The sequence below is a fragment of the Rattus rattus genome, chromosome X (assembly GCF_011064425.1).
Source record: "Rattus rattus isolate New Zealand chromosome X, Rrattus_CSIRO_v1, whole genome shotgun sequence".
In the NCBI taxonomy this organism is placed as follows: domain Eukaryota; kingdom Metazoa; phylum Chordata; class Mammalia; order Rodentia; family Muridae; genus Rattus; species Rattus rattus.
In genome coordinates this window covers 3,123,693-3,253,369 of record NC_046172.1, presented here as the reverse complement: position 1 = coordinate 3,253,369, position 129,677 = coordinate 3,123,693, and the positions used below count along the sequence as shown (strand labels likewise).

The following is a 129,677-nucleotide window of genomic DNA, read 5'->3' as shown; positions in this document are numbered from 1 at the left end:
TTGCCAAATTAGAATTTGAAGAAAAATTAATAATTCTGCTGATGTTAGTTAAGTCTGAGGACATATATTTAAAGCTACTTATAATCTATAGATAATTCATTCATTCATTAATACAAACACAAAAACCACAATAGATGTATTCCTCCCTTGAAATCTCTCTCATTCTTGGACGTTCTTTGTTTCTTTTCCATTTTTTTAAAATTTGAAGCAAGGTTTCACTATGTAATACTATGTAACACTATATAACCTGGTGCTCACTATGTAAATGAGTGAAGTAGACTTGAACTCACAGGGGTCTGTCTGCCTTTCCCTATTGAGTGCTGAGATTAGAGGCAGGTGCCACAGTTTAGTGTATGTGTGGAGGTCAGAGAACACCTTTATGGAGTTGGTCCTATCCTTTGCCTTCACATATGTTCAGGTATTGAGCTTCATCAAATTTGTGAGGTGTGTGCTGAGCTATCTTGTCATCCTCTGACTTTTCTTTAATAAATCTAGGTTCTCTATACTTAAAAAGAAAATCCCACAACAGGAAAGTCTCATTGGGGAATCTTGTAAAGATTAATAATTACTAATTATTACTAATGTCAATTAGTGAAAATGACATAGAAACTCTTGTGTTAGTTCTCTCAGTTAGTTCATGTAGTAACTTGAGTTAGGTATAGTGGCTGATACCTATTAACCACTCAGAAAGCTGAAGCTAGAGAACTGAGTTTAAGCTAGCCTGGGCTATGAAGTGATCATAAAAATGAGAGTTTTTCTTGAAAACTCAAAAAAAGGAAGGAAGGAAGGAAGGAAGGAAGAAAGAAAGAGAGAGAGAAAGAAAGAAAGAGAGAAAGAAAGAAAGGAAGGAAAAGAAAGGCTCTACTATTCTGTGCTGATGATACTTGTAATACATGGAAATCTGATTATCTTTTTTTTCTTTTCTTTCTTTTTCTTTCTTTTTATTTATTTATATTTTTGAGACAGAGTTTCTCTGTGTAGCCTCAGTAGAGCAGCCTGGTCTCAAATTCAAAAATCCATCTGCCTCCGCCTCCCAAGTAGTGGGACTAAATTCACATGCCACTACCACCCATCTCTTTTTCTTTTATTAGAAATTTTTAATTATTTATGTGTATAGTTATTTTGTGTGTACATATATCTGTGTACCATGTGTGTGGCTGGTGCCCATGGGGTCCAGTAGAGGAGACTGGAGTTACAGAAACTTGTGAGCTACCATGTGGGTGTTGGAAATCAAATCCTGGTCCTAGGAAAGAACAGCCAGTGTTCTTCATCTCTCCAGTCCCTCTTTTTCTTTCCTCATGGTTGGTTTATGAGAAAATTGGGAGTGATTTGGCACAGAGAGACTTTAATATCTACTTTTTTTTGAAGTGCTGAGTGTAGAACTCAGGGCCTTACAGCTGTTAAACCTGCCAATGAGCTACAGCCCTAGTCCTTGATTGACGTTGTAAGGTATACTTTATTCTCCTGTATGTGATTGTCATCTCAGAGTCTTACTGCATCCATCTGATAACTTAGGCCTAGACCTGGAAGCTATAATCTAATCTAGTCCTCAAATGTTTTCAGCTCCTGAAACTTAAATAAGTTCATTCTTTCTTAGTTCTTTCTGAACTTGGGCTGGCTAATTCAACTTGGCTGTTCTGGCTGAAACTCCTCTCCAAGCTGACTGATTCAGTCTGGCTTCTCTCTTGGCTTCTCCTGAATTGCTCTGCTTGACCTCAAACTAACTTTGGCAATATGTTCTAATCTTCTGGTCCTTCTCATTCTTTGACTCTTTCTGTCTTCATCTGCATCTAACTTTTCTTTCTGCAACCTGTTTCTCTATAACTGTCCTGGTAAAACTGCCTCCTTTTCTCTTTGCACTGCCCCTCAAGTAGCTTCCCCTTTCTCTGTTCTCATAAGAGTTGAACATATCTTATTCTGTCAAACCTTTCTCTGATTCATCTCTTTTTCTGACACTCAATTAGACATCACTCAGTTAAAACATGATCTAGCTAGTTTTAAGCTAGGGTTACTTTTCTGCTATAAACTCTTCCCAGACTCCATATCCCTCTCTGGACAAAGTTTCGACTTATCAAGATTTATGATGCATAAGCTTTAAGTGTATTTCAGATAAAAGTTTTGCAGAGTGCACTGATACACTCTTATAGTTTGGTTATTTGACAGACCAAATCAAGAAATGGCTTGAGTTCAGTTCTGGGCCAGCCTGGACAAATATAGCAAGGTCTGAGGCCCTGCCTCACCACCACTACTTATTGTACAAGTACCAAATTTTATGAGACCTAGTACTTGTCATAATAGGATAATAACAATAAGCCAAGATTGGGCGAGGGAAGATAAAAGTATATTTACCAGACCAAAATTGAGATAACTGTTGTACTAAAGACTATATGCTGGGGTCATCAAGATGGCTCAGTGGGTAAAGGCACTTGTAGTCAAGACTGACAATCTGAGTTTCATCCTCAGAACCCACATGGTAGAACCCACTGCTGTAAGGTGTTCTCTGACCTCCAAATGAATGCTGTGACATGCATGCGTGCATACACGCATATGCACACAAATAAAGGAAGAAAGAAAGAAAGAAAGAAAGAAAGAAAGAAAGAAAGAAAGAAAGAAAGAAAGAAAGAAAAATTTTTAAGATGACTATTGTATAAACTGACAACATGACTGATCCAAGAGAAGATTTTTAGTGTAGATATGAGAGAGAGGTTAGCTAGAGACATCTGGAAGAGTCCAGAGCAGACAGAGAAAGAAGTAGACTGAACCTGATCAGCAGACTGGACCTGGCAATGAGAGAAGCAGAAGCAGAGACAGAGAAAGGAACTTAGAAAGAGGTAGAGTAGGAGAGCAGAAAGAAGGGAAGAGAGAGAGAGAGAGAGAGAGAGAGAGAGAGAGAGAGAGAGAGAGCGAGCTGCTGAAATAGGAGGACTATAAGAAGACAGAGTACCTGGGGAGCAGAGAGGAGTCATGTTTCGCTGTTCTAAAATACTGCTGTGGTGCAGGTCAACAGGGATAGAGCAACAAGACTCAGTGAAGACAAAATGTAGGATTCTCCAGTCAGTCTTGGAAACAAGGTCTTCAAACTGGTGGGAAACAGCCTTGTTGTGTTCCCCAAAGAGGAAATTTGTCTTTAAAAAAAACTTGGTTTACTTAGCTTTAGATAAAGTTTAGCTTTAAAGAGTTTAGGGGGAGGGGATGAGCTGAAAAGAGCTGGGAAGCTAGAGTGGACTTTGGACTGTGTAACAGGTACTTGTGCTACTGAGGGAGCCTGGAGGCCAGCAAGCACTTTGGTATGCTAATAGGCACCACAGATAGCCACTTGTCCCTTCTGCCTTTTGGAATTTGGGGAAATGGAGTTGCTTTTAGACCTGACAGCTATAGGCTGGGGAAAGACTGAAACAAGGCAAGCTTTAATAGTAAACACATTAAGGATAACCCCAAAGGCACCAAAATGCATCCAAGAAATGTGACACTTCACAGAAATCTTTAACAGAGTTTACAAGGGAAGTTTACTGAATATATGTTGGCTCCATGGTGGCTCACAACCATCTGTAATGGGATCCGATGCCCTCTTCTGTTGTGTCTGAAGACAGCTACAGTGTACTCACATACATTAAATAAATCTTTTTTACAAAAAGTGATTGGAACTATGCCTTTAGCTTAGGTTGTAAAAGCTGATTCATGGGAAATTCAAGGTAGTATGTTGCTCTCTTAAAGGCATGTTAAAGACTTTTTTTTAAATATTGTTGTTTGTTTGAGATAGGGTCTTGCTATGTAGCTTTGACTGCTCTGGAACTCACTATATAGATCATATTGGTCTCAAATTCATAGACATCCACCTGCCTCTGCCTCCAGGCCACACACCACTACGCCCAACACACCAGGTTACATTTGAGCAGGCTGAGTACACAGTAGAAGAGGTTAAGTGTTCTAGAGCAATTATTTGTTGTGAGGTCACCCAAAAATTCAGTCTTTGGGAGGGTGTGTCAAGAGAGATTGTATACAATTTGTCATATTGTATGTGCCTAGTGCAAGAGAGATAATAGGGCCTCTCAAAGGAAATGGAGCTCTTTTATATAACAGTTAAAGGAAATGAAAGAGCTCCTATGTCATGCGCCATTTGTATGGGGATATCTGTGCAGGTCTGTGCTTGAATAGGTAAGAAATGAGCATCTCACTACTATGTTAAGATAAAACCCTTTGCCTGTCCTGAGACTGAACATTTGGAGTTCTTTTGTTATCTCTTTGTCCCTGATGTGGGTTTTCTCAGAGCAACCAGCCTGTTTTTGGTTCTTAGTAATCTTAACTAAGAGTGCCAGAAGATCAAATGACATTATAGCCACCCTGAAATCCTGCTATTTTTTTAAGGCAGGAGCTTACTATGTATCCCTGGCTGGTTTGGAAGTTGCTGTGTAAATCCAGCTGGCTTGGATATGCACCTGGCTCAACCTACAGAGTGCTGGCATCAAAGGCTTGCACCACTGGAGCTGTGGAAACAACAGCTCATGAAGCAACAAGAGTAATAAACATGGACAAGGAGTGAGCAGAGGCAACATAGAGTTATTAAAAGAAACCGAGGGGGAAAACTCTTGAGAGTGGGAGGGACTTTGAGGGAGAAATACTGATGTGATGCCTGCCAAGTGGCCTTTCATAGATCCTAGGGCAGAAAGTAGTCTGCATCTTTTTGTTGGAGAATTGAGATTTTTGATGGTGAGAAAAGTCAATGACCAGTGATTGTTCATTTCCTGTTATTTTGTTATTGGTGGTGGTGATTATGGTGTGCATATATACATATATATTCCTAATATAACCTGCTCAGTCTATATAGTGTTACTTATATGTGTGTTTTCAAGGCTGCCCATTTAGCAGTGAACAACCAATTGCTGTGCTCCTTCCTGAGGGAACTACCTCCCTGCCCCAGCTTTTCTCAGTTACCTATGGTTCTTTGTATATGGTTGACATCTTGTGCGCTTTTTCCCCTCCACTTTCGCATGCCTGTTAGAGTCATCCTTGTTCAGTTCATGTTTGAGCAGCCATGCTGGTGAGACTTTGTGGATATAGCATCTGATACTCCTTGTAGATATAATTTCACAATAAACTCTAATATCCTCTGGCTCTTACAATGTTTCTGCTCCACCCCACACTCACACATCCACACACCCACACACACTTCGTGATGGTCACTGAGCCTTAGGTTTAGGAGTAGTATGTAGATGTATCCATTGAGACTAGGCTACACAGCCCTGCATTTTGACTGGTTTTCTATAGTCCTATCCATCTATTGCAAAGATAATTTTAATTAGCGAATGGTGAGAACTACACTTATCTGTGGGTATAAGGACAAATATGTAGAATGTAGTTGGCAATTCTACTAGTTTAGTAAAGTGGTTGTAGATAGGTAATTGTTTAGGTTTCAGGTATCAGGAATGATTTCCCTCTTATTAAGTGGGCTTAGTTTTATTTGAATTACGATTATATGTTTGTTTGGGGATGTGTAGCTGTAGAGTGCAGGTGCGTGAAGAATCCTGGAGAAGGCATCAGATACCCTGTAACTGGAGTTACAGGCAATTGTGTACTAGGAACCAAACTTAAGTCACTTATAAAAACAATCCTCAATCTCAATTGCTGAGCCATCTTTCTAGTCACAAGATTCTTTTATTCTAATCATTTTAAGTATATTAACTCTCAGATCACATAATACATACAATATAGCAAATACATATACATACATATATGTGTGTATATAGATATATATGTATATATGATATAAAAGTTAAGAGTAGTTGTAAAGATTTCAGCAGAGTTCAAGAGTTTGTCAGAACTGAGAAGCACAGAAGCTGATGGAAGTTCAAATAAAGTCTATATTGATAAGGTATCAACTGAACAAAGCTGAGAGCTACCTGCTGGCTACTGGCCTTAGATCTGAGCTACCGGATCAAAGATAAGCTGTAGGGGAGTTTAGTGCTGCTGTGGAAGTGAAACAGTCCAGTTAGCTCAGAAGAGTGAACAGGCAGATGGATGAACAGATGGCAGGTTTGGATAGGTAAACAGGAGGTTGAGCAAACAGCCAGTTAAGAAAGCTATATCAAGAGTAGGAACCAAGGGGAGTTTGCGTTTCCAGGACAGTGAAAAGTTCTCTGCCCAGCAGTCATTGATGCACATACCAAGTAGCTAATGATAAGTCAATAAAGGCTGTCACCATCTCATGCTAGGTGTTTACTCAGTGTTCTAGTGCTGTGAAGAAATACTATTCCAATCCCTGACCCCAGAGGCTTGTAGCCACATCATAATGTAACAGTGCATTCAGTCCAACTTCAAAAGATGCCATAGGCTTTTACAGTTTCAAGACTAGTTTAAAAGTCTAAAGTCTCCTCTGAGACTCATGGCAATCTCTTAACTGTAAAATCAAAATTAAAAAAAAAATCAGATTATGTTCTTCCCACATACAATGGCATTACATTTCCAAAAGGGGAGAAAGGAGCATAGTGAGGAAATCCTGGACCAAAGCAAGACTGAAAACCAACTGGGCAAACTCCACACTCTGCATCTCTATGTCTGTTCTTCAGATCTCCAACTCCTTTCAGCTTTGTTGACTTCAACACCTCTCTCTCTCTCTCTCTCTCTCTCTCTCTCTCTCTCTCTCTCTCTCTCTCTTTCTCAGGCTGGTTCCACTCCCTGTTAGCAGCTCTCCTTGGTAGGTACCCCACAATTCTGACATCTCCAACATCTTGGGATCTTCAGTGAAATCCAGGCTTCACCTTCACAGTATCCCACAATAGACTTCATTCAGTGACATCCCTGATACACAACCGGCTTCAGTAACTTTCCTTATCCACAGAGGAAGATTCTACAACCCTTGACTCGAAAGCCAGAGCCACATGGCTGAAGCTGCCAAGTTCTGCTATGTGTGGGGAACACTGTTACAGCAGCATCAGCTTTCTAGCTTTGATGAGTTCCTTCATTGCTTCATCTCTGCATTAATTCCTTTTCACAAGTTGGAAGCTTAGTTAGGTGAGTTATTGTCCTGTGGTCACCACTCCCTTTATTCCATTTAGCATCAGGCTTTTCTTTGAATCTTTTATCTCCTTGAGTGCTGGATTTAGTTTGGCTGCATTCCACTTCCTGGTGCCTGTTTTCTCCTCAAACTGTATATTTTGTATTTTTTCTTGCTCAACTTGCTCCTTTCTATTATATCAATTTAGCCTCAGGCAGGTTGATTTTTATTTTATTTTATTTTAGTGGAACACAGGATGAAAGCAGCCACAATATTCACCAAAATATCACAAGAACAGTTTCCAGGCCACTTCCTAATGTTCTTACCCTCTGAAACCTCTTAAGATAGATCTTTATAACCAACATTGCTCCCAATACTACTAGTATGGCCCATTAAGCCCTGTTTAAAACATTCAACTGTTTTCCTAATTCAAAGTCCCAAAGTGTTCCATATTCCTCCACTAAGCATCATGGTCAGACCTATCATAGCAATATCCTGCTCCCTGGTACCAACTTCTGTCTTTGTCAGTGTTCTATTGCCACGACCATGGCAAATGTTATAAAGGACAGGATTTAATTGGAAAGTGCTTGCAATTTCAAAGGTTTAGGCCATTATCGTTGCAGGAAGCAGGGTGGCATGCAGGCAGATATGGTGATCTAAGTCCAAATTTGCAGGCCTCAGGAGAAGAGAGAGAACATTAGGCCTGGCTTGTGCTTCTGAAACCTCAAAGCCCACCTCCCCTTTCCCCCAGTTACGCATTTCCTTCAACAAGGCCACACCTCCTAATCCTAAGTAGTGCCACTCCCTGATGTCTAAACATTCAAATACACAAGCCTATGTAGGCATTCTTATTCATACCACCAGTGTCCAGTTCTCTTAAGTTCATTGAATAGCACCCTTTTCACTCCTAGGAATAAGCTGTTTATGGTTTGTGCTATGTGGGTAGTGCAAGACGGATGTTACTCTTCATGTTTCCACCCAGGTACAGTCCTCCTCCTCCTCCAAATGGATTCCAAAGCTGCTTGTAAGATGAACTCCCTCAGGCCAGCAGACAACTCACCAGGTAAGTGTTTGCCATACAAACCTAAGAATCTGGGTGTCATGGTAGAAGGGAATAACTCCAGGATCTCAAGGAAAACACCAACTCTTCATATGCTCCCACACTCATATATATACATACTACACACACAATAAATATATATTAAAATTTTAAATAAAGTCTTTCCAAGTATTTAACCGTCTGAAAAGACTGCACACAGTGTGTAGTAACTTGGAGCATTGCATAGCTTTATCTCAGCAGAACTAGCTAGGTTCTGAAAGGAACTTAGATTGAATTAAAAGCATAGCCATAATATGGCAGTCTTAACTATGATATTTTATTGCAAAGTGGACTTTTATAAACAAATAGGCCAAGGACTGAGGTATCTTACCCACAAGCTTTAAGAACCAGTTTGGGTGTGGTGATGCAAAATGTTAATCCTAACACTATGGAGGCAAAGACTATGAGTTTGAAGCCAGCCAAGGCTACATAGTAAAAGCTTGTCTCATAAACAATAACAAAAGAACATATCCAGATTTATGCCAACAGTGTAGAATAGATTCAGGAATAGTGAGTGCCCTTCGTAAGTAAGATTAGTCACACCCAATTGGGGCACACAAATATCCCTTTAAGACAGTGGTTCTCATTCAGAGCCTGCCCCACATGTGGCCCATACATATACAGCCACCCAATTAGACAAGATGGATGAAGCAAAAAGAAATTGCAGGCCGACAGGAGCCGGATGTAGATGCTCCTGAGGGACCAGAATACAGCAAATACAGAGGCAAATGCCAGCAAACCACTGAACTGAGAATAGGACCCCCGTTGAAGGAATCAGAGAAAAGAACTGGAAAGAGCTTGAAGGGGCTCGAGACCCCATATGTACAACAATGCCAAGCAACTAGAGCTTCCAGGGACTAAGCCACTACCTAAAGACCCTGGATTCTGACCTCATAGGTAGCAATGAATATCCTAGTAAGAGCACCAGTGGAAGGGGAAGCCCTGGGTCCTGCTAAGACTGAACCCCAAGTGAACGTGATTGTTGGGGGGAGGGCAACAAGGGGGGGAGGATGGGGAGGGGAACACCCATAAAGAAGGGGCGGGGGAGGGGTTAGGGGGATGTTGGCCCGGAAGCCGGGAAAGGGAATAACACTGGAAACGAATATAAGAAAAACTAAAGTTAATTAAAAAAAAAAAAAAAAAAAGACAGTGGTTCTCCAACCAGAGCTTCCAGGGACTAAACCACTACCAAAAAACTATATATGGACTGACCCAGGGCTCCAACTGCATATGTGAGAGAATAGCCTTGTTGTGCACCAGTGGAAGGGAAGCCCTTGGTCCTGCCAAGGTTGGACCCCATGCAGGGAATATGGGGGAGGGCAATAAGGGGGATGTGGGGTTGGGGATTTAGCTCAGTGGTAGGCGCTTGCCTAGGAAGCACAAAGGCCCTGGGTTTGGTCCCCAGCTCAAAAAAAAAGAAACCAAAAAAAAAAAAAAAAAAAGAAAATAAGGGAATGTATAGGGGAATACCTGTATGGGGAAGGGGAAGGAGTGAATGGGGGCTTATGGACAGGAAAATGAGAAGGGGAATAACCTTTGAAATATAAGTAAAGAAATATATAATAAAAAATTTTAAAAAAAGACAGTGGTTCTCAAACTTCCTAATTCTGCAACCCTTTAATGTAGTTCCTCATATTGTGGTGATCCTCAACCACAAAATTATTTTCTTTTTTTTTCTTTTGGTTCTTTTTTTTCGGAGCTGGGGACCGAACCCAGGGCCTTGCGCTTCCTAGGCAAGCGCTCTACCACTGAGCTAAATCCCCAACCCCCAAAAATTTTTTCATTGCCACTTCATAACTACAATTTTTCTATTGTTAAAGAATCACAATGTCGGGATTTAGCTCAGTGGTAGAGCGCTTGCCTAGGAAGCGCAAGGCCCTGGGTTCGGTCCCCAGCTCCGAAAAAAAAAAACCAAAAAAAAAAAAAAAAAAGAATCACAATGTACATATTTGTGTTTTCTGCTGATCTTAAGAGACCCTTTTAAAGGCCTCGTGGATCCCACCCACAGGAGTCATGACTCATAGGTTGAAAACCACTGTTTAAGGTATCCTGGTAAATCAGTAAAATTAAATCTTTTCTAATGGTGCCACCTACTGGACAAACAAGTTCAATATGCCCTTATTCAGTAATCTAAGCTGTAACTCCACCTTGGAATTCCTGTCAAGAACTTGTTGGGAGGAATGTCACACTCATTAAGCCCAACATCTTCCTCTACATAAGACACTAAACAGATTAAGCAGAACCTGGCTACTCAGGTGGTTCTGAAAAATATATAGAAAGTTTTGACATATTTCCCCAAATGATGAACCTGTTTTTTGAAAGATATTATTATGATAAAGACAGACCTTGATGGCCTGAGAGAACTAGAGTGCTGTACAGATGATTAGCACATGCTAGAGGCCAAGTATCCTGTAGGGTCTAAAGAAACACCGGTAGGTTCGCCAAGATGGGATTGTGACATTGAGGACAGATCAGAACACTTAAGATGGTGTGTAGATATGTTAAAGTGTAATAATGTGTATATAGTTGAAGGACTAAAGAATAGTACAGAAAAATTAGTAAGTCGTACAAAACTGGCAACCTTTTCAGGGACCTGACAGTAAAATTAGTAAGTCGTACAAAACTGGCAACTTATTCAGGGACCTGACAAAGGCAAGCAAGAGGTGGGACTACAGGGGTGGGAGAGACAAGGGCAGGAGAGAAGATGTGTGGACAGATGGCAGTGGCTGAAGGTCCCATGTGGCTCAGCAATCCCAGTTCCCTGACCTCCAGCTCCTGGGGCCCACCTGGGTGTTCCACTGCCCTGGGTGTGGCTCCTTTGTGGGACCACCAAACTATGTCTACCAGGAGCCCTCAGAAGTTGTCTGCTGCCCTGAAGAGCAATAGCGACAGTGTCCTGCAGTCTTTGAGACCCCTCTTAACCCAAAGCCTTCAAGTCAGTGAGTTCTGTCAGTCCTACCTCTAAAAAGCCTACAAGCTTAGGAACCAGTGAGTCAGGCAACATAGTCAGTGCCATTTTGACACTCCTGATAAGCCTGATAAGTTAGAAAAAAGGACTTGGCAAAATGAAGAGCTGACCAGCCTGGACTGGCTGCTCAAATGCAAGAAATTTAAGTACTTTGGGGTCTGTTCCAAGAACTAGACCGTAACACCCCACAGGTCCCCACCTACTCCCTTATACACTGTAATGACAGTCGGAACTTTAGCTGCAAACCTTCCTGTTCCTTTAACTGCCTCATGTTTATGGCAAGACCCTCCAACCTGCCAGTGAAGGATATCTACATTTGGATCTTGGAACATTTCCCATTTTTTGCAAATGCACCAATTAGATGGGAAAACTGTGAGACATAATTTGTCATCAAATAAATGTTTCAACAAAGTAGACAAAGAGACAAATCAGAGTATAGGCGAAGAGTCTTTTTGGTACATACACCCATCACAGAGACAAAAATCTAATTCTAGCTTTGAAAAAGACACTTTACTACCCTCTTCCCACTCCTCAGATACATCAAAGGCCTACCCACCTGTGAAGAAAGTAGCTTTTTCAGGAAGAGCAGAGCCTTTCTGAAAGTTCTTGATGTTGATGCCGCCAATGTCATGAGACTTTTGAATACCCACCCTGAGATGTCTGCAACTCTTTCTCCAGGAATGATAGAAAACAAAGCCCACTTTCTGAGCAGAGAGTTGTTTCCTGGCATCCAGTTATAGCCAGTTACTCCCACTTGGAGGAGAACAGCTTTGAGGAAAGGGGTCACCAGACACCAACCAGGTACGGACTAAGAACAAACCATCATGTGGCTTCAAGGTGGTCAGTAGAGACCCCAGGGAGGACCACAACTATAGCCACCGTACGAAGTCCTCCAAAGCCCTAGACATCTCACTCACCAGTGACTCCTCCTCCTCCTCCTCCTCCTCCTCCTCCTCCTCCTCCTCCTCCTCCTCCTTCTCCTCCTCTTCCCTCCTCCTTTCCTCTTTTACCACCACTTCCACTGCCACCACCACCTGCTCTGTTGATAACCTGAAGGGGAGCTTCCAACATCATGAAAGCCACCACAGAGAGCAAGAAACCTAGCCAGGAAGAGGAAACAGGTGCTCTGAGGACAATGGGTGCTTGAGAACAGGTAAGGCCAGCACCTTGTGAAGGCTGGTAGGGTTCTGAGAGCCTGGTTGCCAGTCAAAAAGGGGAAAAAAAGATGCATAGACCCCACCCCCAGCCCCTGAGAGTGACTATGAGCAAATGAAAGAGGCAGCCTGGTCATTTCTGCTCTTGGCTGGATTATATTGTGTTTGAATAATGTCACTAATCCAGATGGCAAAGAGATAAAAAAAAGGGGGGGCAAAAGGACAACATAAACAAGATGCTAATTTGTTTTGAGCTTATGACCATTTGATTTTATCATGGCAGAGGTTCTAATAGTTTGTGATAAGATTAGCAATGTTTTCACTGGTTAGTTTGTTGTTTGGTTTTTTTTTTTTAAAAAACTCCCCCTCCTATGTTTCAGACCTTCAAATATTTTCTGTTGAGAGTGCAGCCATAGACCTCCTTGACAACTATTTTACAAAAGTTTCTCATTGTCTGATGACAAAAATCACAATCACTATTGTTTCCTGCAGCCTGTCACAGAGATGTCAAAGTTAATGCCACAGGAATTGATGGCACATGCAGCAGCCAGAAGGTAACAGTGCAGAATCATTCAGCCTCAACTTGTAGGTGTAAAAGACCAACACAGCAGACTATTAAAGCACATAGGTTAGAGACTGCCACATCCACCAGGAAAACAAAATGGACCCCTCTTACAACCCAGAATTTTGTTCATTAAGGACTGATGAGACAGCTTGGTAGGTCAAAGCATTTGTCACCAAGCCTGACAACTTGAGTTCAATTCCCACGATCCACAGTCAACATATGGGGTCTGAGCCTTTCTTAATTGCCAGGGTCTTCATTACCACTTCAATCTCATTCTTTGCTATAGGTTGTTTGAAGGATTTTTCTATCCCCTTGAACTAATTTTATTAGAGCATGTGTGCCTACAAATTTGTTACCTCTAGATGTTCTAGTGTATTGTTTTAAATACACATTCTCAGAAAATATTCATGCACAATCCTCCAGATTTCATTGTCATTTATTGTTCCCATTTTCCATATTTACTTTAACAATTTGGGCCTTCTCATTCTTTTGGTTAGTTTTACTAAGAGTTTGTGAATCTTATGTCTCTCTTCGAAGAACCAATTCATTGTGACATTTATTACTTTTATTGTTCTTTCAGAATTTCAAAATACCTCGATCTTTATTGTTTCCTTTCTTCTGGTAGCCATTGGCTCGGCATGTTCCTATTCTAAGACCTTAGGGTGAAAGAATGACTTATTTATTTAAGTTCCTTATGGTATTTTAAAATAATTTTTAAAGATTTTTTTGTTTTTATTTTATGAGTATGAGTGATTTGACTGAACATATGCATGATATCACATGTGTGCATGCCTAGTGCCCACAAATGTCAGAAGAGAACATTAGGTCCCGTGGAGTTGGAACTACAAATGGACTCTGGGATCTAAACTCAGGTCTTCTGCAAAAGCAATGAGTATTTTTTAACTGCTGAGCCATCTCTCCACCCCTTTCTCTTAAAAAAATATTATTACATTTATTTGTTTAGTATGTGAGTCTGTGTGTGTGTGTGTGTGTATGTGTGTGGTGTGTGGTGTGTGCATGTGAACATGCACCATAAGAGGTTTTTGAGGGGATTGTCTTCCTCCATGTGATTTAGAGGTTGAATTTAGGTCATTAGACTTGGCAACAAGTCCTTTTACCCTCTGAATCATCTCATAGGCTCAAGTTCTCTCTGAAGTTTTGATGCAAGTACTCATAGCCAGAAACTTCTCTGTTAAAAGAAAAACAAAACAAAATTGCTTTTGCCAGTCATCAACATGGCTCAGAGGATAAAGGGGGCTTGCTGCTGACCCTGTTGACCTAAGTCCTATCTCACATACTGGAAGGAAAGAACCTACTCCCACTGGTTGCCCTCTGACATCACATGGACATTGTGACAAGTATACATTCATATATACCAATAAACAAACAAACAAATAGAACAGCTTTTGCTAGACAAGTATGTTGGTTCACACCTGTCATCCAGAACTTGGGGGGCCGGGTGGGTAGGCAGCTAGGAAACAAGGAATTCAAGGTCATCTTCAGCTAAATGACTTGAGATAGGGCATGAGACAATGTATCAAAAAAGAAAAAGAAAGAAAGAAAGAAAGAAAGAAAGAAAGAAAGAAAGAAAGAAAGAGAGAGAGAAAGAGAGAGAGAAAGAGAGAGAGAAAAGAACTGCCTTTTCTGTACCACAGATATTCTGATAAGTTCCATTTATTCTATGATTTTAAAAGCTTTCCCTCCTCTATTTCTTCAATAGCCCACTAATGGTTCCTGAGTGTCTTTTTCAGTCTCCATGCATTTGGACAATTTGTGTTGCACTTAATTTTTAGTCTTATTCCATTTTAATTTGGTAAACATATAAGAAATCATTTCAATTGCTCTATATTTGTTAAGGTTTACTTTATCCCCTAAGGAATGATCCATTTTAGAGAAATACCCATAAGCTTCTGAGAAGAATGTGTATTCAAGCAGCTGTTGAGTGACTTTTCTGCAGAATTCTATGAAGTCGTTACAGCTACAGTGCAGTTTAGCACTAGAATTTCTTTGTTGCCTTTCTCATCTAAATAGTCTATCTTTTGATGGCAGTAGGGGTATTGCCACCCACTGTTACTGTACCTGAACCAGTCTGTCCCCTTGTGTCCAGTTGTGTTTCTTTTATGAAATTGGGCTACCACTATTCAGTGTATCTATATTTACAATTGTTATATCTTCTTGATGTGATTATTAATATGCAGTAGCCATCTTTCTCTCTTCTGATTAATTCTGACCTGGAGCCTACTTTATCAGACACCTGGGTATACCTGTTTCTGCTTATTTTGGGCTTCTACTTTCTTGGTATATCAGCCTCTAATTTTTCCCTTTTTGTCAGTGTGTGTTTTGTCAGTGATCTGTGTTTCTTTCACACAACAAACAGTTGGATCTTGTTCTTTTTTGTTTTAAAGATTTTTTTATTTATAAGAATACACTGTAACTGTCTTCAGACACCCCGGAAAAGGGCATCAGATCCCATTACAGATGGTCGTGAGCCACCTGTGGTTTCCTGGGAATTGAACTCAGGACCTCTGGAAGGACAGTCAGTGCTCTTAACTTCACTGAGCCATCTCTCCAGCCCTGGATCTTGTTTTTAATCCTACTAGCTAGTTTGTGTCTTTAAAAAAATAACCAATCGGGGTTGTTTTTACATTTTATGTATCTACTGTATAGGGGCGTGGAGACATGATTCAGCTGTTAAGAATACAGGGGTTGTACATACACACTCTCCCCTACACACACACACACACACACACACACACACACACACACACACACACACAAACACAAGCCACTGGTTGCTTATTCAGAAGACTCAGAAGACCCAGGTTTGATTCCTACATGTTGGTCACGACCATCTGTAACTCTGAATCTCACATCCTTTTCTAGCCTGTGAGTGCAATGGATACATGTGGTGTACATATGTATATGCAGTCAAAGCACCATACATATAACATAAAAACAAAATAAAAATTGTGTGTGTGTATGTGCCCCAACACACATGTGGAGGCCATATGATAACTTGTGGGAGTTGGTTCTTTCCTTCCACTCAAAGATCCACCTGCCTCTGCCTCTGCCTCTGCCTCTTGAGTTCTAGGATTAAAGGCATGCATTGCCACCACCTGACTTACTTGGATATTACAACATCCAAATATATTTATTTGGAAGAGCATTTGACTGTATATATGTTTTAATTGGTGTGTTTTAGTTTTCAGAATATTTTCTAAACATACAAAATAAAACGATTGGTTTATAAGTAAACTAAATTGAATGAAACTTATTTAATACTAATAATATTTCTCCTAATGTAAGGAAGAACCCTAATCTGTACTATACCAAGTCTTGCTATATAGCCTGGGCTGGCTCTAAAATTGCTATACTGACCTTGAATTTGCAACAATGCTCTGTTTCTGTCTCCTGAGTGCTGGGGCTACAGGTGTAAGCTACCGTGCTTACCATTTTGTGTGGGACAGGATACTAGAATTGAACCCAGGCCTTGTACAAGCTATGGAATTGTTCTACCATTGTCTATATCCCCAGTCCACTGATAGAAGTTTCATGAGCTGTCATCTATGCTGGAGTGGGCTTTTGTGACATTAGCTGTCTTTGAGTCATGTTTGCTTCTTATTCTTACTTATAAGGGATTACTTATAAGTAACACCTCACAGTGTTTAACTTGGAATACATGTGGAAGCCAGGTAATTAGAAATGAGACTTTGTGGGTAGCTGCATTAAAGGATAGAGAGTAAAATAAAAGAACTAGGGAGAACTATACTTTTTATTGTAAGTATAATTTTTGTTCATAATTGCTTTGGCTATAGAAGGTCTTTTGTGCTTCTATATGAATTTTAAGATGTTTTTCTGTTTCTATGAAGAATATCATGAGGATTTTGGTTGGTATTACATTGAATCCATAAATTATTTTAGGTAGAATGGTCATTTTAACCATATTAATTCCACCAATCCTGATAGAGCATTAATGTATAAAATATATAAAGGACTTTTTTTGCTTTTTTTTTTGTTTTCAATACATACCAACCTCAGTTTCCCCTCCCTCCTCTCCTCCCAGCCCACCCTATCTCTCCCCCAGATCCATTCCTCCTCTGTTTCCCTTCAGAATAGAGCAGGTCTTCCAGGGCAATCAAGCAAACTCGGCAAGCTACAATTAGACTAGACACAAACCCTGGGTGAGGCAACTCAGTAGGAGGAAAAAGGGTCTCAAAAGAAGACAAAAGAGTCAAAGACACCCCAACTGTTGTGGTTGTTAGCTTGGTGGTTTTCTGGGACTCCTAAAGAACCTTTTTTTTCTAAAAGAAAAATACCCATAGTCCAATCAATATATGGTATTTAGATCTGAATGCATAGTTTGCAAAAGAAATACAAAAGGCTGAGAGATATTTTAAGTCTTCAACATCCATAGAAATCAAGAAAATGCATATTAAAACTACTTGGAGATTTCATCTTACCCATCAAAATGGCTAAGATTGGAAAAACAAAGCACAGAAATTGCTAGCAAGGTTCAGGTGAAAGGAGAACCCCCATTCACTGTTGATGCTCACTGAAGTCAGAGGAAGGCCTCAAATCCCCTGGAGCTAGAATTATAGATGATTGTGAGCTGTCCAATATAGGAACTGGGAAAACAACTCTGGTCCTCTGGAAGAGCCATCTCTTTCCAGCGCCTCAAAAATATTTTACTACATGAGCAATTTACTTTTAGTTCAGTGGGACTTACATATTTACACTTCCATATCATTGTTCATCATCAAAGGAGATCAGAATAGGAACTCAAACAGGTCAGGAACATGAAGGCAGGAATTGAAACACAGGCCATGGAGGAATGCTATTTACTGGCTTGCTCCTGGTGGCTTGCTTATCCAGCTTTCTTATAGAACCCAGAACCACCAGTTCAGGGATGGCACCATTTACCATTGGCTGGGACCTCCCACATTCATTACTAATTAAGAAGATGCCTTACAGCCAGATCTTAAGGAAACATTTTCTCAACTGAGGCTCACTCCTTTCAGAAAACTCTAGTTTCTGTGTCAAGTTGACATAAGATTAGCCAGCAGGGGCTGAACACTTACTTGTCCTTTTTAAATAGCAAGGCCTCTTGGAGCTGAGTCTGCTGCAGTAATTTGTTTAAAATTCTTTTATATTGCATTGATTTTTTTGTGTGCACACACATAAGCTACAGTGAACTTGTGTAGAGGTCAAAGAACAACTTGTTCTCTCTTTCTGCTGCAGGTCTGAGGAGTCAAACTCAGGCCATAAGGCTTAGAGGTAAGCACCTTTACCTGCTGAGTAATCTTGCCCACTCTGTTGCAATATTTGATGATGGTTTTTATCAAGGGACTGGGTGTTATTGATATTCTTTACTTCTGTACCGAAGTTAAAGCATTTGAGTCAGGTACCTATCATGTCTGATTATTGCCATTTTAATATCTGTGCTAGTTAGGATTTGAGTTGCTTTGGTTTTGGTTTTTGGTTTGTGGTTTTTTGGTTTTTGCCAACTTGACACAAGGTATCAAAAAAAAGAACCTTAGTTGAGAAAATGACTTCAGCAGATTGCCTGTAGGCAAGTCTGTGGGGGCATTTTCTTGATGAATGATTGATGTGGCAGGGCCCAGTTCATTGTGAGTGGTTCTACTCCTAGGTAGGTGGAGTTATATATGAAAGCACACTGAGCAAGCCATGAGGTCTTATATGCTTAAACTGCTTAAACTCCACCCAGTGTGACTCATTCCCTTGCTGCCAAATCTCTCTCTCTCTCTCTCTCTCTCTCTCTCTCTCTCTCTCTCTCTCTCTCTCTCTCTCTCTCACACACACACACACACACACAGACACACACACACACTTTCTTCTCCCTCTCCAAAAGGAAAAAAACTGAGAATCAAAACAAGCAACAACACCAAAATAAATAATAAGACAAACGGTACCAAAACAAACCAAAAAGCACATATAAAGCATGAAATGCATTGATATCCTGGCCAACTACTCCTGGGCATGAGGCTTGCCCTGGGGTGCTTCAATTACACCCAGTGGCACTCCACTGGAAGAAATGGACTTTACCTTTCTCAACAGCTACTTATTGCACATAGCTTCTTGCTAAGGAGTGATACTTTGTGTCCACTTCCCCTTCCTGTTGGGATTTAGTTTAGTTTGAACTTCTGCAGGTCTTGTGTGTTGTCACAGTTTCTGTGAGTTCTATGTGCATCACCCTGTTGTGTGTGATACTATTTCCTTGGAGTCTTCCGTCCCCGCTGGCTCTCAGAGTCTTTCTGTTTCCTCTTCTGAGTATATACTTGAGCTTTGAGGGGAAGAGTTTGATAAAGACTGAGTGTTCCAGCCTCTTTCTGAACATTGTCCATTCTGAACTCTTTCTGAGTCTCTTTCTGAACATTGTCCATTTGTGATCATGATGTTTTCTCACAGTAATAGGAACTAGAAGCTCTAACACAGGATTATTGCCAACTGTGTTGGGGAGTGACAGAAGCAAACCAAGAACAGAGATCTAAACTGGAGGACCAGACTCAGTGCTTCCAAATACTGTTTAGCTTTGAATAAACTGTGGAAGACAAGAGGCTAAAGAAGCAGTTTTCCCTCTGAGTCCCTGAGTTCTCAGTCCTGCTAGCAGTGAATCATATGGTGGATAGGTGGCTGTAGAGGTCAGACCATCTGCTAACCTCACAGGATTTTAAGTCTTGGCAGTTACCCTCAAGTAATGAGATCTGATCCTTGTTACTGAAAGTGGAGCTACTAACCATCATGCCCTTCACTGGTTGAGCTTCCTACCACCCCAACTTCTGAGAACCCTCTGCCTTCTCACTAAAGGCTGGCCAAAGCCAAATCTTTTTATTTTTCTTAATTATTTTATTGTGTGTATGGGTGTTTTTCCTACATGAATATCTGTGCACCACATTTGGGCCTAGGTGCCCACAGAGTCCAAAAAGAGGGCATCAGATCCCCTGAAACTAGAGTTGCACACAGTTGTGTACCACCATGAGAGTACTAAAAATAGAACCCAGGTCATCTGGAAGAAGTCCAAAAGCCAACACTTTTACTTCTTTACCCTCAAACCATTCTGATAGCTTTTTCAACATGAACAACAGTCTCCTTGAGATCCTCAAATTCAGTCTTGCAGTCCTGAATGACCCGAAGATGTAACTACATGAGGTCTGCCTTCTAGGCTGTGTGCATCTTCAAGAAGCAGCCTCGAGTCCTTCTGCTGCAATCATTGGTTTGCTGGAACATTTTGCCTATAGCTTCAGGTTTCAGGGCACAAGTCACTAGCATCTTATGAAATAGTCAGACCACATCAAACCATGTCTAGCCAAGGAGCACTTGGAAAACAGGGATAAATCTCATGCCTCCTTCAATATCACACACATGGCACTCACAAGCTAAACAGACCCACAAATGGAGTTTCCCAGATCCCAGCCTCCTAATGTGTGACCATTCTTCTCTTGTCACTGCCTCTCACCAACCCTGGTTTGCCTTGGTGAGCAAGGCTTGGGTCTGAACCCTGGCTAGGGGCTTGGAGGGAATGAAGAAAGAACAGACATACATACAATAAGTTGGAAAAAGTGGGGCTCTCTAACTGCTGCAATGGGAAACAGTGTGTCAGGTACAGCATAGGGGGAAGGACTAGCTAGTCTCAGTAGGAGGTCTCTGTAGGCAAGCATTCTCAGGCTGTAAAATTCCTAGAGGAAGGTGCAAGTTGCTAGTTTTTGCACACACTGATCAACCATTCATAAACCTTCATACTCAGACTCCCAGGAAAACTTTGCTATCTCTCTTGAGCTAAGCCCATATAGGTAATGGCTTTGCAAATTTGCCATGGACCAACTGGCCTCAGAGTTCTGGACAGGACATGCCTATGTCAAGAGTACATGCTCAGGACTTCACTCACTCGGGGCTTCCTCCTCTCCACAATCTGGTCTTTGTAGGATTCCTACGAAGTCTCAGAACTGTGTGGGCTTTCCCTGAAGCTTTATGAAGGCCATAACATCATAAAAGACTCCATTCCCAAATCTTTTTTCCTGGGGAGGAGGGCCACCTACACTGAGATGTAGCAATTTGACACAAATTACAAAGCAAAACCAAGTCCTTTTGGATCAGAAGAGAAGAAAGAGAAGGAGAAGAAGCATGTTCATTGAAGCATAGCATTTGCCCAGCATATAAGGTCTTTGGCTCCATTTCCAGCATAGAACTACTCATAACACATACACACAAAAGCTAACCCAAATGACCAGTAACATTTGCATGGACATGATTTCTTCGTACAGTGAAATAGAATATATGAATGAGGGAAAGGAGACTAATACATGTAGCAACAACATAAATAGACCCCACAAACACTGCTTTGAAGAAAGACAGTGATCACAAAAAGTAATCCTATTTATAGGAAGTTCAGAGCCAGGCAGAGTTGCCTATATTTTAGAAGTCAGGAGAGTAGACCTGCAGGTGGCTAAGCAAGCAAAAGTACTTGCCATGTAAGCCTGGTGGTGATCTGAGTTCATTTCCTGGAAGCCACAGTAAAAGGAGAGAATCAATTTTATAAAGTTGTCCTCTGGCTTCCACATCCTGGCCATGACATGCATTCATGTGTCCACACTCACAGGCTTGTACAAATACACAATACACACATGATGATGATGGTGGTGGTGGTGGTGGTGGTGGTGGTAGTGGTGGTGGTGATGATGATGATAGTAATAATAGTAATAAGTTAACCTCATGTTCTGTTTCTTTATCTGAGAGCTAATCACATAGGGACGTCTAATTTGTGAAAAGAAAATTAGCTTTGTATACATTTTTCTCTACATTAAATTTCCTTGTTTAATTTTACTGAGCCAGGATAGTGTCACACTGTAATTCTAGTACTTAGGAGGCTGAGGCAAGAAGATCACATAATTCAAGGTCAGCCTGAGCTACATAGTGAAAACCTGCCTTGACAAAGATTTTGCTGGAGCTGGAGAGATGGATCAGGAGTTAATAGCACTGGCTACTCTTCCAGAGGACCTAGGTTTGACTTCCCCAGGTTAGGAGTTTAGTCTCTTTAATTCAGCTATCTCAGGAACAAATTCCACCTTGTTGGCAGGATCAAAACTGAGTTCATGTTCCCAGGCCCCAGAACCCAATGCCTATCCTGCTTCTTCAGATGTTTCCTGTTTGTGTGTTAACCAGTAAAGGATGTGAAGATGCTGCTATCCCATCATCTAAACTAAGGCACACAAGTCATGAGCATGTTGCTTGACTGTATGCTGCTTGCCCACTTCTTTGTTCCCTTAGCACTCTAAATTCCAGACTATAGTTCAAGGGGGGACCTGACTGCAAAAGCTGACTTAAGGACCCTGAAACCATATAACCTGGATAAGGATAAAGCCCAGTCATTAATGGTAACTTCCTTGCTTAACCCCATGTGTCAAAATATGATTGTTCAATGTAACAGCCCACCCCAATCCCCTTGCTTTTTGCATTCGCCTTCTATAAAAATGTCATAAAGTCTCCCTTCAGGGACTCAGTTCAGATATTTAACTGGCCATCTCCCTGAATGCTCAGAAAATGAAGCTTTCATTTTTTTTTTCCTTCGGAGCTGGGGACTGAACCCAGGGCCTTGTGCTTGCTAGGCAAGCACTCTACCACTGAGCTAAATCCCCAACCCCTGAAGCTTTAATTTTTAAGCTTCAATATCTGTAGTGATTTTTCTCAGGTCATGACCATCTGTAACTCACAGAAGAATGTGGTACACAGACACACATACAGTAAAACGACCATATACTTTTAAAAAGTTTACTGGGAAAAATTGCACTTTGAGCATGAGAACAAGAAGATTGCTTTTCCCATAATGAATATATAACACTTTTTTGATTTGACATTTCCTTTTAGTGGATATATATTTCATTGTATGATTGAGTTTTGTACATTTCTTTCAAGCACATCATGTACTTTGACCATATTCTTTCTCCCCTCTTCCCCTACCAAACCAGTGTAGTAGACAAGAACAAAATGGTTACTGTCAACCTGACAGTCCACTGAGAACTTGCCTTTTCTCTTTTTTTTATTGCTAGAGCCATAGAGGTAGATTAAGTAACTTTTCATAGCTAAAAAGCCATGGAAGATATAGTGGATGATATTGTTCACTGTCTATATATATGCATATATATTATGACTTATGGGGGTGCATGTTTGTGGGTGCAAATGTGTATATGAAAGTCAGAGGTTAACCTCAGGAGCTGTCAGTGTCTCACTGTTATGAATTGGGTTAGGCTAGCTGGCCGACCTGTGAGCACCAGAAATCCACCTCTCCATCACTAAGATTATAAGTATATGCCATCGTGCTCAGGTTTTTTTTTAACCCAAGTTCTTAGGGTATTGAACTCAAGATTCTTGTGCTCTCCAACTCTATATTTTAATTCAAATGCCCAAAACAGACAAGCAGTATAGCTGGGCTGCAATGAGCAAGAAGAAGTGATCTTTATAGCCAGAATAGAAGGGCCTAGGGATGGATTTTAGGATTTAGTTGAAGTGTAACTTCTAGATTTTAGGATTTAAGTCTGGCTAGAGTGAAAATCTCTCAAGGGCTGAGAGCTTGATGAAGTAGGGCTTGGGAAAATGGAAGATATTCATTCTTGATCTATAAATCAGAAAGGCATAGATTGATGTCACACAAGAATGAACATAACCGCCCGCCCCCCTTCTGCAATGAAGGCACCATTCCTAGTGGTCCTGTAATACAAGATTCATGCATGGAGTGGACAGAGCAAGCTATTCCATTTCCCTGATCCAAAAAAACAATCATGTAATATATTTTCCTCAGATAAAGGATATCTTTGTCTGATAGATACAGCACTTTATCTTAGCCAAAAGGCTGAGAAGTATTGGTGGACCAAACGTTCAAGCACACAGCATGCTGAGCACTGCTTTGCATAGAATGTATCTGAACACCTGTCCCTCTAGAATTTTATCCTCTATCCAGAACCCTGAACACTTCTAAGAGAGTGGTTCTCAATCTGTGGGTCGGGACCCTTTGGCAACCCCTTTTACATTACATTGATTCATAATAGTAACAAGATAAAAGTCATAAAGTAGCAATAAAAATAATTTTATGGCTGTGGGTTCACCACAAAATAAGGAACTATATTGAAAGGTCTCAGCATTAGATAGGTTGAGAACCACTGCTTAAAGAGGCCCAGGTTAAAGGGGAAGCCCTTGGTCCTGCTAAGACTGAACCCCCAGTGAATGTGATTGTTGGGGGGAGGGCGGTAATGGGGGGAGGATGGGGAGGGGAACACCCATATAGAAGGGGAGGGGGAGGGGGTAGGGGGAGGTTGGCCCAGAAACCGGGAAAGGGAATAACAATGGAAATGTAAATAAGAAATACTCAAGTTAATAAAGAAAAAATGAAAAAAAAAGGATGACCAAAATGCAGATGTTCCCACTCCTTCTTAAAAGGGGGAAAATATCCATAGAAGGGGATATGGGAGCAAAGTTTAGAGCAGCAACTCAAGGAATGGCCATTCAGAGCCTGACCCACATGTGACCCCATATATATACAGCCACCAAAACTAGTTATGTTTGAGGAAGATAAAAAATGCATGCTGAAAGGGACTGGATATAGATCTTTTCTGAGACACACATCCAGAGCATGTCCAATACAGAGGTCAATGCTAGCAGCAAACCACCGAACTGAGAATAGGACCCCCTTGGGGGGAATTAGAGGAAGGATTGAAAGAGTTGAAGGAGCTTGCAACCCCATAAAGACAACAATGCCAACCAACCAGAACTTCCAGGGACTAAACCACTACCGAAATATATACATGGACTGACCCAGGGCTCCAACTGCATATGTAGCAGAGAATAGCCTTGTTGGGCACCAGTGGAAGGGGAAGCCCTTGGTCTTGCCAAAGTTGGACCCCCAGTGCAGGGGAATATGGGGGGGGCAATAAGGGGTTATATAGGGGGAATACCTGTATGGGGGACGGGGAGGGGAAGAGGAGGGGATGGGGACTGATGGACAGGAAACCGGGAAGGGGAATGACCTTTAAAATGTAAGTAAATCTAATAAAAATTTAAAAAACGTTAAAAAAAAAGAAGCCCAGGTTACTGTATTGAAGACTGAAGTGCCAGACATCAATTATTCAAACCTTGATTCTACAGATCAGAAGCACTTCTGATGACTTTAGCCCTAGCTACTACCTAATAGCAACTACCTGAGATTCAAGAGGAGCCACATACCCTTGCTATACAATCCACAGAGTCATGGACTACAGTATTAAGCCACCATACCTTAGTGTTATATACAGTAGTAGACAAGAGAGGCAGCAGTGGCCCTTGAAAGCTTGTCACACACTCATATCCTCTTCAATAACGAAAGCAACAGTAACCAGTCATATTTTCAATTCCTTTAATAAGGTGTTCTGAGGAACCAGGAAATTAACAGACAGGGGCGAATAAGTAATGCTTCTTAAGCCCTGCTCAGTATTTCGTCAGTCATCTTCTGGTAACTGGATCTTGCTGGGATCAAAATAGTTGGATTCCATGATGGGGAGGCCGTTGAGTTCTCGGTATTTCACAAGTCTCTCAGCTTCCCGGCGGGCCCACTCTTGCATCCTAGAAGCATCAACAAGTGTGGTGTGATGTGAAGGGACCTCACTAGACAGCAGCTCCCCAGCTCAGCACCCTATACCCCACCAGTATAGGGCAAGGATTCTGATCAGAGATGCCTCCAACCTCTACCTCTGCCTCTGCCCTCTCAACTTTCTTAGAAAACCTCTATACCTGTAATCAGGCAGGTAAGCCACAAAGGTGGTACCAAAAACCAGGACGATGGAAAAACCAAAGAAGAAGACAGCTCGCATATTCCAGACGTCCACCACAGGGTCACTGTCATAACCGTGAAAGTCTGGGTTCTGAGGAAAAAGAGAGGTCAGTGAGGGCTTCCTGTGCTCTATAAAATGACCTGGTCTCTAATCTACCCTCTAATCCTAACCAATCTCTTAGCCTTCATTAAAGTCCTTTCCCTACTTTTAGGGTACATGAAGTTCCTTCCCATCACAGGGCTTTGGCATTTGCTGCTTCGAGGCCTACAAAGTCCTTCTTCCAAATCTAATCATCACTGAATCCATCACCATCTCCTCATCCAAGATTTTGACTTTATTTTCTTTTTTTTTTTCTTTTTTCTTTTTTTCGGAGCTGGGGACCGAACCCAGGGCCTTGCGCTTGCTAGGCAAGTGCTCTACCACTGAGCTAAATCCCCAACCCCTTGACTTTATTTTCAAATGAATAATTGTCCTTACCTACTTGTTTGGGAGTACTCGCCCTGTCTGTTAAACTGCACCAGAAAGTGCTATTTATAAAGGTTAAAAAATGTTTGGATGTTGGCAATTTCCTATGGGTTCACTTACTTATTCTATAGCACCCTATACATTTAAGATCCTCAAATAGAGGTTAGGTACTTATATATTAGGTCTTTTCAAATACACAAACCTCCTAATATGCCCAGTAGAGTGGAAATGGCAATAATAAACACCTTATAATTCTGAGTATTTCTGAAGTAACAAGAGCTGCTGTAACCATTCTGACTCATTTAATGATATGAAGAATTCCTATTATCTATTTTTCTCACTTTACAAAGAAACCGAGGCACCAAAAGATTAAACTACTTGTCCAAGGTCATACAAGTGAATAATTTCCAACCCAGGATGTCTGTCTGACTCCAGAGTCTCTGCTATTCATAAAGCACAGAATTCAGTTCTGAATTCAAATATCAGCTCCATTACCTACTCAAGCTGTGATCTTGGGTAGCAACTTATGTTTCAGTATTTTCATCGCGTTATTGTAACAGTTACAGTGTCTACTTCTGAAACAGGTAAAAGTGCCTACTTCAAAATCGCGCTACTTTAGAATTTAGATGAGTTAATTGATACAAAGTGTCGAGCACAGCCTGGCACCGCACACCTGTCACCTTAGAGTTTAGTATTACCCTAATTATGTTTCTAGCATGCTTTGAGTGCTGCCCACTTTCAGTGTGATTTCTGTCTACAAATAAAGCAAATCCCGCTTCGAGTCCTAGGTCAAAAATGTCAAAACAAAAAAAAAATAATAAAGGAGGAAAACAAGCTATGCAAATTTCCTGAATATTTGAACATCTTGTCCACTGCGCAAGCCTCGAGCCGGAGAATGTCCGCTTCGACACTAGTTTCCCTGTTCCAGATTGGCCCCTAAGGCATCCCGTTTTCCCCCTCCCTCTCACCTTCGCGTAGAGGTTTTCATCCTCGGGTTCTGGGTCCTCCTGCCATACCATGGTCGGTTCTCTTTGCCGCTTTCTCTCCACACCGGACGGGGCGATTACAGCCCTGGAAGATTCCCAGCGAACACGGGCAGCCGGGACCTCTCGTATCGCCGCCGCTACTGACAGGCGGCGAGCATACAAGCTTAACAGCCGGGCCGCCATGACGGCTTGTACTGCGGAGTCCAGGGGGGTGGGGGCGGGGTGGGGAGCCGGAAATACGAAGTGCGCAACTGCGGTTGATCCCAGCGCGAATTTTGTCACTCCGCCCTTACCTCGCTAAATAGATCCCGGGTTTAAGTTTGTTTTCGAGTGCGGCGAGGTGTGGACTCTATTTTACCTCCCACGCCGCGTCGCAATCGAATTAGCTTTATTGTTTCTGTTAGGCTGGAAGAAATTTGTTTTTAAGAGGTCTGTTCATTTTCTTCATAAGAAGAAAGCGGTGACATCTAGACCGCCCTGTAGGGAAAGAGGTGGAGCTTCTACTTGTCTTTCAACTTCAAAGGACAGCAAGCTTCTAAAAAGCGGCCTCATAGGGATAGCCAATAGCTACTCTTTTTTCAGGACTCCTGGGCCATTCTCACGGGGAATGGGGAGGTAGCATGTCTTGCCAATCAGAGAATGCCAGGGGCCAGCCATAGTAGCCCGGCAACCAATCGTCAAGGCCACAGAGCGCGCCCCTCAGTAGGTGGATGGTGGTCGCCGGCTCTCTTCTCGTCGCCATTTTGTGTTGGTGACTGTGGCCGGCTGGGAGGAGGCGGCACTGAGTTTCCTTGGGAGGGCAACGCGTTGGGCGCGTCTCCCTTCCCCCTGTCCTCCCTTTTGCCCCCAGTCTTGGACTTGGTAGTTGCATGCATTGGCTCCCGTTGAACTAACAGTTCTGAAGGAGGTAGTGGCGGGCGGAGGTGATGCCTGGGAGCCCTCCCTTGACAGCCCGGGCCGAGAAGGTGAGCGCCGTTGCTGGTCGTGGGGACGGAGGTTGAGAGCTGGGCGCGTGGAGAGGGAGGGGCAGGTGTTCATAGAAGAGGCGCGGGGACGGACTGCACGCTCGGAGTTCGCACAGAGCTGAGGGATGCCCGCACAGCCTGCACCTGAGAAGGGGTATGGTCCCCCCCACACACACCCCAGCTTTTTCTTATGAAAGCAAAAGCGCGTGCGCGATTGGAACGCGGGATGGGTGCACGCGGGTTGGGGGAAGGGAGGGACAGATGGGAGTGGAGTACTGTGACTTAAACTGTATTTGTCCACCGAACTTTTATCTTTTGGAACGCGCATGTTTGCGACTTTGCGGAGGTGTTCTTAGAGCCGAGGTGTGCTGACTGCCTTGTGTTGCTTAACTATCCACTCTGACTGCGGCCTCTATTCATTTATGTGGTGGGGATGAGGGTGGCGAGCGCGGAGAAAGAAAGTGACTATGTTTGTTATCCTTGGGGTCTGTATCGACTTCTGATACTTATCAGGAAGCAGTCTTGTTACATTGATCGACCCTAACCTAGTTAGTTTGGGGCAAGGGTTCAGAGAATATATATCCGGCTTTTCTTTCTTCTTTTGGGAGTTGTATCTGTGACACTGACGTTCATGTTAAAAGGGAAATCCGTTTAATTGTGTCTCTTAAAGGTATCCTGTGATCTTGGCCCTTGGTTACTTGGAGGCTCGTCTGTAACTTTGTTTCTTTTCTGTGCTGTGCAACAATGTTGGACACATTCTTTTGCCATTGAGCATTTTGTGTTAGATTCTCAGCCCCTGGGGTTCCTCGTTGCGATTCTTTTCCCCATCTGGGAGAAGTTACCTGGTCCAGTGGCTTGAGGTGGAAGAGAAAATAGGTACCTGTGTACTTAGAGGAAAGGAGAGGAAAGGTGGGGTGGCACCCTACCATTGGGCAAGTACCGTAACTACCTATGTGGTTCCTGTACGATAGGTGGCAGCTAAAGATTCAGGGATAATTCTGATCCCTGGTTGGCTCATATCACTCTCAGGTCTTGTAATTCTCATGGCAGTACCAAAAGTTGGATGAAGTAGTAGCTTGCTTTCACATAGTAGAAGAAGATGTTTTGGAACCCTTTTGCCTCTGGAAACCTTAGCCTAAGATCCCTGGGGAGAGATCCACCTGGGGAACTGGCTACACATTAGGGCTGAACTACTTGCTGTGTTGAGGACCAGAGCTGTGTTGGCCAAAACCCCAGGGTGGTGGCAGCTGTCTTGTTGCCAAGTTAGCACCCCCCCAAAAAAGCCTTTCAGGATTTCTGACTGCCTTGTCAAGGGTATAATTGGTCTCTCGTTGTGAAGTTGAAATACTACTTTGACCCATGGGAAGGGGTCTGGGATTTCTTCTGTTGTGAAATCTTTTGCTACTGTTTTGTCTTTTGGTGTTTTGCTAGTTGTTTTTATGATGCTGGGGATGGGACTTCAAGACCTTAAACATGCTGAGCAAGTGTCCTACCCCTCAATTATACCCCATCCAATTTTTGTGAACGTCTCATTTCTTTGACTAATGTGCCTAATCTAGGCAAATCATTCAGCACTTGGCCTTCCCTTCCCAGCAACCAACCATGGGCTTACATGTGTCTCCCAGTCTAAGAATGCAACGCCTGGGTAGTACAGCCAGTGGTTCCACCAAATCTCTATATCTTTGTTTGATGAGGGTTTTGCTGTTTTCTAGGATAGTGGAGTCTTGCCTCGAGCTTATGGGGAAAGGAAGGGAGAGAGCCAAGTAGGGGTTGTGTTCCTGAACTGCTGCACAGGAGCACAAGGAAGTGGGAAAAAAAACAATGTCCCTGGGCTATAGGACAATAGGGAATCTTGGCAATGACCATCTCCTCAAGGAGACCCTCTCTGCTCCATCTGCCTGAACCCCTTCTTCCATTCTCTGCAGAGTCTCTGCAGGAGGTATCACCCAGACTGACAGATCATGCTGACAGCAGCAGGGGAGGCTGAGAAGTGAAAGGAGCCAGCTACTGAGGAGGGGCTCCAGCAGCTCCTAAAGATCTATCAGGACATGGAGTATGAAAGGCGGTGAGTTATCCCCTCCCTCCCCTCTCAAACACTATAGGTACATCCCCATGTGAGCGCTGATTAGGATGTTGAAGGGCCCTTCTAGTCAGAAGAAACAACACAGCAAAGAAATGGACTCTCTTCAACACATGTGTATCTGTGCTCTGAGAGGTAAATGAGACATAATGACTGTAGGTCTCCCCTGTAAGAGACTGTCTTGCTATGTATAGTGTTACATAGAAGACCACATAGTTTACAGATGATTACCAAACAGCCTGATGAGTACCACGACTGGATGTGAGGGTGGGTTTTTTCTTAGGATGGGTATGGAGGCCAGAGAGTGGTGCCAGATGTCTACCTCATTTGCTCCTCCACCTTATTTTTGAGAATGGGACTTTCATTGAGCCCAGAGCTCACAAGACTTAGTGAGATACTGGCTGGCTAGCAAGCCTGAGGGAACCTCTTTTCTCTACCTCCTCAGCACTGGGATAACAGTTATGTGCCACACCTGGTGTTTTTATATGGGTGCTGGGTAATCAAACTCATGCCCTCATATACCACAAGCAGTTTACTGATTGAGGCATCTTCCAGGCCTGTTTTTGTCTTGAGACAGTTTGTCTTTATAGTGGATACTGGACAACTTGTGCTTCTGCTGCCTCAGCTTCCTAAGAGCTGGGGTGACAGGTGTGTTCCACCACATCCAGTTCATACAGAGTGTTTTGTTTTTGTTTTGAGATGTATCTTGTTCTGTTATCTAAGTCAGTCTCAAAATCCTGGACTCAAGCTCTATTTCATCTTCCTGAGTAGCTAGGAAACAGGTTGTGACATATATATGGCACATATAGTTTGGCTCTACAGCACTAATACAAAAAAAAAAACACCCATTTAGCACACTTGGTAAAATTTAGAGATTAGGCATAAGTATAAGATCCTTTGGCATTATAGTAGATTCCTGCCCCAAGGGATTCTGAAGTAAGTGACTTATCTACCATATTTTTCTTTTCCTTTTTTTTTTTGGAGCTGGGGACCAAACCCAGGGCCTTGCGCTTGCTAGGCAAGCGCTCTACCACTGAGCTAAATTCCCAACCCCTTATCTACCATATTTTAAGAAAGCCCAGGAAGACAAACCAAACTCTTACAGAAACCTCTTAATAAATTTGCTGGACATAGTAGTGTGTACCTAATCCTAGCACTTGGGAGGTGGAGATAGGAAGATCAGGAATTCAAAGTCAACTTGTGCTAATTAAAATCTCATCTTGAAAAAACAGTCAATAAAGTTATGAAACATTAGAGAGAAAGCAGGTTTAGAAATGTCTTTGTTGGCCCAAGGAGCAAGGTACCGGGGGTTGAACCTAGGGCCTTTCACTACTCAGCAAATGCTGAGTAAGCACTTATAAGTAACTGCTGTGATATTTTATACCTTTACATTTTATTCTGAGATAGACTAAATTTTTCAGGTTGTCCTTGTACTCAATCTGTAGCCCAGACTAGATTTGCAGACATGACCTTGCAACTGTCCTATGTCAGTCTCTTGAGTATCTAGGTTTACAGGCCTGTCTATACCACTAGACCCAGCTTATAAATGCCATTTTACTTATTTATTTTATGTGTATTTGGCTGTATAAATATCTTTGTATCACACATGTTACTGGTGCCTACCATTGGATCCCCTTGAAATGAAGTTTTGAGTGAGCCACCATGTAGGTGCTGGAAATCAAACCTGTTCTCTAAAAGAGCAGTCAAGTATTCTTAACTGATGAGCCATCTCTCCAACCATATTTACTTATTTTTGAGATCAGGTTCCACTATGTAGTCTATATCAGCCTAGAACTCATTGCAAGTCCCATAGCCCATCTCAGCCTTCCAGGTATGGTACTAACATATGCTACCATGGCTGGCATTGACCTTTTAACTGTCTTTTGAAAGGCATTTGGTGACTGGATATATACTCAATGGAAAGATTGATTTGATTGTAGAAGATAATCACTACAAGTAATATGTGATTGAGCTCCAAGTAGTTGTTGCCAAATAAAGATATTGGTTTTTGTTTGTATTTTTTGAGTTGTTTTTGTTTGTTTTTAAATGATAAATGAATAGGTTTATTTAAGTTAATCACATTTTCCAGTTCTACAAATGTCTTACCACAGATCATCCCAAGGCCTCCCATTACCAGGTTTATTTTTTTCCATTTATTCTCAATTCCCACCTCTGTAAGCAGCAGCTCTGTTGTGCATAATTTGTATCCTTTTAAATAGTGTTGTCTCAAGTATCTGTTTTCAGTTCTCATAAACAACATAGTGCTACAGTCTTTCTTTTGTTTCCTGAACTCCACACTGCATATTTTGGGTGTCTTTATTGCCATTTGAATATTAATGTTTCATCTCTGAACTGTTGCCAAGGGCACCATGAGCTATGTCTGTTATGTTTTACTTAATAGTGTGTGACTACCAAGGATAGATAATGTTCTTTTTGTTATTGTTGAGACAGGATCTCACATTATAATTCATGCTAGCCTGAAACTTAGCATAGCCCATACTTAGCATAGCCTGAGTCTTGTGGCAATTTTCCTGCTTCAGCCTGTTTTAAACAAGTCCTTAATTTCCTTGCCTTTTTTTTTTTTTTTGAGATAATCTGATTGTACAGGAACTCCTTATGTAGACTGGGCTGGCCTTGAAGTCACAGGCTTCCACCTGTGCAGAGATTAAAAGCATTTGCCTCCATGGCCAGCTCTTCCTGTATTTGTGTTTTTCCAAATCTTTTCTTTTTCCTATCCCAAATCACATTCACATCTTTATTTAGTTCACTTAGAGTCCAGTTTTGAATATGGTGTAAGATAGGTTTTAGGTCTTTTTCCTTCACATAGTGGGCAGTTTGCTGAAGTAGTAGTTCATTCTTGCTCAGTTTCCCTCCTTTACTTAGTTTTATACCACAACCTTACTGTTTTCATTACTATGAATTAATACAGTGTCTTAATAGCTCCCTTTTTGTTCTTATTTTTTAAAGTTGATGTAACCATTTATGGAGATTAATTACATGTAAAAATTCATCAAGGGGCCTGGTGGGAAAGAGTTTGCTTAGTATGTGTGAGCCCTAGGTTTTATCTCCAACATTCCAAATAACGAGAAAGAAGTCTCTCAAAACAAGGTTTTGATCGAGATTATATCAAATTTCTTTATTTGGTGAGGGGGGAAATCGTCATCTTTGTAAGTTTATAAACGTCTTTTTCTTAGAACTGTAATGAAGCAAACCGAAATGGCATAAAAATCTACCTGTTTAATATCCTACTCTGTGCAATTCCCTAGGAAACTGGAAAGACAGATGGCTTAGCTTTTAAGAGCACTTGATGCTCTTTCAGTTCCCAGTATCCATGTTCAGTAAGTGCTCTTTACTTCAGAGCCATCTCTCCAACCATAAGTGATTTTATTTTTATTTTTATGTATGTATGCATGTATGTATTTATGTGTGAGTATATATGTTTGTACCCATGTCCCCCTATGTGTATATGTGTGAGGGGCTGTGCATGTGTATATACATATTTAGAGGTCAGAGGACAGCCTTAAGTACCATACTTGAGTACTTTCCACCTTTGGTTTGAGATAAAGTCTCTCATGAACCTGGAAGCAAGTAGGCAAGCTTAGCTAGCCACTGAGCTCCAGGGATCCACCTATCTCCTCTAGGCTTGCCACTACTGGATTACGAGCACACACTACTACACCTGACATTTTATCTGGATTCTGGGGACCTGAACTCGGGTCCTTATGTTTTAGAGGCAAGAGCTTTTACTGATGTAGAGCCATCTCTCTGTGCTTGTATATACACACATGGGTTTTGGTTTTGTTTTTTTTTTTTTTTTTGGGGTTTTTTTTGTTTTTTTTTTTTTTTTTTTTTTTTTTTTGTTTTGTTTTTTTTTTTTTTTTGAGACAGACTTTCTCAGTATATTAGACCTGGCTGTCCTGGAACTCACTTTGTAGAGCTGGCTCACCTTAAACTCAGATCTTGCCTGCCCCTGCTTCCTGAGAGTGCTGGCTACTATATATGCCACTACATGTGGCCTTACGCATGAGATTTTATAATTAAGGGTATTAGGTATAGGGTGAAAATACCTGTAACATAAGCACTCAGGAGGTGAAAACAGGATGAATAGGTGTTCAAATTACTACATATAGTGATTTCCAAGCCTGTTGAAGACTCTGCTTCCTATAAACAGAACAAGGCATGTGGGTTGGGGATTAGCCTCAGTGGCAGAGCACTTGCCTAGGCTGAGCCGCAAGGCCCTGGGTTCGGGTCCCAGCTCCGAAAAAAAAACAGAACAAGGTAAAATACTGAGGGCTGACTGGGTGTAACTCAGAGATAGAATGTTTGCTTAGCATGTACAAGGAAGGCCCTGGGTTCTAACACCAGTAAAATGTGGAGGGGAAGCAGGGAAGAGAGATGAGAGTAGTAGGTGTCAAATGCAGTAAATAGACCATTGTCCATAGTCTTAAAGGGACATGTTCAAAATGCCTCTATTTTTTTCCTTTTCTTTGCTTTTTTAAAAAAAATGAAGACAAGGTCTCACTATATAGTCCTTGGCAATGCTCTGAAACTACATAGGCCAGGCTGGCCTTGAACACATAATAATCTGCCTGCCTTTGTTTCTCAAGTGCTAGAATAAAAGGTATGTGTCACCCTGCCCAGTCAGAATTTCTCTATTGACTATGATACATACAGGAATATTTGAAATAGAGCTTTTAATAAATCAAGAAAATTTTGGGCTTGAAGTGATGAATCCTATTACCCTACTGTCTAGACGCTGAGGCAGGCAGATCCTGAGTTTGAGAACAGTTTGGGCTATGTTGTTAGACCTGTCTCAGAGAACCAACTAAGTAGAATTGTGCAGTACATTGAGCTAATATGTATTTTCAGTCTTCTTTAATCTGAATTATTCACTGTTTGTCTTCCATCTTTTTAATGTTTATTAGCATATATTTTATGTAACAATGGGCTTTGTGTACGTTCATATTTCATATTCACTCTTCTTGTTCCCTTCCTACTCTATTCTTGCTAATCTCCTGCCTTTTCTCAACTGTACTGTCTTCTATTTTCACATATTTAGAAATGTACATCTATTTATTTTGCGGGGGCATAATTGTGTGGAGACTCAGTTCTTTCCTTGGGAATAAGTGCCTTCACCCTCTGAACCATCCTGTACCCCCCCCAGTAATTTTCATTACGGTTGTTTACAGGGGCATTGGCACCTTGCCAGTAACTATACCACTGAAGAATATCTTTCCTACCATCAACTATTAACTACCTATAACCTTCATGGAGGGATGGGGACTCATGAGTACCTCCACTCCTGTAAATAGGGTGTGGTGGGCCCAATCATAAGGGAATGTTGCTCAGATGATCACAGCTGTGAGTTAAAATGCAACAGCCATGTCATTCCCTGCTCCTCCCCCCAGCCTATACATACCTTCTACCTAGTATTTTTTTGAGACAAGGTCTCTTTTTTGGCTATCTGAACTCACAGATATCCACCCAACTCTGTCTCCAGAATGCTCACCTGGCCTGGTTTTTTATTTAAAAATGAACAGTAATGTGGGGTTGGGGATTTAGTTTCAGTGGTAGAGCGCTAGAAGTTTAAGGCCCTGGGTTCGGGTCCCCAAGCTAAAAAAAAAAAAATTTAAAAAAATGAACAATGTATTCATTGTTCTTTAGTAATGTTACATAAGGGCATTTAAATACAGGCATATAATATATGTTGTGCATGTTCTCTGCCCTCCCCCCTTTCACCTTTTGTATTAGTCTATCTTATTTCCTTAGACAATTTTGCTTCTACTTTCTTTTTAAATATATGATTTTATGTATCTATATAAAATATAAAAACCACAGAGAAAGTATGATGTCTATTATTCTGAAATTGGCTTGATTCACTTAATATGACTATACCCAGCTGCATCCATTTTTTTTTTAAAGAGTCTAATTTCATTCTTTGTGGCTGGAAAAATTGTCATTATGTTTATGTAGTCCAATTTCCTTACCCATTCCTTTGTTGTTGGACACCTAAGTTGGTTTCATAAGTTAGCTGTTGTGAATGGTCCGCAATAAACATTGTTGTGTAAGTGTCTCTGTGATTTGTTGGCTTACAGTCCTTCAGATAAATAGACAACATTGATAAAGCTGGACCTCAGGAGAGATGTATTTTTAGTTTTGTGAGGAGCCTCCATACAGAGTTACATTTTAGCTGGACTAATTTACATTCCCAGCCACAATGTAGGAAGGCTTCCTATTCTCCAAGTCCTCACCAGCATCTTATTTTAAAACTGCTAAATTAGTAATTGTATTAGTTTAGTTATTTGTATCTGTGTTGTATTTAGCATTGGATCAAAGGTGGCCTCATGGTGATGACAGCCTTTGCTGTTTTGGAGAAATTGTAGAAAAGTTACTGTTGTGGAAGTGCATGCCTTTAATCCTAGCATTTTTTTTTTTTTTTTTTTTTTTTTTTTTTTTTTTTTGGGGGGGGGGGCTGAGGACCGAACTCAGGGCCTTGCGCTTCCTAGGCAAGCGCTCTACCACTGAGCTAAATCCCCAACCCCAATCCTAGCATTTCTAAGATAGAGGCAGGCAGATCTCTGGGTTCAAGGCCAGCCTGGTGTACATAGCAAGTTCTAGGCCAGCCCTAGTTAAGATCTTGTCTTTAAAAAAAAAAAAAGTTACACAGCCGGAGAGATGGCTCAGTGTTTGAGAGCACTAGCTGCTCTCCAGGAGGATCAGGGTTCAATTCCCAGCACCCAACCACCCACATGATCGCTCAAAACTGTCTAGAATTTGATATCATCACCCAGACATGAATGCAAACAAAATACTAATGCACATAAAATAAATTATTATTTTTTAATTATTCTAACCTTAAAACTTAGTAGAACTTACTTTCGAAGGTGTCTATGGTCCTTGTTTGTTTTTGCAGTTCTGGAGAGAGAACCCAGAGAGCTCTTCCACTGGCTATGCTCCAGCCTTTGATGCATGCTTATATGTGTACATGTGCAGTTGATGTGCAGATACATATGTGTGCATGTGTAAGCTAGTGGTCAACTTTGAACATTGTTTCTCAGGAACCTCCTACTTTTTCTTCTTAATATTTGTGTGTGGGGGTGCACATGTGGGATGTGCATATGTCATGACATATAGGTGGAGGTCCAGAAACAACTTTCGGGAGTCTGTTCTCTCCTACTATATGAGTTCTGGAGATTGAACTCAGGTTGTCCAGCTTGGTGGCAAGTACCTTTACTTTTTTTGTTGTTGGCGGTTGATTATTGTAGGTTGGTTGATTGGTTTGTTCATTTGTTGAGGCAGAGCCTCTCTCCACATAGCTCTGGCTGTCTTGGGATTCACTATGTAGACCAGGTTGGGCTCAACTCACAGATAGGCCTGCCTCTGCCTCCGCCTCCACACCCAGCAGATAGCAATGAGGTCTAGAGTGTCTGCCTCAGCTGCCTGCTTTGTTATATTCGTGTCGAACATCAAACACAGGTCCTTATGCTTATTCAGCAAGCACTTTACTGACTGAGCTCTTTCCTACAGTACACAAACACATCATAGACATGCACCATGCCCAGCTGATTCTTTGTTCTTTCAGTATTTTATTATGAAAATGTAAGCATATAACAAATTGTAAGAATTTTATAGTCAATACCTCTCTATCAACTAGGTTCTGTCATTTGTCACTAACTCATCACATGCCTGTTTCCAAGTTCATTTCTGTTTACATGTTAGCTATTTAACTTTGACAAAGTCATACAGACCCATTGGGGTTTGTTGTTGTGCTGTTTTGTTTTTCATTTTACAACTTCTGGGTTTGGTCTCTTTTTCAAAAACAGTTAATGTGTTTAAATATATGATTTTATTTAACAGTACCATGTATGTGCCTGGTACTTGCAGAGGCTAGAAGTGGGCATAAGGTACCCTGGAGTTACAAATGATTATGACCATTCATGTAGTACTAGAAGTAGATCCTAGGTCCTCTGAAAGAGTAGCAAGTGCTATTAACTGCTCAGCCATTTCCTTAATTCTCAAGGTGTCTTAGGTGCTGTGAAGAGACACCATGACCAAGGCAACTCTTACAAAGGACAACATTTAACTGAGGCTAGCTTACAGGTTCAGAGGTTCAGTCCAGTATCATCAAGGCGGGAGCATGGCAGCATCCAGGCAGGCATGGTGCAGGAGGAGCTGAGAGTTCTACATCTTCACCTGAAGGCTGCCAGCAGAATACTGACTTCCAAGCGGCTAGGTTATTAAAGCCCACACCCACAGTGACACACTACTCCAACAAGACAATACCTCCTAATAGTGCCACTCCCTGGCCTGAGCATACACAAACCATCACACAAGGATTTGGTCTCTTTGCCATGGGAGACTTCATTTTATTGTTGTTTCTGTGTGTGTGTGTGTGTGTGTGTGTGTGTGTGTGTGTGTGTGTGTGTGTGTGTGTGTGTGTAGTAGCCTCCCTATATAGCCAAAGCTGTCCTGTATGTAGAGAGATCTGTCTTCAAAATGCTAGGATTAAAGGTGTATTCCTCCACCACCACCACCTGGCAAACACAGACTTTTTAAAATCCTGTGTTAAAAATGTCCTGGCTTTGAGCTAGCCTAGGAACTATTGACAGTTAATGGCTTCTTGGAAATGGAGAGTCTATTGTCTATAAAGGTATGGCCTCTGATAGGCTAACCACTCTTCAGTGGAGGACCCCACACCTATAAATATATAGGCAGTACAAATTAGAATCAGTGGGCTATTTAAACAACAAAAAAGAGGACATGAAAGTGGGGGTTGTGTGGATCTGGGAGGAATTAGAAGTAGGGAATGAATATGATCAAAATGCATTGGATGTGTGTATGAAATTATTTTTTAAAAAACCACAAAGTATTATATTAGCAAAAGGTTCTGCCACAGATCTTCCTTAAAGAAGGCCAGGCATGGTGGCATATACCTTTAATTCTAGCACTTAGGAGGCAGGTAGGTAAATCTCTGAGTTTGAGGCCAGCCTGGTTGGCATAGTGAATTCCAAGTCAGTTGGGGCTGCATAGTAAGACCCTTTCTCAAAAGAAGGCAAACAATGGAAGTGGGGGGGGTGTAAGAACATTCCAAATAAGATAGATACATAGATATTTCTCACCAGGAAACATCTTAATTCTTCTCTTGAGTGTGAGGTGTTTTTAATGACTCTCCTCTAAGTATGGAGGAAAGAAAAATAAAAATTTCTTTTTGAGATAGGGTTTGTAGCCCAGCATGGCCTCAAATTCCCTATATATCCAAGGAGCATCTTTTGGTCATCTGCCTTGGACTCCCAATTGTTGAGCTTACAGGCAAGTACCACCACCTTGGTCCTTACACAGGGATCAAACTGAGGGCTTTGAACATGTACACAAGTACTCTACCAAGTGAGCTATATTCCCTAGTCCCTGAAAACTTATGTGGGTAAGAAAAATGAAAGACACCACCTTAACCACATGAAGGTCAACATCACCAGAGCTAAGTCATGCTCCTGCTAATTGATAATCAGGAGAACTCACTTTTGTTATTGCTTCTCAACAAAATAAACCCCAAAACTTTAAGACTCATTAAAAGATCACATCAAGGACTGGAGAGATGGCTCAGCGGTTAAGAGCACCCGACTGCTCTTCCAGAGGTCCTGAGTTCAATTCCCAGCAACCACATGGTGGCTCACAACCATCTGTAAAGAGATCCGATGCGCTCTTTTGGAGTATCTGAAGACAGCTACAGTGTACTTATATATAATAAATGAATAAATAAATCTTTAATAAAAAAAGATCACATCAAATAAAACCTACAATTCTTAAAAAGATAAAAATAACTATAAAGAGGAATTTCTGTATATTAAAAACCTTTCACAGGCTAGGTGGTGGTGGTGGTACACGCCTTGAATCCTTAACACTTGGGAGGCAGAGGCAAACAGCTCTGAATTCAAGGACAGCTATGTCTACACAGAGAAACCATGTCTCAAAAAAAAAATAAAACCAGACAAAAGAACCTTTCACAGACCAGAGACAACTTTTACATCCTTCAAACAAGACATAACTGCAGATGACTCAGTGATTAAGAACACTTCCTGCTTTTCCAGAGGTCCTGAGTTCAGTTCCTAGTACCCATGTTGGGTGGCTCACAACCGTCTATAACACCGGCTGTAGGCAAATCGGATGCTTCTGGCCTTCACCAGCAACTGCACTCACATGTACACATGCATGCACACACACTTAAAAACCAATAATAAAAATAAATCTTACAAGATGACATGCTGGTATGAGAAAATTGGTGAAATCCCAATGAAAGCTGTTATTTAGTTGACTTAGTACCATGGTTCTCTGAGTATTAGGGGAAGCTGGGCAGAGGTTATTTGGGGTTCTTTTATCTTTGAACTTCTCTGTAAGTCAAAACATACTTCAAAATAAGTTTAACTTTATTAAGATTAGAAACTTTCACATCAATGGACACTCAAGATGAAAAGAAACCTCACAGAATGGGAGAACATAATCTATGTGTATCTGATAAAGGATTCCTATCTAGAACGTGTAAAATACTTTTGTAGCAAGAAAACAAAACAAAACAAAACAAAACAAAAAACCATGCCAACTCCAACGTGGTAAGGGCTAAGGATATAGCTCAGCCACTGAGCTACGTCCTTAGACCTTTAGTTATTAAATTCTCCGGGGCTGGCCTTAAATTTATGATCTTCCTGTTTCAGCTCTCTTGAATGCTTGATTACAGGTATGAATCTCTGGACTATGTTTTCTTTCTTTTATATTTATTTACTTATTTGTTTGAACTTTTGTTATTTGAGTCTTGGTGTCCCTCTGTAGTTGAAAATGGCCTCACTGTTTCCATCTTTCTGCTTCAGCCTCCTGAGTCCTAAGATTACAGCATGTATCACCACTCCAGTTTACTTCTTTGCATTAATTCATTTTTTTTATTTTCAGTGCTGGTCACAGGACCTAGGCCTTTGTGCAAGCTAATCACCATAGGCCTGCATATCTAGCTCTTTGTATTGTTTGTTTTTAAATGTAGCTCGTGATTGTGGATAATCTTAAATATTTTATTTTTATATAGTTCAATTAAATCATCTTTTTTCTATGCCTTGGGATCTGGGTTATTACTTTTTCCCATTTAAGGGTAGGGCTGAGGGTCTAGCTCAGTGGGTGGAACATATAAAAGATTATGAAGGGGCTGGAGAGATGGCTCAGTGGTTAAGAGCACTGACTGCTCTTCCAGAGGTCCTGAGTTCAATTCCCAGCAACCACATGGTGGCTCACAACCATCTGTAATGGGATCTGATGCTCTCTTCTGGTGTGTCTGAAGTATACTCATATACATAAAATAAATAAATAAATCTTTTTTAAAAAAAGATGATGAAGACTTTATTTTGTTCCTTATTTCTTTTTCTGATTTGCAGCCAGGGCTTTGTACATAAGAGACATGGTGTGTGCTCTATTGTGGAACTTTAGCTCCAATCATTTGGTTGTGGTCATAGGACAGCTTTGTGGCATTGGTTCTATCCATCCACCTTCGTGTAGATTCTGGGAATTGAACTTAGATTGTTAGGTTGCATTGGTGGGCAGTAAGCACCTTTATTTGCTAAGCCATCTCTTCCTTACTCCACCTCACCCCCTTTGGTTTTTTTAAAATATAACCCAAAATTGGCATCAAAATTAAGATCCTCCCTCCTTAACCTCCTGAAGGCTGGAATTATAGGCATGTGACACTACATCTGGCCCTTGAACTTCTTCTCTTATGGTTTAATTTCTTCCATCTACATCTTTGATCCAAGTTGGCATGGTGGTCCATGCTCATAATCCCAGAATTTAAGAGGCAAAGAAAGGACCCCGAGTTTCAAGCTAGTCTTGGCTACATAGTGAGTTCAAAATCAGCCTCAGATAAATACCAAAAAAATAAATAACCAAGTTACAGTGTCTCATGCCTTTAATCCCAGCACTCATCAGGTAAGGCAGTCAGATCTTTGAGATCAAGGCCAGCCTACTCTACAGAGCTCTAGGATAGCCAGGGCTACACACACAGCCCTGTCTCAAAAAAAAGAAAAGAAAACCCCAATACAAACAAACAAAAGGTAGATACGTATGTAAGTAAATCCTATATGTAAAGAACAGTCATGAGCTTTTACATGTGCATAGATATTTAATAATTAAAGATTTAGTTTCATTTCTGTGTATGTGTTTGCATGTGCAGATCCCAAAGCAGCTGAAGTTATATGCTGTTGTGAGCCACTGTGTGGGTGATGGGAATCAAACCAGGGTCCTGTGGAAGAGCAGTCAGTGCTCTTAACTGCTGAACCATCTCTTTAGCCCAATATTTAACCTTTTAGATGTAATCATAGGTAGTTGTCTTTCTGTTTTCCAAACAATGGTTATTTGAATATAAACAAAATATGTATTTTGTATATTAATTTTATAGCCAGAATCTTTATTAAATTTATGTGTGTCTTTGTGAATGTATGCTTACATGTGTGCCTGTACCCCTGGAAGCCAGAAGTGGGTATCACACCTGGTGAGTGTGAGCCGACTAACATGGATACAGGGACTCGAACTTGGATCCTCTAGAAGGGCAGAAAGTACTCTTAACCACTGAGGCATCTCTCTAGCCCCTGATTTTTTTTTTATCATCACATTGCTGTTAGTATTGGGGGTACTGAAGTTAGAACTCAAGCCTTGAATGCGTTGTTAGGAACTGTATACCCTATTTAGTACTTCTAATCTTCCTTTTTTTTTTTTTTAACATGATTCATTTACGCTTTGCAGGGTTATTCTCATTGGCCACAAATAATGGTGATTTTTACCTTTATAGGTTTTTTTGTTTGTTTGGTTGGTTGGTTGGTTGGTTGGTTTTGGTTTTTGGCGTTTCAAGACAGTTTTTCTGTGTCGCCCTGGACATCCTGGGCCTCACCTTTATGGTTCTTAATGCCTTTTCTTCCTTCCCCTTAACATGATTGTTTTAGCTAATGTCATTAGAATAATGTAGTCTAAGAGTGGTGTCAGTAATAGACATTCTAATGTGTGACTGTTCATGAGTGGAATCTTGTTGCATTCTTGTAATCAGCCTCATTCTTCTTGCTTGACCATGCTCTTTTTTACATCTTTTTTTTTTCCTTCAATACTAGATATTAAACCCAGGGTCTTGTAGGTGGTCTAAGCCATAATAGCGTATTTCCTTTTTAAATGAACATGAATTGGTTCTTTTTTAAATACTTGTTTTTTAAAAACAGTCTCCTATAACCTTGGACTCATTTTGTACCTCGCCTAACCTTGAATTCCTGATCTTCCTACCTGCACCTCTCAAGTGTGTGATTATAGGTATGCACTGCCATGAGTATCATCACCACTGACCCCTGTGTATTAAGCTTTGAGGAGTAAGGTAGTGAGTCGAGCAAGCAGGTTCTATCATTTCCTATAACTCGCCTTTAAGTCATTTAAGGTTTTTTTTGTGATGTGGGAAAAAGAACCCAGTACCTTTTATGTGGAGGGCCTATGCATCACCACTTTATTACATCCACAACCCCAATTTTCTTTAGATGTGTGGTGGGCGAGTCTCACTATGCTGCCTTGGGGTCAAACCTCTTGTCTCAGTACCTTGAGCAACTAAGACTACAGACCTAGTAATTTTTCTCAGTCTGAGATGGAAACCAGCAATTTTCATATATTAGCCAAGTACTCTACTACTGACCTATATCCATAAAATTACTATCAGGCTGTAGAGATGGCTCAGCGGTTAAGAGCACTGACTGCTCTTCCAGAGGTCCTGAGTTCAATTCCCAGCAACCACATGGTGGCTCACAACCATCTGTAATGGGATCCAATGCCCTCTTCTGGTGTGTCTGAAGACAGCTACTTATATACATAAAATAAATAAATCTTTAAAGATATTACTATCTTTTAACTCATCAAAGATTTACAATTAAGTCATCTTTGATGTAATTATTTTATAGTTAACTATAGTTAGAGAATTTTTATTTTTAAGTATGCGTATGTGCTTCTGTGTGGTGTGTGTGTATGAATACAGAAGTTGGAAGAAGACACTGGAGTTGGATTATAGGCAGTTATGAGCTGCCCAGTCTGCGTACCAAATACTCACATCCTTCACAAGAGCTCCACAGTTGGAGAACTTCTAACTGAAGAGCTGTTAGTTCTAGCAAGATGACTATGAAGTGGATAGTGACGTGCAAAGGGCAGACAGATAGAGTTTTGCAGAGACCTTACCCTGTAGGCTTGGTGGGATCTTGATGAATATTTGGGTGTTTTATGTGTTTATTTAGGCAAAATTACTAAAGCAAATGATATGATTGGGTTGATTAACTTTATCATAGATAGTATTCATGTTTGGGTTTTTGGATTGCAGACACATAGCCTATGTAGGGGTGAAGAATTCAGTCAGGAAACTACACCTGATATACATGTGGACTAGAGGTTAGGAAGGATGGCACTAAGTGGCTTGGCTTTAAGAACCTGTGATAGTTAGCCCATGCAATGAAGTGAGACTGAGGAGTGTGTCTGAGGCCCTAGAGAGAGGGTTGTGGGTTGACTTTCATATCTTGAGCTTTTTGGAAAAGATGGTTTTCTAATTCCTATCCTTCTAGAGGTGGTCGTGGTGACAGAACTGGCCGGTATGGAGCTACTGATCGCTCACAGGACGATGGTGGAGAGAACCGCAGCCGAGACCATGATTATAGAGACATGGACTATCGTTCATACCCACGAGAGTATGGCAGTCAGGAAGGCAAGCATGAGTATGACGACTCATCTGAAGAGCAAAGTGCAGAGGTGAGGGCAAGGCCAGGCCTTGGGGGGCAATGCTCCTGAAAGGCCTGTGTGTCTGGCTGCAGCACCAGGTGTAGGTAGCGCTCTGCTCCTGTGCCTTTGGACTACCTGTGGCTTTGCATCACCTAGGGGAGGGTCTGTCCCTGATCCCTTCTCTGAGGGCTCTTCTCCTGAGTTGGGTCTCCCTGGCTTTCACACTGCTTGACTCTGTATTTCTCAGGGCTCCTAGCCACTACTTCTTTCCCTTCTTCCCTGTTGTTCAGTTTTGGCCTTGGATTCACTGCAAGCTCTATACTGCACCAATTTAGGGAACTCAAAAGGATCTTTTCCATGGGACCTAGTATCTAGGATTGAGAGGACAACCTGAGAACAAAATTATCAACCAATCCATACAACTCTGGGAAGCTAACACTGTTTCTGGTCTTGACAAAACCTCTAGACAGAAAGGAAGGAAAAGATCTTTGGGGAAGTCAGTCCCATGTAGGTAGTTAACCTCTAACCTAAAGGATAAGGCATGATGCTCACTATGAGAGAACCCACATCTGAGGGTTAGAAACACCCTTGTCTTAGGGAATTTCAGTCTGAGGACCAGTCAGAGACCTAGTGCAAGCACGCAGGCAGGTAGCTCTCTGTCTAGTAGGATAGAAAAAGGTATACTTTTGTAAGCCCAGCCCTGAGGAGAAATTGTATTTAAACTATCTTCTACCTTCTGGGTATTTGAGGGACTATTTGAAGATTCCCCTGGTAAACTACTAGCTTTGTTTGGTTAGCCAGGGCTTACAGGCATCCAGGCTTCTCCATTGCCTGCAATTGAGCAGTATCTTTTAATGTCTCCATGGGTACAGTGGACCTTGTGAATGGACCATTGACAAGTGTAGAACACAACATCCAGTTGTCTGGACCTGTCCCCTACAGGTGGGAGGGTGTAGGGTCATGCCTGACCTGTTTAGTATTGAAATTAGTAGGTTGGATAACAACTAACAACTCAGCAACCACACTCTGTGTGAAGGAAGCTCATAGTGAACAAAGACTTTTCTAGGCCTGAGGACCAAGAACAAAGGGGGAGCATAATGGCCCATGAACTCCTGCTGGCTGCCTCTGGCCCATATCTGAAACTATTTCTGAACTGCTGGCTTGGTTCCAGGGCCCAGCCTTAAGCTGGGAACTCTAGGAGACAGGTGTTTTTCAGTGGCACAGTAAACAATTGTACACATACCAGCTGAGCTGCCTAAAGAAGACAGAGAAGGCAAAGTCTAGTTTGCTGACCGCAAGCTAGTTTATCCCAAGGAGGTTTAAGCAGTGTTTTTTGTCAGCCTGCCTTTGGGAGTTCCTCCTCCACACCAGTACTGCCATTCCTTGAAGGCAGCTCCTAAAAGTATCCTGTGGAACATTTGCAGTCTTAAAAAGCCTGAGCCTTTAACCGGAGCCCGCCTGCCCACCCCTGGCTTTCAGAGCCTGCCTGTCTCAGAGAGCCAGCGGCCAGCCACTAGGCCCACCCAGACTGACTGCCCGTCTGGTGTCTCTCATCTCATTCTGTCGGCCAGGATTCCTACGAGGCCTCCCCGGGCTCCGAGACTCAGCGTAGGCGGCGGCGGCGGCACAGGCACAGTCCCACTGGCCCGCCAGGCTTCCCCAGAGACGGCGACTATCGGGACCAGGACTATCGGACCGAGCAAGGGGAGGAGGAGGAGGAGGAGGATGAGGAGGAGGAGGAGGAGGAGAAGGCCAGTAACATCGTCATGCTGAGGATGCTGCCACAGGCAGCCACTGAGGATGACGTACGTGCCCCCCCAATGGCCCTGGGCAGGTGGCAAAGCAGGAGTCCAGGCTGGGTCTCCTCCAGGGCCCTCAGCTTCTCTCCACCCATCCTTTGCCACCAACCACAGCACCTTTCCTCTCTTCTCCCCCACCAGCTCCTGTCCCCCAGCACTATCCATCCTCAAGGATGGTCCCATCAGTTCCTGGTCTGGAAGGGAGAAGGCAGCAGACAGGCTGGCTTGGCCCAGGGGCAGTAGCCGTGGGTGTCCGGTGCTGGTGGGTGTGAGAGAAGAACATCTCTCCTGCACATTCCATTGGCTTTCACCCTTTTTGTATATGTGAATGGAGGCCAGGCCCAGTGTCTGGTATTCTTCGTGGCAGAAACCTATGAGAGTGAGATCTTAGGGCCCATGGGCTTTTCTGAACTTCCATATTCCTCCCCTTTTGTCAGCAGTGACAGTCTGGCCACAGCTGCCCATAAGGTGGCTCTTTGATAGCTTCTCAAGCTGTTTGCCTTTGTGACATTCTCTGCCTTCCATCTTCCTCTCTTCCTCATTTCCTTCTCACGCAGATGTCTTATGGCAAGCTACATTCAAAATGCAAGAGTATTACTAAAGTTAAATTTTGACTATCCTCCCTGATCTTTGGTACCTCTCTCTACCCTCAGCACTAGTCAGTTCTCTACACAGTGCTTCCTTGGAAGCCTGGCAGCTGCCCATTTTCTAACAGTAGTAATCCCACCTAAGAAATGTGAGGGCTTTCAGGATTGGACTGATAGTTGACATTACCCAAGGTTTTATGGCAGGGTGGGCCACATGCCAAGCTGATTGAATCCTCAAAAAGGCTCTTTCTGGAAGGTATACATTGTAGTCAGTCCCACATAGCCCCAATCAGCAAAGTGACTTGCTTCATGTTCCAGCAAGTGGCAGAGTAGAGTTGGGGTCTAAACCTGGACTGCTGGATTCCAGAGTCCAAGTTCTTGATATTTTACAAGTCCTCCCTGATTATTTGCAATCTTGATAAGATTTGTGTATCTTGACTTTTCATCTTCCTACGTACTTATGTGCATAAGACTTAATTTCTTGGTTTTTTTTTTGTTTGTTTGTTTTTTTGTTTTTTTTTTTTTATTCCGGGTAGAGAGCAGATACCCAGAAGCACAGAGAGAGACTTTTACTGAAAAGTGTCTGGCATAAACTCCCATTCACCAAAGAGGTACTGCCAGCCTAGAGACTGCCTCACCTGGGCTCTTAAGTTGCCTCTCTAGTGTTCCTCAGGTTCATTAACTCAGGAAGCTGTCCAGATCAACCATTGTGCTATTTGTCTTTAAATTTCTCCTGACATGGCTGGAATGGCTCCGGCTCCTGTCCTTCCCTGTTTACTCTTTGTGCCATAGGTAGTAGCTTTTAGTACAAGTCACGGGGGAGGGAGCAGTTCCTCTGTGATGGGCAAGAATTGTATTCTAGCTTCTATGCTTCATGGCTGCTACTAAGCCTCTTGTCAGATCACCCTGCCCACCATTCCTGATTTGCTGCCTCACTTGCTCTCCTGTTGCCTTCGTGCCCTGGGGGTCATCTTGCTGCCATCTTTTATTCTGTACTGTGTTTTCTGTCTTTGTTTGACTCACTTTCTGCAAGTCTAGAACTGGAAGCGAGACTGAATACTAGTGTAGGCTGCAGTTGTTGTTACTGGGAAAGCTTTGAAAGAGGTAGAGGAAGTAGGTGTGTGGGTATGGCTGTGGATGTGTGTGGGTGTGTGTGCATGTGCGTGCATGCTCGAATGTGGGTGTGTGTTTCTTTCATGACCCCTTGGGGCTCAGAGGCCTTGAGCTGGCCTCACATACTCAGCCGCTTTCTTTGCTGAACCTATCCCGCTTCTGTATTTTCTGAACAGATCCGTGGCCAGCTGCAGTCCCATGGTGTCCAAGCACGAGAGGTCCGGCTGATGCTGAACAAATCCTCAGGTGAGCTTTCGTTCCCAGTGCCCTCCCCTTCTGATGGCCAGCCTGAGCCTCCAAATCTCCCTCTGCCTCTGCCTCCTGCCTCTGCCTCTGCCTCTCCCCCTCTCTCTCTTCCCTTCCTTCCCTTCCCTACTTTCCTCCTGCTACAGCTGGGAATGGGCAGCTTATGGGGGTGGGGGTACCTCTCATCTCTCTCATCCCCTACTCACAGCTCCAGCCAGCAGCCTCTACAGGTTGTTGTCCTGAAGGGGATGCAGCTCTGGGCTGAGCTGACTACTCCCCAGGAGCAAGGTCAGAGCCAGGCTCTGGAAAACCTCTTCTTTGGGACTTTTAAGTTTCTGAGGTGGTAACCCTTCCCAGGACATTCATTTCCTTCTCCTTCCTCTGCCCCTTGGTCTCCTCCCCTCTGACAACAACCTCTAACCAAAAGTAGGTCCGACATGAACCCACCCATATGTCCCAAGAAGGGGAGGGCAGGGATGGCTCTCATCAAAAGTGTATCCTAAGGAGCAGCCAGAACTTTCTGGCCTCACCTGTTCCCTCCCTCCCTCTTGCAGGCTGCTTGGAGCTGGCCTGGGGTTTTAGCAGGGTGGGGGGTGTTGTCTCTGCAGGACTACTGCCCAGGCTCCCCAAGGCTGGCACAGTGGGGCCTCACTCTGCCTGGGCTTCTCCTTCAATCTCAGTCTCTCTCTTTCCTCCTTCTACCTCCTCCATCTCTCCATCCTCCCTTGCCTGTTTCCCTATACTATTCCATCCTCCCATGCACCCTGTCGGTGATTCTTTTGGAGATCAAGCATGCCCCTCCAGACCCCCACATCTAAAACCTCCTTTCATGACTGTCTGAAAGAGTTACTTTCCTACAACCTTAAGCCTCAAGCCCTTTCTCAGCCCTGGCCAGGCCTGGAGTCTGTGTCAGTGACATGTAGGTCTTGCTCTGCTTTACTCTACTTGTATCACTCACAGAATCTGTGTTTCTTTCCCTAAGGAGGCATCCCAGGTATGGCCTCTCAGTGACTTTGGACATTTCTCCTAGGTACCTGCTGACTCTTACCTATAACATCCTCTTGGCCAGCTCCAGCCACCATCTGCCTATTTAGGAGAACCTTGATTGTCAGTGGCTATGGTCTCCCCACTGTGGCACTGAAGTGAATCCCTAGCGATTATCATCCCCTTCCCCTACACCAAGGTTAAGCCGAAATTGTGTTCCTAACCACCCCTAGTTTCCTATATGTTGGCTGGGAACCCCCAATAGCCTCATAGACCAGCTTAGCCTGGCTTCTCTTTTGCTCTTTTTATTAAACACCTGTTTCAAGACTCCTCCTGGCCTTGCTTTAGGCTTGTCCATGAGTTGTTTACTCTGGACTATATGGAGTCAAAGCAACCTCTTCTAGAGACAGATCTCTGCTTGTATCCCTTCCCTCTCAGTTCTCCATCTGTTACCCCAAGTTAACTAGACTGCCTGAGACCCATCTCATTACACACTTACACTGATCTGACTCATGCTTTCATTTTCTTCCCTCCCCTTTTCCCTCTTTCCTGCCCTTCCCCACCATCTACCTTGACTCCTGCCTTCCCTGTTCTTTCTCTCATCACTTTTTCTCTTCCTTTCTCCTCTTCCCCCTTTCCCTCTCTGCCCCTGGTCCTCTCCCCTCGGGTTCTGCCCCCGGGAACGCCGTGTGTCCAAAGCTGTTGACTAACCCACTGCGTCTGTATCTGAATGCTGTCTCCAGGTCAGAGCCGGGGCTTCGCCTTCGTCGAGTTTAGTCACTTGCAGGACGCTACACGATGGATGGAAGCCAATCAGGTTGCTTTGCCGCACTTGAACCCCCCCCCAAACAAATACTACTTTATAATCGAGCGCTCCCCATCGCCTGAATCTTATGGACACAGTTCCCTGCCCTGTGTCCCATACCCCTGCCCCTTTCTCCCCCTCCTGACCCCCACTATTTCCTCTTCCCATCTCTCACTACCCACTGGGCTTCCCATTTGGGGCCCAGTCTCAACACCGTCCCCTGGCCCCCTTCCTACTGCCAGGCACCAGCGCTCCCTCACCTCTCCTGGATGAGCTTTCAGAGAAAGAACTGCCAGGGGGTTCCTTTCCTAGCTTCCCACACCCCAGCAGGACCCTTTTGCTCCCGAGTCAGCAGAGCCAGAACTTGGTTATGCTCTCAGGACCACTGGAAGTCCTGTCACTGGGGGAACACAGATGTTGGCACATAAACTAGCAAGACTTGTTTTGCCAGTTCTCTCCTGCATGTGAATTTGGCCCTCTGAGTTCCATGCAGAGGGACAGCACTACTTTTGGTTGAAAGTTCCAGTCAAGTATGATAGTTTTATTGACACCCTGGGCTCAATTCACTGGCCCCTCCCATTCACAGCACCCTCCCCACCCACAGGAGGCTCCACCTCTACCTTCTCAATAATGAACTGTGCTCTGTCCAGCAGTAGAGGGAGCTGGCTTCTCTAGCCTGGCACTAGGTCCCAACTCAACTGCGTTGGGACCTTCTAAGACTCAAGAGTCTAACCTGGCTACCCAACCTTATCCTGTCACTGGTATAGAGCACTAGAGAGAAGTGTTAGGGGAGGAAGGGGCAGCCATGGTGAAGTGGAGGGTCCTGGCAGAGGCAGCCCTGTGGCCGGCTCTGTGGGTCGGGTCAATAGGCTAGTGCGGTAGGCCCAGGACCCGGCCAGCCTTGGGAAGGTGGCCTCATGGCGGGAAATCTCCGTCTATTAAATTGGCTTTCTTTTTCCCCTTCTCCAGCATTAGCGCTCGTGCGCTCTTTCTCTTTTTCTCTCCCTTCCTCTCTCTTCCCTGCCCATCTCCCCTTATTCCTAGTATAGCCTGTATAGTGCTGGCCCTGGGTATGGCCTGGCACTGTCAAGGGCCAACTTGGGGTGCATTCCCAACTCAACAGTCGTTGGTCAACCAAGTACTATGTGCCTGACTGACTGACTGACTGACTGTGTGTGTGTGTGTGTGTGTCTGTGCAATGTGTGTGTGTGTCACACATGTACACGCGATGCTTTCGTGGCAAACGCTGCATTTGTGCGTGCATTTGTGCATGTGCATCCATGTGTGTGTATGTATGTGTGTGCACTCATGTGCATATATGTGTATGTGTATGCACCTGCGTGTGTGCCTGTGAGTAAACAGCAAACAGCTGCGCCCTGAGAGCTGTGGCGCTTTCCTTCCCTCGCTCCCCCCATCCCTCCCTCCGTTCCTTCTTCCCTCCATCAGTTCTCCAAACTCCCTTCATTCCCTGTCCCTCATCCATCCAGCTGAAGGGCTCGCTCACTCTTTTCTCCTTTGCTGAAACGGTATGTGGGGCACTGCTACCTACGTCTTACTGTGTTCTGCTTTTTCCCACAGCATTCCCTCAACATCCTGGGCCAGAAGGTATCCATGCATTACAGCGACCCCAAGCCCAAGATCAATGAGGACTGGCTGTGTAATAAGGTACAGGGGTGGATGGGTAACCAGTGCTGGGGAGAAAGTCAGCTCCAGCAGCAGCAGCAGCAGCAGCTTATTCAGTCAGAGAAAGTGCAGTCTTGGAGACAGGCTATCTGACCTCAGTCAGTTAGGCTCTGTCCTCATCAAACACAGCCTTGCCTAAAGCTCCAATTGAATTGAAAGAAATAATAGCATAAGTGACAGCACAAGACACACACATTGTATAGGACATGGGCTTCAGAGCCATGGTGCTTGTAGACTGTCTCAGGTCTGCCTTGATGCTAATCAAGGTGCTTTTCCTATCCCTATATCACTTTTCTCATCCTAAGTGAGTAAGCACTAATTAGGTGTTGAGAGAATGAAATGTGGATGGGAAAGTAACACATAAAAAGCCTTCTGGCCTACATTCAAGTCTGTAAGTGGTTGCCGTTACCTTTGAAAAGAAGCAGAATGTTCTGAGGGTAACTCAAGCTTGATACAGAAGGTCCCTGCAGGTTGTCTGATCATCACCATATTCCCTAAAAATGAAACTAAGGCTCAGGTGGAACCATGCATGAGCTTTTAGCTCACAGGGCCACCTCCTGTTCCTTAGGTGGCCTTAGATCTGCCCTGAGGTCAGCATTGTGATTCTACAGCCCCATCTCCTGGGGCTATCTATAGTCTTTTTTTAAAGGATTTATTCATTTATTATATATAAGTACACTGAAGAGGGGATCAGATCTTTTTACAGATGGTTGTAAGCCACCATGTGCTTGCTGGGATTTGAACTCAGGACCTCTGGAAGAGCAGTTTGGTGCTCTTAACCACTGAGCCATCTCTCCAGCCCCTATCTATAGTCTGAGGAAAGCTGAAAGCTAGTGGAGGACCCTGTGTTCTCCCTGATGAGTCTGGTTAGTGGGAGAGTGGTATCTGTCATCTTTATAAAGGTGCTCAGCCTTTCTGGAGGGAGAAGGACAAAATGATACTGACACTTTATCTTTTTTCATATTTTCCTTGAAGCTGGTGTTTGCTTTGTGTTCTCCTTTTCGTTCTACATGTCTTTCAGTTACCAGATCCTGTCACTTCCATTTCAGAATAGTCACTTTCCTTTGCTGTTCTTAGAGTTCTTGCCAATTCCTAACCCTCCCATCTAGTTCCCACAGAGCCCTTTTGTTATGTTAGCCTCACCCCTCTTTCTCCACCCTTACTTGTAGCTCTGACTGTCCCTTACATTCTCTGCCTAAAATAACTAGTTTTTAGCATAAGTCTCTCCTTTAACTGTCACCAGCTTCTCTTGCCAGCCTTGGTTTTTCTCTCTCTACATGCCCCTCCCCACCACCACCACCCCCAGCTATAGAACGTCTCTTAGTCCCTCCGAGCAAGACTAAACCTCTGGATTTCCCAGCTCTAACCTCCCTGCTTCTATGAAGCCCAGCTCAATAAGCTGTGGCCTTTTCAACCCATTCTCTGCCCCTAACTCCTGTCAGTGCAGTTGAAGCAGACTGTCCTGAACATATGTTGTTGGGCCTGACACAGTAGTAGTGCTTAGTAACTGACTGGAACAGAGATAGAATGTCATGGAAGCTGAACAAGGTCTTTGGTAGCTGGAATGTCTAAGAAGAAAAAAGCTGAAAGTAGCAGAATTCAGCCTAGGCCTAGCAATAAGGAAGGAAATGAATCTGACTAAAAGAGGCTGGTTTTCCTTAGGAAACAGTGAAAGTTTCTGGTAGGTAAGCAGTCTCAGGAAGAAGGGACTGTGAGATAACATGCTGAGAGTTGATAGTCCCAAGAAGATAGATAGAGAAGGGAGGCAACTGCTATAGCATGTGAGAATTGCTGATTGCTGAAGAAGGAAGGTTGGTGCTGGGAACCAGTTGTCAGAGGTTTATAGGATCGAAGATAATAAAGTTCCAAAACTTGTGCCACTCCTGACCTTCAAAGTTCCCTTCCTCGAGATTATTATGTTGTTAACTCCCCCTGGCCTATGCCTCACAGTGTGGTGTCCAGAACTTCAAGCGCCGAGAGAAGTGCTTCAAATGCGGTGTGCCCAAATCAGGTGAGCCTACTACATGGGAGTGGCAAGAGGTATGAAGGCCAATGAGGGCTGGGGAGTATGACCAGCCGTGCATCCTCCACCTTTGTCATCAGCATATCTCCCACCATTCCTGACAGAAGCAGAGCAGAAGCTACCCCTTGGCACTCGACTGGATCAGCAGGCACTACCGTTGGGTGGGCGGGAGCTAAGCCAGGGCCTACTCCCACTGCCGCAGCCCTACCAGGCCCAGGGAGTGCTGACCTCGCAAACCTTGTCACAGGGCTCAGAGCCAAGCTCCGAGAATGCCAATGACAGTAAGTCAGTTGTTCTTTCCCCCTTCCTTTATACCCTAGGGCATCTGGTATGGGACCTCTGAGGCCAAAGAAATGGTAATGAACAGTGCTTGGTCCTTATTGAGGGAGAGTGTTTGTACCTGGTGTGGGGATAAATATATGCTAGAGAGAGAGCAGAGGGAGGAACTGTCCACACACTGATTTTAGGGCTATTTGAGAGGGTTCCTGTAGTTGAGAGACTGCTGACACCTGGGCTGACAAGCAGAGTTTATTCAAGAGGAAGAGTGAGAGGAAGCAAAGGGTACATGAGTACAGAAACAAGAGAACAGGAAGCAACAGGGATCTCTAAGTAGGCCTGAACAGACTATCAGAGGTGCTTCCTAACACTGGACCCTTTCCCACAGCCATTATTTTACGCAACCTGAACCCACACAGCACTATGGATTCCATCCTCGGGGCCCTAGCACCCTATGCGGTGCTGTCCTCTTCCAATGTGCGTGTTATCAAGGACAAGCAGACCCAGCTGAACCGAGGCTTCGCCTTCATCCAGCTCTCCACCATCGTGGTGAGGGCGGCACAGGGGGGGGACCGGGCAACCATGGTCCCGGCCCCCAGGGTAGGGAGGGGGGACCTTTACCTCACCCTCACCGCGGTCCCAGTCTGGAAATGGGGCAATGGAGCCGGGGGGCCTCCCCGGGCCTGACCCTTTGGTCCCTGCCACCTCTCCACCCATAGGAAGCAGCCCAGCTGCTACAGATCCTTCAGGCCCTACACCCTCCGCTCACCATCGATGGCAAGACCATCAACGTGGAGTTTGCCAAGGGCTCTAAGAGGTCAGAGCCCTACCTAAGCTCCCTCACAGCTCCCCCCATCTCCCTGCCTCCACCCCTCTTATACCTTGGGGGTCCCTGTTTCATAGTATCCCCTAGCCTCCACCCCCCCCCCGTGTACCTTGGGGTCCCTGTTTCATTTCCAGTTTCTACTGTCCTCCCCAGGGATATGGCCTCCAATGAAGGCAGTCGCATCAATGCTGCCTCTGTGGCCAGCACTGCCATTGCTGCTGCCCAGTGGGCAATCTCACAGGTACTTGGCCTCTGCCCTCATCACCCTGGCATCTAACTTTCTTAACCCTTCTGTATTCTTTCTGCAAACAACAAAGTAGACTTGTTAACAAACTGTTGTGCCCTGTTACAACAAGTGTTGTAGGCTTTCCTACCTTTACTCAGTTACTCCTGCCTTTCTAGATCCATCCCTACTCCATCCCTTCTGTCATTCCCAGTCACTTGTTAGACTTTTTTTCTTCTTTAAGATTTGTTTTTACTTTATTTTTATGTGTATGAGTGTTTTGCCTGTACCTATGCATGTGCACCATGTGTATGTGCAGTGCCTGCAGAAGTCAAAAGAGGGTGTCTGATCCCTTCAACCTAGATTTTTGAATGCTTGGAATAACCATATAGGTGCTGGGAACTGAACCTGTCTTCTGAGTCCTCTCTCCATCCCTGTCTCCCGCACTTTTCTTGCTAGCATTCCCTGGGTTGGTTGTCTATGCTGTTGGGGAGTACTTTTTTTAATTGTTCTCAGTTGGTCTAATATGTTGCATATTCTTTGAGTGTGTGTGTGATTCATCGTTTAAGTATATGTGCCATGAATAAAAAGGAATTTATAAATATCTAAAAAGTACTTTGGGAGCCAGATAGAATGATAAACACCTGTAATCCCAGTCCTTATGAGGTAGAGGCAGGAGGATTGCCACAAGTCCCAGGCCAGCATGGGCTACATAGGTGTGGGGGGTAAAAAAGGAAAACAAAAGGAAGAGATTAAGAGTGTCTTGCTTGGTATGAGGAGTAAATAACACATGTACCTTATCAGTGTCAGTCTAGTGTGCATTTGGACATGTAGCCTTTTCCTGTCTCTTTTCTTGTGACTGTTCTCTTATGACCAGGACCCCTTGATTTTTACTTAAGACTACATGCTTTTCTGTCAAGTAGAAATCCTAGCTCCACATGTAGGGACAGGTGCTTTTAGCAGATTTCTTTATTTATGTCCCCTCCTGATCTAATGATCTCTCATCTGCCCCTCAGGCCTCCCAGGGTGGGGAGAGTACCTGGGCTGCCCCCGAGGAGCCACCAGTTGACTACAGCTACTACCAACAGGATGAGGGCTATGGCAGCAGCCAGGGAACAGATTCCCTCTATGCCCATGGCTACCTTAAGAATACCAAGGGCCCTGGCATGACTGGGACCAAAGGGGACACATCTGGAGCAGGTGAGCCTCATCCTCTCTTGCTGAGCCTAATTGTGGGGCCTAGAGGCCATATGCTCTGACATTCATGGGCATTCATTCTCCTTGGTTTTCTTTTCAGGTCCTGAGACCTCCCTTGAGGGTGGGACAGACTCTGTGTCACTGCAGGCTTTCTCTCGAGCCCAGCCTGGTGCTGCCCCTGGACTCTATCAGCAATCAGCTGAGGGGAGCAGTGGCCAGGGCACTGCTACCAACAGCCAGGTGAGAATGGCATTGGTACTCTGGGGAGGCTGGTAGGCTGGCAAGGTGCATCCTGAGTGGGCAGGGTGGTATTAACAGACACTGAGTCCTGTTCCCTTATGTGACCCATGAGTAGTCATATACCATCATGTCACCTGCTGTGCTCAAGTCTGAGCTCCAGAGCCCTACTCATCCCAGCTCTGCCTTACCACCGGCCACCAGTCCCACTGCCCCAGAGTCCTACAGCCAGTACCGTGAGTATCCATAGCCTGTGGGTAAGGGTATGGACTTCTCTAAACAGAGAGGAATTCCACAACCTTGCCTTTGCTCCCCACAGCTGTTCCTGATGTCTCTACTTACCAATATGATGAGACATCTGGCTACTACTATGACCCCCAGACTGGTCTATACTATGATCCCAACTCCCAGGTAAGTGATAGGGTAGCTTAGGGAAAACTGGAGTGTGGCTTTGTGGCAGCTACCTCTACACATACTTCCTCACATCCCCTCTTCCCATTCTCTCCCTCAGTATTACTACAATGCTCAGAGTCAGCAGTACCTATACTGGGATGGGGAGCGGCGGACCTACATACCTGCCTTGGAGCAGTCTGCTGATGGACATAAGGACACAGGGGCATCATCAAAGGAGGGAAAAGAGAAAAAAGAGAAGCATAAGACGAAGACGGCCCAACAGGTGACCTTCCAGCCGTCATCTGGTTGTTTGGAGTCTATGTTCTGTCACTTCTTACTCTCACCTGCTTTAGAAAGAAGGGTGGTGGGTAGGTATGGACAGGGATAGTAACTGTTTCAGATAGACAGTACTCCTGAGCTAGATCTCTTTTGGGGGTACTATAGCAGGACCATCTGAGTGAACTCTGACAGCGTTTCTCTATCCTGCAAAGGAACCTTCATGCTGGTGGTAGATGTGTATTGATCCCACAGAAATTCTCATAGCCTATAAGGAGTTGAGTAGGAGAAGAAACACTGCAGGGTTTTCTAGTAGAGAAAAATTAGAAGGAACCTCAGTCTCTGTGGAGAAAAGGTATGGCATTGAAGCAAACAATAAATATTCTCTCCAACTGATTCTCAAAATGTTTCATGCCCCAGGAAAACCACAAAACATTAATGTGACATGATGTCACATGCCTTAATTAGGTTTCTGTTGCTATGACAATCACTGACCAAAAAAAGCAGTATGGGTATGAAAGTGTTGATTCCATCATAAAGGGAAGTCAAGGGAGGTACAGATTTGAAGCTACAGAGCAGGAAGGGCTCTTGCTGCAGGGGCCATGGGTGAGAAAGTAGAGAGCCAAGCTTGAGGAATTCTGGAAACTGTAACCTCAACCCTTAACCCCTAGATTGCCAAGGACATGGAGCGGTGGGCCCGCAGTCTCAACAAGCAAAAAGAAAACTTCAAAAACAGCTTCCAGCCTATTAGTGCGCTACGAGATGATGAAAGGCGGGAATCAGCCACTGCAGATGCAGGCTATGCCATCCTTGAGAAGAAGGTATATTGTAACTATCCATCTGTACCCCACCTTTAATCTTACCATTCTTTAGGGTTCTCTGTGCAGCTTTGAATTTCTGTTTCTTCTGCCTCAGGGAGCACTAGCTGAAAGACAGCACACCAGCATGGATCTCCCAAAGTTGGCCAGTGATGACCGCCCTGTAAGTTTTAGGACAAAAGGGGTAGGGGTCCCTGATCTTAGCAGGTGTGACTGACTGCCCACCCTTACCCTCTACAGAGCCCACCTCGAGGGCTGGTGGCAGCCTATAGTGGAGAGAGTGACAGTGAGGAGGAGCAGGAACGAGGGGGTCCTGAGCGGGAAGAAAAGCTCACAGACTGGCAGAAGCTAGCCTGTCTGCTCTGCCGCCGCCAGTTTCCCAGCAAGGAGGCGCTCATCCGGCACCAGCAGCTCTCTGGACTCCACAAGGTGATTGAGGAGAGAGTTGGTAGGATAGCCTGTGTCTAGCTCAGCCGAGCCTAGTTGCTTTACTCTATCCTGTCCCCCTTTACAGCAAAACCTTGAGATTCATCGACTGGCCCACTTGTCAGAAAATGAATTGGAAGCACTAGAAAAGAATGACATGGAGGTAAGTGTGACCCACTCATTGGCTCCATCTTGTCTGTCCCCTCCAGGTTCCTGTTCCTTCAGCCAGTGGGACTTGAAAGTTCCTTAGCCAGGTATAACCTGGCAACCATGTGTTATCTCTATTGCTGTGAGGCTTCTTCCTAGTTCCTGTTCCATCATGTCCTGATCCTCAGGATCAAGGACTAGGCTAGACAAAGAGACTTGCATGGCCCCTTACCCCATCCATACTTGTGTTTGCTGAAAATAACAGCCAATTCCAACATCTTCACATGCGTAAATTTGTAGCAAATGAAGTATCGAGACCGTGCAGCTGAACGCAGAGAGAAGTATGGTATCCCTGAGCCACCAGAGCCCAAGCGGAGGAAACGGTGGCATATCTACAGCCTCTGTGTGAGTGCAGGGCCAGGTACCAGGTAAGGTGGGGTTGCTGCTGGCAGACCACTAACACTATATGCTGTTCCCTGCAGGGACTTTGAACAGCCCACTCGGGATGGATTAGGCAGTGACAACATTGGTAGTCGAATGCTCCAGGCCATGGGCTGGAAAGAAGGCAGTGGTCTGGGCCGCAAGAAGCAGGGCATTGTGACACCCATTGAGGTGAGTCTCTATGAGCCCTTCTCATCCCCAACAACTTCCAGTGCACCTCTACCAGCCTGACAAAACCTGCTTCCCTTACACAGGCCCAAACACGTGTTCGAGGTTCTGGCCTGGGTGCCCGGGGCAGTTCCTATGGGGTCACCTCAACAGAATCCTACAAGGAGACACTGCACAAGACAATGGTGACCCGCTTCAATGAAGCCCAGTGAACAACTTTGAAAGCAGTTTCTACAGACAAGGGGTATTCATCCAGGGACAGAGAAGATGAGGTCTGGAATGGTCTGAGGAAGGCTCTTCTATCTACCAGCCTGCTCCCCAACCAGAGAGGCCCTCACCAAATTAGACTTGGAGTTGCTGACTTTTTGCTGGGAAATTGGGCTCAAATCATGTTTCTTTTGTAATAAAATCTAAAAAGCCTGCATCTTCCATTACTACTTTCTCATGTTTTTTCCACAGGCACAGAGTGCATAAACAGCTATTAGGCTAGGCTGGATGGCAGTGGTGACTATAAATACCTGTCAAATATCTAGCCAGCAACCCCAGCTGGCAAGGTTCTTGTTATGGGCCATCCCTTGTCAGAGAGCTGAAGTTGGTTCAGAACCTGCATTGGGAATCTGCAGTCCTCTGGCCTCACTTAACCCTTACCTGCTCTTAGCCTATGGTGCCTAAATTCGGCTTTGCCATTCTGGGCTGGAGACATTTCAGGCATCTCTATGTAAAACACAGTAGGTTATTAAGTCCTGGTTGTCCTTATACCCTCAACATGTTGATGACCCCAAAGGGATACAGTAATCTTTGCCTGTTTAATCCCCAGCCCAAGGATGTCTTCATGAGCATCATTCAAGTTCACTTTTGTTCTCTTCGTCCACAACTGTAAACATAGTGCCTCACTCTCTATGGCCTACAACCTGTGATTCCCAGGTTATGTTTCTGCCGTTGGCAGAGGCTCTGAATGTAGTGGGACAGGAAACTTGCATTGCCTTCTAAACCCCAGTGAGCGGAGCTGCAAGCTAGGAGTGTAGGCCTACTATTTCCTTCCTAACCTAGAATCCCTAACCTATTAAGATCCCCCAGGGAACCCACACACCTCAAAGGCTATAGGGTAAAACAGTATGGCAAACTAACTTCATATGAAGTTAAATATGCATGTGCCCTGTGATCCAGCAATTATATTCTATATCTAGCCAACACAAATGAAAATACATTGACAAAAGGTTTATATACACATTTCTACCAGTTATATTTGTAATAGTCCCAACTAGTCCAAGACTCCAATAAAACAAACAAGCTTGATGTTTCGTAGAATGAAGTATAGCAAAAAGGAAAAAAATACTGGTAGTCAAGTATCAACAAATGAACCTCACCAGTACCACTAGGTGAAAAGTCAGGCACAAAGGAACATATATTCGATGACTCCATATTAATGTGAAACTCAAAACAATTTGGTGACAGTAGCTGCCAGAACAGGGTTGAGACAGAGATGGCATTTATTGTATTATACATAGACTATAGAGCAAGTTAGGAAAAGACTACCAAAGTAAAAAGGAAAAGAAAAAAATGTCCCTTATTGACAAAAAGTTGGTTTCAGTATATTATTGCTCCCTAACACCTGAGCCAAAATGCCAGGATTTCCACCTGAAGTTTTTTTTTTTTGAGACAGGTCTCACAACCAGACTGGCTTTAGATTGGATATGTAAACAAGGATGGGTTTGAATTGGTCCTTCTGCTTCTACCTCTTTTTTAAAAAGATTTATTTTAATTATATGAGTACACTAGCTTTTTAGACACACCAGAAGAGGACATCAGATCCCATTACAGATGGTTGCTGGAAATTGAACTCAGAACCATCTCTCCAGCCTCCTGCTTCTACCTCTTAGGTGCTGAGATTACAGACATGGTACTATGATCAGCTGAAGTTCCTTATACAAAAATGGTAAGAGTATGGGGTTGGAGAGATGGCTCAGCAGTTAAGACTGCTCTCCCAAAGGTTCTGAGTTCAATTCCCAGCAACCACATAGAAGCTCACAACCATCTGTGATGAGATCTGATGCCCTCTTCTGGTATGTCTGAAGATGACTACAGTGTACTTAATATAATTAAAATTTAGTCTTTTAAAAATGGTAAGAGTATTTGTATAGAACCTGTATATACTTAAAATTACTATAGATGGTTTGTAGTATCTGATATAATACATATATGTTCTGTAAGTAGCTAAACAATTTTAATTAGAGAATGAAGAAGGAAAAGTTTGTCAAATGTAATTTCTCCCCTAGTTCTTTTATTCGCTTATTGTCTGGTACTGGGGACAACCCAGTGCTGTCTTTGATACTGCCAGCTGTCTCCTGAATATTTTCTGTCATGGTTGAATCTGTGCATGAACTCATGAATATGGAGCACTAAATGTGAGCCTCCATGAAGGTGCTAAGAACCAAGCTTCAGTTCTTTCAGAGCAACCAGTGCTCTTAACTACAGAGCTATCTCTCCAGTCCCCAAAATGTACTTAGTACCGAGGAAAAAATAGTAACTGTACAGGATAGAAACCTGACAGGTACCATCTTTATGGTATATTAGAATTCTGTTTTCCAAAAAGATTGGGTAGGAAAGACACAGCATCATCTGATTGAGTTCCCTATCCAAGTCAGATGACGTTAGACAAACCCAAACAGGAGTGAGCTACAAAAAGGCCTATAATCTTCAAAAGCATCAAGGCCAGGAACATCAAAGACAATCTGAGCATTCTAGCAGTCCCTCCCTTGTGAGGTCTGCCCAGGCTTCCCCATGTAAAATTCTTGAACCTCCCCTCTGTTCCATTGTGCTACTTTTCACAACTCATGTAGTCATATAAAGTCTTATGTTTCCATATTTGTTGTTCTATTATTGCTTGAATTGTAACAAAAGCACCATGATGTAAGAGACTTTTGTCTGTCTTGCTTCTTACTCTGTTGCCACTGCTGAGAACAGGGTTTAACATGTCAGACCTTAGAGGCAGGAGGAAATGCACACATCTCAACTTTCTGAATCCCTCTCATTCTCAGAAATCTGTTATTTTGTGTCAATGGTGTTTGAGGTTGAACCCATGCTATATAAGTGTTCTTACCACTGATCTATAATACCCACCCCTAGAACACCATTTTGAACAAGGCTTTAGTTGAACATGGTAGCATACACCTCTAGTCCCAGCCACTGGGGCAGTGGATGAGGGAAAGTTGGGATGGGCCAGAGGCTTACTTGAGCCCAAAAGTATGAGGCTAGCCTGAGCATTGGAGGATGACGAAGACTACATTGGGAGAAGCAAAGAGGCAGGGAAGAAAAGTTCTGGTTGATATATTAAAGGTTCTTAGGGTTCCAGAAAGAAAAAAGTCTCGATGAGGCTATGAAGATACAGACACATTACTAGAGGGGGTCAAAATGGCACGGTATTCTTACCTCCCAATCCTCCTGCACACTTTTCCAATTTCAGTTTGTCTTGAGTTGTCTCTTATAACCAATGCCCTTGCTTTTTTGTTGTTGTTGTTTTGGTTTTGTTGTTTCAAAAAAGATATTTCCTCTGTATAGCCCCAACTGTCCTGGAACTCATTCTGTAGATCAGGCTCAAACTCAGATCTGTCTTCCTCTGCCTCCTGGGTGCTGGAAATAAAGGTGTATGCCACCACCTCCTGGCTTCCACTTGCTTTTGTGAAGTCTAAATTCTGCTTCAATTACTGTATATGCAATATGGCTGTATATACAACATACACTATATCCTCAATGCATCTCCACCGGCAAAACTGAAGACAAAAACCCAGTCACTCGCATGGTTTCAATTGCCAGATCTTCTGGTCTTCAAATTCACATCCTGTGTAGACTTCATTTCAACCTTTATGATTTTTCTTCTGTTTTATTTTTTAATTGGATATCATGCAATCCAGGATAGCCTATAACTTCCTTTGTCATGGAGAATGGCCTGAATTCCTGATCTTCCTGTCTGTGCCTCCCAAATATTGAAATTGTATGCATTTACCTGGCTGTTTTTGAGTCTCACAGTAAATAGCTCAGACTGAAACATAATGGTGTAGCTGGCCTCAGACTCTCCAGCAATCCTCCTGCCATAGCCTCCAGAATCCTGGTAGTACAAGTCTGAACCACCAAGCTTGGTCTCAACTCTTCTCTAAAGCAACATCTCTCCTTGGATGTCTAACAGACATCTTGAGTGTGATACAGGCAAAACCAAACTCTTGGTCTTGCTCCCTGTGCCTGTGGATGACAATTTTATCCTTCCAGTCACACAGGCCAGAAACCTGGTGGGTCATCAGTGTCTTTATTTTTAATATCCCAAATCTGACTAAATTTAGCCTGTGGTTAAGAGCACTGACTGCTCTACCAGAGGACCTGAGTTCAAATCCCAGCAACCACATGGTGGCTCACAACCATCTGTAATGGGATCTGATGCCCTCTTCTGGTGTCTGAAGACAGCTACAGTGTACTTATAATAAATAAATAAATAAATAAATAAATAAATAAATAAATAAATAAATAAATAAATAAATAAATAAATCTTTTAAAGAAGTTTGAAATCAGTCCAGAATTGGATCCCTCCTCTCTGCTTCCATTTTATTGACTTGGGCTGCTCTTCTAGCATTAATTCTTAGATTCTTGACAGTTCACTTCCAGTGGTTTTCCTTCACTACTTCCTGTTGTAAATGTTCTTTCCACATCCCCAGACTGTTTTGTGAGTTGGGGTTGGGTGTGATTGAGTTGGTAGAGTGTTTTCCTAGCTTGTGTAAAGCCCTGGGTTCTCTCCTTAATGCTGCAATAAATAAAATTTTTTTATTACGTGGTTCCTACTATAACTGGGTATGGTGGGTCATGCCTATAACCACAGAATTGGGGGGGGGTTAGGCAGGAAGATTACTGAACATTCTAGGTCTGCTCTGGCTATTTAAGGGTGTTCCAGGCCAGCCTGACCTACAGTAAAATGCTGTTCCAAAAGCTAAAATCCTATTACGTATCTTATGATATGTGTGTTGTGTGTGTATATGTGCAAGTGTGCAGACCTGTGTATGCATGTATGGAGGCTAGTTGGCATTAGGTATCTTTCTGTCACTCTCCATCTTATTTTAAATTACTACTACTACTACTACTACTACTACTACTACTACTACTACTACTACTACTGTGCGTGTCACATGTGAAGGTCAGCAGACAATTCTTGAATTGGAATTGGTTCTCTCATTTCAATGTTATGTGGATTCCAAGGATCAAACACTCATCGGGTTTGTACGCCAAGCATAGCACCTTTACCTGCTGAGCCATCTCACCTACCTCACGTTATTATTTTATTCTTTAAAACAAGTAGTTACATCGTTTCCACCTCTCTCCATTCTCCAATTTATCCCATGACATATACATATGCATGGGAGTTAATTTAGTGTTACTCATAAGGCTGATCACTTGGATAACCTGTCAAGGGGGATGGCCCAGAAGAAAATTGATTCTCCTCTTAGCAGTCACTGATTGTCTGTAGCTCTTCATCTAGGGCTGGGGACTTGTGAAATCCCCACCTCCATTCACATTGCCATCTGAACTGGTATTGTCATTATGTACACCTTGTTTAGGCAACCATATTGGGATTTCATGGAGGCAACTTCCCTGTCCTATATAGAAGATACTATCTAGCAGCAGGCTTCCTGGTCTTCTGCCTCTTGTAATCTTTCTACCCCCTTTCCCTGATTTTTTCCTTAGGTGTATGAGTTTAGTTACAGATGTATCAATTGAGTATGAGCATCCAATAGTCATATCTCTGAATTTTGACCCGTTGTGGATCTTTATAATAGTCTCTGTTAGGGGACCCATCCCATATACAGATACCAAACCCAGACAATACTGTGGATGCCAAGAAGTGCATGCTGACAGGAGCCTGATATATCTGTTTCCTGAGAGTCTCTGCCAATGCCTGACAAATACAGAAGTGAATGCTCACAGCCAACCATCGAACTGAGAATGGGGTCCCCAATGGAGGAATTAAAGAAAGGACTGAAGGAACTGAAGTGGTTTGCAATCTCATAGGAAGAACAACAATATCAACCAACCAGACCCGCCAGAGCTTCCAGGCACTGAACCACCATCCCAAGAGAAACGGGGATGCACCTATTGCTCCAGCTGCATATGTAGCAGAGGATGGCCTTGTCTGGCATCAATAGGAGGAGAGGCCCTTGGTCCTGTGAAGGCTGGATCCCCCAGTATAGGGAAATGTCAGGGTGGGGAGGTGGGAAGGAATGGGTGGGTAAGTGAGGGAGCACCCTCATAGAAGCAGGGGAGGGGGTGGGATAGTGGGTTTCTGGAGGGGAAACCAGGAAAGGGAATAACATTTAAAATGTAAATAAAAATATCCAATAAAAGAAAAAAATAGTCTCTGTTGCAAAAAAAAAAAAAAAAGGGTGTGTGTGTGTGATAGCTACACTTAACCTGGATATAAAGATAAGTGTGTGGAATACAGAAACTATAGTGACACCAGAAAAATGACAGTAGTAGGTTCTCTTCTCTCTAGCCACAGATAGTGGCTGGTTTACAGTACTAGGTATGAATTTCCTCACACAGATTAGACAGCTAGCTATTAGTTTAGTTAGCCCCAAGATATAAGTGCCACTACTGTACCCTTGTAGTTATCTTACTAGGTTGGTCATTATAGTTCATAGGCTTTTCAGCTAAGTAGGACTATTCATTTTTTTTTCCTTATTAAATTGCATAGCACCTACAGATAGTGTGAGAACTAGTCCTCAGGGAGGAAACTTCTAGGTCAGTCATTCTCAATCTGTGGGTTGAACTCCTTTGGGGATTGAATGACCCTTTCACAAGGGTTTTATAGCAGATATCATGCATATCCAATATTCATATTACAATTTGTAACAGTAGTAAAATTAAAGTTACGAAGTAGCAATGAAATACTTTTATGGTCAGGGGGTCACCATAACCTGAGCAATTGTATCAAAGGGTTGCAGCAGTAGGAAGGCTGAGAACCACTGGTCTAGGTCAATTTCAATCTAGTTCCTCCAAGTCCTGCATCTGAAGTATGTGGTATCTTCAGCATTAGGTCTTACTTTTAAGTTCCCAAAGGGCAATGGCAATGGCTTTCATTTGGGGGATTCTCTTGGACAATCCCCCTCCTCCCGACCAAGCAATAAAAGGGAAGTTTCATTGTCTGGTGCTGGGGTTTTTTGGTAGTCTATGGCTCTGGGGCAGAGGGGATATCATCACTCTGTGTGGCTTACCTCCATTACAATATGTAAAGGTATGTATTACATATATGTACATATCACACACATGTGAGTGTGTGTATGTGCTAAGTAAGCTTATAAAATAGTGTATTTCCCTATGGTTTTTTCAAACACCCTTAGTATTATTTATCTTTGCTTCTGTATTACCCTCCTTCCCACACACATACCTGATTTTTTAGACAAATTGCTTCTTCCTAAACCTGCAACTACCCATTAGCTAAGCTGGCTGGCCAATGAGCTTCAAGTATCCTCCCGTTTCACCTCCCAATATTGCAATTTACAGGCCCAATGTTGTATGCATGCTCAGGTTCTGATCAAACCTGGTTTATAAGAACCTGGTTGATGGGTTGGGATTTAAGCTCAGTGGTAGGCTTGCTTTTGCCTAGCAAGCACAAGGCCCTGGGTTGGTCCCCAGCTCGGAAAAAAAAAAAAAAAAAAAGAACCTGGTTGATCTGTCCCCCAAACCTCATCAAATGCCCTCCTTCTTCCTCTCAACTCTACAAACCATTGTGTTCTTTTCATATATGCCTTTTTCTTAAGACTTTTTGCTCCAATATTCTCTCTACACAACACCTTTCTTCTGTTCATATGCAAGAGATGAATAAGGGGAAAATATCTTTGGAAAGAATGTTCTTGACTACTGCAAGGATGGAATCTTTCTTGTGTTCCCAGAATTCTGTATTAAGTAGGTGTTCAAGAAATCTTTAGGGGGTTGGGGATTTAGCTCAGTGGTAGCGGCTTGCCTAGGAAGCGAAGGCCCTGGGTTGGTTCCCAGCTCCAAAAAAAAAAAAAAAAAAAAAAAAAAAAAAAAAGAAATCTTTCGGCCTGGAGAGATGGCTCAGTGGTTAAGAGCATTGACTGCACTTCAGAGGTCCTGAACTCAGTTCCCAGCACCCACCTGGTGAATCACAACCATCTGTAATGGGATCTGGCACCCTCTTCTGCTGTGTCTGAAGACACTGACACTGTTTTCACATATATAAAATGAGTGAATCTTTAAAAAAAATCTTTCAGATGAGGAAATGTGAAGGTCATTGGCAATATTTGAAATACCGAATCTGAGGTGATAGAAGCATTTTACGTTAAATACCTATGCTTACACATCACCACTGTGCAAAACTGCAACCTATCCTAACAAATTCATTTTATTATGATCTATTTTTCTCCATAGCATTTAGCAACTATATGTACAATGCTGTATGAACAGAAAGTATATTTGTCTATTCCCAAAAATTAAAATGAAACTGAAAATTTCCTGTTATCCAGCATTTTGTTTCACATTACTACTACTACTACTACTACTACTACTACTACTACTACTACTACTACTACTACTATTATTCTGAAGTGTCAAGGATCAAATCTAGGGTTTGCACATTCTACACAAGCATTTCACCACCAAGCACATCCAATATTGTCTAGCATTTTTTGCTGTAGTTTTACTATGCTTTGATGCAAAAAATACCACTAGTCCATTTTGTGTGTGTGTGTGTGTGTGTGTGTGTGTGTGTGTGTGTGTGTGTGTGTGTGTGTATTTGTAGCCTGGGAATCTTGGGCTAAACCATGCAACTTAGATGAGAAAGGTTGTGCCATTTAGTTTTATATAATTCATGCAAGACATTTCTTAGAAACTATCACTACTGCACTATTGTTAAGGGATGTACGGTTTGTTAGATTCATTAGCTATATATTATACAATATATACAATAGCTGGATATACAATGTTCAGTCAGTCATATGGTTATATACACAATGCATTAAATATAAGATACATTTGATACAAACAGATGTAAATAATTTACATATTAACATTTGCAGCTGGGCATGGTAGTACATGTCTGTAAATAATCTCGGCACTTGGTGAAAGAAGGAGAATCACATGTCCATGATCAGCCTGGGCCAGCTTAAGTTGCATAAAGAGTTCCTGTTTGATACATGCACACGTATTTATGTTCATACATGGTCATTTATGTGGTCACAGACTTATTATAATGCATGTGTATATGTGAGGCTATTGTTTGTTCTTTATTTGTTATGTTTACGGGCTGTTTCTCACGATAGAATATTGTTCCATGAGGGCAAGGAAGAAGTGCCCGCAACTAGCCCACATCTTTTTTTTTTCCAGAGCTGGGGACCGAACCCAGGTGCTTGCTAGGCAAGCGCTCTACCACTGAGCTAAATCCCCAACCCCCCTAGCCCACATCTTGAGCTCCACAAATGTGAAAAAAAATGAATGAATGCTTTTGGCCACCGGAGTCCCAGCCTTCCCGCGCTTAGGTTGGATGTATCTTCTTATCTGGAGGCACTATCATATTTCGTTCTCTTTTCCCACCTTCATAGAGCACACAGTTATAGGAAATAAACCTAGGCTTACATTTTCCCATATTCTAGAGGCTGATGCCCACCACGTGCACCAGGCATTAGCGGGGCAGGACTACCACTCCCAGCATGCATCGCGCGTTAGGGTCGTACCACAACCTGTAGGGGATATATGGCCCTGAAACCTTTGCAGAAGCACAGAAATGGGATAAACTCCCTCTATTCAGGTATGTATGGTACACCCCAGACCCTGCCCTCTAAGGCCCCCGCGCTTCCGAGCTCCGCGCAAACTCTGGTTCTTTTTGCACGACCGAGGTGGTTTGCTCTTCCGTTGCCCTGTGGCTTCGGCTTGTCTCCAGAAGGAAGGCGAGGCTTCCGCCCAGCACTGGGGGTGAGCGGGAGCACATTGCCCCCAAGCCCCTGGGCAGCATTTGGAAGAGGTTGCTTCCCTAATTCCAACTCCAGGGATCCCTAATGGGCATGTTTGGAGGTTGTGGGGCCCGGGTGGCATTCAGTGGGTGTCTACTTTTGAGGAGACCCTTAGGAAGCGGTGCTTGGGGACTCGGGTGGCATTTACGAGTCTGTTTTATGAGGTAGTTCTCAGACGCAGATTTATACCCCTTGGAAGCAGGGCTTAGGGGGCGCTTGGGGGAGGCTCGGGGTCTGTGTATTAGTACTCTGTTGGCGGGCAAAATTCTCAGGCTTTCCAAGGGAGAAAAGTTTGAAGTTACTAAAATCAAGGCTGGAATTGGGGAGGGCTTGTCTTGGGACCAGACCGGGTGACAGTGGGAACGTTCAGCACCGACGTGGCACTGTGGAGGTATCGGTGGCCTTTATGACCTCTGACTAGGTGATGAGGTCTGCGCAGCTGGTTTACCCTGGGCTATGAAACCCGGACACTTCAGGGGCCCAGACGCTTGGAGAGGAGCCTCTTAACGGAGGCCGGGAGAGACTGTCTGCCAGGGTCTTAAAAGCGGACGTTGGGCTACTGGGCCACTGAGCGGTCCTTGGCTGCTGCTTTATTCATTTTTGAGGGGTGGGGCTACGGTGTGAAGCCTCTTTCGCATCTGGTCCACTAGAAGTGCTAGAAGTGTCAGCTTATGAATTACTCTTTAGGGGGCGGATCAGCGTGCGGAAGGGGCGTGTTGACGGGTATCCCGAAGTCTGCCTCACAATCTAGAGTTTATTGATAACCTATACAATAATCTGTGAAGGTGAGTAGCGCCCGGAGGGTTTTATAAAAAGCTTTTCTACGGGTGCTATGCATAATTTAAGAGGGGCATGGCCTGGATCAGCAGTTAGCTTTCCCTCACAGGTTCCAGCATTTAAACCTGGCATCTATTAGATGATGCCAGAGATGATGCTGCAGGTATTGTTAATGCCTTGTTTCAGAAATTGTTGATTACTAACCCGAGACTCTGGACTCAAGTCCCGTCTTTGGCAAGTCTTTTCAGCAGCCCGAAAAGTGGGTATGCAGATAAAAATAATTTACACCCATTTAGTTACTTTTATTAATCCATTTTATCTTCACAACTTCTCAAAAGTAGGTTTCATCCTACTTCATAGATGAGGAATCTGAGATACAGGACAGGTAAGTAATTTGTCCTAAAGCCAAACAGTGAATGGCTGAACTAGGATTCAAATCTGATCTGTCAGGTTTCAGAGTTGGATAATGTTCCCCGTTCCCAAGCCAATTTAATGATGCCATTACTGAATTCGAGCGAGCTCCATGACTCTTGTCCCCTCTCCTCCCTGCCTCCTCTCCCTTCTCCCTCTCCCTCAACCACCAGTCTGCCGCTATGTTTCCCAAGGCTTGCAGAGAATTAGGGACCTGCCCGCCTCAGTCTGCCAAGTACTGTGTGAAGTTAGGAGGAGTAGTTGACACTGAGTGAGGCATAAGGATCTCTTGAATAGGGAAGTTTGAAACCAGCATGGTCTCCAACCTTTCTCCCTCTTTCTCTTTTTTCCTTTTCCCTCTTCTCTCTGTTCTTTCTTCCCGCTCTGTGTGTGTCTACTTCTGTCTCTTTCTCTAGGGTCTGTTTTCCCTCAGACTTGCCAGGTACTAGTGCTCCTTTTGCATCAGCCTGCCAAGTACTGTGGGATTACAGGAGCTGTGCTAGCGCACACCAACAAACCCCGTCTTTTAAGAAAATAGTGCTGCTACCGCTCAGGCTAATTATACAGTACTATGTGCCAGGCACTATTTCTAAACCCTTTCTACATATTTACTCAATCACAAGGTAAGTTCTTGTTCTCAAATCTCATCTTCTGATCTGGAAACATTCAAGTTGATAAGTTCTGTAATAGCTGGATATACCCTCAAAACGTAAGTAATTTTAGATTAATGCAATATGCCTACATATTACCTTTAGTTGCATATATTTGAAAATTGTAACAGGGCCTTGTGGCAGCACTGCTCTAGGGCTCTTCTGTATTCATTCTCATAACACATTTCATCAGTCTTGGGTGGGTTTTTTGAGGTGGGGATTGGTGTGGGTTTTTGGTTGTTTGTTTTTTATGATACTATGGATTGAACCGAGGGTGTTGAAGTGCTTTATCCGTAGTCTACACCTCCAACCGAGGTGGATTAGTTTCATTACTATCATTGCCTATCAAAGGCATGTAGTGAGTCTGTATTTAGCTAAGACAAGATAAGCCCCCAAGTGGTCAAGGACTGTGCTCACTCTGGCTTTGCAGGGTTATCCTTTATATCCTTATGACAAAAGCCTTGACTATTGTCTCATAATTTCCGCTTGTTGGGTAGGGCCACCTTGGATGGGAAGCTGCCCAGCAAGCCTCATGAATAATTCATGAACTGGATGGGATTGGTACTTTTTTTTTTTGAGACAGGGTTTCCTGTTAACCTCAAACTAATGAGCCTTCTGCCTCCACTTTCCCAGTGCTGAGAGAAAAGTCCTGTGGCACCATGCACGTAAGCACAGCCTGTGCACAACCTTTCTTTTTGTGTCCCCACCCACCTCCACCACCTCAAAACTGGGTAGCTCTGGTTGTCCTGGAACTCCCTCTGTAGACCAGACAGGCCCCAAACTCAGAGATCCTCCTGCTTCTGCCCTGACTGCTGGGATTAAAGGTGTATACCACCACACCCAGTAGGTATAACCTTTCTTGACCTCTCTGTTTTCACATTGAGCTGGCTCCAGCAGCTTCCTTTAGTATTTAGGAGGCAGAGGAGTGCTTTTTTTTCCTGCAGTGACCCTGTTTCTTGCTTACTGGGTATTAGATGGAGCAATAAGGCAGGCTTGCTTCTTTTGTTCTATCCCACTGAGTCTCGTGCATTATTCATGAATAAGATGTAGCTTTGGTCTCCTTGATTCCCGTAGCTGCAAGATCATTCATTATTCATGAGCATTGGGTGTGGTTGGCATGCTTTAACATCTTCTTTCTGGTTGCCTAGTCTTAGTAAACCCATCACCTTGCTTCATAATTCACGATTAGGAAGAATGGCTTTGAGGTCCTTCCTTGATTCTTTGACAGCTTAGCTGTAGTAATTCTTTATTCCTATTTCATGGGGCATGGCCTCTTGCTCTACCTGTTTTTCTAGTTACTGCCTCCACAGCCACTTGGTGGAGCTGTTCTCCTTCTAGATAAAGAAGTCCAAACCTGGGCAGGGAAAATACATGATTCATGAGTGGGCGCGGTCCTCTTGCATCCGGGTTTCTGGGGGTGGGGCTCGGGGTTTTGTTCCGGCCTTGGGCTCTGCCGCCGCCATCTTGTGTCGGCTGCTGGGGTGAAGGAGGGTGTTAGGGGAGACCACAACCACCGCGGTCGGGGGAGGAGAAGGCGACAGTGATCCTAGCTGGCCCAGGCGGCAGGGAGGAGAAGGAGAAAGAGGAGGGTGGCGGCCGAGCTTGACTTCGGCTCCTTGAGGAGTTGGCGGCGGCGCGACCCGGGGAACCGGCATTGGTAATAGCTTTTCTCTGCACCTGGCTCGAAGCGCAAGGGCTCAGGGAGGTATGGGAGGGTCCCTGCTGGTTCTTTGCCAGCCCGATGTCTGAGTGCACTGCGGTGACCTCTAGTGATTAGGAATCACTAGACAAGCGGGTGTGGGGGTATGCAAATCCTGGGGCGGGATGGATCATTTTTGTCTAGGACCACCCTATTCCCTTGGGCTCCGAAATCTGACCTTGACATCAGACCCTTATCTCTGCTTCTGGAGGCTTCGGGCGCAGCACTATAACAAGATATCTTGATCCAATCCTGAGCCATGCATTTCCTATCAGAACTCTGAGCACAGTCTCCCATAAAGGCACCGGAATTCGGCGTCGCTGCTCAGGAAAGCCGTCCATACTTGTGTGCTATTTGAAGACCTGCCCTGAAATCTCCCTTGAGACTCTTCATAGCCCTTCAGTATTTGCCCTCATGGCTTAACAGGGGCCAGACTTCAGGAAAGGTCCGTGTGGCCTTCATCTCCGAAAGAAGAGCCTTGCCTAGCATTTTCATCCAGAGTTTCCCCCTCCCCCTCTCAGGATACTATCTGTCCTTAGAGCTGCCATCTGGATTAAACCCGGTGAAAAGCTCTGTGCCTGGCCTTTCCGCGGGAAACCCATTCCTACATTTGAGATCTCCGAATACCACTTTGACATAGCATCCTCCAACATGGACGCCTGGCATTCTTAGACTCTTTTCAGCATCTACCTTTAGAGACTCTCCCTGCTTTTAGGGACTCCCCCCTTTTTCATGCTCTCATTGTTCTCAAAGCATCGTCTTCTCCATCAGCCATTCTTAACCTCCAGTATATTTCCTTTTTCTCAGGGGACTAGACACGGGGGAGGACCTGTTTGGACATAGTTCTCCATTAGTGATCTCTTGCCACCATCTACTCTTTCAGACTCTTTATTTGTAGCCCCATCTGCCAGATGGTCTCATCCTAGACCCAAACTTTGCCTTCAAAAGCAGACCAGCATTCTAGTTTCTCTTTTTATAAATCCCTTAATCTACCAACAGGCCTCAGAATCTACCCTCATTCTTTTTAAAGGTTCCTAGTATTCAGAGACTCTTAGCATTTGCTTTTGACTTCACTCCCCTTTTCCCCAGCAGGCCCATTTATCTTCCACAGGAGTAGAAAACCTCAGTATCTATTTACTATGGAGTCACAGAATTGATTAGAGAAACCTAACTCCATTTGGAGATCTAGCCAATATTTGCTTGGTAACCTATTATCATCATTATTACAGAGTTTCACTGCCTCTGTCTGCCTCACTAGTGCTGGGCTCAAAGGTGTATACCACCATGATTAGCTCTTTGTAACCTTTTTAAGGCTTGAACTGTCTGAAATTCATCTTCCCTTCACCCTATCAGCAGCTGTGGTACCTGTTTAGATCCACATAAGGCCTTTGTTGCTCTATTAGAAATCCCTCTCCAAGAGTCTGCCCTCAGAGACCTCTCTTAGCCTCTTAGCACGTAATCTCATAGCTTCTTGTCACTACAGTGTCAGCACCAAAGTCATTTTTCTGTGCATTCCCACTACTTTTGATTAAAGGGTTTCTGTCACTAGAATCCTAAGCCTGTCAGCCCCAGAATCTTCCTGTAGTAGTCTCATGGTCTACATTCTCTCACCTCTTTCTAGAAATCCAGGTTTGAGTCTTTAATACCTCTGTCCAACACCCCCACCATTTATAAGGCCTCTTTTATCATCTCCTTCACAGCTCCTTGAGCTCAGTCACTTCCTCTGATGCCTTTCTTACACTCCTCAAGACTTCTCATTTAAAATCTCTCAGGAAGCTTGACAAGCCTCAGCATCTTCCCCTGTACAGTATCTGTCAGCTGGCTCTGCTTCCTAAGCCTACCCAGATTCCCCTGCTCAGTCTTGCTCTAGAATATTCTCAGGCTTCAGTCATCAGTTTGGAGACCCCAGGTAAGTTTGAAATGCTTTAATTTCAGCTTTGCCAAGTAAGTTTTGGAAAATAAATTCTAACAAAGAAGGCTGAGCACATGTTGAGAGAGAATGAATGGAGATTGGTTTTGTTTTGTTTTTTATTGTTGAAGTTTTTTTTTATATTTTCCTTTTTGGTTTTATTTTTGGATGGGAGTAGGGGAATCTCTAGCTCTTGTCCCAGAATCTCCGCCCCAAATTCTTCTGCTTGCCTTGATAAAGGGGCTTTCCAAAACCTGGCATTTGAAATCTCCCTTCCTATATTCTTTTTTGAAATAGAGTCTCACTGCATAATTCATACTGGCCTCAGACTTAAGAGTCTTCCTGCCTCTGCCTCCTAAGTGTTGTGGTTGTGGGCTTGTACTGCCACACCTGGCTTTGAAGTCCACTTTTGAACAGTGATCCCAAACCTGCTTACTTAGAGCCTTGCTGCCAGCACTGGGTGGGGGTAGAAAGGTTAAGGTCTGATAAAGAGCTCTCTGGCTCTGGATCTTGTCTGATGTGGGGAGTAGAGAAAGAATATGCCTGGAACAAACCACCCAATGACAAGGGAAAGGAGATAACTAAGTAATGGAGGCCCTTGTGGGTGCCTTGGGAGGAGCCTCTCTCCTCAGGTCCTTGAATTTTGACCACAGATAGCCTCTTTAGCTTCATCAGGAGGACAGTTCCTTTTCTCTCCGTTTTTTGGAGAAAATGGGCTTAGAGGAAATAAGATCTGCATGCCAAGTCACTGCCAGTAAATGCAAAATAGGAATTACCTCTCTTTCCATCCCAGTTTATCAATTCTCTTCCTACCCAAGTTAGATCTAAGCATTTCCAGCAACTTCACCAGCAGGCTTCAACCCTAGGCAGCCTCCTACTTCCCCTCTTCTCCCCTCCTTTACCTCCCATCTCTGAGCAGTCTGAGCTGGACCCAAAGCCAAATTCTAACACTACTCATCTAGGAGAGCCATACAAACTGGACAAATGACATGAGCCAGGGGAAGTGAGAGTTCTCCAAGCTTTCACTTTCTATTTATGGTAAGAGAGTGGGCTTGTATAGTTCACGGGCATTGTTGGCATTACACAAAGCCCTTTACTCTTGTGACTGATAGGGTAGATAGTGAGGAGCGCTTGTCATTGTGTTCATATTAGAATGTGACAGTGCCAAGATGGAATCTTAGGTATGTTGGTGGTCTTTGGGGTCAGAAAAGGCTTCACTGTAAGAGTTGTATGAACAGAAAACTCAGGGTATAAGCAAAGGCTTGGAATGTTGAAAAGCTACTGGGCCTACAAAGAGATTCTAGGTCCTATCTTCTATTTATCTGAATCTACCACCATTAGACTTCACTTCCAACAGCAGGCTGTATTGTTATCTGCCTTTTCTGGGATCTGGTATGTCACTTGATCATATGAGTTCAGTTTTCTCATTTGTTCAACAGGGACTTTAAATCCTGCCTTGTAGGATCAGGACAATTGAGAGCATGAAATTTGCTAACTCTGAGAAGTGGCTTGGACTTCAGAGTCATTGGATCTGGTCTGATCCCAGTTCAACCACTCTTCGGTGGAAACTTTGGTCAAGTCACCAAATATCCCCGAATGAAGTTGTTCCTTTCATGTGAGCTGAGTAATAGTTCAATTCCCACAGGGTTGCCCTGAGGACAGACAGAGACAAGGCTAGTAAAGTGCTTAGTGTGGCCTCTGACACAGAGAAGACTCCTAGGAAACAGTCATTATTATTACTGCTAACCTATTGAAGGAACGGACTTAACATGCTGAAGAGGCTTTAGAAGTGTGTATTTTCTCTCTTCATGCAATCTGCTTTATTGGCCTGGGTTATTGTCTATTCCTAAAACTGAAAGAAAGGTTTGGACTTTGTAAAGCTCTGCCTTGAGCCCTCCTAGGTCCTGTGGTCTGTATCTTTTTCTCATTTCAGCAACCCATAGAGCTATATCATTACCCATTTTACAAAGTGAGGGGGCAGCTCTACATGATACCTATCAGGGACAAGATTTGAAAGCTGAGTATTTCCTGAGTTCACATCCAATCATCCCAAAATGGTCTTCTTCCTTTTACTCCATAGGATTGGCACCTTTCCCTTATACTGAGCTAGGGAAAGATAAAATGACTTAGCAGTCAGCTGTGTGGATTTACAAGCTAAACCACCTTGGTTCAGATCTTGAGTCTCACAGCAGTGTGATCCTGGATAAGCCACTTCATCTCTCTGTGCCAGTTTCTTTCCTAAAGTAGATTTGCTAATGCTTAAATCTTCCCCCACTATTACCAGTAATACGTAGAAAAATAGTTCAAGGCCAGTCAAGGCTACATGGTGAGACCCTGTATTTAAAACAAACAAACAAACAAACAAACAAACCAGAAAAATACACATATATCCTAGGCTTACCTCTATCCTGTCTTTCTTCCTTAGATGTCCAGCTCGCCGCTGTCCAAGAAACGTCGCGTGTCCGGGCCTGATCCAAAGCCAGGTTCTAACTGCTCCTCTGCACAGTCAGTGCTGTCCGAAGTGTCCTCAGTGCCAACCAACGTGAGTATCTTCTCCCTGCAGACTGGCAGGTATGGTGGTAGGAAAGGGAGTCTTTTATATTACTCTCCATTTGCCCACACCCCACACCCCACACCCCACTCATGCATATTGTCCTGAACCCATTCTTGCTCTCTATTTCCAGGGAATGGCAAAGAACGGCAGTGAAGCAGACATAGACGAGAGCCTTTACTCCCGGCAGCTGTAAGTCAGGCAGGAAGGGGCACTGAAAGAACTTGATGGGGAAGGTGGGCTGGACCATAATCTGGAGTACCCTCTAACTTGACAGGTACGTTTTGGGCCATGAGGCAATGAAAATGCTCCAGACATCCAGTGTCCTCGTCTCAGGCTTGCGGGGCTTAGGTGTCAAGTGCTAAGAACATCATCCTTGGTGGGGTCAAGGCTGTCACCCCATGACCAGGCACTACAGTGGGCTGATCTCTCCTCCCAGGTATCTCTTCCCAACATCCTTTTCCCTGCTGAGATACCTACTTCTTTGTGCTACAGCCTAATCCTCCCACCCACCTGTCTCTTACAGTTTTACCTTCGGGAGGAGGACATTGGTAAAAATCGAGCTGAGGTATCCCAGCCCCGACTTGCTGAACTCAACAGCTATGTACCTGTTACTGCCTACACTGGGCCTCTCGTTGAGGACTTCCTTAGTGGTTTCCAGGTACTTGGTGATTGCTCAGCCTCCTGCTTGATTTTCATAGAAAGAACTCATGTTTTGTATTGTTGGTACTATTCACTAGTTAATGAGTTGTTTTGGGCATCGAGCAGTATGTATGAGAGCAGAGAAGATGCACAAAAGATGAGACCTTGAGCCTGCCTTTGGGGAAAAGATGGAGACAGTGTCCTGCTATGAGTGTAACTTTAGGCAGGTCACTTAGATCCTGGGCCTTGCTCTTTCCATTTTCACAATAGGAATGGCAGCAGAACCGACTTCATGGAGTTCCTATGAGGAATAAGCATGGAAAATAGCAGCGTGGTCACAGGAAGGATGGCACGGGCATTTACTAGTTAAAAAGCCTAGGCTATGAGAGCTGCCTCAGGGGCTAAGGTCCCCAAGGGCTAAGGTACTGTAGCAACAACAATCAAACATAGTAGTAGGAGCTCATCCTGGTGGACAGAAATAGATATTCTTGGAGAAGGTAGAGAGAGCAGTTTTAAAATTGTGATGGAATAGGCACCATCTTGAGACCCATCAACAGGTAGGTATTATAAGAGTGAGCTCAGACTTTGGCTTCAGTTTCTCCCCTGCCTGTGTCTCCACAGGGCAGGGCATGGTTGAAAGCAGTTAGCAAACAAATGAGTCAGCTGCACTCTGTGCCCAGTAGTACCATTCTACCTGGCCCAACGTGTTCTAAGCTTTCGTTTTCTGTCTGCTGTGTTTTCTTCTCATTGAAGCTGATCCCCAGAAAGTCTTTAAGAGAGACGTCTGGAGGACCAGGAGGATAACTGTCTTCAGGACTGCCTCAGCCTCTTTGCACCAGTCTCTGCTATTCTTTTTTCTCCCCTTCCTCCTAGTTCTGGCCTCTTGACCTGAGCTCTATTTCTCCACAGGTGGTAGTCCTTACCAACAGCCCCCTGGAAGACCAGCTTCGAGTGGGTGAGTTCTGTCATAGCCGTGGCATCAAGCTAGTGGTGGCAGATACAAGAGGCCTATTTGGGTGAGTACCACTTCTGCATGCCTTTTTTCCTCACGTCCTTTCCTTGGCCAAGACCCTTATCCCTCTTCTACAACCTACATTTCATATTGTGTGTCTTCATCTCTCCCTGCATGACATTAGTGCTGTTGTATCCCCTCTGTTATGTACCAAGTTGGTTCAGTACACATCCAATGTACCTTGAAAGATGCCTTGGGCCTTGTGTGGGCCTCAGACATCAGTCCTCTTGTCCCTCTCTACAGGCAACTTTTCTGTGATTTTGGAGAGGAAATGGTTCTCACAGATTCCAATGGGGAGCAGCCACTCAGTGCTATGGTTTCAATGGTCACCAAGGTAAGGAAATCAGCCCCAGGGGTCAACAGCTGGGCAACAGCAACCTTCTCTGTACTCTTGTACCTTGACTTGCCTCTGAGGCTCACTCCTTTTCAACCAGGACAACCCCGGTGTGGTTACCTGCCTTGATGAGGCCCGACATGGCTTTGAGACTGGTGACTTCGTCTCATTCTCAGAAGTACAGGGCATGGTCCAACTCAATGGATGTCCGCCCATAGAGATCAAAGTGCTGGGTGAGCTGGGACCATTGGGGTATCATAGGGGAACTGGCTAGGAGAGTTAAAAGAAAGGAGTTCAGAGTGATGGGCACTATATCTTGAGTGCCTGAAGTGGATCAGAGAATCCAGGATCCCACCAGAGCCAATGGACATGGGGAAGAAGGGCCAACTATGTTTGAATTGTTAATGAGCATGGGCCCCCAGGGTCTGAGTTGAGGAGAAGGAGCTTCTTGTGTTTTGAACAAACAGGGCAGATCAAAAAATCTGATCATGTCAGTGATGACCTGACATCAGTGTGTAGACCTGGGACCAGTGACAAGAGAGTTTCATGGTGTCTGAACTAGCTCTGAAGCAGAAGGAGATAGTTTCTGATCCCCAGTGGGGATTGTGGTTCAAAAAGTACCTGGTGTCTACATTGGGTCAGGCATATTTTTTTCCTTGTCTCTTGAGTTTTGTAAATTTAAGAGGGCATGCAAGACTGACAAGCTTCCTTATCTACTCTATCTAGGTCCTTATACTTTTAGTATCTGTGACACCTCCAACTACTCTGACTACATCCGTGGAGGCATCGTCAGCCAGGTCAAAGTACCTAAAAAGATTAGCTTTGTGAGTATTGGTTCATGGCGGACGGTTCTAGAACAGTGAGTGGTTCTCAACCTTCCTAATGCTGTGACCCTTTAATACATACAATTCCTTGTATTGTGGTGACCCCAACCATAAAATTATTTTCATTGCTACTGTTATGAAATGTAGTATAAATATTTTGCCAGAGGTGTGTGCCTCATACAGTTTTAAATTTACTATTCATTTCTTCTCTTTTTATATGCTGCCTTCCCACAGAAATCCTTGCCAGCATCACTGGCAGAGCCTGACTTTGTGATGACTGACTTTGCCAAGTATTCTCGCCCTGCCCAACTGCACATTGGCTTCCAAGCTCTGCACCAATTCTGTGCTCAGCACAACCGACCACCTCGACCACGAAATGAGGTAGGTAATTGGGCCAGCTAGGATAGAAGTCCTTAGTGCTAATGGCCTACCCACACCTGTGCTTGTTACCTGTCCATCTCTTGATAGTAGCCTGGGAAATCCTTACTTGTTTCCTTTGCCCTACCAGGAAGATGCAACAGAACTGGTGACCCTAGCTCAGGCTGTGAATGCTCGATCCCCACCTGCAGTACAACAGGACAACGTGGATGAAGACCTTATTCGGAAGCTAGCTTATGTTGCTGCTGGGGACCTGGCACCTATAAATGCTTTCATTGGGGGCCTCGCTGCCCAGGAAGTCATGAAGGTAAGTGGGGTTTTGTCTTGCCTTTATTACTTGCTATCCAAATGTGTAAGGGCCTGATTAACACTGGCCACTTCCTCTTTCCTTCTCCTTCATTAGGCCTGCTCTGGAAAGTTTATGCCCATCATGCAGTGGTTGTACTTTGATGCTCTTGAATGTCTCCCAGAGGACAAAGAGGCTCTGACAGAGGACAAGTGCCTCCCAGTATGTGAATGGGCTGGAGGGAAGGCATTATTGGGGGTGTTTCTTGGGAAGCTTCTCTCTGACCCATCTCACTTCATATTCCTCAGCGTCAGAACCGTTATGATGGGCAGGTAGCTGTATTTGGCTCAGACCTTCAAGAGAAGCTGGGCAAGCAAAAGTACTTCCTGGTGAGTGGTCTCCTTGGACACCCTGCGTGGTCACCTCCCTTGGTCTCTGGCCACCCCTTCTGGGATCATCTGACTTGTTATTGTATCTTTTCTTGGTCGTTTCTTAGGTGGGTGCAGGGGCCATTGGTTGTGAATTGCTCAAGAACTTTGCCATGATTGGGTTAGGCTGTGGAGAGGGTGGAGAGGTCGTGGTCACAGACATGGACACCATTGAGAAATCGAATCTGAACCGACAGTTTCTTTTCCGGCCCTGGGATGTCACGGTGAGAAGGATGGGAGTAGGAGATGGGTCTCTGACCTCTTGTTTTCCTATCTTTTTCTTATCTATATCTATGGTATTTCTAGTAGAGATATACTTATCTTTCCTTGGGCCCTTCTCATCCTCTGTTTCTGTCATTCATTCAGCTCTACCTTGAATCAGGTCTTTTCATCTCTTTTTCTGAACAACCGTCAAGTCGGTTTATTTCTTTTTCTTTTTCAGTACGGGGGGGGGGGTGAATCTAGAGCTATCTAGCATGCTGCATAGCTAGTTATAACGACTGCCACTGAGCTGCCTTTTCATTTCCTTTTTCTGTTGATTTAAAAAAAAAGATTTATTGTACATCTTTTTTCCCCATTAATTTATTTATTCACTTTACATCTCAATCATAGTCCACCCTCCCCCGACATATGCAACAGCAGTGCAGCTTGGTCTTCATGCAGGTCCCTCAACAACTGTGGCACATCTTTAACCCCAGCACTCATGTATATATGAGGGCCTACATGTATGTATGTCTACTGTGTATATGCCTAGTGCCTGTAGAGACTGGAAGAGTATGTTGGGTCCTCTGGAATTGTAATTCTGGGGTTATAAGTGGGTTGTGAGCCACCAGATGTGCTGAGAACCAAAACTTAGTCCTCTGGAAGACCAACAAGTCCTCTGGAATACCAACAAGTGCTCTTAACTGCCGAGCCATCGGTCTAGCCCTTATCACTGCTGCTTTGGGACAGTTGTCTTGTGGGTTTCCAAAAATATCCCCAAACTTAGTGACTGCCTAGGAGGACTAGTGGGTGATTTATTGCAGAAAAGGAACACAGCACAATCAACAAGGGAGGAACGAAGTCACCAGCAAGTATTTTAACAGTTATCTCCCAGTGGGGTTGCAGAAGGTGGATTTCCCCGGTAACAAATATAATAATTCTCCTGAAAAGTTTCTAGCTAGAGAAGCCTGTTCATCTGTAACTAGGACATTTACTGGGATTTGGTTGTGCGTCAGAATTCCTGAATCTAGAGGGAAAGAAGGTGCTTAAACAAACTACACTGTTCACACAAACAGTTCTGGCACACTGAGCCATTAGTATTATTAGGTGGGGTAGTGATGAGGACTTTCCCTAAAATCTAAGTTCCTAGACTCCAGCCCAGGGCTACTTTTAGAAACAGGCCTCTGAAGGATGACATTGTAGTCAGCCAAGTGACTCTTGAGTTTGAAGCTGCGGTACCATATGAGGCTTTCTGTAAGCCAGTATTTGTTACTCACTGAATAGTAACTTTAGGAGTTAGGGTTTTAGATCCTTGAGCTATAGTAAAGAATAAAATAAGGCAAGACAGGGTTCATATCTTTCTTTTCAGTGCTTGAGAGGCAAATAGATCTCTGAGTTTAAGGACAGCCAGGTCTACAAGGAAACCCTGTCTCAAAAAATAAAAATGAAAACGAAAAAAGGTTCTAACCGAGGAAGGTAAAAAATAAGGACAGATACATTTTTTTTAAAGATTTATTCATTTATTATATGTAAGCACACTGTAACTGTCTTCAGATACACCAGAAGAGGGCATTAGATCCCTTTACAGATGGTTGTGAGCCACCATGTGGTTGCTGGGAATTGAACTCATGACCTCTGGAAGAGTAATCGGGTGCTCTTAACCGCTGAGCCATCTCTCCAGCCCCAGATACATTATTGATACACCCAGGAGGCAGAGGCAGGCAGAGTTTGAGGCCAATCTGGTCTACATAGTAATTTCCATGACAGAGCTACATAGATAGAACCTGTCTCAAAACAACGAAGAAACCGTATAGATAAAATATAACAGTAACATACAGGGTCAATGTTGGCACTTGGCAAAGGGTAAAGGAGTAAGTTGTCCTGGGAGGGGGGTAGTTTGCTGATTTCATTCTGCTCCTTAAGGAAGGTATCATTTCCACTCTGAGAAGTTCTGGGCAGCAGTTCACTTTACCCTAAGTGGGGATAAGAGCCAGGGAAAGGTTCTAAGCATAGGAGGGATATGACCTGACTTTGCTTTCATAACACTTACATTTATTTGTTGTTGAACCATCTGATTCTGTTTGGGGAAATCTAACTTGCAGTGCTATTCTCTAAAAGAACAGTAGGCTAAAAACCAGGTGGCTAGTCCATTGTCCACAATACTGTCCTGTCTTCTGCTTTCTTTTCCATCTCATTGTCACCATCTTTTCCATTTCAGCCCTGGCCATGTAGCATTATTTAGAATATTTTGCTAAGCCAGGAAGCCTCCTGACCTCAGGGCCTGGTTCTTCTAGCATTAGATGAATGCTCAGGGGGACAGTTCTCTTTGATGTTGAGTGAATACATCCACGTTCTACCCTCAAATGCATCTCCTCATTTCACAGAAGTTAAAGTCTGACACGGCCGCTGCAGCTGTGCGACAGATGAATCCTTACATCCAGGTGACAAGCCACCAGAACCGTGTAGGCCCTGACACGGAGCGCATCTATGATGATGATTTTTTCCAAAATTTGGATGGTGTGGCCAATGCACTGGACAATGTAGATGCCCGTAAGTTCTGAAGGCTGGTAAAGAAGGCAAGAGTGAGAATCTGGGTTTTCTTGTTCTTTCCCAATATGCCTTTCCTTGTCTCAAGACTCTCACATCCTTGTCCCCAACCCCATCATACAGGGATGTACATGGATCGCCGCTGTGTGTACTATCGGAAGCCACTGCTAGAGTCTGGCACACTGGGCACAAAGGGCAATGTGCAGGTGGTGATCCCCTTCCTGACAGAATCATACAGCTCTAGCCAGGACCCACCAGAGAAATCCATCCCCATTTGTACCCTGAAAAACTTTCCCAATGCCATCGAACACACTCTACAGGTGAGTGGTGCTTAGGGGAAAGGAAAGAGGGCAGACTGAGTTTACCAAGCCTTTGGCTTCCTGGTATTTATTTACAGGCCTAAGCATAAAATGTGTTTTCTTTTAGCACCTTTCTTTCTACCTGGAAAGTTTAGCATTTCTGAAAAGACTTACTCTTCTTGTGATTCCTACTTTTGAGGGTTTTTTTTCCCAATTATGTAGAGAGGTAAAAATATCTTGGCTCATCAGTAGTTGAAAGGCTAAGGCAAGAGGATTGCTATGAGGTCAAGGCCACTTGGACTACAAAACAAGACCTTATCTGAGAAAAACAAATAAAAACAAAGGAAAGATTGGTGAATGCTGAAATATCATTCCTTATCTAAGTTTAACAGTGTTTCGCCATGTTTCTTATATTGACATGCTGGGTAGGGTTAGCATATACCTTTAATCTCAGCACTGAAGTGGCAGAGGCAGGTGGATTTTTGACTTCTACTCATTAGATATAAGTAAAACCATCCATAACAACTTAGAGGTAGCTCAGCAGTTAATAGCAATGGCTGCTTTTCCAGAAGACCTTAGATTCCGAGCACCCACATGGCCATTCACAATGACAATGGTGTTCCCTCCAGCTCCAAGGGATCCAATGCCCTGCATGGGTACTTCATGCATGTGAAGCACTAACATACATGCAGAATACCCATACACATAATTTTAAAGTGGGGCTGAAGGGAGATGGTTTGTGTGTGTGTGTGTGTGCACTTGCTATTCTTATGGTGTGTGTTAGGATTTCATTTTTAACACCTATGGTAGCTCAGCATCTATAATTGCAGTTTCAGGGGGATCCAATACCTTTTTCTGGCCTCTGTGGGCACCTATAAACATAGCATGTATATATAAAAATCTTTGTAAAAAAATAACCTATTCCATACTTTTAGACTTCATACTTGCTGTGTAGGTGAGGTTGACCTTGAACTGATCCTTCTGAGTTCATTTCTGGAGTACTGGGATGTGCTACTGTGCATGGCTCCAAAGCACTATTTTCATGCTAAACAAAATAGTTCTTTCCCTCTCCTAGTTATTTGTCTCTAGCACATGATATTTAGGTTTCCCCATCTATCCTGCAAAACAAGTTTGATGCTAGCATGTCACAATGATATTCTATATATGATACACATGGAACAGTGCTGCATATCATGAAGCTAAAATGCTATGAAGTTACCATATCTATGTGATAAGTACCTAGGCCACAAGGATAGTAGTTTTCTCAGAAGAATTCTTAAGTTTAGTGCTGGAGTCCAACACATTCAGGATGAATAGTAGGAATAGAGGGGTGGAAAAAGACCAATCCTATCTATCACATGCCCCCTTCTGATCCTGCTAGTCCAAAGTACCTGTGTCAATTTTGTGTGCCCACCAGTCTCACTGGGGCATGTGTAACCTTGAACTTATTTGTGCCTTAACATTTGTCCTCTCACTGGGCTGTTTTAAGTGGCACCATTTTAAGCATACATAGGGAAGAGGATAGAGCCATGTCTTATTTCCTGAGATGTTCCTAGAGACTTAGATAGGATTTATTATTGGATTGGATCTATTTTTGTTTGATTGCTTGTTTTTATTTTGGCACTAAAGACTGAACCTAGGGTTTAAGCAAATACTTCTCTACCTTTTTTGTTGAGTCAGGGTGCAATTGTATGCATTGAACTTCAGCAATCTTTTTAAGTTGCAAAATACATAAGCCGATACATTTTTTATTGAGCATAGTACACATGTATGAGCCCTTAATGAATTTTCTCATACATACAGTAATTTAAGGTCCTTCATTAGGAAATAGGAAATTGCTTTCCCAAAGTAGCTAAGTGTTTCCTACTTGCATTATCTATAATGACTTTCACAAGCCTGTAGAAGCTTATTTTGTCCATCATTCCATAAAATCCATCTGCTCTGCCTGCAGTGGGCCCGGGATGAATTTGAAGGCCTTTTCAAGCAGCCAGCAGAAAATGTTAATCAGTACCTCACGTGAGTAACTTCCACACCCCACCCTCTTGCCTGCCACCAAAGACATTCTCTGCTTTCTTCAGCTGTTACTCCTCAATGCTAGGTGTACACTTTTCAAAGGATGCTAAATGTTCAGTGTTCAAGCTGTTACGGAATCAAGATGAGGAGCTTTCCATGGAGAAAGTGGGATTGCCCTGGAGCCTGGTTCAGTGGCCACTATATAATCTTGCCCCTTGGCCCCCTCTGCTCCCTAACAGAGACTCCAAATTTGTGGAGCGGACATTGCGGCTGGCGGGTACCCAGCCATTGGAGGTGCTGGAGGCTGTGCAGCGCAGCCTGGTGCTGCAGCGACCACAGACTTGGGGCGACTGTGTGACCTGGGCCTGCCACCACTGGCACACCCAGTACTGTAACAACATACGGCAGCTGCTGCACAACTTTCCTCCCGACCAGGTAACATGTCTGTTTGGCAGCATGAGTTTCCTTGCAACCAGTTTGCTGCAGACTCTTAAGTAGCTTCTCCCAGTTACTAGTCTAGATATGGCTGGTATCTGAGGCAGGAGATGTCAGAAAAATAAAAACTTTTTGTTTCGTTCCTCATTCCTTGAAGCAAGAGAACTGGTTCTCTTGCTGTTCCTGGTCACTGTGCTGTAGGCTATGTCTGACCTGATTTTTATCAGGGTTGTAGTGAACCTCGAGGCAGAGATCCTTGACATGAGAGCAAAGGAGTCAGCATTTATTCAAATCCCAGTTTTCTCTAAACTTGGCAAGTCATTTCTCTGTACCTTTCTTTAGCTTGAACGAGGAACAGTTAGATGTTCCACAGGGCCTTCTGTGAATCCACATTCGTTGGTATTTATTAATACTAAGTACATACCTGGCAGTCTAGTACAGACCAGTAAGTAAAGCAAGTGTCTAACTAAAATTGATGGTTTTTCAGCCAGGACCTTGAGTGGGTCTTAGATGATTGACTCAGCCTCTTCAGGACCTTCCAAAGGTAGTGAGTTGGTCATCTAGGATTATGATCTTGCTCCTGAAACTCTTTTCTTTGTTTTTAGCTCACCAGCTCAGACCCAAGGTCCACACCACTTACTTTTTTTGATGTTAACAGTAAGTCTTCTTATTGGATTTTCCTGGGGTCATATAGAAAGGATGGGTAGGTGGGAAGGAGGTGGTGGCTTCCTGTCTCAGGGCAGATGTGTTAACCCTACCATGCCCTGCCTTTGCCTAGACATTGCATCTGGATTATGTGATGGCTGCTGCCAACCTTTTTGCCCAGACCTATGGGTTGACTGGCTCCCAAGACCGAGCTGCTGTGGCCTCACTCCTACAGTCAGTACAAGTCCCAGAGTTCACCCCCAAGTCTGGTGTCAAGATGCATGTTTCTGACCAGGAGTTGCAGAGCGCCAATGCCTCTGTTGGTGAGGGTGTTTGGCCATTTGGTCAGAAGTCACTTCCCGTATCTGTCCTTAGCTTCATTAGTCTTATATTAATAGCTTTGTGACCTCACCTTCCTTTGCACCTCCCTCCCTCTGAAATGAAGACAATCTCAGTCCCTCCTTCCTTCCCTCCCTCCTTCCTTCTTTCCCTCTTTACCAGGAAAACTAACTTTGCTCTTCTTGCTTGGTACATATTTGCCTTGGTTTTATTGTTTTCTCTGCTTCTCCTCAGTCTATTCATCTAGGGGCAATGATCTCCAGCAGGGCTCTCCTCCTTTATTCTTGCCCACTTTGTCTTGTTCTAGTTGTCCCATGTCTTCCCATACATCTCTCCCCCCGATTCTCTGTATACTTGTTTACTCTAATGAAGCCCATCATAATTGAATCACCCTGCCTTCCCTTTTGGAGATCTGTAAAGTGTATGTAGCTCTGTAACCCCTGTATTGGCCTCCCCTCTTCCCCGCCCCCATCTTTTTTCTGAAAAACTTGCCTTTCATGTTCCTCTCTGTATATTTCCTTTAGTCTTTTCTTTCACCTCCTCCACAGGTTCCTTCTAACTTTCTTCTGGCACGTTTCCTCCTCCCTATCTCATCCTCCATCTTGTCTCAAATCATATCTTCTCCATCTCCCCTCAGATCCTTCGTGTACATTCATGCTTATATACTTTCCTATATCCCCACCGTGTCTTCTGTATCTCATATACATTATCTCCCCAAGACTGACTGTTACCCCATCCATCTGATCACTCTACTTCCTCTTAAAGTTTCTGCTTCTAGTGTCTCTCCAGATCTTGATAGCCTGCTTTTTTCCAGGTTTGCTCTGTTCTGCTCTGCCTTTCCCATTTGACCCTTGACTCTAGGATATCTCTCTGTATCTGTATCTGTATCTTTATCTGTATCTGTATCTGTATCTGTATCTGTATCTGTATCTGTATCTGTATCTGTATCTGTATCTGACTAACCCTTTGCCCTCCCCTAGGCTTTCTACCTCACTCTTTGTATCTGAAGGGCTGTGTTTTCCTCTTTGTGCAGATGACAGCCGTCTCGAGGAGCTCAAAGCCACACTGCCGAGCCCAGACAAGTTACCTGGATTTAAGATGTACCCCATTGATTTTGAAAAGGTGTTTGGAAGGGGCCCTGGTTAGGATAGTTGGGGTGAGCTAAACACAGACAGGGTTGTAAAGAATGGGGATCTAGGACTGTGGAGCCAGTTCAAGCCTTTACAGTGATTAGATAGATCGTGGACATAGCTTTACTTCTGATCTGGGAGAGACCAGTAAGTAATTGGCATTGGAGGATACTTATGTCCCAAGAGTCCAGAAAAACTTATCTGATCTCCTCTTATTCAGGACGATGACAGCAATTTCCACATGGATTTCATTGTGGCTGCATCTAATCTTCGGGCCGAAAACTATGATATTTCCCCTGCAGACCGGCACAAGGTCAGGAGACTTTAAGGCTGATGTTCTATCTACTCTCGGGCTTGAGTTCCATATATCCCATCCTCTTCTGTAGACCTTCAGTCTCTTATAAATTATAGCATCTTCCTTGGTCTATTTCTCAGAGCAAGCTGATCGCAGGGAAGATCATCCCAGCTATCGCCACAACTACAGCTGCTGTGGTTGGCCTTGTGTGTCTGGAACTCTACAAGGTAGTTCAGGGGCACCAACAACTTGATTCCTACAAAAATGGTTTCCTGAATTTGGCCCTGCCCTTCTTTGGGTTTTCGGAACCTCTTGCTGCACCTCGTCACCAGGTAAGTGCCACATACAAGATGGACCTGTAATAAAGTATATCTCAATAAAACTTGCTTTGGTTTGCATTAGACCTGATCATTCTGTCAGAGTTCCAATCGAAATATGCCTGCATCTTTTTTGCAAGAGTACTAAGGAAATAAGAGTGATTGAGAAGATAGTGGGTAAAAGATAAGACTAGGGTTCTCCTTATAGCATAGGACCTGTCATTTAAAGGTTCAGTGTTTACTCAGAGTGACATGGGAGCCCTGAGAAAGCTTTGAACAAAAGGTTATGATCTGACTTAATTGGATTTGCATTAATAAGGGCAGGGAGGGCAGGGACTTCTGGAATGGCCCACATCCTATTCTCTTTCTTATTGCAGTACTATAATCAAGAGTGGACATTGTGGGATCGCTTTGAAGTACAAGGGCTACAGCCTAATGGTGAGGAGATGACTCTCAAACAGTTCCTTGATTACTTTAAGGTATGTCCTTTCTCCTTTCCCTACACCTGGAGGACAAGCTGTATAGATAACATTTTAGTCCTCATAACACTGCTGTTTTCCCTCCTATCTTCCAGACGGAGCACAAATTAGAGATCACCATGCTGTCCCAGGGTGTGTCCATGCTCTATTCTTTCTTCATGCCAGCTGCTAAGCTCAAGGAACGGTTGGATCAGCCGTGAGTAGCCTACTGCCAGGCAGGCTGGGAAAGGCCCTGTGTTCCTTGTGTTGGGTGGGGAGCCTCTCAGCTTTTGAAGCTTTTCCTCTCCTGCCCTCTAACTCCCCTTCCTCTATTGTCTTCCTGGCTCACTTCCCTTAACCCTCACCCCTTTCCCTAGGATGACAGAGATTGTGAGCCGAGTGTCAAAGAGAAAGCTGGGCCGCCATGTGCGTGCACTGGTGCTTGAGCTGTGCTGCAACGATGAAAGTGGCGAGGACGTCGAGGTCCCCTATGTACGATATACAATTCGCTGATCTCCATGAATTCCCCCTAAGCCCTAACCCCCTGGATCCTTTCCAGTCCTGGTTTCCATTTGGCCTCAGGCAGTGGTCCATCTAGCCAACCTGGACTTCCCTTATCACCCAACAACCTCAAGATCCTCTCACCACTGCTTTGTACCTTGTTTGGAACCTAAATCCCAATAAAAGATAACCCAGATATAGCCATCTTGGCTGTCTCCAGGGAAGGAAGGAATATCTCTGGAGTTCTCTGGTTCAAATAAGTACCCCAATGGGCTACTCTAGCTATAAGATTTCTGGGAAGAGAAAAATGGGAGTTGATATCTCTTACATAACAGACATGAGATACCAGTGCAGTTACCAAACCAGTATCTGGGTCCATATGATTTTAAGTGACTTGAACTGCATTCAGACTCTGCCTTCATGGAGATCATGGTGATCACTAGCTGCCTTCATCTGCTATGAAGAACACACTTAATGGTGATCAGGCTGCAAGGGCTAAATTAGCATGTTTTGGGCATTCTTCCTTGGGCAGATTCTTTCCAGCCCAAGACTCTGGAAAGGCTATCCTTTTGCTCTTTAAGACAGTCTCCTATATAGCACTGGCTGTCCTGGTGCTTACTCTGTAGACCAGGCTGGCCTCAAACTCACAGAGATCTGCCTGCCTCTGCCTCCCAAGTGCTGGGACTAAAGCCATGTGCCACCATATGGTTGACTGTTACAAGTCATAGTTCCCCATAGCACCAGGATTGCCTGTACAGTTATTCGAAGTCCATGCTGAGGAGTCTTGAACAAACAGTCTAAGGAATACCAGTGTCAGGAGGCACAACTGTAGTCTTTTGGACATACTTGACTAAGGATATCTGAAGAAGAAAGTATTCTTTTCTGCTTCAGTCTGCCCATACCCCCCCCCCCAGGAGGTACCTGGACCTCCTACCTTCCAGAGAAGAGCCGGCTCTGGGGCCAAGGAGTAATCAGTTAGTGCAGGAAGCTTACCAACAGCTTCATCCCTGTCTTAGCTAAATGCCAAACAGTTAGAAACACCAACCTGGTTGGCCATTGTGGATGTTTTTCCTTCATTGATTTCCATCTCCAACATAGCTGGAAACCAGTTTGTGTCTTATTTAGGAGCATGACCCTTCTCCACTGAAGTGAAATAGTTCATTCTGTCCCCAAACTTGGCCTAATTCCCATCACAGCCTGTCCCCACATCTACCTCCTGAATCAGTTCCTGGGCCTAGGCACAGTGTATGCTCTTGCTTACCTCTCTGCCTATACTTTTTTTTTCTTGGCTTGATCTGTTGGATTTACCTTATTCTTCCATATAGTTCCTTTTTAGTCTCCCACCATCCCACTTTGCCTCTGATGTCTCATAGTGATAGTAACTGTTCAAGGTGAGTGGAGGAATTTTCCCACTGTCAGCACTTTATTGCTGTTGCTTCTCCAAGAAGACACCTGACATCTGCCCATTGTCTCACTCCATTACAAGCAAGCACTACATACACTATTCTTTGTACTGGTTTTCCATCTCAGTTCCTTCATGAGCATCCTGCATACTTTGCTCTTTAACTCTTCCATTACAGCTGATTCTCTAGATATTGCAGACTCTACCACCACTACTCCTGTATTCCCTTGATACTTGAATCTGACACCCTTGTCCATCAAAATCTGCTTCAGAAGTCACACATGGTCCATGCCTATAATCCCAGCACACTGGAGGTGAATCAGAAGTTAAGGCCAGCCTGGACTACATGAGACCCTGTTTTAAAAACAAAAGATTTAAAACAACAGTTTCCCCATAATTCTGTCCCCATAATTCTATCACTACCATGCATATCATTTTACTGTTGTGTGTATACCATTATAAAACCAGACTGATAGGAAACAGGGCTCAGCAAAGCCAGGATTGGATCACTGTTGTGCCTCCTGTATCCAGCAGACTTGCCATCTAATTATTCAACCAGTTGTTTAGTACTGACTGCTAGGCACTATTATAGGTATTTGGTATATATTAGCATCCTGAGGCTTATAAAATTTAGACTAGACAATAAATACAACTAAGTTAAAGTTGAAGGACTTCCAGAAGACCTGGGTTTGGCTTCCAGCACCTGAATTTCTACTAATAACCATAACTCCAAGGATCTCATGGCCTCTTCTGGTCTGGACACAAGGCACAAACATGTACATTGGTGTTTCATGGATAAGGGAATCAGATACCCTGTGGAACAGGAGTTACAGCCAGTTGTGAGCTGTCATGTAAGTGCTAGGAAATTGAACCTGAGTCCTCTGGAAGAGCAGCCAATCATCTTCAGCATTGAGCCATCTTGTCATCCCTACAAAATAGTTTTAAAAAAGATTGGCTAACATAGGCTAGAGCAGTAGCTAGTGCTTGTCTAGCATGCTCCAAGTTATGGGTTCAATCTCCTGTTCTGCATAAGCTGAGTGTAATGGTACACATCTGTAATTCTAGCACTGGGGAGGTAATTGGAAGAGAATCCAGTGCTCAAGCCAGCCTGGCCGACAGAAAATCTTGTCTTGAACCCTTGGGCTGGTAAAAGGGCTGAGTTCAAGACCCACATGGTGGAAAGAGCCAATTCTTGCAGGTTGTCCTCTGACCTTCACTTGTGTGCCATGACACAAGTGTGTTCATACACAAACACAATTTTAAAAATTATTAAATTCAGGGGTTGGGGATTTAGCTCAGTGGTAGGGCACCTGCTTAGCAAGCACAAGGACCTGGGTTCGGTCCCCAGCTCTGAAAAAAAAAGAAAAAAAATTAAATTCATTTAATTGGGGGAGGGGCATACTATAGTGTACATGTGTAGGTGCAGTTTAGTTTGGCAGCCAGGTGCCTTTACTTGCTGAGCCATTCTTCTGTCTTATCATTTTTCTTTTTTAAGGACAGAATCTATGTACCCCTGGCTGTCCTGGACCTATGCAGGACAGGCTAACCTCAAGCTCACAGAACTGTCTGTGCCTCTTAGGAGTTCTGGGATTAAAGAAAGGGTTGCACCACCATGCCTGGCCTATACATTTTTAAAAGTTTTTTTTAACGTCATTATGTATTTCACAAAATACAATAACAGCTTCCCCTGGAGCTGAAGATACAGGCAGTGTAAACCACTTGATGTGTGTACCGAGAACCAAACGCTGGGGGGGGGGAGCAGCAAATGCCTGTAACCACTGAGCCATTTCTCCAGCCCCAACACCATTAATTTATTTTTTCATTGTTTAAACATTGATCAATGAGCCTGGCACAAATGCAAATGGGCTGAAGATGGAGCTCAGTTCGTAGAATGCAAGTAAACCAGGTGTGGTGGAGGCAGGAAGAATTCAGACTTCAATGTCATTCTTGACTACACTGAATTCAAGACCAGACCGGGCTACAAAAGACCTTGTCTAAAAACAGAACAACAAAATGTTGACCAGGTCTGGGTATTAGCTCAGCAGGGAAGCACACACAAGACTGGGAATGAACTTTAACATTGCAGATAAATATCTAAATCTTAAAAGCCACGCTTTCAAGAGGAATAGAGCCAAGTGGGGATGTGGAATAATAGAACTGCAACAGGAAGAAATAAGTGTAGATATTGGGCAAGTAAGTTCCAGGCAAGAGAACAGCGAGTGTGAAGTCTGAGGTTCAACTGCCTGCTATATATTCAAGAACTAGGATATTCTGTTGTAAGAGGTAGGAGATTAAGTGTGTTAAATGATAGACCTGATGTCAGCCCTTGCAAGGAGGACATTCATGGATGAAGAAGTACTTGTCAATAATTACCCTTGCTTGAAAATACTGTTAGAAGGCCGACCAAGGAAAGCCCAGAAGAGGCAAGGAAATTCCTGGGTCCAGTGTAAGGACGCCTCAGAAAGTCTGTAGAAGTGTTTGGGATAGAGACAAGAAAACGTGTCATTTTCTATTGAGAGAAAAGAGAAGTATGCCTGGCAATGCTGGTGGTGGACAAGATGAGGTAAATGAAAGGTGTCAAGAAAAGCCCAATTAGGGGAGCTTGTACACGAATGTTAGGGTGAGGCAGCAAGAAGCTCCGCCCAAGCCAAAGTTCCAAACCTGCGCCTTAGTGGAGTCTGCCCCCTCTTAAAGGCCCGCCTTTCCTCTCAGCCTAGGTTCCACCACACCAAGAAGCTGCCAGAGAATGTGGGAATGGTTAAACGAGGGACCCAGCTGATTGAGTCGTCTTTGGACCAATTATCTTATGGGATATTCAGCTATCTCCCGAAAAGCGCTCAGAACAAAAAGGCGAGCCCGAAAACCAATAAAAAAAACGTAAGAGGAGGAGGCAAGCTGAGGGGAAAGCTAGATCACGCTTCTTCAGCTTTGCCACACCCTTCATTCTTGCTTGGCCTTGCCGCAGGGAGCAAATCTGATTGGCTGAGCGTCACTTTTTCAAAAGGGTGGGGCTTCTTACGTTACACAGTGGGGAACAAACTAGTGGTAGAGGGTGGGTGACAGGGCGGGGGCTAGATTGATCTATCTAAAGGTGGGAAAGTACACGGTAATCCAGGCCACCTCTCCTGAGAAAGTCATTCGAGCCTTTAAATTTTTGCCTTCTGAGGCACAAAGGGGACTAGGGAACTGCTTGGCTCACCTGTTTCTTTTTTCTACCAAAGTCTCTGTTGGCCACCATGGGGATGTACCAAGTGAGACTGTAGGGAAAGAAGGTGGCGACTCGCATGCCTGGCTACTGGCTGCTGCTCACCTCGATGCTACAAGATTCCTAGCAAGATCAAAACTAACCATTAACCTACCTCTACATCCCCCTGGCGCCGTTCCAGGGCCAACGCCACATTCCCTGCTGGGCACGCAATGGCCGCACCCCCTCCCGCTACAGAAGGCTCTTTTGGTACACGCAGTCCGAGGTGAGTCTCCTCCTTCCTGCTTCACCCCCCTTTTTTCCCAGCGTGTGCGTGCGCATGCGCGGAGCGCGGCGCGCGCGGCTGTTGGGCCGCTGGCTAGGGGGCCCTGGGATCTGCTGCGTCTCCGCTAGCTGTCTGCCGTGAGTCACGAGCCGCCGTGAACACCCGGATTCCAGCGGGAGCTTGCGAGCACGGGGGCATCGCCCGCAGTGGCCAAGCTCATGGCTGGCTGAGCGGGACGCCGCCGCCGCCTCAGCCGCCGCCGCCGCCGCCGCCTCTTCCTCCTCAGCCGGCGGCGGCCCGGGCCCAACAGCCATGGCTGAAGACTACTGGGACGGGCGCCTGCGGCGAACTGGAGGAAAAGGAGGTCGCGCGGCCTCATCCTGGGCCGCCGCCCCAGGCGCCTCCGCGCCGGCCCCGCGGCTCTGAGGTTACTCGCGCGCCCCCTCCGGTGAGCGTGTCCTCGACACTTAGGGTGGGGGCTGCTCTTCCTAGAGAACCAACCGGACCCTAGGCAGTGCTGGAACAAGAGTTAGGGGGTTCTGGGCGTTTGGCTATCAGGTGCTCCCTCCCCTCGAGTTTTCCCAGAATGCACCAGGGGGGTCATTTGAAACCCCCTGACCTTGGCCCCTGCCCTGGCCCCATGTCCAGGGAGCTGAGGATGGGGTGGGGAGATGCTAAGGGGAGATGGGTGATTAAATGACTAGAGTTATGAGAATGGATTGATACAGTAGTGGTGAAAGACTCGAGGTTGCTAAAGGGGTAGGAACATGTAATAAAAAGCCTTATGACTTCAGGCCCAGTGTGCTTATGGAAAGGGGTTGCAGGGCCATGAGATGGTGTATAAGGGGGTTGCGAGTAAGGGCACTTCCAAAACACGCTAGTGGAGGTTGGAGCTGCAGAGGCCCAGTGTAAATGGAGAAAGGATGGTAGAGGTATCAGAAGGTGTGCCAATAGTTTCTGGGTTCTGAGGTATGTGGTAATGAAGGTCAGGATAGTGTTAATTAACTCTGTTTGTTCACAGAGTTGAGGGTGACAGCTTCTCTGGGTCCAGGGTATGCTCATGGAGGTAGTAGAGGGTCCTGGAGGTAAGGGTATGGAGATGTAATAAAGGTAGTGTGAGGCCAGTATTTATGCTAGTGAAGGCAGAGGACCTGAGAGTGTGTGTAATGGGGAAGAGTGGGGGAAGGCCTGCACTACTGGGTATCAGGTGTGTGCATACATGTGTATGGAAGATTGTCAGTAAAGGAAGTATAAAGAGCTTAGCACACTAAAGGTCGAGATGAGGTATGAGTGGGTGACCATAAAGGCCATGTTTTTTGTGAGTTTCCAAAAAAAAATGGGGGCAATACTATATATGAAGTTCTAGGGCAGTGGTTTTCAACTCGTCGGGGTTGAATATCATACCCTGCATTTCAGATATTTACATGGCAAAAGTACAGTTATGAAGTAGCAACAAAAAGAATTTTATGGTTGGGGGGTTACCACAGCATTCCTCATGTTGTGTAGTAAAGTGTCACAGCATTAGGAAGGTTGAGAACTACTGTTCTAAAGACTGCTACTGTGTGATTAGATAGATACAGACCCTTAATTGTAAGCTATTGGGGGAACAGCATGAAGTAAAATATGCTGATGAACATCAAAACACTGTGTTCTTTCTGTCCATGGGCCACTGAAGTGTGTTGATTTGGGGAGTGCTACAGGAGTAGTTTTTTTGGGGGGAGGTGGAGAATCTAGTGGATAATGAAAGGAACACAGCTATGAAGGAAAGCATTTGTGAACCAAAGAGATAATGGTAGAAGTGGGAATGGTTGGTTGAAGCAGGGAAAGGGGATGGTGTGCCAAAGTGAATTGGAGCCATGAACTGAAGTGTGTGTTATTAGAGGTCTGGGTCAAATGGAGGAGCTGCATGCACTAATGAGGGTCAGACTGATACAAAACAGTGTGTTTCTCCCTGGAGAATAGGTCTAAGTAAGGGTTCAAGGTGTGATAATAGAAAGTTAGGATTGGGTATGTGCTAGTCAGGGTCAAGATAAAGTGAAGGTTTAGCTCGTGCTTCGGGAAGGAACTGTGCAGTGGAAATACAAGAATGTATGTTAACAATGGTCATAACTCTGAAGGTAAGGGCTAGAGAGGTGGTTCAGCTGTTAAGAGCATATACTGCTCTTCCGGAGGACTTGAGTTCAGATCCCTGTATGCACATCAAGAGACTCATAACTGTGAAGGGGCCTAAGTGTAAACAGAACTGGTCAGGAATTGTACAAGATTCACAATGTACTAATATGATTCAGAGCCATGTAAAGGTCCAGAGAATGCTAATTTGGGTCAGCTATAGAGCACTCTGAGTGCATGTTAATGAGGATCAGATTCTAGAGGGGATACTGTTATTGGGAAGGACAGTGCTACAGAGGCTAACAAGCATCTAGGCTAGGAAGGGACTCAATGTGGAGGTGCCAGGAGTTGCTTAAAGGGGGCAAATATATGCCAATAGATTTGAGGGCAAAGTTTTGAGTGCTGGAGGGAGTTAGAAGTAAAAAGAGAAATTGTGAATGTTAGTAGGAGTTAATATGTAGTGAGCGCCTTCTTGAGTGTCTAGCGTGTGGTTATAGAGGTCAGGACAGAATGGAATAAGTGTAAGTATTGTAGTATGACAACTGTGTGCTCAGTAGTTGGAGTTATGGCGAATGTCCTTGGTATGAGAGCCTGAGGACTGGTGAGTATGTATGTCTTTGAGGGATGCCAAGAAGAACAAATACCAAGTAGAATCCCTATCTCCTGATTCTTGTTCCTTCACCTGTTCTGAAGTTTACAAGCTCAGGAAGCTGAAATTATGGTATTTGCTGCTCAAAAATGTTTAATTTATCTGTTTCTAGGAGTCTGTCTCCCCTCAAATGTTGGATAATACCCTGTCTTCTTAAAATTCCCCAAAAGATGAGTTCTGGGAAATGTCCATCAAGGGTTCCAGTTAGAAGTCATAAATTAATTTATGGCTCCCTCTCCATCCCTCATTTCCCCTAGCCCTTTCCCTTATCACTACACACCACATACAAAAACAACTGGGTACGGGGTTGGGATTTAGCTCAGTGGTAGAGCGCTTTTAGAGCGCAAGGCCCCTGGTTCAGTCCCCAGCTCCAAAAAAAAAAGAACCAAAAAAAAAAAAACCAACTGGTACGAGTGTCATATGGGGATGAAAGGAAGTCCTTGGGAACTGGCCACTTTCTAGGCCTAGATCCAGTGTTCGTCTCCAAGGTCAGGATTTTATGGAGTTGTCCTGAGTTCTCTGTGGGTGGATCTTACCCTTATCTATGAGATTTCTTCTGCTAGGCTGTTTTTGCCTTCCCTTCTAGAGACAACAGATAGAAATTGGAGTGGGAGCTTCTGGGGTAAGCATTTTGTTTCAAGGTAACAAGTGACCCATTTCTTTTGGATTTATCCTCAGCCTTATCCTCAACCCCCAATCTAGCTATACTTGGGCCCTGGGCCATCTCAAGCCCTGCTGTGAGTACAGATGGCTCCTGAGCTAGGTCTTTCCCCCTCCTTGCTGGCCCAGAGCCCAGGAGGAAGCAGAAGAATGCAGACCTAAACCTTTTGGTGGCCCCATTCCCACTAGCAGCTCATTTAGGTCAGCTTGTTGTCGATTCTAGCCTCCCTAGGTGTCTTCTTTGTGGTATTGTCTAAGTGTCTGGGACTTAACCTCGATAAAGGTTGGTCCTAGGCTCTCAGCCCCTTGATTAGCTACTTCTATATGTACTTTTTGATATCAGCCATTATTTCAGGTTCTCAGGATATAGCAGTGGCCTAAACATACAGAAATCTACCCTGCTGAAGCAAATCTTCTAGTTGTAGTGGTGAGAAGACAGACAGTAAAAAGGAAAGAAACCAATAAGTAGATGGTGCTATTTCTGAGGTGTGATAAGATCTGAGGGACACATTAGAAAGGCGAAGGAGTTCAAGATGGCCGAGTCTTTAAGTAAGGTCATGGAAAAGGTGATATTTGAACAATGGGTTGGAGAGAATGAGGATAAGATATTTTCCAATTTGGGAACCAACTCTTGTATAGATGCTGAGGTAGAAACTACTGGGTGTTGTGCAGAACAACAACTAGGAATAATGAAGGAGGTGGTGAGACTACAGGGGTAATAGAGGCAAATGAGGTATATAAGACAAAGGGGTCACATGAGGACTAGTATGTTTATTTGGGATGAGAAGGAAGATGTGGTGTATTCTCTAAGAGAAAAGGAATATGATCTAGTTTTGTAAAAACCTGGGTTTGGACCCCGTGGGTCCCAACCCTATAGAGCCTGTCTAGCAGCTCTGAGGATAGCCCCCTAACCCCCCTGGCATCTCCATTCCAATGGTTGGGCCTGAACAATCCTCCCCCCCATTTGGATAGAGAAGTGGGATGGTCCATTAATCACCATGACAGTGGTTGCTGAGGAAGGTGAGAGGGTCCCTGTGGGCCACAGGGAGCATTCTGCCTGGCAGTTAGGGGTAATGTGGGGCTGGTGTCAGCGGAACATGCCATTCTATGGGCGCACTCAGGACTTTGTCACTAGTCCTTCAGTTCTGACTGAACCCCTTGTCCCAACTGTGGCTGCGTCTGTCACTGCTGCTGCACCTGAGGATAGTTGCTGTGGAGTGCTATGCTCCCACAGTGAGACTATCGCCTTAGAAACCAACAACCTACTGAGTGGACCCTTACCCTCAGCTAGTCACCCAAGTCTTAGTACCCAGGTAAGCTACTTTAGGGGTAGGCCAACAATGACAATGGATCTGTAGTGATTGGGCACCCGTCTCTGGGTTGTTGAGGTCTTTAAGGCATCTCTGATGACCAAGCAGGCCCTAATGTGGTCCCTATTTCTATTCATGTCCCTGTTCAGGTCGCCATGGATCGGATGAAGAAGATCAAACGGCAGCTGTCAATGACACTCCGAGGGGGCCGAGGCATAGACAAGACCAATGGTGTCCCTGAGCAGATAGCCCTAGATGAGAGTGGTGGTGGTGGTGGCAGTGACCTTGGAGAAGCTCCCACCCGTGTTGCCCCTGGGAACTTCCGCTATGGGCCCACTCAGCTCTGCACCAGGTGGGTGTACTTTGATCATTCTTTTTTTTTTTTTTTGTTCTTTTTTTTCGAGCTGGGGATTGAACAGGGCCTTGCGCTTCCCAGGCAAGCGCCTACCACTGAGCTAAGTCCCCAACCCTTGATCATTCTTCTTCCTGTCCCGGCTCCCACATTCTGCCTCCCAGACTCTTGTTTGCATTTTCCTTCTTCCTGTCATCCATTTCCAACACACTGTCTGTACTTCCTCACTGTATCCAGGCCCCAAGATTGGGAAGAGTACCTTGCCTATTCAGCTGCCCCAAGGCTCTCTGCCTTTTTCCTGCACTCTGGTGGCCCTCTCAGTCTCATTGGATCTGCCTTCTTAGGGCTCTTGGCAATGTCTGCCACCATTAGCCTTCTGACCCAGGGGCAGCTGCCATCTCAGCTCTTCTCTGACAGAGTACTCCACTAGGTGACCACACTCCCTCCATATGTGTCCTGGGTCTACCTGTTTTTCCCAGTCTGTTTTAGGGGCCATGTACACAAACAGATATGATGAAGGAATATATTATATTGGGGGAAAGAGGGAGTGTTCTTGACTCCAAAGGCCTGGCCTTTCCCTCTTTTCACCCCAGAGATTGTGCATGAAGACATGAAGATGGGATCTGATGGGGAGAGTGACCAGGCTTCAGCCACATCCTCAGATGAGGTGCAGTCTCCAGTGAGAGTGCGCATGCGCAACCACCCCCCACGCAAGATCTCCACTGAGGTGCTTGATTTTTGTCCCAGTGTTGGAAGTGTTGGAGAATGGGGTTATGTTTGGGAAGGTGGAGTTTATGATCCTTCTTATTCATCTTGGCTACTAGGATATCAACAAACGCCTGTCACTACCAGCTGACATACGGCTGCCTGAGGGCTACCTTGAGAAGCTGACTCTCAATAGTCCCATCTTTGATAAGCCTCTTAGCCGGCGCCTCCGCCGTGTCAGCTTGGTAAGTATCCATTTACCACCTGTCCTACTCTCCTGGTGCCCCTATCTATGCTACCCTGCTTCAACATACCTCCTTTGCCCCACAGTCTGAGATTGGCTTTGGAAAACTGGAGACCTACATCAAACTAGACAAGCTGGGTGAGGTAAGACAGTTAAAAGGACTGTGCTAAGGATGGGGTTCAGTATGAACTCCATGCAACCTCATAGCATCTCTGCTGTTGTACTCCAGGGTACCTATGCCACTGTCTACAAAGGCAAAAGCAAGCTCACAGACAACCTTGTAGCACTTAAGGAGATCAGACTGGAACACGAAGAAGGGGCACCTTGCACTGCTATCCGGGAAGGTACAAACCTCACCCTAGACTTTCTTGGGTGCATGGCACATAGTCTCTATGGTGAGTGAGGACAGAGAGTGGGGTTTTTCTGACCTTCTCGCCTGTACAACACTGGTCTACCATCTACATGGTAATAAGCAAGGTAATTGGGAATATGAGTGGATTAAGGAAGGTGAATTATGGTATTTGCATTCATTCTTCAAGCACTCCTTAAGGTGTTCAGAATCACAGGAAGTAGTTTTGAATTATACAGAAAATGAGTATACATTCCAGCCTCTCTATTTAGGTTTAAAACAAGGCCTCTTCCCAGAAAACAAAAGCAGATTATGAAAATATTTTGTCATGTGAAGTTGGTGCTGTGTCCCATGCTCTTGCTTGATACTCTTGTCTAAGCCTTCTGTTTTACACATGTACCATGGAGACACACCTACTTCTTAGCATAGTGTAAATCAGACCTAGGTGCTTTGAGGCATTACCCTAAACTGCACAGGGAAAGAAGGAAACCCTAAGCTCATATCTATCTGGTCCTTATTCTCACCTTTATTTTGAGAATGGGGCCCTTACTCTTCTGTTCTATGCCATGCTTTCTACAGTGTCTCTGCTCAAGGACCTCAAGCATGCCAACATCGTCACACTACATGACATTATCCACACAGAGAAGTCCCTCACCCTTGTCTTTGAATACTTGGTAAGTTTGGATAGCAGTTGGACCCAGGGAAGTGGGAAAATGGCCAAGAGCCATAGTTTGTGACTTGTTCCTCCACCACCTCTTCTGTCCTCAGGACAAGGACCTGAAGCAGTACCTGGATGACTGTGGAAATGTCATCAACATGCACAATGTGAAAGTGGGTGTGGGACAGAAAGCAAGAGGCAGGAGGGGGCCCCCACTCACCCACTCACTGCACAATTCTCCCAGAAACAGCCTTTTCTCGTATGATGTTTTTGCCGGGAGCCATTGGAGGGTATTGGGAGCCTGTCATCTTTTGTGTGATAAGACGTTTGGGAGGGAACATTGCCTGCCTGCTGCCTGGGATTTCGATGGTGGATATCTTTTGACTTCTGTCTGCCATTCCTGGGTCTCTAGCTGTTCCTGTTCCAGTTGCTCCGTGGCCTGGCCTACTGCCACAGGCAGAAGGTGCTACATCGAGACCTCAAGCCCCAGAACCTACTCATCAACGAGAGGGGAGAGCTCAAACTGGCAGACTTTGGTACCACCAGCCTTTCCCTTCTTCCCATTGAGTCCTCAGCATTATTCTCCAAGTAACCCAATTCCCAATGACCACCAGTCTTCCTTTCCCTTCAGCCTCTCCAGACTTTGACTATAGCAGGCATTCTTATCCCCAGTTATACTCTATTTTAGGCTTTGCCCACAACCTTTTCATTCCAGCTGCTTCCTTTTTTTGCCTCTCTCAGGCCTGGCTCGTGCCAAGTCAATTCCTACTAAAACATACTCCAACGAAGTGGTGACACTGTGGTACCGGCCCCCCGACATCTTACTTGGGTCCACAGACTACTCTACCCAAATTGACATGTGGTGAGGAAAGGTGGAAGTATGGAAGGAGTGGCTTTCCCAGCCAACTCCCCCCTATATTTATGGTGCCTTTTCTGCCCAGGGGTGTTGGCTGCATCTTTTATGAGATGGCCACAGGCCGGCCCCTCTTCCCAGGCTCCACAGTGGAAGAACAGCTGCACTTCATCTTCCGCATTTTGGGTGAGGAGGAAGTGTGTTTCTAAGGAGCTATAGGGACATGCAGGGAAGACCTGAGATGTGCAGGGTAACTTGTATTCCTTACTAGGAACCCCAACTGAGGACACATGGCCAGGTATCCTGTCCAATGAAGAGTTTAGAACATACAACTACCCCAAGTACCGAGCCGAGGCCCTTCTGAGCCATGCACCCCGGTGAGGCTGGTGGGTAGGTGGGCATTAGGGGCCAGAGTGTCTGAACTCAGTATAAAGCACATCCCCTTACCTTTGTGTTAGACTTGATAGTGATGGAGCTGACCTCCTCACCAAGCTGCTGCAGGTAAGACCATTTTCAGAGGCCAACTTTTAACAGGAATGGGGTTCCAGGTGTAGGAAAATGGGAACTCCCCCCAAGGGCAGGCTCTGAGGAGGGTAGGTCAAGAGACCTATGTGTTGAGACACCAGTATACTAAAACACTCTTCCTAACTCAGTTTGAGGGTCGCAATCGGATCTCTGCTGAGGATGCCATGAAACATCCATTCTTTCTCAGCTTGGGGGAGCGGATCCACAAACTTCCTGACAGTGAGTGGGAATGGGCAAAGTTGGGGATTTGTGGAGCAGGCCACTGGAACACAGGGTGCTGGGTTGTGCCACACCTCAGGGAACATCCTCATGTACATGTGTCAGGGTGTATCTATTAGGAAAGAATTTTGTTTTCGTCTTGGATTTCTTTTACTTTTTATGAAAAATTTCATACAGTACATATAGATGAAATATCAAAAAAGTGTACACAGTTTTTGCAAACTGAACAGCCATATATAACTTTTACACCATTCAAAACGAATGATAGAAGTTCCCCGATAGCTTTCTTAAACTGTCTTCAGCGTTCCAGGCCCTTTCCTGGAATAAGAAATAGCAGTGAGCTTTGCATTGGGGGTTTCTTTGGAGGATTCTTTTAAGGCAGGGTTGTGCTAGGTAGCCCTGGCTTGTGGTATTGTGGCTTTTTGAGACAATAGTCCTGTAAATCAGGTAAACCTTGGGCTTGCTATGTAGTTTAGGATGACCCCTCAAACTTCTGATCCTGTCACCACACCTATGGTGTGCTATGTAGCTTGGGCTAGCCTGGAAGTTGTGACAATGTTCCTGTCTCAGACACCTAAGAACTTTTAAATTACAGGCACGAGCCACTGTGCCTGGTTTAAAAAATATCTCATCCTAGGCTTAGTGGTGTACACCTTTAATCCCAGCACACAGAAGATAGAGGTAGGCCCATTTCTACGAGATCAAGGCTAGCCAAGTCTACATAGTGAATTCCAGGAGTGCCAGGGTTATAGAGACCATGTCTCAAATAAAAATAAAGCAAAAGGGCCGGAAAGATGGCTCAGTGGTTAAGAGCACTGACTGCTCTTCCAAAGGTCCTGAGTTCAAATCCCAGCAACCACATGGTGGTTCACAACCATCTGTAATGAGATCTGATGCCCCCCTTCTGGTGTGTCTGAAGACAGTGACAATGTACTCATATATAATAAATAAATAAATCTTTAAAAAAAAACCCAAAAACTCGAGCTCACCTTTTATATCTACTCACTGAATTAATAATTAAATCCCAAATTACCACCTATTGTAAGTAGTATTTATATTAGCATCATATATCAATATTTGATAAACAGCACATTTTTTGTCTCATGCAGTAGACCAGCAGTAGTCCATGTCCAATCTTCCTCCATTATAGGCAGAGCTTCTCAAATGAAGAAGCCACTTGTGCCATGCAGAGTTTATTCTGGGTAGACCCATGGCTCATCCCCCCACTTACATAATCTCTTTATTTACAGCTACTTCCATATTTGCACTAAAGGAGGTACAGCTACAAAAGGAGGCCAACATTCGGTCCACTTCTATGCCTGACTCAGGTAAGTGTGGCCCTCTTGTCTTGCTTTATCCACCTACCGGCTTGCCCACTAACAGCCATTCACTCTGCTTTCCCCTGCAGGCAGGCCAGCTTTCCGTGTGGTGGATACCGAGTTCTAAGCCAAGTTTTAAGCCACAGACCAAGGCCCCAGCAGGCAGCGGCTGGAGGGATGCCACACCCCTCACAGGACAGCCCCCATCTGCAATCCTCCCTGCTTGTTGCCTGCTTACCTGCCTGAGCCACACTCCCCTGCCAACTTGTCCCCTGCCACCTGTCCAAACACCGAACTACTGGCCTGGCCTGTTAACCCAACCACTGGCCTGTCTGCTGGGTGCTAACAAAGCTCTCACCACTACTTTGCTTGATGTGTCTGTCTCTGTCTTGGTAGATGCTGGTGGACCGAATGGCCGTGCCAGCTTTCCACACTAAGGCTAGGCCTTCCCCTCTTCATCACACTCTCTCCCAGGACCACTACCCCATGGCCAGCCAGGGGTTTGGAGCTAGCCCAGGCCAGGCTCTCAATCAACTTTGACTAGAAGGTAGTGATGCCTTGGGTCTGAGGTATCATTTGCCTGCTTCCCATCTGTCCCACTTGCCTCTGTTGTATGGGCTTTTTTTTGTTAGTTTCTTTTATTGTTTTTTATTATTATTTTAAATGAGGTTCTCACTTTTTAATGCAATATCTCTGTATACAGACTGGTTGGGCACTACTCCCTGAGTGTGGCCCTCCCACAGTATTTTGTGCAATGAAGTCCCACTCCCACCCTTTGAGAGGTAGGGACCCAGACCCTATTCAGATCCTGACCATCACTAGACCCTGGAATTGGCTATGGGAAAGCATGCCTCAGCCACTCACCTTCCTCCCCTACCTAGTGTTCCCAGCTATAGGGGGACCTGAGAACTACCAGAGGGTGGGAGATGGACATGGTGGGGCCTACTTTTTCCCTCCTTCAGTCCTGTAGCCAGGGCCTCCTTCCTTCTCAGGGTCTTCCCCAGCCCAGCTCTGCCTAGCCCTCCTGCCCTGTCCTACTCGGTGCTGTTGAGTAGGGGCTCTGCCAGGAATCGAGCAGCTTAGTGAGGAGCCATATATAATATGTATATGTGCACAAGCAGGAGGACATGTGGGAGCTTGTGCCCAATTGTTACACCCCAATCCCTAGGAGGGTCAGGCAGGCCAAGGACAGTCTCCTGGATGGATGGTTTGCTCCCCTTCCTCCACCTTAAGCCTTGGGACCCTTAAGCAGGGTGGGAGGGCAAGGGAGGGTGCCCTCCTAGTGGGGTTTGGGGGGGATTGGGTTCCTGAATGCACCATAATCGCTGTATGAAATATTAAAAAAAAAAGTCTAAAGTGAAAAGTCTGGTTGTAAATCATCAAAAAGGCAAGTGGGCTCAATCCATACCTGGTCCTTCATCAATCCATACCTGGTCCCATTAACTAGGAACATTGGGAAAGAGTTAGATGGAAGTGTCATGGGACTGTGGAGAGGAGGGATAAAAACTGGAAGAATTGCACTTAGAATGGTAAGATGAGTTGAAGCAGTAGGGTGGACTTAATTGTGTTGATGGGAATCAAGCATTGTGCATAAATGAGTTAGATTTATCTAGCATTGTGAACAAGCCTGAAAAGATGGAGACAGGAAATGTATAAAAAAGTTGTTTGAAGAAAGTTGGAAAGTCCAATAGATCCAGAGTGGTATGAGGCAGAAAGGTCCAGTCTAACTGACACTGAAGAGGTCAATTGGAGAGAATTAAAGTAGGGCTTTGGCCACTTGATGGAATCTAGTAGACTTCTAAAGGTTCAAGAGTGAGGCCATAGAGGCAGAAGTTTGGGCTGGTTTCTAAAAATTCTGGAAGTCATCTGCATGGTGAAATTTGCAACAACCTAAGCTTAGAAGATGGTTAACTTGGTAACATGCTTGCTATGCAAGCTTGGAAGCCTGAATTCCTGTCACCACCACTCATTTAAAGGCCCAAAGGGTGGTGATGCATGCCTTTAATCCCAGCACTTGAGAGGCAGGGGCAGGCGGATCTCTAAACTTGAGGGTAGCCTGGTCTGCAGAGTGAGTTACAGGACAGCCAGAGCTACACAGAGAGACACTGCCTTGGAAAAACAGCGGGGAGGGGCTTGGGAGTGGGGAGCACTTGTAATCTCAATCCTGGGGAGTGGAGTCAGCAGGATCCCTGGAGCTTCCTGGCCAGCCAGTGTAAAGAATTGTTGAACTCCAAGTTCAGAGATAGAGAGACCCTGTCTCAAAAAAAAGAGATGGGGAGCAATTGAAGTTGGCATATGTTGACTTCTGGGCTCCACGTTTATCTGCACGTGCAGTACACAAAAAAGGGGCATAGCCAATTAGCCTCAAGTGAGAGTAGGGCCTTAATTTCCTCTTTCCGTGAATCCAACCATCTTTGGAAGAGCCAAGAATAGACTTGCAGACAGAAAAGGGCATGGACAGGGACAGGCAAATAGCAAATATTAGCAAGCCTAAGTGGCTCTTTATGGAAGTACAGCAGTGGTGACCTAATGAACCTCTTAATCACTGTGTCCTTGTAAACATTGAAATCTCAATTTGAAGCTACAATGGCTGTCCCAGGTTTGAAAAAGTAGGACAGCCTATTTTTGGTGGTGTCAACATGCTTTTAATCCCCGCCCTTGGAGGCAGAGACAGGCAGATGTCTTGAGTTGAAGTGCAGCCTGGTCTATAGAGTGAGTTCCAGGACAGAGAAACCCTGTCTAAAAAACAAATAAAACTCTAGGACATCTCCCCATTCCTGTCATTCTTTTAGTTTTGTAATGGATAGGATGTCTACAAATTCCTCAGCAGACTTTCTATGTCCTCCCATTCTCTGCACAGGGATCTATGCCCCAAAGTCATTATTTTGGGGAGTTTGTGGGTTGTCAACAGGTGAAGACAGCCAAAAGAAAAAAGTAGGTGGGGAAGTACAGAGAATTAAAGTCATCACTGACCAGTAGAACTGAGAGCAAGAAAAGGGTAGCAGCCTAATAGGATGCTTCTCACCCAGAGAGACAATCTCCACACTTTAAGGACATCTGGTAATATCTGGAGATACACTGCCTTTGTTCTGAGGGTTTTCTAGTAGTAGAGATCAGGGAACAGCTTAATACACCAAAGTGCTGCTTCTCACAAGAAAGAAATTGCAATGGTGCTGAAGTCTGACATAGAGCCTGGTACACCTGTAACCTGTACTACTAGCATTAGGGGGGCTATGGCAGGATGATCACCATGAGTTCAAGGCCAATCTGAGCTTCATGTTCAGAACTGAGACCCTATTTCAAAAAACACCGAAAGAAACCCTGGCCCATTCAATGGTTCTCACATGTTTGGCATTATATTTCCTTTATATTAAAGATTGAGGACGCCCAACGAATTTTTCCTTATTCCAAGATACCCTCTGAATAATTCCACTGTGTATGCATGAAAATGAGTGAAGATACTGCAGAAGTATTCTTGATTTTGTGAACACTCCTGAGAGGGTTTCCTGAGCTGATAGCATGTGACCACAGTTTGAGGATCTACCTGGTGTTTAAGGACACAGCTCTGGAACTAGGTGTACAGTGCTATGGCACATCCTAGTTGAGGACAAATGATATCACATTTCTGGCTGTTGGCTTCCTGCATCGTTACTCATGGGCAAAAAACAAAATACACTTATCTGCCACCCAAGGCTACTATTTAAATCCAACAAGTCACTTAAACTGGGCAGAGTCACTATTTGTTTTGCCTCCAACAAACACATCAGATTTGTCTCTAGTTCAAGAAGCTGAGTGTTGAAGTGCATGCCTGCAATCCTTCATTTTGGAGGCTGAGGCAGGAGGATCAAGGCATTTGCCATCTTGGGCTTCATAGAGTTGGAGGAAATTCTGGGCAATTTAGCAAAAGGCCCTGTCTCAAAGACAGAAAAGACAACACACACACACACACACACACACACACACACACACACACACCCCACACAAAGCCACACCCTAGTTCAGGCTCTCAGGCAGATAGTAAGCTCTATTTGATAAAAAAAAAAACCAAACAAACAAAAAAACTACTTCATGTATATAAATGTTGTTTACCCTGTATCCATATATGTGTACCTTGTACATTTCCTTATATCCACTGTTATGGATGGTTGTGAGCCACCATGTGAGTGCTGGGAATTGAACCCCTATCTTCTGCGAGAGCAACGAGTGCCCTTAACCTCTGAGCCATCTCTCTAGACCATACATTTTTGGTTTTGATGGACATGAAAGGTAATTCTAGTTAGGCTAACAAAAATGCCGCTTTCACAATAGGGGTCTGCAGTGAAAGACTTGCCCTGAGCATTCCTTGTGAGGCTCTAAACACACACATTTGCTCAGTTTGGAAACCTTTGGCCTCTACCTTTTCACCTGGTGACCTGGTGTTAGAGAATTCCACAAGGCACTAACGTCTTAGTTCTAAACTAGAGGGTGAACCCCTGGTATTGGTTACAGAGACCACAGACCACCACCCAATTTTGACCAAATTGTGACGATTCCAAGATGGCAGTAGCCCCCTGATTGTTGGGGGGCTCTGCTTCCGTTTCCGGGACAGAATCCGGAAGTGCCAGTTGAGGGTCGTCTTCCTATCTTCAGTTGCGTCGGCAGTTGGAGGAGGACGGACGGTGATGGCGGCGGTCGCAGCGGACCCAGCTGCAGCTGCGGTCCCGGCCTCTGCTGAGGACAGAGAGACACAGCCCGAGGCAATGCCAGACCTGGATCAACAGTGGCGCCAAATCGGGAATGGGCGAGAGCGTCCACTGCGAGCTGGCGAAAGCTGGTGAGGCTGGGCTTCAATGAAGCCTTGGCCAAGGGGACCGTGGGGTTGTTAGTATCGCGGGGTACTTAGAAATCAAATTCTGAGGATGAAGCGGTGCGAGGCGGGGAAGGGGCTCGGGCTGGCGGCAGAGAGGGGGCGTGGAGGTGCTAAGTGAATGAATCTCAACCTTTAGGGAAGAGGCGGGGCCCGAGTGGGGCAGTCAGCCGCCTGAGGACAAAATGGGGTTTTTGGTAGAGGTGGGGTGGGAAGGGAATGACCATGGGAGTCAGGGGACTGCATCATTTGGGGAGGGGGTGAGAGGGGACTGCGTCTGGGAACCTGGAGCCTGGAAAGGAGGCTGGCTCCATACTTAAGGCGGGGGCGTGGCGTGTGTTACGAAACGTTGCGTCGGTTGAAAGGAACGGCCTACGAGTACTCGAAACGCCTGTGAACCCAGCGAGCTTGGTGGCGTCCGCTGAAGAGCAACTCCATAGCCTATAGCTGTGGGCTGAGGGGCGGAGGAGTGTGGTACGGGGAGGGTGCCTGGCTCCTGGGAACGAGGCGAAGGTCTGGGGAGGGGCAAACTGTGGAGGAGGGGCAGTGCCTCGGGCAGAAAATGGCGCCTGCAAAAGAGCAAAGATTGTGACGCGGTTTTTTTTTTTTTTTTTTTTTTTTTTTTTTGTTTTCTTGATTATTTTTCCCTGTAGCTAAGGTCTCCTTCCTAGAACAGGAGAAAGCAAAGGCGATTTACAAGAGGTTATTTGGGAAATTTTTTTCTACGTGATAATATTTTGTAATCAGTAGAAATGGGTATTTAAAAAGAATCCACAGCTTTTGACAAATTGTCTTGTTAGACCGATTTTTAAAAAATGCTAATCAGTGCCTCTTAAAATTTACTGCTCCCCGGGTTTCTTTCTGAGTTGCTTCTCGTTTATTTTTAAATTGTGAAAATCATAAGACCTACAAAGATGATAGTATAAAACATTTTACATAAATTGATGGACATTCTGCTGAAAGAAATGGTTTGTATGCTTCAAAAATGGCAAGGCCGTGAAAGACATATGCTGAAGAACTGTTCCAGATTGAAGGAATTAATGCAGTTTAACAATTCTATGCAACACGTAATCCTCATTTGGATCCTAGAACAGGAAAAATAAATTATTTTTTAAAATGAGGGTTCTTTCTCATAATTTATTTCTCTTTCACTGTAAGTTTTACTGGAAAACAATTGGTGAAATTTGACTGAGGCCAGTATATAAAATATTGGTACTGATAATTTTTTTGTTTGTGATAATTGTAATGTTCTGAAAGAATATCCCTTGTTTGGTGAAAAATACAGACTGAAAATTTAGGGATAAGGAACCATTGTGTAAACAACTTACCAAATAATTGAAAAACTATCTTATGTTAAAATGCACATGGGAGGGAGAAAGCTATGGAAATACTACTGGTCATAGGGTGCAAACTTTAGTTAGACAAGAGGAACAAATTCAAGAGCTTCCTTGTACAAAATGGTGGTTAGAGCTAATAACATCCTATTCTATACATGAAAATTGCTTAATATTTACATGATCTTAAACCAAGAAATATGTGGCATAATTAGTATGTTAAGTAGTTTGACTTAGTGTTTTACAATGTATATATCAAAACATCATGCTGTATACCGTCATTGCACACTTTTTGTCTAGTTTAAGATAAATGAAAATATCCTCAGAGATGATATGGGGAAAAAAAAGAATAGAACAAATGGATAAAGTGTGTCCAATTTGGGAAATCTAAGGGCATACAGAGGAGTCTTTGTATTATTTTGTCCCCTCTTTTTAGACACAGGGTCTCTATTATGTAGTCCTGGCCGTCAGGGAAGTCACTATACCAGGCTGACATTGAACTCAGAAATCTGGCTGAGATTACAGGTGTACTCCACCATGCCTGGCTTTTTTTAAAACCCATTTTCAGTGAGTTTACTTCAAAGAAAAATTACTAAATTTAAATGTGGATTCATCATCACTCATGTGAAGATTCAGAACATTACCTTAAAACAATCATATTGCTTCTCCCAGATAGAAATTCCCCTCCATTGTCATAGGAAACGAGCACCCTAAATTTTGAATTAAAGGTCTCTTTTCACATTTCATTATCATAATAAACTTCCAGTATTCATATATAAATTTGTATATGTAGACATATACTATATATCCAAATGTGTTTATGAAATAGACCATATGCATACTGTAAGCTCTTATATTATTACATGGTAAATAGTATCTTTATGATGTAATTTGAGACATTAACCTTGATTGGTTGGTTATAGCTCTACCAGGTTTCTCAAATGTTAAGACACTGTTCTTCTCTTAAGCAGTAACTTTAAAATACATATTTAAATTTTTATTTATATGTTATGTCCATCTGTTCCTCAAGATGTCCAAGAGCTTCCTGTCTCATGCAGTATAAATAGTAAAATCCTGAGTGACCTGCAAGGCTTTTGGAGGCTGGTACCCTTTCTCTCTAATCTCTCTCAGCATCAGCCCAAAAGCCCCCTTCCTCTCTCCATCAGGGACATCCACATTAGACTATTGATGTTCTTTACACTTTGGGACCTTGTCCAGGTTTTCCCACTTTACAGGCTTCCTAAACAACACTGCCAGTGAAATGTGTATGCATTACTAGGGAGATAAATTACAATTCCAAAACTAAAGGATATAGTGACGTCTTTCTGCCATTATCTCATAGTTCTCCAGCAAAGACTAGCCTCAATCCATCCTGAAAACAACAGTAACCATACTGTTTTTATAACTCATTTGGAGATGTACAAACAGTTCTCAAAGCTTTGGTTCATGCCTCTTTCCTACGTTGACAGATGTGCCATGATTGTGTTAGTGGTAGAGATAACACATGATCCTGTCATCCTTACCAATAGCCTTTTAAATTAGCCTGCCAGGAGAGGATCTTTTTGGGGGTGAGGAGACTTTTGAAAGTAAGTAGAGGTGGTGGGTACACAACATTGTGAATGTACTAAATGTTAATGATTGTTCACTTTAAAATGGGTTAATTTTATGTTAACTTCACCTCATTAAAAATAATTACCACACCAGTGTTGGTTGAGTATTAAAGCCAATTTGTTTCTCCTGTTGGAATTGTTATGAAGCATTTTGCCAAGCTCCACTTTTTGATGCTTATCTAAATTAGGTAAGAGCAAAGTATCTCAAAGTTCTATATGGGTTTGTGTCACAGTTGAGAAATATGTATTTATAAAGCATCTGAATTCAAGGACTAGCTTCAAATCATACATCTGTCAGTATTATCTGCACTTCCCACCCTTAGTTTAATAATAGATTAAAACAATTCCAGTTAATTAATTTGGTCATGTTTACTGATTAAATTTCTTAGATGCATTTATTTGGGGGCAGGGTGGGGTACAGCATGTGCTGGAGGAGGTCAGAAAACTACTTGTAGGACCCAGTTCCCTGTATTTTCTGGGGGATCAAACTCAGGTCAGCAAGCTTGGCAGCAAGCACCTTTACCTACTATACCATCTTACCCACCTTACACCTTATTTTTTGCTACAGGGCTTTTCATTGAACCCAGACCTCTGTTTTAGACTGGCCAGCAAACCTCTGGGATTTTGTCTCCATGCCCCCCTCAAGTGTTGAGATTACCACTATGCCAAACTTTGTTTTTTCAAGACAGTAGCTTTGGCTTTCCTGGAACTCACTTTGTATACCAGGCTGGCCTCAAAGTCTCAGAGATCTACCTGGCTCTGGCTCCTGAGTGCTGGGACTAAAGGTGTACACCACCACCACCACCACCACCACCACCTGACTCGTGCCAGACTTTTTGCTCAGCTTTTTTTGTAGATACTGAGGATCCAAACACAGCCAGCACTTGACCCAGTCCCTAAAGAGCTTATGTTTTGAGACCACATTCCAATCTCTGAAAAGACAGCTTCCTTGGAAAGTTTTAGTTCTTGTGACAGTGAATTGTCTACACATTAAGTCAAGGATAGTTAAGACTTTGGTTAGATCTGTACAGGATACAGACAACTTCCTAACCAGTAAACAACTGAGGAGTTCTTAAGGAAGAAGGGTGGCTAGGTTCAGAGAGATGCACTAACAGCACATGAAGAGAAACTAGTTTCATAGGACCTTAAGAGTATTGGTGAAAGATATTTACAGTACCATATTCTACACAACTGAGGAAGATAAGCTTTATTTTTTCCCTTGAGGTCTCACACATAACCCAGGCTGGCCACAGACTTGTGAGAGTTCTTTTTAAAAAATATATTTTATTTATCTATTCATTTAATGTATGTGAGCACACTGCAGCTGTCTTCAAACACACCAGAAGAGGGCATCGGATCCCCATTACAGATGGATGTGAGCCACCATGTGGTTGCTGGGATTTGAACTCAGGACCTCTGGAAGAGCAGACAGTGCTCTTAACCACTGAGCCATTTCTCCAGCCCGAGAGTTCTACCCTAGCCTGTAAAGTGCATTTTTTGGATTTCTCATTTTCAAAAATATTTTAATAGGAAGAACTGGGCATGGTAACACATATCCTAGCTCCTTAATCCCAGCATTAGGGAGGTAGTGGCACAGGATCAGAAAGCCAAGGCCAATGTAGGCTACATGAGAACTTGTTTCAAAAAAAAAAAGTTGGAAAAGTGAAAATTATTACAAAAGTTTCCCAGGTGTGGTAACACATGCTTTAATCCCAGCACTATAGAGATAAAGGGAGGCCTGGTTGTCTACACAGTGAGTTCTAGGCCATATAGTGAGTCCCTGTTTAAAAAAATATCTGGGAAACTTAAGATCTATATGATTATTCCTGTTGCCCTTTTATAGGAGAAAAGCAACCTTATGTTATCTCCCGGAGATAATTATGGCATTTTCGCAGTGTCATTATCTTAAGTTTGGAAAGACAGATCAACAGGACCTAGATGTGGGCATGGTGACTCATTTGTCTGATTTCAGCATTTAAGAGACCAAAATGGGGATTGTGGCAAGTTTGAGGCCAGCCTTGGAAGAATATTTAGAAAACAAGATGAGCATGGTAACACACATCTGAAGTTTTAGCACTTGAGAACTAAAACAAGAGCAGAGCAACACAAGTCCTAATCTAACCCGAGCTACCAAGTGTGTCTTGTCACAAGAAAGACAAAAAGTTTTATAAGAACATAGTGGTAAAGATTATTAGGCTTTTATGGTCATCTTCGTGTAGTTCAAGATCAGCCTGGGCTACATAAGACTTTGTCTCAACAACAAAAAAGATGAATTGAGTTGAATCGAGTATGTAGCCATTCATTCATAATGCATCCTTTTAGTCCTGGCACTCTGGAGACAAAGGCAGTTGAGTTCTAGGCCAACCTGGGTTATATAATGAGTTCCAGGCCAGTCAGGGCTACGTAGTGGGACCCTGTCTCAAACAAAAGATAGTATGTAAAAAGAGGAACTGAAAAAATGGCTCAGCAGTTAAGAGTACACACTGCTTCTAGAGGCCCTGAGTTTTCTTTTTTCTTTTTCTTTTTTTTCCGGAGCTGGGGACCGAACCCAGGGCCTTACGCTTGCTAGGCAAGCGCTCTACCATTGAGCTAAATCCCCAACCCCGAGGCCCTGAGTTTAGTTCCCAGCACCCACATTGGATGGCACACAAACACCTGTAACTCTAGCCTCAGGGAATCTCATGCCTTCTAGCCTCTGAGGACCTTTGCAATTACATGCACATGCTTGCACCCAGGCACACACACACACATTACTAAAAGTATAAAAAAAGCACTAAGAATTGGCAATAATTTGGTAACAAGAAACAAGTGACTGAAGATCTAAGTCTTAATCATCTTTGGGTGTATTGGCCACAGGATAATGGGCAGTAAAGAACTCACTAGTATGCCTTTATGTGTATTTAGATGTATTTAAATAAACTTGATAGAGCAATGTCATATTTATCACCTATAAGTTTTTTAATTGTGCAGGATGGTGGGGATATGAATAATGAAAGAATTCAAGGCAGAAAAGGGCACAAGAAGAGAGTTTATTATGTAAGAGATGGCTTTTGTTGAGGCAGGGGTGTTCTGTGCAGGTAGTTAAGCAGTATTTTAATGATGCAGTGCCCTGGAACATTTGTAGTTGGGGCTTATGGCAGTAGAGTTAACTCTTTCTGGCCAGGTAACAGTCAACAGTGGCCTTGCTTTGAAAAGCCCATCCTGCCCTGAGTCAATAGTGCTCTGCTGTGAGGCTGTCCCAGAGTGGTGTCTACATTTATTTTCCCCGTTTGTATGAGGTTAAGTTTCTAACCCTGGCTGGGCTCACATTCAAACTAATTTTCTTGCCTCCCAAATGCTGTAGTATCTAGTGTGGTGCACTGTGTGTGTGTGTGTGTGTGTGTGTGCGTGCGTGTGTGTGTGTGTGTGTGTGTGAGTGTGAGTGTGAGGGCAGATAGGGAGAGGAGAGAGAGAGAATTCAATGTAAGACTTCTTATGTGCTAGGTAAATGGTCTACCACTAAGCTATATCCCCATCTTAAACTAGCTGAAGTTTTGCTACAGAATGATTTTAATATTAATTTTCTTCTAAATCTGTGCTTTTAGGAAGATGAGGGGCTGGAAAGATGGTTCAGTGGTTAAGAGGGTTATTGCAAACACTCAAGTCAGGTAGCTCACAATTGCCTGTAGTAACTCCAACTCCAGGGAAGATCTGAAACCCTTGGTTTCTGTGAGTACCTGTATTCATGTATACATTTCTATCCACAGACACACAGGGATACAATAATTAAATAAAATCTTAGCTGGATGTGGTGGTGCACACCTTTGATACTAGTACTTGGGAAGCAGAGGCAGGCAAATCTCTATGAGTTTGAGGCCAGCCTGGTCTACTGAACAAGTTCCAGGACAGCCAAGGCTGTTACAGAGAAATCTTGTCTTTAAAAAAAAGCCAGAAACTAATAACTAATGTTTTTAATTGAGCAGTGCCCCCCCTTGCATTGAAAATACTATTAACTATAAATTAGCTTTATTAAGTGAACTTCATAAATGGTAGAGGCCAGTAAAGCTGGAAGGAGGAATGACAGTGTAGAAGTTGATAGGTTGAATGATAGATTTTCAGACATGAGCTCCTAGGTAGGGATGTGTATTTTTCCTGGAATAAGTGATAAGGTCTGGGGAGTTGGAAGGGCAATGTACAGACAAAAAAAAGGCAACCTAACCAAACAAACACAGAAATACAAAATTGTGATTTATGTCTATAATTCTAGTTTGGAGTTTGAGGCAGCCAGTTCTCTGCTAGCCAGGACTATGTAGTGAAACCCTGTCTCAAAAGAGACCCCAAATCAAACTCACAGCATAGCTGAGCCATGAGGTTATGTACACACCTTTTAATCCCAAGATTCAGGAGGTCGAAGCAGAAGGAACCAGAGAGCTTGAGTCCAGCTTGGGTTACATATGTAGTATGTTCCAGGCCTGACAAGACCTGGTACAAGACCTCATTTAAAAAAAAAATGGGAATGAATAAAGAAAAAAATCAAGTTATCCAATATTGAAATGTGCATTTCACTGAATAAATTTTGCCTTTTACTTATATTTACATAGTGCTGCTACAAGTAACTGCAAGTGATGAAAAGTTGTATAGCTAGCTCCTGAATATGACACCTTTGTCTGTCTGGGTTCCAGGTTCCTTGTGGAGAAACACTGGTATAAACAGTGGGAGGCATATGTGAAGGGAGGGGATCAAGATGCTAGCACCTTTCCTGGCAGTATCAACAATGCGGGGCTCTTTGAAGGTACTAAGCTTCTGCCTCTCCCCATTAACCTTGCCCTGGAATTCTGATTCCTTCTGTTCCCACGAGGGGTCATATTCCCATTCTCTATGCTTAGTCATGGGTAGGGTGGTCAGAATTAACAGTTCCTTTCTTAATTCATGTTTTACCTTGTCCGTACTCCCTACGCCTGCAGATCAGATAAGCTGGCACCTCAGGGAGAGACTGGTAGAAGGAGACGATTATGTGCTGCTCCCAGCACCTGCTTGGAACTACCTGGTCAGCTGGTATGGCTTAAAGGATGACCAGCCACCTATTGAGCGCAAGGTATATATGGGTGGGGTAGATACTGAGGGGGTGTGTGTTAGATATCTACGGGAAGTTGGGGAAGAGGAAGGCCGTGTAGGCTCAGGGAGGTACAGAATTGTGTATACCTATATTGTTTTGTCAGTTGGGTGGGCTTTTGAGTGTTGGTGCTCCTCTGCCTTCACAGGTCATAGAACTTCCTGGCATTCGAAAGGTGGAAGTGTACCCAATAGAGCTGCTGCTCGTTCAGCACAGTGATATGGAAACAGCTCTCACCATTCAGTTTAGCTATTCTGATTCTGTCGGTAAGTCTCAGGGTCTCTGGAATAAATTCATGCTCCTAATCATGGGTTATATCTCAGTGAACCTGAGGATGTGTGGGGACCAGCCTACTGCATCCTGAGAAGGCACCAGTTAAACTGTGGGGGAAGGTGGCCAAGTCGAGCACAGATACTGGGTGTCTTCTAGAGTCTACAGAAAATGGGCTATATTCCAGTTGCTTGGGTGGGGTGGAAAAGAGTGTTTATTGGAAAGGTCTCAAATTCTTAGTTTGTAAGCGTGAAGAATGATCCAAGGATACAAGGTATTGGCCAAGTAAGCAAAGTCTGTGAGAATGAGTTAACACTATCACATGGGGTCCTAGAAGATGTGGTCATGTTTCATCACCCTCTACAGACCAAGTCTTGCAAACAGCCCGGGAGCAGTTTCTGGTAGAGCCTCAGGAAGACACGCGCCTCTGGACCAAGAACTCAGAGGGCTCTTTGGATCGATTATGTAACACGCAGATCACACTGCTTGATGCCTGCCTTGAGACTGGGCAGGTAACAGTGGTGGGGATTCCTCTGTGCTGGTAGCCAGGTGGATGGATTCCTGGCACTAGTCAGACGAGGGAAGGGCAGGGTGCCCTTGAGGCCTTCCATTAATACATTCCTTTTTCCTTTCTCTACCTTATACCCAGTTGGTCATCATGGAGACCCGAAACAAAGATGGCACTTGGCCCAGCGCTCAGCTGTGTGGCATGTGAGCCCTTGGGGTGTCATGCAGAGTGGGGGCACCCCAGAGTAGGCAGACAGAACCTAAGAGTACAGAGCACCCTCCTGTAGTCGACCTTAGCTCATAGGGTTTCTCATCCAACCCCAGGAACAACATGCCGGACGAGGATGAGGACTTCCAGGGCCAACCAGGCATCTGTGGCCTTACCAATCTGGGCAACACGTGCTTCATGAACTCGGCCCTACAGGTTGGGCTATTAGGTCTATGTCTGGCAAGCTATAGTGGTTAGGTATTGGGGACAGAGCTAGAGGTTGGGATTGGGGGAAGGAAGATTGCAGTACAAGGGGTCAGATGGAGAGCTAAGGCTCCATGAATCTGATCTGGTGTGCCCACATTTGCTCCCTGTTCTCCCTCCCTCCTTTGGCACCTTCCATTTTCCTTCCCCAGAGATACTGATTTTTCCTGATACTGCATTCACAATGGCAACCCCTTACCTTTCTCTCTCTCATTTCCCTCTCTCCCCCTTCCTTTTCTGTTTTTACCTATGCCACCCTACCTCTCTACCTCTTTCATTGGGCCCTACTACCACAGTGCCTCAGCAATGTGCCACAGCTTACGGAGTACTTTCTCAACAACCGCTACCTGGAGGAGCTCAACTTCCGGAACCCTCTGGGCATGAAGGGTGAGCTTGCTGAGGCCTATGCAGATCTGGTAAAGCAGACTTGGTCTGGCTACCACCGCTCTATTGTGCCGAATGTTTTCAAGGTGTGTCTCAACCCCATGGGCTCCCTCCCACCATTCTTTCTCTTGCTTCTCTTATCTCATGCTCACTCTCCTATCTACTGTCTCTTCAGAACAAGGTTGGCCATTTCGCATCCCAGTTTCTGGGCTACCAGCAGCATGACTCACAGGAACTACTGTCATTCCTCCTGGATGGACTACATGAGGACCTCAATCGAGTCAAAAAGAAAGAATATGTTGAGCTATGCAATGGTGCTGGGCGGCCTGATCTGGTAGGCTACCCATTAAAGCTACATGGCCACTGCCTTAGGAAGTCTCTGGTTTCCCCAGTCTATCTAACACCTTACCATTTTCTCAATTCCCTTACTTTGACCTTCACATCAACCTTAGTCATAGCACTACATCTGTCCCCATACCTATCTTAGAGTTAACTCCAGTCAGGCTCCTGTCCTTCATGCAAAATGCCAGCTCTGAAAGGGAACATGGGTTCCAGATAGACCTAGCTGTGACCCTGCCACTAGGCTTCAACAGAGTCCTTTACCTCAAACCCCTATGAGTCCATCCCCAAACTTTCCCCTCTTCCCCTAACCTACCATGACATTTGTTCAACAGGAAGTGGCTCAGGAAGCCTGGCAGAACCACAAACGACGAAATGATTCTGTGATTGTGGACACTTTCCATGGCCTCTTCAAGTCTACACTGGTGTGCCCTGATTGTGGCAATGTTTCTGTGACCTTTGACCCCTTCTGCTACCTCAGTGTCCCACTGCCTGTCTGCTCCAGGAGGGTCTTGGAGGTCTTCTTTGTCCCCATGGATCCCCGCCGCAAGCCAGAACAGGTGGGGTTATGGGAACACAATGAGGGACATTAAATCAGAATTTGATTGCCTTCCTCAAGCTTTTCTATATTAACCTACTATAAGTTCCTTTGATCTTCTGTGGATGTTATTTCTCCTCAGCACCGGGTTGTAGTCCCTAAGAAGGGCAATATCTCAGATCTGTGTGTGGCTCTGTCCACACATACAAGTGTTGCACCAGACAAGGTGAGACTTTGAAGAGGGAGGCTGGGAAGGTAGGGTTTAAAGGAAAAGGAACCTTGCACACTGACTGTCCCTATGTCCTTGTCCTATTACCAGATGATAGTAGCTGATGTCTTCAGTCACCGATTCTATAAGCTCTACCAGCTGGAGGATCCTCTGAGTGGCATCTTGGATCGTGATGATATCTTTGTGTAAGTGAGGAAACCGATACGAATGAATAGAGGATGGTTCCCCCACCTTTTGGTTTGCCCTACTGGGGATAGAACCCAGAATGCACAAGCATGTTAGACAAGTACTCTTAACATTTGAGCTACACTTACAGTTCAATACATATATATACTCATAAGTATATATAATATATACAATACTTTTACAAGTATAGAAAATAAACATGAATATATATAAGTATATATAATATTTATATCTATATAATATAGAGAGAGATGGTCTCTCTGTGTAGCCCTGACTGTCCTCAAACTTAGAGATTCACCTTGCCCCTTCCTCCCAGATGCTGGGATTAAAAGTGTATGCCATTATGTCCAACAACCTGCTCCGATAAAAATGTATTCATTATTTATTTAGAGCCCAAGCTCCCTGCATATTGGGCAAGTGCCCTATCACGGAACTATGCCCTGCTTCCCACAACAGTTTTTAAATTTGGAGCAACTAAAATGGTGTGAGTAGAAATTTTCTTTGTAAACGAAAGTGTTTTCCACCAGAAAAATGTTTTCATCCTTGTTTTTATTACTCTCCTCCAAGCATTTCCATGTTAGCAAGGCTCTTCCTCAAACGGCATATAAAAAAAGTGCTGTGGAAGTTGTCTGGTAGTTTATAAAATACCAAGTCCTTCATGGATTTTCAGACCCTTTAAAATATTTTGGGACAAGGCTAGACAGAGGACTAGCCTCTTTCAGAGGATCCAAGTTCAATTCCCAGCACCTACATGGAGACTCACAACCATCTGCAACTCCAGCCCCAGGGATGCCCTCTTTTGGCCTTTGCAGTCACCAGCACACATGTGATACATAGATGTACATACAGGCAAAACACTCATACACATAAAATAATGATAAAATACTTGGGGGAGGCAGGTAGAATGGCTCAGTAGGTAAAAGCACCTGCACAAACCCTGACAACCTGAATCTATGATGAGGGAAGGAACTGACTCCTGAAAATGTATTCTGATATCCACATATGTATGTATCATACATGTGTATACTCCCTACAAACACACTCAGACACTAATAATTCAAATGAAAATAACTCATAGTTTTTTGGACTGAGATGAATGGATGAAGCAACTGAGGGTTAATCTTTCTTGGGATGCCTCAGTCAAGAAAAAATCTAACTACTCTCCCTAACACACACAGATATGAGGTGACTGGACGGATTGAGCCTGTTGAGGGTTCAAGAGATGATATTGTGGTTCCTGTTTACCTGCGGGAGCGCACCCCGTCCAGAGACTACAACAACTCCTACTACGGTCTGATACTTTTTGGGCACCCTCTCCTGGTGTCAGTGCCCCGGGACCGGTTCTCCTGGGAGGGCCTATATAACATCTTGATGTACCGGCTTTCGTAAGTACCATTTTTCTAGGGGCAGGGAGAAGTGGATTTGAGGTAGGGGACCAAGGTCAGTACTCAGACTTGGGATCTGAGTTGCTGTTTGGCACAGCCAAAGGATAGTTCAAATTGAACATGTCAGTAGGCTTTGCAGGGATTTTTCTTTTTCTAGACCTCTGGCTTCTCTAGTGCTTCTCTTTGGTCCTAGGAATACAGAGGTGGACAAGAAAAAGTAGAGACAACTTCATTTTGTATTTAATTGTCTCTACAGAGACATTTGGATATAGTTTTATCCTTTTACCTAAAGTCTACAGTCCTTACTATGGAAGGCAAGAAAAGCTATATATTATCTGGATTAATGCTTTATTCTAATTCAAAAGGCTTCTCTGACATTAATTCATAACTGATTGTATATCAGCTTTAGAATGTAGGCCACGGGGTTGGGGATTTAGCTCAGTGGTAGAGCGCTTGGCCCTGGGTTAGCAACCGCAAGGCCCTGGGTTCGGTCCCCAGCTCCGAAAAAAAGAAAAAAAAAAAAAGAATGTAGGCCACTACTGGTGTTTTCATGCACTGCTGTTTTACCACTTCCCAGGTTCATGATTAAGAACTGCTAGGTTTGGTGGTGCATTCCAGCTACTTGGGCAGCTGTGCCAGGAGAAGCCACATAGGGCTAGCTTGAGTAACTTACCAACACTGTCTCAAAATTAAAATAAAATCAGAAAAGTGTTGGGAATGTAGCTCAGAGTTGAAGCATTCACATAGCATTTTAAAAAACAGACAGATTGGGGGTGGGGGGGAGACTTGCATGTGTGTGTCCTGACTTCTTGACCATACTACCAAGTAAAACTTTGGGATGCCCCTCTATCCTTGTGCCCCTGCCTTGGGAGTTTTCTCTGCTCTATTACAGACGATATGTGACCAAACCCACCTCAGATGACGATGATGGGGATGAGAAAGGTGAGTCCCCTAAAAGCTGAGAAGTGAGAGAGGCCCAATAAAGATAAGTGTATCTTACTTAACAGGGGTGAAGGGCTGAGAATCCCTTTTGGGATTATATATGATATATATGACACACACAGGCTCCTCCAGATATGTGTTGAAGCCCAGTTCCCTGGAGTACCCACATTTTGATCTCTGACATTCTCCCTATCCTAGGTGATGAGAATGAGGATGAGGATGTCGAAGATGACAGCAGCAGTGAAGAAGAAAAGGAGGAAATGCCTGGACCTACCGATAATGATGGTACCCAAGAATCAGAGCAGGAGCAGGCTGGGACCAGCTCTGGGGTCACCGGAAGATGCCCATCCCTCTTAGACAACAGCCTCCACACATCGCAGTGGCCCCCAAGGCGACGACGAAAGCAATTGTTTACTCTGCAGACAGTGAACTCCAATGGAACCAGTGACCGGACCACCTCCCCTGAAGAAGCCCAAAGTATGTCACCTGGCTAGGGTTATAGATAACAGGAGGAAGGCTATCCTAGCAACAGGAGTGTAACCATCTCCTCTGCACCCCTAGCTCAGCCATACATTGCCATGGATTGGGAACCAGAGATGAAGAGGCGCTATTATGACGAAGTAGAGGCTGAGGTAAATGGAAAGGGGACCCAAGGGATGGGAGACTCTTTTAGCTCACAGTGTAACTCTTTATACATCCTCCCTAACTCCAGCTAGGAATAGAGCCAAGAGATCCAGGCCCAGGGCTGGCCTGGCCTTGGCACCTGCATACCTCTGGGAGCACCATGGTCTCAGGTTCTGACCCACTTGGTCTGTGATTGTACACTGCCCTATTTTTCTCTGCCTTCCTCATGTCTGAACCTCTGAACATTGACTCCCCTCCCCAGGGCTATGTGAAGCATGACTGCGTGGGATACATGCTGAAGAAGAATCCAGTGCAGCTGAAGGAGTGCATCAAACTCTTCACCACTGTGGAAACCCTTGAGAAGGAGAACCCTTGGTGAGAGCCTTGCATTCAGGAGAGATTTCATGAGTTGTACTAGCTAGACCCTTTAACAGAAGTCCTCACAAACAGGAGCAAATGAGTACCAGGCATACTGAAAGCAGAGCATCCTTTCTAAAATGACAACCAGTAGTGCATGCCTACAGACTTTTAGTGAATCTGTCTGGGAGGAGAGGGAATGAATGGAAATGAAGCTTTGTAGGCTAGATGGGGTGTGTGAAGAACACACGCGGTGTGAGGCAGATGCTCAGAGTATTCATTCCTGATCTGGATTCTGTCTGTAGGTATTGCTCCTCCTGCAAGCAGCACCAGCTAGCCACTAAGAAACTGGACCTCTGGATGCTACCTGAAGTTCTCATTATCCATCTGAAGCGTTTTTCATTTTCCAAATTTTCCCGGGAGAAGCTGGACACCCTGGTGCAGTTTCCTATCCGGTTAGGAGCTTTGCAGAGAAAGGCTGTGGGATATGGGAAGGTACATGCGGAGCCCAGCAGTATTGACTGTTTTCTTACCCACAGGGATCTGGATTTCTCTGAGTTTGTCATCAAACCAAAGAATGAGTCTGCTCCAGACCTATACAAATATGATCTCATCGCAGTTTCCAACCATTATGGTGGCATGCGTGATGGACACTGTATGTACCAGGCTGTGGGCAGGGGCATGCCCTGGTGGGGAGGGATCTAAGCTAGGGGTCAGGATGTACCCAGTACATGAGTAGGTATATGGGTCAGAGACAAAATAAAAGGCAAGAGGAGCATAAAAGTAGATTTGATACTCTAAGAGATCCAAGAGGGTGGTGAGAATGGTTTCTTTTTATTTCAGATACAACATTTGCCTGTAACAAGGACAGTGGCCAGTGGCACTACTTTGATGACAACAGCGTCTCACCTGTGAATGAGAATCAGATTGAGGTATAGCTTCTGTACCTCTTCTTGCCCCCATTTCTGTTACCCCATCTGACTTCCAAACTGACCCATGTCCTCTCTCTGCAGTCCAAGGCAGCCTATGTCTTGTTCTATCAACGCCAAGATGTGGGTCGACGCCAGTCCCAGACTGCTTCATCTGAGACCCCCACCTCTCCTGCTTCGAGTTCTACACCGAACTCTGACATCATGGATGTCAACTAAGGAGACCTGAAACCTATTGCAGAGAAGGAAGCCCCCTTTGCCACTCTTTCTTGTCTACTCTCTCTCTTACTTGTGTTCATCTTTCCCTCCCCCAACATTGCAGGCTTACTCTGTGGCTACTGTTCTTGTACGGGCTGTATTACTCTCTCAGAAAGAAGAGGCCCTGTGCCCCTGGCAGTGTGCCCCTGCCTGTGTGTGCCCGTACAGCAGTGACTTCCCCTCCTAGTCTTATTTATGCTCCCCTTCCCTCTTTTCCTCATGCCAAAGTGTTCTTAGTGGCTGATTCGGGGGGATTCACATGAACACAGAGTGTATTTTCTTATTGAGACCATACCTTCTCTGTGTTAAGTATACATAAAAAGACCAAGACTCCTATGTTCAGCAGTGTGGTTTATTTCTTCGTATGTACTTATTATGCACCAGCCATAGGTCTTTGTTCTGTGTAATTACTGAAGGTATGTGGTTTATGCTATTCTGAATGGGTTTGTTGATTTTGAGACAGGGTCTGTCTGTATAGCTCTCGATGTCCTGGAACTCACTGTGGACCAGGCTGACCTTCAGCTCAGAAATTAGGCCTCTGCCTCCTAAGTGCTGGGATTAAAGGTATGGCTACAACACCTAGAAGTTTTGAGTGTTTATTAATCATCTGAGTAACAAGTGCTGTCTTTCAAAAGCTTTTAAAATACTTGCTGTAAGGACTATGAAGATCAGACTGTCCTTGAATTTGCAGCAGTCTTCCTGTCTCCTGAACACTGGGATCACAAGCATGCACTATCCCCTGGCTCCAAGCATTTTACAAATATCAATCTTCCTTCATAGTGGACTTTTGCTATAGTTGTCATCTCTAGTTTCAGATGGGGACACAGGCACAGAAGTGAAGAATGGCTTTGGTCCTGTCAGCGTATTGGTAAATCTGAATATTAGTCTGGATTCTTGAGCTGAAGATCTTTTGAGGGATCTGAGATGCAGTACAGATAATGAACCAAGAGTACACATGGAAGGGACAGGCATAGCTCTAGCAAACATTGTTTGGGGGCATAAAGAGACTTGCCAGACCAACACTAACAGCCTACTTCAACCTTTCAAGAAGTCTGTCCTCAGTACTATGGAGATATACCTAAGCCAGACTGGCCAGCTGTTTCTATTGTCTCTGGGACTATACTCAGGTATGCTGACTAGTTTTATGTCAACTTGGCACAAGCCAGAGTCATTTGGGAAGAGAGCACCTCAATTAAGGAAATACTGCCACCCGATTGGCCTGTTGGAAGGCCAAGCCCATTGTGGTTGGTGTCCCCCTGGGCAAGTGGTTCTGGAGACGCTAAGAAAGCAGGTTGAGCAATCCTTGAGGAACAGGCTAGTTAGCAGCATCCCTCCTTGACTATTGCTTCCATTCTTTTTTTTTTTTTTCCCTTTTTCTTTTTTTCGGAACTGGGGACCGAACCCAGGGCCTTGCGTTTGTATTGCTTCCATTCTTGCCTTGAGTTCCTGCCCTGATTTCCCTCAGTAGGGACTACAAGCTATAAACAGAATAAATCCTTCCCCCCCCCAAGTTTCTCTTGGTCATGGTATGTTGCACAGCAACAGAAACTCTAAGACCCTGGGGTCTCATGCACTGTAGGAATGCTCTAAACCAACTGGCTCATATCCCTGCTCTCTGCCAACTGGTTCATATCCCTAGTCACATTTCCTGATTTTTCCCAATTGGTGTCCTTCCTTCTCTCACTTCCCTTCCAACAGTTCTCAAAATCTAATTCAAAGAAAAACCCTTGTGGGGTGAGGAGAATGTTTTGTTTTAGTTTTTGAGCAGGGTCTTTAGATAGCCCAGGCTGCCCTTGAACGTTCTGCTGGCTTGATAGCAAGCACCTTTACTGGCTGAGCCATCTTCCTGGCTTTTTATTCTAAGACAAGATATGTGTCACTCTATAGACCAGGTTGGCCTGGAATGTTGGAATTATGGTGTGAACTGGTTTATTGTTGTTTAAGTTGACATCAAAAGTTGACTTCAAAAAATCACTTCTATGTCTGTTTTGAAAGTGCATGGGGTTTTTTGTTTGTTTGTTTGTTTTTGTTTTGCATGTTGCTGCAACTTAACACAGGCCTTTGTACATGCTAGGAAAGCATCCCACCATTGTATTACATCCCTAGTGTGGACACAACGTGAGATAAACAGCTGCATTGGACTGTTGTAACCTCAGAACGAGGCTGCTTTTCTTGAACAGCAGATTGGTCTCTGAAAAACATCATGTTGTCTCCAAACAGGACAGGACTATTATCTCATCAGAAGAGTTAATAAAAAACAAGCTCTGGGTACAAAATGGGGATCCCAGTTTGGTATGGGTGGTTGTGCTGAGCTCTTTTTGATTCTTTGGACTCAGGACAATACCATCCTTCCTTAAGGCTAGGCTGTTGCTAGCTCCAGTAAAACCAGACTGTAGTTATTCCTGGCCTCCATAACATCAAAATACTGCCTGATTGCCTACATAGAACACCCTTCTCATGCCGCCATTATAGCAGCTGCCCCTAAGAATGTGTTTACATAAACACTTTCTGTCTTGCCCACTGTAGCTGTCACACGTTGTATCTTATACATGCTACTTCTGTCTTTTTATGTCTTTTAAAAAAGTTTATTTATTATATATAAGTACACTGTAGCTGTCTTCAGACACACCAGAAAAGGGCATCGGATCCCATTACAGATGGTTGTGAGACACCATGTGGTTGCTGGGATTTGAACTTAGGACCTCTGGAAGAGTAGTCAGTGCTCTTAACCACTGAGCCATCTCTCTAACCCCTTCTTTTTCTGTCTTAATGAATTCTTTTGCAGCCCGTGCATCATGGACCTGTCAACACTGTCCCTGGCACATCACTCAGTAGGCCCCTCATTCTGCTTTGGTTTTCTGAGACAGGCTGGCCTTGAACTCAAGATCCTCATGCCTCTACCAAAGGGGTGAGGGTTACAGGTGTATGCTACCATACCCAGCTAGAAATATAACACCTATCTATCTATCTATCTATCTATCTATCTATCTATCTATCTATCTATCTATCTATCTATCCTCTCCCTATACCAACCCCCCACCTCTCAATTTTTTGAAAATATTCAGTTGTGACCCTGGGATTGAACCTGTGACCTTGGACACACTTTGAAAGCTTGCTACCAACTGAACTATTTCCCAGCTCCTTTCCCCTTTTTGAAACAGGCCCTCATTCTGTAGCTCAGGCTGGCCTGGAACTTGTGGTACTCTACATACCTCCCAGCACAGACACCTATGTACTGAGCTGCCAGGTTTAAGCCATCATAGGTGGCATTCCCAGCCATTTTAAATTTTTTTTAGATTTGAGGTGAGTCTTGCTAAGTTTTCCAGATTTTCTCTGAACTGTTCTGTAATCCATAGTAGCTGTGAACTTTCAATCTTCCTGCCTTCCTTACAATTTTTGTTTTGTGAATCAAGGCCTCGCTGTGTAGCCCTGGCTGGCATTGAACTCACTATATAAATTAGACAGTTCTGGAATGCCCAGAGATCTGCCTGTATGCTGAATGCTGCTAGTGAAGACGTGTGCTACCATGTCAGGCCATGTACTTTTCTGAGGATGTGTTGTTTCATATAGTCTGCTTCATATAGACTTCAGATTCTCTATGCAACTGAGAACAGCCTTGAACTCCTGATCCTCCTGTTCCTAGCTATATCCTCAACCCTGCAATACATCTTTAAACAGTCAATAGTTATATATTCATCCTATTTAAAGCATTGCCTCCCAAACTGATTCACACTTTTAAAGCATCACTAGATGCCAGCATTAGAGATAAATGATCCAATTTCCAGTGCTCAGTGATATCCTCAAGATAGATGAAACAGGAGAGACTTCATTCTCAAATGTTTCACAATCTGCCTCCTTCGCCACCAGTTCACATTTTGCAGCAGTGTCTTCCACACCATCTTACTTAAGGAGACAGTCTACCCAGATGTGGCCTGATTCTGATTTTCCTTTCTGGC

The 129,677-nt window shown here is 44.2% G+C and overlaps 5 protein-coding genes and 2 pseudogenes across 5 annotated transcripts; 5 read left to right on the top strand and 2 right to left on the bottom strand.

The window, feature by feature from the left end:
- Positions 1–8,020: 8,020 nt before the first annotated feature.
- LOC116888947 lies at positions 8,021–13,072 on the top strand (annotated as a pseudogene).
- A 10,399-nt stretch (positions 13,073–23,471) lies between these two features.
- Positions 23,472–23,650, bottom strand: LOC116889549 (annotated as a pseudogene).
- A 1,507-nt stretch (positions 23,651–25,157) lies between these two features.
- On the bottom strand, positions 25,158–27,784 carry Ndufb11 (NADH:ubiquinone oxidoreductase subunit B11). Its single transcript, XM_032889589.1, has 3 exons — positions 27,023–27,784; positions 25,549–25,679; positions 25,158–25,380 (listed from the first exon to the last, which is right to left on the bottom strand). Exons 1-3 carry the CDS (start codon positions 27,221–27,223, stop codon positions 25,257–25,259), a joined length of 456 nt encoding a protein of 151 aa, XP_032745480.1. The 5' UTR covers positions 27,224–27,784; the 3' UTR covers positions 25,158–25,256.
- Positions 27,752–59,939, top strand: Rbm10 (RNA binding motif protein 10). The gene is given in 25 exon segments (XM_032889588.1): positions 27,752–28,005; positions 29,931–30,070; positions 44,689–44,872; positions 46,414–46,647; positions 48,518–48,587; positions 50,315–50,388; positions 51,955–52,041; positions 54,010–54,070; positions 54,187–54,363; positions 54,747–54,907; positions 55,078–55,175; positions 55,338–55,425; positions 56,424–56,607; positions 56,705–56,844; positions 56,960–57,077; positions 57,161–57,252; positions 57,353–57,517; positions 58,182–58,331; positions 58,426–58,491; positions 58,569–58,757; positions 58,843–58,917; positions 59,202–59,281; positions 59,283–59,306; positions 59,384–59,513; positions 59,597–59,939. Coding segments are annotated over 24 exon segments (2,790 nt in total). The 5' UTR covers positions 27,752–28,005; positions 29,931–30,053; the 3' UTR covers positions 59,723–59,939.
- A 9,444-nt stretch (positions 59,940–69,383) lies between these two features.
- Uba1 (ubiquitin like modifier activating enzyme 1) lies at positions 69,384–90,791 on the top strand. Its single transcript, XM_032889706.1, is given in 29 exon segments — positions 69,384–69,476; positions 77,386–77,502; positions 77,645–77,703; positions 77,789–77,869; positions 77,871–77,909; positions 77,911–77,950; positions 78,038–78,172; positions 79,063–79,169; positions 79,409–79,499; positions 79,600–79,732; positions 80,226–80,323; positions 80,558–80,704; positions 80,832–81,008; positions 81,105–81,209; positions 81,296–81,376; positions 81,484–81,639; positions 84,001–84,166; positions 84,287–84,483; positions 86,414–86,478; positions 86,715–86,910; positions 87,516–87,567; positions 87,654–87,655; positions 87,689–87,878; positions 88,928–89,016; positions 89,245–89,337; positions 89,460–89,651; positions 90,014–90,115; positions 90,211–90,311; positions 90,472–90,791. Coding segments are annotated over 28 exon segments (3,147 nt in total). The 5' UTR covers positions 69,384–69,476; the 3' UTR covers positions 90,608–90,791.
- A 4,433-nt stretch (positions 90,792–95,224) lies between these two features.
- Positions 95,225–106,782, top strand: Cdk16 (cyclin dependent kinase 16). The gene is given in 17 exon segments (XM_032889335.1): positions 95,225–95,467; positions 100,345–100,520; positions 100,522–100,547; positions 101,141–101,274; positions 101,372–101,497; positions 101,583–101,639; positions 101,726–101,840; positions 102,425–102,519; positions 102,614–102,676; positions 102,916–103,039; positions 103,245–103,365; positions 103,445–103,542; positions 103,628–103,733; positions 103,815–103,857; positions 104,010–104,100; positions 105,351–105,428; positions 105,509–106,782. Coding segments are annotated over 16 exon segments (1,485 nt in total). The 5' UTR covers positions 95,225–95,467; positions 100,345–100,350; the 3' UTR covers positions 105,547–106,782.
- A 3,235-nt stretch (positions 106,783–110,017) lies between these two features.
- Usp11 (ubiquitin specific peptidase 11) lies at positions 110,018–126,299 on the top strand. Its single transcript, XM_032889334.1, has 21 exons — positions 110,018–110,232; positions 117,871–117,980; positions 118,153–118,283; positions 118,450–118,567; positions 118,938–119,083; positions 119,221–119,282; positions 119,403–119,502; positions 119,847–120,020; positions 120,110–120,268; positions 120,609–120,833; positions 120,954–121,037; positions 121,131–121,225; positions 122,405–122,611; positions 123,504–123,553; positions 123,752–124,030; positions 124,115–124,185; positions 124,440–124,552; positions 124,840–124,989; positions 125,074–125,189; positions 125,378–125,466; positions 125,548–126,299. Exons 1-21 carry the CDS (start codon positions 110,081–110,083, stop codon positions 125,680–125,682), a joined length of 2,766 nt encoding a protein of 921 aa, XP_032745225.1. The 5' UTR covers positions 110,018–110,080; the 3' UTR covers positions 125,683–126,299.
- Positions 126,300–129,677: the final 3,378 nt, after the last annotated feature.

Coding starts and splice junctions, on each gene's coding strand:
- Ndufb11 (XM_032889589.1), bottom strand. CDS start 27,223: ATGGCGGCCCGGCTGTTAAGCTTGTATGCTCGCCGCCTGTCAGTAGCG. Junction 25,680..27,022: donor ATGAAAACCTCTACGCGAAG/GTGAGAGGGAGG, acceptor CTTTTTCCTCAG/AACCCAGACTTTCACGGTTA. Junction 25,381..25,548: donor GCTTACCTGCCTGATTACAG/GTATAGAGGTTT, acceptor TGATGCTTCTAG/GATGCAAGAGTGGGCCCGCC.
- Usp11 (XM_032889334.1), top strand. CDS start 110,081: ATGGCGGCGGTCGCAGCGGACCCAGCTGCAGCTGCGGTCCCGGCCTCT. Junction 118,568..118,937: donor TAGCTATTCTGATTCTGTCG/GTAAGTCTCAGG, acceptor CACCCTCTACAG/ACCAAGTCTTGCAAACAGCC. Junction 124,990..125,073: donor CTGGTGCAGTTTCCTATCCG/GTTAGGAGCTTT, acceptor TCTTACCCACAG/GGATCTGGATTTCTCTGAGT.